The sequence below is a fragment of the Natator depressus genome, chromosome 8 (assembly GCF_965152275.1).
Source record: "Natator depressus isolate rNatDep1 chromosome 8, rNatDep2.hap1, whole genome shotgun sequence".
In the NCBI taxonomy this organism is placed as follows: domain Eukaryota; kingdom Metazoa; phylum Chordata; order Testudines; family Cheloniidae; genus Natator; species Natator depressus.
In genome coordinates, this window is record NC_134241.1 from 86,775,620 (window position 1) to 86,919,798 (window position 144,179).

General features: G+C 43.3%; 1 protein-coding gene and 1 pseudogene across 2 annotated transcripts; both read left to right on the forward strand.

Moving 5' to 3' along the window:
* The first annotated feature begins 41,886 nt into the window (after positions 1-41,886).
* On the forward strand, positions 41,887-105,980 carry WLS (Wnt ligand secretion mediator). Of its 2 annotated transcripts, XM_074961552.1 has the most exons (13): positions 41,887-42,163; positions 78,136-78,408; positions 86,560-86,684; positions 92,119-92,280; positions 93,600-93,736; positions 94,504-94,672; positions 96,168-96,239; positions 96,367-96,464; positions 97,834-97,897; positions 98,920-99,063; positions 100,752-100,835; positions 104,789-104,942; positions 105,345-105,980. In XM_074961552.1, exons 1-13 carry the CDS (start codon positions 42,058-42,060, stop codon positions 105,452-105,454), a joined length of 1,698 nt encoding a protein of 565 aa, XP_074817653.1. In that variant the 5' UTR covers positions 41,887-42,057; the 3' UTR covers positions 105,455-105,980. The 2 variants fall into 2 exon arrangements, with proteins under 2 accessions (XP_074817653.1, XP_074817654.1); XM_074961553.1 differs by lacking the exon at positions 96,168-96,239 and having other exon boundaries at positions 41,888-42,163.
* Positions 105,981-113,023: 7,043 nt separating this feature from the next.
* LOC141992926 (protein wntless homolog) lies at positions 113,024-130,262 on the forward strand (annotated as a pseudogene).
* Positions 130,263-144,179: the final 13,917 nt, after the last annotated feature.

Consider the following 144,179-nt stretch of genomic DNA (forward strand, 5'->3'; position numbering starts at 1 on the left):
ATAACTTTCCCAGAATAGGTGGAAGAAACAGTTTGAGAGTAAAATAATTTTTATATAATATTAAAAAATTATTAGCAATAACAATCATTTTGAAGACTCATTATTTTAAATTATTATAGCTCTATAGACTCTGTTTTACATTGGAAATGCATGCAATAGTCTGTGCTATTGTTTTTTAATTTATTAAGAGGAGAAATGCTTGTGGAAGCTTTTGAAATCATCCTAGTGGCAATGTGAAGGATCCTGCTACAATCCTCATCTAAATATATGAGATTATATCTCCCTCTACTGGCTGGCCCACATAGAGTATAAAATCCTGTTTCTACCACCAGCAAATAGCTCAAGATGTAGAAACCTATGCTGAAGGTGTGAGGTTTTATTCCCACCAACAGCTGAAGGAGTAGTTGTTACATTTGTGCTTCCCGTGGGTACATCTACACTGCAAATTGGAGGTGTGATTGCAGCGCAGGTTAACATAGTCATACTAGTTTAACCTAGTAAGCATAGCTAACAGTAGCAGTGACAACATAGGATCACGGATCCTGTTGAGGGCCAGCAACCTGAGTACATACCAGAGTCCACAGTGGGCTTGTATTGGACTGGATGACCTGTGCTGCCATGTCCTCACTACCCCTGTTATCCACTCCAGCTAGATTAAAGCTTGCCCAGGTATGCCTACCTGTCCTGCAATCACACTTTCATTTGCGGTGTAGATGTATCCTGAGTGAAAGGACCAGGAGAGTTTAGCACTGTAGGGGTAGTGACTCCTCAGAGCTGGAGGGCCAGGAGAAGGGTGGGGGACTTTCTGCACCAGCCAGAAGACCTGGGCAGTGCAAACTGCATTCTGTAAAAGGGTAGCAGAATTCCCACGCTGGCATGGACTGTCCCAGAGTCCCAAGAATTAGGCCATCCACACCAATGCAAGTGATGTTTATATATTACCACTGTTCGAACTGTGGGATGAAATTCTCTTACCCAATTTGATGGCAAGGTATTGGACATCCATATAGCCACTGCAGGATCGCTAGTCCAGCCCACGGGGTTGCATCCTCCATCCAGGGTTTGTGGTTAGTGTCTGTGGGCATTTTGCAGACCTGCTATTCACTTCTCCCCGGTCCAGCCACAACCCTTTCTCCTTCACACGTGTTAGGATAGAGTAGACTGCTATGGCACTCAGCTCCATAGTGTATACAACATGCTCTGTAGCCCTGGTATGGCCTCTCCATGTCCTGGGTCACTTCACAGGGGAACTGCACAGATGATGGAGGATGGGAAGGAGCAGTGACAGAAATTCACTCTAAGTGAGCAGAATGTATTTGAGGAGACTAAAAGCACAAAAATGCCTTGAAGTCAGTGGGAGTTCCTGGGTGCTCAGCACTTTTGAAAATCAGGCCACTGATTTAGGTGCCTAAGGCCTGGTCTACACTGGGGGGCGGCGGCGTTGATCTAAGTTACGCAACTTCAGCTACGTGAATAATGAAGTCGATGTACTTAGATCTACTTACTGCGCGTGGTGTCTTCACTGTGGTAAGTTGACAGCTGATGCTCTCCCATCGACTCCACCTGCGCCTCTCTCCCTGGTGGAGTACTGGAGTCAACAGGAGAGTGCTTGGCGGTCGATTTATCGCGTCTAGACTAGACGTGATAAATAGACCCCCGCTGGATCAATCACTGCCCATGGATCCAGCAGGTAATGTAGACAAGCCCTAAATATGTATTTAGGAGCCAAACATTAGGTTTGAAATCTTTTTTTGAAATCTTGGCCAACATCCCTTTCCTATAAACATAAGATCTATAGTACTTTAATTTGTCCTGATGTATTTTTGCATTTGCCTGTACTGAGCACTGTATCATAATTCACATACAGAAATCACTTTTCATCCTCCATAATTAAGCCTTAGGCTTCCTTTTTGAAAGACACGCTATCTGTAAAATTCTAACATTGCATTTGAATTCACTGCTGGATTGTTCTGTTTAAGTTTAGAGGCTGCTGAGATTTAGTTTTTGAGTATTCTTTTTAGTATTGTTGTGTGCACTGGCCTGCCTTATTTTATATAAATATATTTTGACCACTAGATGGGGTTCATATTCACAATGAGAATATAGTCCATTAATATAGATTACTTTTCCACATGCTTACATTGATGTTAGGCTGGTATTACCCTGCTGAAAACTGAATACAGGGGTTCAAACCAAAGGATAAATAACTATCTTGTGAAAGATAAAGTACAACAAAGGCAAAGAGGACGTGTTTAAAGGAATGTTTGTATTCTCTTGATAAACATCAGTTATTAATTTACTGTTCCAAAAGGCAACGAGGTGTGGATGGCAAATATGTTAATTAAGAGCAAGTAGATTCAAGTGGATTTATTTTACTCCTTCAGCTGAAGTCTAGACTTTCTGTATTTATTGTTGAATTAGCGTAGAGCATCCTTACCTTAATGAATACAGAAAGGAAGCAAGAATAAACAGATTTTCTGGAAGGATACAGAGTTTGCATTTGTTACTCTAAGCCATTTATTTTGAAAACTTTCTATCTTTACTTTCTGAATTTAGAACAGATGGCCTAGTGATATGAAACTACGTGCAATGAACTGCACCAGCACTGAGGAAGAGTTTTATGCAATTGCACTTTAACATGGATTTCAAATTTGCTCATCGACTTTAAACCCCCTCCCCCCCATTGCCATTTAAAGAACAGTCAGACTGGTGAGTGGAATTTTTTCTCCACTTTATTTAGAAACCTGCTCACGTGCGCTGGACGCTGGGAAAAACCAGAATACTCTATTGGAATGTCATATCAAAGGCAGGCAGAGCCCCACTCTTAATTCCGCTGAATTCTGCTGCTGCTTATTTAGATATTGTTTTTTAATACCCCAAAGCCTTTTATCTGCATTCTGACAATAATGGCCTGGAAATTGTGTATCTAAATTAAAGTGGGGTTTTGTTTGTTTACTTAAAAGAGCTAAAAGGCTGATCCAAAACCACAGCATTTTTGGGGGCTTCTGTAATTCTAGTTCAGGCTCAACCAATTCCGGACAAATTTGGCAAAAATATTTGCTTTTGACCACATAAATGCTGAGAGAAGAGCAAAGGAAGCTAAAGGTTTGAGACGTGCAGGGGAGTTCATTGAAGTGAATGGAATTGATAAGAGATGCTAGAAAGCTTATTGTAGATGCCAAAAGATATGAGAGAACGTAGGGAGTTCACTGAATTCGCCTGAAGATATGAGAGTAATTAAAAACCAGATCCTTAGCTGGTGTAATTTGATGTAGCGTGATATTGGAGTCAATTGAGCTATAGTGGTTTATACCATGTGAGGATCTGGTACCATATCACATGTTCCTTAGCCCAGACTGGCTCTAGATTTTGTGGAGCCCTTTGTGAAATAAGATGTGAGTTGGCAGGCCACGTCCACAAACCATCTAAGAATTGGAGGATGTGATATTTGCATGGGCTGTGGATGATTTATTTTTTATTCATATTTTTTTACTGCATCTATCCTGGGCTCTAGGCACATTACAACATTTGTATAAAACAGTTCCAATAAAATATTAACACGGGGCACTCAACCCAGCCTGTAAATCATACAAGAGAAAAACCACAGAACTACTACAATATCTTCCAACCCCTAGTCGACTTCTCCCAACCCGGTCTCCACTGCCCCTCAGTCAGCACCTAATCATCCCATCCCGCTCCAGAAAAAGCATGGGCAAACAGGTGGATCTGGGCTCTAGGCAGGAGAGGGAGCAAATTGGATAGCCAAGGGCCTCTCACTGAGAGTGCCTGTCACTAACCCTTGTCTCCTGCTTATATCAGGAGGGGACTGTTAGCTCAGGTGCCTCACATGATCTCAGTTGTCACAGAAACATACGAGGAAGAGTTGGTCTCATCATGAGAAAGACACTGTCTTTCATTGTTGGAATGTGGTTGTCACGCTGTCTGGAGTGGCTCATGACCTTGAGTGCCTACCTCAGGGCAGACTTTCAAAACCAGGGCAGATACCCCAACCTAGTGGTAAATTCTATAATTAGATTTCACCAAGCCAGTGACCAATGTGAACTCATGGATCACTATAACTGTCTTACCATGGAGTCACAGACAGTCCCCTTAGACTCTTCAAGCTGGACTTAGTGATAAAAGATCATTTACACCAAAAATCACAAAATATTCAGGTTGCTTCCGGTGTCAGTCACTTACCCCAGATCAATTGGTACTGTAAATCTTACACCAAAGTCAACGCCTGTAGCCAGTATTGCAACAAACTAGCTAAAGATTTATTAACTAGGAAACATAAATAAGAAAGTTATTTACAGGTTAAAGCAAGCTAATATATGTACACAATGAGTTGCAATCTAAATCCTAAGAGTGACAAAGTTGTAGAGACCTGTTAATTCTAAGTGAATTTCAGGACAAACCCAGGGAAGGGGATCTCTGGCTTCGGTTTAGTGTCTCTGGCCCTCTGTGTGAGTTCAAACAGCAAAGAAATGAAAAATCTTCATGTCCACTATATATTTCAGGGGTGGCCAAACTTACAGCCCTCCGAGCCACATATGACAGTCTTGAGAAATTTGAGAGCCAGGGCACACCTGCTGAGGCTTAGGGCTTCAGCCCTGTGGAGGGGGTGTCTCGAGGCTTCAGCCCTGTGGGAGCCCTCTGCCTGTGGGGAAGAGGGGTCTCTGGGCTTCAGCTCCGCTTCTGCTGTAGCCCCGAGCCCCAACAGGTGTGCTCCATGGGGCTGAAACTCCACAGTGGGCAAAAGCCAGAGGCGATGCATGGGGAAGTCATGTGCCCCCCCCCCATATTTTTGCCAAGGTTTGCTGGCCCCGCTCAGTCACATGGTGCCATAGGGCCCCTCCCTGCACAACAGCTGCCGGGGCCAGCCACCTGGGAGTGGCTGTGGGGAGAGACTGCAGCAAACAGCTTGTGGGGAGAGACTGCAGCAAACAGCTGGGAGCTGCAGGGAGAGCCACTGCTTTTGCCTCTCCATGCAGAACTAACACCTGGGAGCTGCAGGGAGGGGCTGCTGAGAGTAAGGAGGGGCATGGCTCAAGCTGTTGGTGAGGAACCTTTAAATTGTGCCCCCCCCCCCCCAGCAGGCACCAGTCATCTCTGCCAGAAGCCCCAAACCCCACTAGCAGGGCAGAAGCACCAAGCTCCCTCCCCCAGTCTGTTAGGTGTGGGGGATGGCCATAGAGAGCTCCTTGAGTCGCACTTTAACTGTAAAAGAGCCTTATGCAGCTCCGGAGCCAGTTTGGCCACCCCGATATATTTATTTCCTTCTTCCAGCATTCAGACCAATGGGAGGAGACCTTCTGCAGGTACTTCTCCCTGGGTGGATGGGGCAATTAAAAAGGCTTTTGTCTTATAATGGCCCACTTAACTATTGATAGTCCTCTTGGATGGGGAGGATGAGGATGATTCCCATGCCTGGGTTCACAAGTTCATAGCAAACATTTTCCAGGTTATAAAGAAAAACTTACATATTTCCTTATAGCATGGAATTCAGACATTACAAGTGAGATCAGTGCATGCAGCAAGCATTTCATAGAGTCTAAACATTAAATACATTCTTATAAGACTAATACCTTTTTTTGAACAAAACTAACATACAGGTGAGCTGGTTTGGTTTCCAACTATGAATTTGTCAGTTCTTAGCTAATGCCTACAGCCTTGGCCAGAGCTTACACTTGGTTTACCAGCATCACAGTGGTGTGGAAAAGTGAGTTGCTAGATGCGGGGAAGAATAAAATAATATTCCTTACATATAAAGAGTTTGCCAAAACTGAGGGAGGTGGGTGGATGAGAGGCCAGAATGTTTATATCAGCTAGATCTAGATCAGGAACTGGTGTTAAGCAACTGAGAGAGGGTTTTGAATCTTGTAGTTCATCTTTCCTGATGTGGAGATGAAACAATGTCTCAAAAGGCCATTTTATGTGTGTGTGTGTGTGTTTTGAAAGAGAGTACTGAACAGAAGGGGCTCCTGAAAAAGTCCTGTGTGGCTCAGCACGTGGCTAGAGTCTGTTCTGTCAGGAGCCCTGCATTCCCCTGGTATAGCTGTGGGCCACCAGAGCCTTGAGCAGGGATCAACTTCTTGTCTGCTGGATCTGGTATCTGCTCCCATCACAAAGGGCTTACAAAAGCATAGATACTTAATGTGGCTGTGGGAAAAAAGTAATCATGTAAAAATGGCTCCTTCTGACTCAGAATATTAGGTGCCTCTGTGTACCCAGTGTCACATCTGCTCACTGACAAAAGCACGTTTTTATAACTTTTTACCCCTGTTAGCCCTGCAGAGCTATGAGAAAGAGAGCTGGATTCTATTCTGGTTCATGCATTGTTAATGGAATTGTTAATTAGTTTCCTAATTTTAAATGCTGATTGGGGGAAGTCGCGGCAGCTGGGGGCCATGCCCCAATCAGGGCCCAGCTGGCTCTATAAAGGCTTTGAGCCAGAAGCTCTAGGAGAGTCTTCCTCTGCTTGTAGAGGGAGAAAGGCCTGGCTGCAAGGTGCCGAGCAGGACACCCAGATTGGAGCAGGGCTGGGGAAAGGCCAAGGGAGCTGGGGAGCTTTGGCCTAGGAAAGCCTATTAAGTACGAGGGTTGCAGGGGTAGCCACGGGTAGGCAGAGGCAGCAGGTCCAAACCCAACCTTGCCTGTGATGAGTGGCTCATACTGCAGTCTGCCCCAGGGTGCGGGGACTAGCTGGTGACTGGCAGGAGCCTATGACTAAGGTGAGGTAGGAATAGTGGGTGGGGGGCCCCTCTGGGAGGGGGAGACCCAGAACTGTGGGGTACTGCCAGGGGGCAGCACCCAGTGAAAGGGGCACCGGGGTCCGGGAGGGACATGGGGGGCCAGGGACAGCGAGACACCGGCCTTGATAGGGTGCTCCAGAGGCTGGAACGCTAATTTCCCCAAGATGACCAGCAGGAAGCACTGCTGGGTGAGTCTGCACCCCGTGACAGTGATGATGCACAACCCAGAAAGAACAGAGCATCAACTTCAGATCCGAGGTTGAATTTACATGGCTGGCAGTTAAACTCCTCCCATCTTTTTACTTGTAAACTGAACACATTTAATCTGGAATCACTGAGTGTATACCTACACTTAAAATGCTGCAGCAGATCCATGTAGTGCTTCAATGCAGTCACTACCTACGCCAACAGGAGGGCTTCTCCCAAATTAATACTGGTCACTCCAGGCTTGTATTAAACTCCCAAGGTTGCAGCTTTTCTCTGACCTGGGATGGATAGATGCTGCCACCACTCAAGTGCATAAACCCCTTTGAGAACCCAGGAAGGCGCACTTGGGAATTCCTTCCTGTGGGGTACCGTCAACCCCTTTCACCCCCCCCCTCCGGGGGAAGAGCTGAGAAAGAAAACAAAGGAAATCAGGTGTTGCCACTAGCTAATTAAACAAGGTCAGTGTAAGTAATCCACCTCCCCAAGAGGCAGTAGCTATTATTCCATCAACCTAGTGCTGGTTTACACTGGGTTAGGTCGGTAGGTCTCTCAGGGTGTGGAATTTTTATACTCTTGAGAGATGTAGCTATCCCAAAGTAATTCCTACTATTAGACCTGGCCTGAGGGGAATTAGCGTCGAGCCCCATGAAGCCCTTTTTACACAGTCAGCTTTCAGAGGAGAAATGCATCTGAAAGGATGTTTCACAATGTCATCACACAGAAGGTGCTCGAAGAACTGTGGCATTTTTTGTTCTAAGGGCCTGAGCCCAATGCCTGGTGAAGTCACCAGGAGTCTTTTAACTGATGTCATTGGGTGCTGGATTGAGCTCTAAATACATGTTTACCCAATAGTATTTTATCCCAAGTGAAATGATGATTTATTCTTTTCTTCTGCAAATGTTCACTGTTGAGTGGTTTCAGAGTAACAGCCGTGTGAGTCTGTATTCGCAAAAAGAAAAGGAGTACTTGTGGCACCTTAGAGACTAACCAAGCCGCAAGTACTCCTTTTCTTTTCACTGATGAGTGGTGACTGTAGTCAAAGACCACGTGGGAATGATTAGAGTCAATTGAACATGACATTGTAAAGTCATTTCCAGCTTGTAATGAGCAACAATGGATGTGGTTAGGCTATTAAAATAAACATATGGAGGAGAGAATGAATCATTAAGTAAATAAATAGTTGATGCTTAGGAACTGCCATTATATGTAATACTGTTGGGCTGATCTGACAAATCCATTTCTTTTACTAAGGGCGTCTCTACACTTAAAACGCTATAGCGACACAGCTGAGCCGCTGCAGCTATGCCATTGTAGCACTTCAGTATACGTATGCCAACGAGAGGGCCTCTCCTGTTGGTGTAGGTAAACCACTTCCCCTAAGATGGTAGCTAGGTTGACAAAAAAGAATTCTTCTGTTGTCCTAGTGTTGTCAACACCGGGGGGTTAGGTTGATATAGCTACGTGTCTCAGGGGGATAGATTTTTCACATCCCTGAGAGACGTAGATACACCGATTATAAATTCCTGGTGTAGACCAGGCCTAGGAGAATATTTGCTGAAGGATAAGGGCCAAATTCAGAAGTGATTCTAAGAGAGATGTAGCCATACCAACCTAACCTCCAATGAAGACCAGTGGTAGGTCGACAGAAGAATTCTTCTGTAGACCTAACTACTGCCTCTCAGGTAGGTGGCATAGGTAGTGTCTACAGTGAAGCGCTACAGCAGTGCAGCTGCAGCATTTTAAATGTAGAATAACTCTGTAAGTAGATTTAATTTAATCCTTCTTTCAACTCATGGACCCTTCATTCCATACATATGTATGCTACGTCAATTTAGACTTCTTTCGGATCACTACCCCAACCAGTTTGTAATATACACCCACTCCCTTTAATACAGCACTTTGGAATTTGGTCCAGTGAGTCTGAGGTCTTGCCTATATTAGAGAATTTTCCCTCGTGTAACTGTATCAGTCTAGTTCTATTAATCATAGAATCTCAGGGTTGGAAGGGACATGAGGAGGTCATCTAGTCCAACCCTCTGCTCAAAGCAGGACCAATCCCCAACTAAATCATCCCAGCCAGGGCTTTGTCAAGCCTGACCTTAAAAACTCCTGTAAACTCCTAATGTAGATGAGCTGCATTGGTGGTCCCTAGATTAGTATGACTTAATCCAATGAATTACCAGAGTAGCCTGGTTTATATTATACAGCATGTCTACATTCAGAGTTTACAAACTTGCATGTACTAGTGCAATGCAAAGAAGACTAAGGGCTGGTCTACACTGGGAACTTATGTCTCTCAGGGGTCTGAAAAATCCTCACCCCTGAAAGATGTAGCTATGCTGATATAAATTTCTAGTATAGCCTAGGCGTTGGAGTGTAAATTAAACCAATATAAACTCCCTTTCGTATGCTTAAGTGGGTGTAAATTAAGGCTGTAACAGAGTTGGACCAGGCCAGCATGTAGGGGCTGAGGGGGGGCCAGAATCTTGCCCATTATGGCTAGTGTGTAATTGGAACTAAATGAGATGTGATTTCGTGTTGCTACAGTTAATATTTACCTTACTGACATTGATACAGGGCAATATTTCTCCAGAATAATGCAGTGTGTAATATGACCTTAAAGATGGTTTAACGGTCAAGGGAAGATCACAACTTAAGAAGAAACGTCCAAATGCATGTAGCCCGTGTAGGAGTTTTTATTCTCATCTTCACCCAGCTGTCAGTATATCTGAGGGGGGGAAATGTGTAACTGGAAAAAAGGGTGCCTGGCCAGGACACCAATCCTCAACTGCTTTTCAGCAAAATGTAAAAAATGACGGCCCTCACGCAGCTCTAGACTAAAATGATGCAGGAGGATCAATCCTGCACAGAGCTGCAGGAAAATTAAGACACCTGTACACATGCACCCCTTAATGATGCTCATGCAGCTCATCAGAACCCCAGGATCTGGCACTAATCATCCAGTTTGCAATTGAAAATAAATGTAGAGAGTAGCGAAGCTTGTCTGATGGAAGCCATTTGCTGCAACCTTGGATCTCTGTATATAGCCTGGTAATGCAGAAGTTTTTTATTTGAGCCCTGGCATGCTTAGTTTTGTCTTAGAGTGCAACATGGTTATTATGTGTCTATATTTAACCACAGTGTTTTTTGCAGTAGTGTTGCTGTGGTTTTTCTTTCATATTGCACACATGCAACAATGGAATACATAAAACATTCTCATTACCAAAAGAAATTTAATTTTGCAGCAATAATTAAATAGGAAGCTGCCACTAGAACTTCCTGGCAGTTTTACAAAGTGGGATGCAGCTCTGCTTTTGAATGCAAGGGAAAGGCAGAGGACTATCAAAGTAGCTATACTTCACGTTGTCCAGAAAAGGTGTATACTGTGTTCCTCAGAGTTTTTCCCTCTTCCACTCTCTCAGCTTCTGATCACTCCTTTTGCCTTCCCCCAACACAATGGAACTCCTTAGTCCTCTGACAAAAGCCATCCAGCTGGCTACCAGCCTCATGCTGCCAACCACTCCTCGGTGCTATTGATCCTCAGTCTTCATTGGAGATCCCTGAGAGATCAGTCAGCTTCTGGGAATGATAGAGGGGACCTTAACTTGGAGCCCAACTTGTGTTAATAGACGGTGTTTATGAACAGATATAACAGTGCCCTACCCCTTCACTGGTTGAGAATAATCAGTCACAGACTCTCCCCTACTAGAAGTAGGGAGTCTTATTCCACGATACTCCTTTGGTTAGGGGAGGGAGCAAGAGGATCCCAGCCTGAAAGTCCTTTATGTGGCATTGAAATAGCATGGAAGGCAATTTGGACCCCATTCAGGGGTGTTCCGTGGTAGACCCCTGAAGTTCCTGTACTTATGTTTTTTCACTCACTCCTTGATCAATTTGACACTAATGTTTCCGTACTCTATGAATAGGAAAGTGTTGGCCTCTGACTCCCAAGGCTCCAAACCAGAATAAATTGTGAAGAAATAAAAATATGACACTAATGGAGTTGCAATAACCCCACTTGACTGACACTGTCCACCCAACCTTAATGTTGCCCTCTGTAGTTTGAAAATATCAAGGTTGGTCTTTATACATGTAAGCAGAGTCAGGATGAGCTCCACCCTGACATCTGTTGGTGAGGTGTGGTAAGTTGTGGAAAAGAACTTCAGGGGCTGATCTCATTTGCATAGGCACACCCACCCTGCCTAGAATGAGGCCATAGCTGCCCAAATGGTCACTTTGGCTGTTGTGGGATCCCCAGTGTCTCTGTTATTGGGGCGGGAAGAATAAATTGTTATTACCCTGATTATGGGAACTGTGCTTGGAACTGTACTTGGCCTTTTGTTATGATGGAGGGACTCACCATCAACTAAGTAGCACTCGCTTAGCAAGGGACGTGGGTTCCAAAACTCTGTGAATGGAGAGAGGCTTGAGACAGGTATTTGTACCTGGTGGTGTGGGCCCCTTTGTGAGGGCCTGAAACACCAATCTCATCTCTGTCTCTCTCCTCTGTGGAATGTCAGAGCTAATTTTGGGTCTATTAAGAGTCTTGCTACAGGTACTGTGCTGAATTCACTTTGGCCTTATGGTGCACCAGCACTAAGGCTCCCACTACTATGAGCTGAAATCACTGAGCACTGTGTCAAGTAGTGGGGAGCCGGAAGATCCAGAGTGCAGTGGTGCTGTTCGTGGATAGGCTGGCGGAGTGTTCGTGAGACGGCGAGGTGAGCTGTGCAGAGCGGAGCCGTTCGCGAGACACCGGAATGTTTGTGATACGGCGAGCTGAGCAGAGCTGTTCGTGAGACGGCGAGCGGTGCAGAGCGGAGCCGGTCGTGGTGGAGCGAAGCCGTTCGTGAGACAGCGGAGCAGAGCAGAGCCCTGTGGGGCAGTCAGCTTCAGGACACGTAAGGTGCCCCTTACCTCTTTCCCCCACACACAGGCACATTTTAGCCAGACTGTGGAGTAACACTCTGCAGATGAACTTTTGAACTCTGGGGCTGGACTTTTTGAACTTTGGGTGATTTGTGGATGTCTGGACTCAAGAGACGTTTGGGTTCTGGGACTCAAGAACCCGAGGGAAAGGATGTGGCCCAATTTGCTGGGGTGGGTCTTTGCTCATGGTTTGGTTAATGAACACTAGTTGTGGTGTTTCCCCAATTTAATGCTGATGTCGTTTACCTCTTGTTATTAAAGATTCTCTGCTACACCGAGACTCTGTGCTTGCGAGAGGGGAAGTATTGCCTCTTTGAGGCGCCCAGGGGGTGTGTAAGATTTTCCCAGGTCACTGGGTGGGGGCTTGAGCCAGTTTTGCATTTGCTTTGATGAGAGGGAACCCCTGTGTACTGAACCCGGCCCTTGCTGCTATCAACTTGGCCTGGCAGAAGGGTTACATACACTTAAAAAGTAACTCTTTACCTCCTCATCCAAAACTCAAAAAGGCACTCTTCCTCAGCAAGGCCAACAAAACAAAGATGGATTTTTTTCCAATAAGCGAAGGACAGGTACATTTTCAAAATATTTTAACTTTAAAACTTTTTTTTTCTTTTTCTGATTTTTGCCAAACTTCTCAGGAAATATCTACCCTGTGATGAAATGTGGCATGTAAGGGTTCAGGCTGAAATTTGGGGGACATTGCAGGGGAGGGACAGGGCATTGAAAATTGGGCACATAAGTCTAGGGAAGCTATCTTCAATCTTCATGATGGAGTGACCTACCATATCTTCTTCCCTTTAGTATGTTCACAATCCATTCAGTACTAACTGCCACCATGACCTCTAGCATTAGATCTGGATTAGCGACAGGGGTTTCTTGTGGTTGTTACCTGCTCTGCCAAAGATCCCAGTAATTAATTGGCAACATTTTGCAAAAGTAAACTTTTTACTGAGCAGGGCACAGGAAGGATAGGCGGAGTCTATGGTGCCTGCCTACAGTGTTCTGAAAAGTCACTGCAATGATTCTAAACATTTTTGTCCGCACAATCCATTAGGACTAGAAAACCACAATCTTTAAACAGGGAAGTGCCTGCATATTAAAATAGTTTGTATTTCCACTGACAACCTCCTGAGGTAAATGTTTACAACTAAATGGAAGCATGATGAAAAATTAATAGACAGGTCACCAAGATCCTTTTAGCTGATGCTAATTTTTTAAAGTTCTTGTTACAAATTTTACTGTCTGTTTAGACTGGAAGAAACAGCTTCACACTTGAATTGAATGTGTACCTGTGTGGTGGTGTGGTCCCAGGATGTTAGGGACAAAATGGGTGAGGTTATCTTTTATTGGAACAACATCTGTTGGTGAAAGAGACAAAACTTTTTCAAAGAGCCCTTCTTCAGGTATGGGCATTGGCATACAGCTGGTTAACTTTTAAAGCTTTATCTGTTTATAACATGTTTAACACAGTGTTGGTGCAATATAAATTACAAATAATAAGCTCCATGCAACTGGAGATACTGAGAAACGAATTTCTTATTATAAGGGATAAAAATAAAATGCACAAGGGCTATAAAAATCACAGGATGCATTTTAAAAGATTTGAGAGAGAGGTTCTGAACAGATCCACCCCTTGTGGGTTACCTTTGATGTAAAGGTTTGTTGAATTACTTGGATCATCTTTCCCTGGTATCCCTGATATAATGGTGTTGTAGTGTGAGAAACTTTTATTCAAGGGTTGCAAGCACCAACTCTGCAGGGGACCTCTTCGGTTGAATTGGAATGTGAGAGAATGTAGGAATCACATGGATTGTTCAATACAGTCCTTGAAACACAGTGAAGGAAAAAGCTCTCTCCTGAAGACACCAGATAAGACATATGATAGATGTGTCAATTTGAAATCTCTTTTAACAAGGGTCACCTTTGGTTCCTTTGCAGCTTTCAGACATTTCTGTTGTATAAAGGAGTCCTCAAAGTTTCACCCAATTTATCTGCTAAGGACAAGCTGCTTTCTTCAGTGTCTGTCCTTCTGGACTGTGATTTAATCATTCAAGATGTTAAGAGCACCTAGCACAAGGGAGTCTGAATCTTTTCTGGTTTTCAGGTGGTGCCACCACCAGACAAATAATTAATAATAAGAGTACAGACATTTACACTGTAAGTTACTTGGAATTCAACAAGAGGGTATCCTGGATAATTTCCTTCATTCTCTTTAATGCCATTTGTGCAGTTATCTTCATCATGTAAGCTTTGTGCTTTGTCCTTATGATACCCAGAGTTTAATTCACCCTTTTTAGGAATACTGATAATTAAGGGGAGATAATTAATACTGATGATTAAGTGGGGCCATGGTATAATGGTCCGAGAATGGGAATGTAAGGCAGGAGCTCCTGTATTCCAGTCCTGGCTCTGATACTGACCTCCACTGTGACTTGGGTTAATCATTTAACCTAGCTGCCTCCGTTTCCCCATTTGTAAAAGTGGGGTGATATATATCTAGCTCATGTGTATCTCAAGAATTAATTTGATATTAATTAACTTTGAGATCTTTGAATGACAGGCACAACAGAAGTGCAAGGAATTATAATTAAGGTACATACAAGCAAATTTAATTTCTTTACATACCCAAACAGAGCTTTTCCAATTTTAGTATTTATTGTTTTGAAAATATTCTCCAGCTGCCCCCTATTTATTTTTTATTGTTCTTTTTAAATACAGGTCTGTGTCTGTCACTCTCTTGGTGTCAATAGATTCATAGATATTTATTTAGGTCAGAAGGGACCATTATGATCACCTAGTCTGACCTCCTGCACAATGCAGGCCACAGAATTTCACCCACCACTCCTGCGAAAGACCTCTCACCTATGTCTGAGCTATTGAAGTCCTCAAATCGTGGTTTAAAGACTTCAAGGAGCAGAGAATCCTCCAGCAAGTGACCCGTGCCCCATGCTACAGAGGAAGGCGAAAAACCTCCAGGGTCTCTTCCAGTCTGCCCTGGAAGAAAATTCCTTCCCGACCCCAAATATGGCTACAAGAGTAACATCATTTACATCTTCATTATTAATACTGTTGTAATTGTCTCCTACATAGATAGTAGCTTTTACACTGGGAATTTTTCTACTAGAACCACGATTGCACTGTGATGCATCAAATTTCCAGGAAGACTTAAAATATTTTTCTGGGCTGTAACATACATTAAAGTACAGAATTAGTGACACAGTTGTTATGACCTGAATCTAAAGTAATAGTATATTAAAAAACACACAAAACACTGAGCTCAATTATGAACTCCTTACTCAGATTGCTGAACAGGTACTTACACAACTAATGCCACTGACATCAATGGGATTACTCATGTGAGTAACTGCTCACCAGTGTGATTAAAGGGTTCACAATTTGGCCCATTTTCAGAAAAGGATCAAGGCAAAGAGGCAAGCTGCCAGTAGGCCTGAGCAAATAAACCACAGTGAATGATACATCATCCAGCTAATTTAGTCTCTTTCTGTTTGCAGTATATCTAGGAACAGATTGTGATTTCTCCAACTGAATTTATTGTTTGAAATTTATTCAGCACGTTTTTTCTCCTTTTTCCCCACCAAGATTTGATCACAGTTAGTTTTGTTATGTTTTTGTATTCCATATTCAGAATGCCAGCTGTGTGGCACAGTTGTGATTTGGCCACATAAATCATAGTCTGGTTTGTGTTCCGCTGTTGGGTGAGCGCACAAGCGCTTCTGTCCATGAATATAAAATTCAGTTTCTGTGAATGTCATGTGCAACTTTGACATTGGCTTTCTACCAAAACCTATTCCAGTAAAACTCAGTTGCTTGAATATTCTCAGAAAATGATCACAAATGGGGCATGAACATGGCCTAAGCAAATTCATTTCAAAATCAGAGTGAAAATTCCCAGAAAACAAAATGCAATATTCACCCCTCTCTAGCTAACAAGGATTTCTGGCTTTAATGTTTTCTCCTATGAACCACAGAGAGAGGACCAGATACTGAAGCCTTCTGCTGCTTTCCCCCCGCTCTTGTTTCTGGGGGCGCAAGTTAGAGCAGCCTCAGGGATCCAGAACAAGATCTTTTGTGTAGGAACTGGCCTGCAGGAACTCGGTGGGGGTTGCCAAGGTTTGTCAGCATCTACAGCCAGCTCCAGTCCTCTTTATTAAGAGAATGTGTAATCTTATCATTTTTGGAGGGTTGTATGAATATGGGTAATCTTATTTTATGTTCAATTTTGCTGTAAAAGCATGGCTTATATACTTAAGCAAAGTATTATAACTGTAAAGGATGAAAATGTAATGTAATGAGAGAGATGGGGCATGAAATATGTCTGCCTGCATTTTGCAGTTGGTTTGTGCCTTACTGGTGTGTTTAGGCTTATTCACTTTCATGCTGTCCCTAAATATTTTCTTTGTTCAGCCACTAAGTTCTCTTTTGGGTTCTGTTCTAAGAATACTAGAACTTGTGTTTGGTTTCCAGACTGGAACAGGGTTCCTTGAGGATTTCTCCCATCTTGCTTATATTATTATGTTGTGTATTTAAAATGTCATTTAACATGCATTTGACAACTAATTAAGTAATATGTAGCCACTGAAAGAGAGACATTTAATTATTCTTTGGCTCAATCCTTCTAACTTCCCCACTATTATTTTCTTAACATTTTTGGTTCAGAGGTGAAGGGGAAACAGTGATGGCACAAAATCTTAGTATCTTCTAAAGGTCTGTGGCCACCCAGAATGTCACAGTCACAACCAAGGGGACAATTTTGGTCCTTCTGCTAGAAAAACATAGACTCCTCCCACTTGGATTAAACAGAGAATCTCAAGTCTATGGCTAGAGCAGGTTCTGACATTACAGTAGAGGGCAGCGGTGATACTCCATCCAGTATTTTACATGTTTCTGTTTAACTTAATTTTTTTTTTTTTAAATTCAGTATGTTTTAACATTTTCAGGTGGCAACCATATTGTCTTTGTAGTGCTCTTTGGCCCTTAAAGCATGCTTTTTATTTTAAAACAAAGACTGTGTTGGCTAAACTATGTTAAACTATATTAGGCTCTTCCAAGTTGAAACATAGTTTTAAACTTGGTTATAAATGGTAAATGGGGCAGTGGGTTTCTGTCTCCACACCCAATTCTTGTGGCATTCAGAGGCAAGAACAGTGAATGTTGGGATAGCAGAGGTAAGGGTTCTGCAATCTGAATACCCCTGTTCATTACATCACAGTCAGTACTGCAGGCTGGTTATTTACTCTCTATATCACTTCCCAGCAGGGGTTCAAAGAAATCAGCAAATCTCCCCTATCAGAGCTAGGAATACCTAGCACAATTCATTCACGCACAGCAGGAAAGCTAAGGATTAATCAGAGGGGGAATGTTGTGAATTCCAGAGAGTTCTTTCTTTCTGTTGCGCAGCTGGTGGCAGAGCATATTGCTACATGAAAGCAGCCCTGTCAGTATCAATCTTCATTACTAGTGCTGCTACATTCCAGAGAATGAATTGGCCTCATTTGGTAACTTCAGTGCTGCTGTTCCCCTCTGCTGGATTATACTCACCAAGAATCCAAATTCAAACACAGTGAATTTGCAAATTGTCATTCAGGTTCTGGGAATTACCACATTCCACAGCTCAGAAATACATCAGTCTCCAGTTCTAATTCTGTATGTGAATCACAGCTTTATGGAAACTAGAAATGGTAAAGACTATTAGAGCATACAGACAGTCCATCTTCTTGCCACTGCTGAATTGTTTACATTTTAATTTTACATCTTCCAAACTTGGGGGCTGCCACCACTTCCCTTGGGAGGCTTTTCCCGAAGTGCTTCTTTATATATTTTCAAATAGAACTTTAATTTAGGTTGATAAGATACAAGACAAAGCCAATAAGTGCAGTTCTTTTAATATAATATAGTGGAATCTTGGGAAATTGTGTTTTCCACAGGATCATTTTCTTATAAATAGAGGTTAATTTTTGCAGTTCTTGACTTGTTGCAAAACTCTGAAATCTGGGTCTTCCATTTTTTCCTCACAGATTTTTGTTATGTATAGTGAGTCGATTCTGCTGTCTGTATATATTATAATTTATTGGTTATTTGTATTGTAATAGAGTGTTTAGGAGCCCCTGTCATAGACCAGGACCCCATTTTACCAGGTACTGTATATAACATATTTTTCACACAATGCTCTACAACTACACCAACAAAAATTAATGTTTATCTCTGTTACTTCAGAGATGTTGTTAGCAATGGAAATTAGATAGTACTGCAAGAAGCAATCCCACCGCAGACCTGTCTTAATACCAATCATAGGGCACATGCTGGCACTATAACAAACTTCACTGAAGCTAAATTCTTCCAATTTTTCTGCCATATAAGAAAGACAACGAGTTCAAGGACTAGCCATTGCCCATCAGTGAAGGTCTAAAGTATACCCACAAATATAATAGCTGTTGATTTACTTTTATTGACTAAAATCTGGTTAGCTTTCATAGTAAAGAAGTATCAAGAAGTTTGTAAGGTTATCACTTGATCTGTACTAAAACCTTTTTTTATAATTTTTTAAGCCCATACATAAATTTGCTTTTAAATATCAGAGAGTTACAACTGTGTTAAATGTTTATATCTAAATAATTTGGACTCAGATATTTATCTAAATAGTCTAGGTATGTAAATATTTAACATACCTGCAATTTTACAGCAAGTAAAGACCAAATTTTGCAGCTGGGATATGTTAATTGCATTTCAGATTTTTTAATTTGCTACAAACTTTGCTGATAATTATATAGCTAAGTCTCCTGGCTTTAAATTATTGTCCCTCTTGCTAGGTGGCAATTCTAATAAATGATCAGTATGCAAGATACCATTTTTGTTTAAGGAATGCACATATCCCTGACAAATGTGTGGAGTAAAAGTCCATTTCTAAAAGGACCTTAAAAGCAAGGGAGGCATATTTTACAGTGTTTTTGTTGGACAGCTCCATGTGGCCAGCCTCTGTTCCAGAGAGAGCAGAACCCCTTGGACAAATTCCACCTCAGTCCAATAGGACCCCTGTAAGTTCTGGAATCACTAGCTTCCAGGCTCCATCTTCAAAGACTGTGCCTGCTTTGTATTTGGGTAGGACCATTAAATCTAAATTACTCCTCTGGGAAGAGCAGAGGGCCGATCCTCAATGGGAATTTTTGCTTAAAGAGGTCTAAATCACCTCATCACTCCTATTTGAAGGAGACTCCATGGCCCAATCTGGGTACCACTGGATCTCTTAGAGTGCGGTACTAGGGCTCCGGTGTTGCCTCAAAAATCAAAATTAGCTGCCTCTGATAGTGAGGCCAAGGCATCATGGATTACCTTAGCACCAAGAGCTTCAGCACAAGTCATTATGGTATCAGCCTCATGAATACCACTCTCTTCAATGCTAATCACTTTCTACTTTCACTAAACACGGCTCCTTGGAAGAAGCATAGGTCTGATGGGTTTTTTGACTGAGCTGTACAGCAGTCTTTTTCTAAGGATATGTCTACACTATGAAATTAGGTTGATTTTATAGAAGTCGATTTTATACAGTTGATTGCATATGTCCACACTAAGCGCATTAAGTCGGTGGAGTGCGTTGTCACTACCATGGCTAGCATTGACTTATGGAGCGGTGCACTAGTTCCCACAGTCTCCGCCGCCCATTGGAATTCTGAGTTAAGCTCCCAATGCCTGATGGGGCAAAAACATGGTCGCGGGTGGTTTTCAGTACATGTCGTCATTCGCCCCTCCCTCCATGAAAGCAACGGCAGACAATTGTTTCACGCCTTTTTTCCGTGCAGATGCCATACCACTGCAAGCATGGAGCCCGCTCAGCTCAGCTCACTGTCACCGCTGCTGTTGTGTCCTGGGTGCTGCTGTCAGCAGACGGTGCAGTACGACTGCTAACTGTCATCATCCACCGCTTCCGCTGCAACTCTGCTCTCCTGGGTGCCATGAATCCACCTCGCAGGTCCTCTCGTCGTTCTGTATAAATATCTGTTCTCTTGGCATCCGTTGTCATCCACTGCTTCCGCTGTAACACTGCTCTCTTGCAGACGCCATACCACGGCAAGCATGGAGCCCGCTCAGATCACCGCTGTTGTTGTGAGCATTGTATTATCCTGGAGTGTATGCAGAACCAGGCTAAGAGACACCAGCATGAGGAGAATTTTTATGAGGACATGGACACACACATTCCTGAAAGCACGTGCTGTGGCAATTGGGACATCAAGGCGGCAATGGGGTTGGTTGATACAATGGAATGCAGATTCTGGGCCCAGCAAACAAGCACAGACTGGAGGGACTGCACAGTATTGCAGATATGGGATGATTCACAGTGGCAGCGAAACTTTCAAATGCAAAAGACCACTTTCCTGGAACTCTGTGAGTTGCTTTCCCCCATCCTGAGGCGCAGGAATACCAAGATGAGAGCTGCCGCAACAGTTGAGAAGTGAGTGGTGATAGCGCTGTGGAAGCTTGTTATGCCTGACTGCTACTGGTCAGTCGGGAATCAATTTGGAGTGGGCAAATCTACTGTGGGAGCTGCTGTGATCCAAGTAGCCAATGCAATCATTGGCGTTCTGTTATCAAGGGTAGTGACTCTGGGAAATGTGCAGGTCATTATTGGATGGCTTTGCTGCAATGGGTTTCCCTAACTGTGGTGGGGCAATAGATGGAACGCATATCCCTATCTTGGCACCGGACCACCTTGCCACCCAGTAAGTAAATCACAAGGGGTACTTCTCAATGGTGCTGCAAGCACTGGTGGATCACAAGGGATGTTTCACTGACATCAATGTGGGATGGCCGGGAAAGGTACATGACGCTCACATCTTTAGGAACTCAGGTTTCTGAGCAGCTGCAAGAAGGGACTTACTTCCCAGACCAGAAAATTACCGTTGGGGATGTTGAAATGCCAATAGTTATCGTTGGGGACCCAGATTACCCCTTGCTCCCATGGCTCATGAAGCCTTACACTGGCACCCTGGACAGTAGTAAGGAGCCATTCAACTACAGGCTGAGCAAGTGCAGAATGGTGGTAGAATGTGCCTTTGGACGTTTAAAAGCTCGCTGGCGCTGTCTGCTGCCTAGGTCAGACCTCGGCTCAACCAACATTCCCATTGTTGTTGCTGCTTGCTGTGTGCTCCATTATATCTGTGAGAGTAAGGGGGAGACGTTTATGGCAGGGTGGGAGGTTGAGGATTTTGAGCAGCCAGACACCAGGGTGATTAGAAGAGCACAGCAAGGCGCGCTGCACATCAGAGAGGCTTTGAAAACCAGTTTCATGACTGGCCAGGCTTCGGTGTGACATTTGTGTGTATTTCTCCTTGACACAAACCTGCCCCCTTTGTTGGTTTTAATTCCCTGAAAGCCAACCACCTTCCCCCCTTCGAAATAAAGTAACTGTTGTTTTGAAACCATGCGGTTTTTTTTAAAGGGGGAGATAACTGACAAGGTAGCCCGGGTGGGAAGGACAAGGCCACATTGCTTATTGTAGCCACACTACAAATCAAACCGTTTTAATGACAGCCTTCTGTTGCTTGCACCATCCTCTGGAGTGGAGTGGCTGGGTGCCCAGAGCCTCACATTTAAAAGGAGGGGCTGCGGTTTTTGGGTAGATATGCAGCACACACACCTCCCCCTACCCCACCACGTGGCTATTCTCCGGGATGATCCCTTTTAGCCAAGTGCAAACAGCCCAGCATGAACAGGGTCCGTTTACTGTTCCCTTACAAAAATTCCCCTATTTCAACCAGGTGACCATAAATGATATCACTCTACTGAGGCTAACACAGAACGATATAGACCAAATGTTGCTTAAATGCGACCAAAACCCAGGACTATTTGCTGCCATGCTTTGTGCCGCAATGATTCCAGAGTACTTTCAGAGTACCTCCAGGAGAGCTTCATGGAAATGTCTTGGGAGGATTCCCGCTCCATCCCCAGACATATGAACAGACTTTTCCAGTAGCTGTACTGGCCGCGAATGCATCCCAATTCTTCAGGGCAAATCAAACATTAAACAGTAGTGCATTTAAACCCTGTACTGTAGTTACAAATGTGCACTCACCAGAGGTGCCTTCTCCAGCTTCAGGGTTGGGGATCCCACCTTCGGAGGGGATTGGCTCCAGGGGAGAATGGATTAATCGCTTGCCTGCTGCGCATTCTCTTCCTCGTCCACAAAATCCTCTTCCCTGTTGCATGAGACTCCCCTTTTGCAGGTGTCCACGGACAGTGGTGGGGTAGTGGTAGGGTCCCCTCCTAGAATGGCATGCAGCTGATCATAGAAGTGGCATGTATGGGGCTCTGACCCGGAGCGACCGTTTGCCTCCTTTGTCTTTTGGTAGGCTTGCCTCAGCTCCTTAACTTTCACATGGCACTGCTGTGTCCCTGTTGTAGCCTCTCTCCAACATGCCCTGTGAGATTTTGGCGAATATATTTGCATTTCTTCTTTTTGATCGGAGTTCTGCCTGCACAGATGCTTCTCCCCATACAGCAATCAGATCCAGTGTCTCCCTTTAGGTCCATGCTGGAGCTCGTTTGCAATTCTGGGGGGACTGCATGGTCACCTGTGCTCCTGAATTCGCCACGCTGACCAAACAGGAAATGAAATTCAGAAGTTCTCGCGGCTTTTCCTGTGTATCTGGCTAGTGCATTGGAGTTCAAAGGGCCGTCCAGAGCGGTCACAATGGAGCATTCTGGGATAGCTCCTGGAGGCCAATACTGTCGATTTGCGTCTGTACCACCCCAGAATCGATCCAGCAAGGTCGATTTTAGTGCTACTTCCCTCACCGGGGAGGAGTACAGAAGTTGATTTTTAAGATCACTTTTAAGTCGACGGAACGGGGTTGGTTGTGTGGACACATTCATTTTAAATGCTGTCACATGGGCATAATTCATAAAATATAAAGTAGAAAATGGCTGAGAACTTAAAAATTGGATGGTAACTGATCATGAATCCTAGTGATGACTGAACATGGTGATATTCTAAACAAAAAGAGTTCTCGGCCATGCTTGTCGCTGTTTCCATGACACGCACGGACACGCACACGTGCGCGCCATCCGACAGTCTAGACTTCAGAGTGACCGTCCTGGAATCTGATTATATAGATTGCTGGTTTCAGAGTGGTAGCCGTGTTAGTCTGTATCAGCCAAAAGAACGAGGAGTACTTTAGCACCTTAGAGACTAACAAATGTGTTTGTGCATAAGCTTTCATGGGCTAAAACCCACTTCATCGGATGCATGCAGTGAAAAATACAGTAGGAAGATATAGATATATACAGAGAACATGAAAAAATGGGTGTTGCCATACACTATAAGGAGAGTGATCAATTAAGGTGGGCTATTATCAGCAGGAGAAAAAAATCTTTTGTAGTGATAATCAAGATGGCCCATTTCCAACAGTTGACAAGAAGGTGAGAGTAACAGTAGGGAGGAGGGAAATAAGCACAGGGAAATAGTTTTACTTTGTGTAATGACCCATGCACTCCCAGTCTTTATACAATTCAGCAGTCTTTTGTTGGAGATTGCTTCAGTTTTACATTGAAAATCAAATCATTTGCAGCTAGATTGTAACTTGGACAGTGTACCCATGCAAAGGAGTAAGTGCCACACACCTCTTTCCCGATCTGTGTATGCCTATGCAGGCCACTGAGACATTGGGTCTGGGTGCACAGGAGTAAGTGAAACTACTCACCTTACTTCTTCCCTGGGGCCTCTACTCTCCTTACTCAGAGTAATTGAGCTGGGGTAATAATTTGCTGCTGATACAGGCCAGCAGTAAATGACTACACCCCCAATGACTCCTCCTGCAAAACACAAGGGGCCTGATTCTCCATTGCCTGGCACCTTGTCAATGTAAAATGATACCAGTTCATGATAATAGTGTTTTACACCCATTTTGTAATGCAGGACAATGGAGGCTCAGACCCTCATAACTGACAATAGTTCAAACATCTCATCATCTTTCAAAATCAGACCAGAAACGTAAAACCTGCTTGAATCTAGTTTGGGTGACTCATGCTTTTTACTGTTCCCAAGGGTGATAAAATTCACTATTGGCAACATGCTCCTTGAACAATCATATAAAACACCTTCTTCTAGCTTGTGCTAAGCAATGTTTCTGCTATTGCCCAAAACACATGAACATTTCAGCAATAGTCTCTTTAAATACCCATTTCCAGTACTGAATGCATAGTCCAGGGATTGGTAACCTTTGGCCCGTGACCCGCCAGGGTAAGCCCCCTGGTGGGCCGGGCCAGTTTGTTTACTTGCCGCGTCTGCAGGTTCGGCAGATTGCAGCTCCCACTGGCCGCGGTTCACCGCTCCAGGTCAATAGGGGCTGCAGGAAGCGATGGCCAACACATCCCTTGGCCCATGCCGCTTCCCGCAGCCCCCATTGGCCTGGAGCAGTGAACCGCATCCAGTGGGAGCTGCAATCAGCCAAACCTGCAGAGGCGGCAGGTAAACAAACTGGCCCGGCCCGCCAGGGCGCTTACCCTGTTGGGCCACTTGCCAAAGGTTGCCAGTCCCTGGCATAGTCATTACTCCTTTGTTCAATGGAATGACCCTCCTTAAACATGTCTAATTCACATTTGGATAGACTCCTTACTTATGAGATCTGAAGCTTACAGACAAGTACTATGAGAAATAAAGGACAGGCTGTTCAGAATACAAAGTTACACATACAAGTGACAGGTAACTGTCACATATCTGCCGAATGTTTGTATATCAGCAGTTAGAGTTCACTTTTTTTTATGCTGGTTTAGCATGAGGATTTTGAGGTTTTAAGAGCCTGCCTACCTCTCAACTCTTTGACAGTAACTAAAACTCAGGAGCAGTCTCTGAAAAGTAGTAAAGAAGATCCAAAAAATGTTAACATAACTAGGATATTTTAAAAACTAAATTCAACTGGCATTTTAAAATCTGAGTTCATTGTTCTCTACTCTATGTAATAGTAATTTAATTTTTTATACCTTTCAGCTGAGAGTTACAAACCACTTTTTAATGAAGCTTAACAACTCTTTCTTGTGAGGTAAGCAAGTATTATCCCCATTTTAAGGATGGGTAAATTATGGAACATAAAGATCAAGTGACTTGGCCAACATTACACATTGAGAAACCTAAAGAAAATTCCTGTTTCAAGGACTACTGCTAAGAGTTTGTAACATGTCCCAGGACAATGATTTCAGGGAAATCTTTGTCTATTGACATACAAAAAATAAATTCTAAATGTTCTATAAATGATTATTCCTGACGACCACGTTCATTCGTATTACAGAATCAGATGGCCTGAAAGTATATCATTTATATAAGGTAGTGGGGTGGAGAGATGACCTTCTTCTCCCTCTCTTCCCCTGTCCGTGACATCCATCTTTCTAGCTAAGGAGGGCTGGAGGCTGTAGCCATAAACTTTTGAGCCTGTCAAAATGTATTCTTCCCCAACTCTACAAGTATCAAATGTATACCTATTTCTGGGGACCCAGAAGATCCTGGTCTTGCACTTGGATCCGCATAGGCAGACCATATTCCCATGTGGACTCTGCATGGGCACTGGGGGCTGCCTGCATGGATCTGATTCCAGATAGAGACCTCAGTCATTAGTTCCAATCCAGCACTGGTTGGTAGTCACTGAAAATTGTTACCATTGGTCACCTACATGATGGTGTCCATTCCTATCAGACAAGCATCCGCATCAAAACTGATTCCTTGTTTGCAGTCTAGAGAGGCCAAAAACTGAATGAGATGCATCAGTAACCGTATGCTGTTGGAACACAGCAGATACATGCCTCCACCCAATATCAGGCATCAGTGGGATATGGTCTGTAGAGCTTTGATGTACATCAAAGCTAATTGTACTGCATTAGAAAAATGGCTGCATCAGGGAAATGCAAGAAATCTTCCTCACAGCTTAGACAAGAAAGCATGGACAATAGGATATGTATGAAATGTGTGAAAATCCATGTTAGAGCTGAATGGACTACTCTTATCGAACAAAATAACAGCTCCTTAGAAGGCTAAGGAAATAACAATTGAGTTTAAAGAAAACAACCATGAATTTTTGAGGTCATCAGCATCGTCCAACACACATAGTCTACTGAGGACCGTTGCACCAGTCAGAGTGACCAAGGTCACACCAGGTATCATGTAGTGAAGTTCCCAGATCTGGCTCAATTCTGTGAATCCACAAATCTCTGGGATGGCCCCATGGGAAGTGCCAGGAAAGATAAGTGTATGGATCCCTTCATGTATCAGTGGAGAGTTTTGAGAGCATGGTGTGCTGGGGTGTATTTGTCCCATTTTGGCAACATGGCTGAAGAGGGGGCAACACTGCTTTTGAATATAATGAGCAATTGAAGGAAGGCCAGATCCCTGCGAGATGATGACATTTCTCATAACATTGAACCAATTTTAGAGAGAAAAATATATTTTAAAAGTCTGTCTTGGAGTTAGAGCAGAGGCTGTATGTCTGGCAACTTGAGTTCTGTTCTCAAGTCTGCCATTTAGCTGCTGTGTGTTTCACTTGACCACTTTATCTTTTGTAAAATGAGGATAGTAACAATCAATTTTATGAAGTATGATGAGATTTTTTGGCAAGATGCTATACATGTGTGAAGTATTTTTATTATTATTTAGCTCAATGAAATGAAACCAGAACACAGTCAGCAGGACAAGACAGAAGGTCAATCGGAGTTAGTACACTAGGTAGGAGGATTGACTGCATAGACGTATAGTTGGGGTTCAAATGGGAAACATTTGGTGGGGGATTACATTTCCCTTTCTATGTTCTTCCTATATATTACACATTGTTTTATTTTAAGAGGATAACAGAGCTTTTGTGTTCCCTGTCAATTCAATCCCTGGGACTGATATACTAGCTACTTGATGCAGCCCTTTTTTCTTTGCTGTCTGCTAAAAATGAAAATATAGTAATAACTGGCAAGAGGAATGTATGTCTAAAGAGAAATGTCAAATTACAGCTCATAGCTATTAGATCATAGGCTTGGCAATTGCCCATTCTGGTTACTCCAACAGAGATGTCTCTTTATAGGAAACCTTTTATACCAATAATAAGCATGGCTTTTTTTTTCTTTTTTTCAAGTGAGATTTTCAGAGCAATCTTACCGGGGTTATACATATCTTCCATTAAAATTAATGGAAGCTGTCTAAATCCCCTAAGATTTCTTTAAGAACAAGGAGTAATTGCTTTGAAAATCTCAACCTTCTAAGCAGTATCAAGGTTTATTGCCTCCAGTAATCTGTTAATCTTCCAGGTCCTCAAAATCTTAAAATTCTATTGACTGATATATTTGTCCATATGTACAATCCTAGTATTGAGACTGGGGCCAGAATGGGGCCAGAATAACCAGAATGGCCACACTGCATAACCTTGTTAACTTATACGGCACCAGAAGAGTATAAAATGCCAAAATTGGTACATATTTGTTGTCCTTTTTGTCATCTAATGCTACAATACTATTAATGCTGGGACTCCTTGATGAAATCTCTCTCTTTTGGCAAGCTGCCTCAGTCCTCTCACTTAACTAATGTACGTCATCGGCCTTTTCTGAAATTGGATTAAAGCTGCATCTTCGATGCAATAACTCTGAAGCAGGCATTAGAATCCCAAGTGCTCAACCTGAGTTCATTTTCACTCACCTCTGGTAGGCTCTGAAAAACTATAGTTTGGTTTAATTGTAGCAGCATCTACTAATTGAACCTTCAGTGCTAATCTGAAAATGGGTTACAACCATCAGTACAAAGGTAACCTTGATGTCCCAAGACAGCAGACTGTATATTATTTTAATATTAAAACTGCCCACAGCTACTAATAAGGACAACTCCCTAGCTGTTTCCGAGGGGGGGAGATGGGTTTACAAACTGAATAGTGCTAAGAGATATGTTGTTTGTGGTGTATATGTGTGTACAGTATAATCATTCTATACACACACATTATTATACATATACACATATGCACTACATATGTAGTGGTGATATCCATGTAATAAAGGAATGTATCACTTTTTAACCACATCACCTGCCCTCTGCCCACTAGTGCATGCATTATTACATTCCAGACACCTGAGGAGCTCCAAACAACTTCCAGAGAAATGTTTCCTCCATCTCTCCCCAAATGTGGGAATTTCCCCCAAAATTACACAGTCTGCGGCCCGTTTTCAGCACGCTTCAGTCCTGGGCCCGCAACAGTTCTGTGTCTGAATATTGGAGGCCAGGTCTAGACTAGAAGCCTCTGTCGTTCAGGTGTGTCATGAGGTGTGATTTGTGACAGTTTCTGTGTTGGCAAAAGCCCCTAGTGTAGTTGCCATTATACTGACAAAAATGTGCTTTTGCCACTATAGCTTATTTCACTTGCAGAGGCTGGAATAACCTATACTGGCAAAAGCACATTTTTCTGATATAAGATGCATTCACACTAGGAGTGCTTTCCCAATATAGTACACTGGTATAGCTATACCAGCAAAGCTTTCTAAGTGAAGACCTGGCCTAAGTCACCTCGCTTTTTGACATGGGTTTGGGGTTCTGTGTTCAGTAATGGGAAGAAGTAATATATGGGTTAGGAAAGGGAAAAGAGTGCTGTGGGAGACCCATAAGGTTATTTAGCTGTGGGTTGAGATGGATGTGTTAATTAGTTACATAGAGAGAGTGAAGTGGCACTAAACTGAACTTTATATTGTGGGAGAAGGTTGGACAGAAGTGCTTGGTTATTGGTGGTGGATTTTGGTTAGAATGGACTTCGTGATCTGCCCTGGTGGTTCTTATTTGCTGCAGCCCAATCTATAGATTATGTATTAATTATATAGATTACTAAGGTTTCAGAGTAACAGCCGTGTTAGTCTGTATTCGTAAAAAGAAAAAAGAAAAGGAGTACTTGTGGCACCTTAGAGACTAACCAGTTTATTTGAGCATGAGCTTTCGTGAGCTACAGCTCACTTCATCGGATGCTATGCATAGCATCCGATGAAGTGAGCTGTAGCTCACGAAAGCTCATGCTCAAATAAACTGGTTAGTCTCTAAGGTGCCACAAGTACTCCTTTTCTTTTTTCTTTTTATAGATTACTAAAGAATTCCCAGTTATCACTTTGAGGATTGACAGGTTCTTGTCCCAAGAACAGGCCCAGTATTGTTAAAATTACTATATTGTTGGGAACCCCGATGTGCACAGCTGCAACACTCACACTATAGAAATGCTTCTACATTTACATTAATTTATAAATACATTTAGCAAAGTCACAAACACTCCAACTTAGTAAGGTAGATAGAGGTAATACAGAAAGTATTTCTGAACATCCATACTCACACTATCCCTTGCAGAACAACCAGACATGTTAACCATTATCTTCCTCATCACCATCATTTTCCTCCTCCCCCACAGTGGCCATCATTCTGGCACCTCCCAAGGGCTACATCTCTCCCTCTTACTGCCCACAGGCTGGGATGCAACTTTTATAGTATGTTATGCTGACGCCACTATGGCTAATGCATATTCAGTAGGGGTTTCTCCCCTCTTCTTTATTTGTATTTTCTCACCCTCCTAGTGTTGAGGTGTCCTTTTCCTACAGGTTAGTATATTAATGCTTTCAACTTATTATCACATATGTCCATTCATTGCCATGGCACTCTTGTGGTTGGATGGTCTTTCCGAAAGCTGGTGTTAGCTCACGTTTCAGTGATTGGCTGATGTCTGGATATGGGCCTGTAGGTTCCTTGCATTACTGCTGAATATAATAGAGGCAGAATATAATGAAGGCAAGACAATGAATATAATAAAGGCAAGCTAGCCCTATGGGCTACATGCATTCCCTGCTGCAGCAACTCTGGCCCTTGATGACCCCTTTATGGTGTCAAAGAAAGTTGAACAACACTGAAACATGTTGGGGATGTGGAGTATCCAGACAGCAGTGGTTGTAAGAGTTTGGGGCCCTTGATCCTGTGGTGAGGGCAGAGGCAGATAGATAAAGTAAATAATATTAAATAAAGTATAAGTAAAGTATTGTCTCCTGCAGGGAATCATAGGAGCCTATATTCTCACTGTGAAAGAACAGCATATGTCTTTATCAGATTATGAACTCCATTTTGGTTAACAGGCATCGAGACTTGCCTGAGGGCACCCTAATGTAATGCATTCCAGACAGCTGCTCTACCTAGGAAAGGTGTTTTGACACCTCTTTGAAGGACTGTTCCTCTGGATAATGCAAGGAGTTTTACAGTTGGGCATCTTTACAAACAAATATAAAAGGATTGGTTTATAAAGTGAGAATTTTCCCAACTTCTGTGCACTGGGGATAGCAAGCACCACCCATTTCCTGTACTATGAGATAATTTCCCATGATATCAGTATTCTGCAAAGCAACAAAAACATGTTGAAGCTAATTACAAAAGTATTCGGGACCATCCCTGACCAGTAGATTTAAAACACTTGAACCTGTATAGCCTTTCACCCTTAGCACATGTTTGATGCTGCAGCATCAAAACCCACACTATTGATTGGAGAGAGTAATTGGTTTTTCCTTAGCACCCACAATGTGTGAGGTGTATTCCAAACATAAAAGAATTCGAATATAAATGTTAAAAAAAAATAGTTGATACACTGTATGGCTGAAAATCCCCCTCTACAGTTCAAGCCTAATTCCAGACACAGTGATAGTCTCAAAAAAGTCTTTAGAAGCAATCATTTGGTTATAGTTAGGGAAGAGAATTCTGAACCTTAATTGTCATTTTCTGTTGTGACTATACTGGATGGCATGTTCAATGAGATCCTGCAAGCCAGTGTTGCATCAGACCATGGAGGGTGAATATTGCGGACAGCCTAGAGAAGGAAAGAGCAGACAGGAGAAAGGCCCAGGTGTCCCAGCAGGAAAAGAAGAGGGAGATGTACCAGGACATAATGGGGCTTCTCTGGCAGCAAACACAGATGCTGCCATGGGCAGAGGGTATAATAGGCCAGGAGAGGCTCTGCCTCCCACAGCGCTGCTGCAGCCGCTGGAACCCCAGTTGTGGGATTTGGTGGTGAAGTATTTGCTTTATTATGCCCCATGCAGGTTCCAGGGCAGCTGAGGAGGCACATACCGTCTCCTCAGCTGTCCCAGAACCTGCATGCATGGGGCATATCAAAAGCGTCTTCTGACAGACGCTTTTCCCCTGCTTGGGTTATGTCCTGGGAGGGAAGGCATGGCAGGGCGTGGCTTCAGCCAGCCCAGGGCTCCTCCGGGCAGGGGGCTTCGGCCAGCTCCTTCGAGTGGGCAGGTGGTGGGGGGAGGAGACTTGAGGCTTCGGCCAGCCTGGGCCTCCTCCAGCTGAGGGGGTGGGCATTCTGTGCTGTGGCCGGTCCAGGGCTGCTCTGGGGGGGGTGGGGCTCGGGACTTGGGCTAGCTCCTGCGGCTGGGAGGGGCTCTCTGGGTGGAGGGGGCTTGTGGCTCCAGCCACAAGGGGGAGACGGGGGCTCAGGGCTCCAGCTATGGGGGGGGTGTGGGCAGAAGGGGTGAAGCTGGGAGCTAGCCTCCCCAAAGGGAGGGTTCAAGCTGCCGCCCAGGGATGCTGCAGACCATACACACCAAGTTACTAATGTGCTGGGGGGGGGTGCTCCCCCATGGCTCTGCCCCAGGCCCACTCCCATTCCACCTCTTCTCCCAAGGCCCTGCCTCCACCCTGCCTCTTCCTGCCCCCACCCCACCTCTTCCCACCCCGTTCTGCCCTCTCCCCTGAGCGCAGCCAGCCCTTGCTCCTCCCCCAAGCACCTCCTGCATGACATGGAACAGCTGATCACAGCAGGCAGAAGGTGCTGGGGGGGGGGAGGGGAAGGTGCTGATCGGTGGGGCTAATGGTGGGCTGGAGGCACAGGGGGGGAGGAGGAGGCACTGATGGGGGGACTGCCGTGGAGCATTTTTTTCCCTTGGAGCACCCACAGAGTTGGTGCCTACGCTGCGGACTTTTGTGGACCTACAGGTTCAATAGTCATTGGCTCACCTCTCTTTGCAGTCTGTGGAGAACTCCATTACAGCACCTCCCTACAACCTGCCCCCCCCAACATTCCACATGGTACTAGGGTCCACATCCCTATCCTTGCCGCTCCACACCGGGGGGACATTAAGGACAATCACAGCCTCACATTACACTGACCTGTGAAAGCCACGGTTGCTGTATGTGTAGGTAAAATGCATATGAATGTTCTTTTCCCTTGTTAAGCTCTGTTCCATTAATGTGTTTGTATTTGCTTTTAAATTGCACAGATTTTTTTTTGCACTGGTTTTGTTACTGAATAAAATTATTTTTGAAAAATAATTCCTCTTTATTAGTTCATAACATATGCTGCAGAGTGCCTGGCAGTTCGGAAAGCAACTACTTTACTTGTTGTTGTGCAGCATGACACAACTTATAGGATCAGCAACAAGCACAGTGTAATAATCGTAAAGGTACAGCAAGCACCACAAAATTAATAGGTGCATCAACAGTGTTATATTCATAAATGTACACCCAGCACCACACAATTCCTAACAGGCCAGGAAGAGCATAGTGCACCACAGTGTATTAAAGTGGCTTACTGTTAACGTGCTCTTTCAAAGCCTCCCTGAGCCTTATAGCTCCACTTATAGCTTACATGCTCTTTTAATAGCCCTTGTGTTTGGCAGTTCAAACTCAACTGACTCCACCCTCACCTTCTACCCCAGCAGCAACTTTTCCCCCTTTGCTTCACAGATCTTATGCAGGACACAGATGGCAGCTATAACCATTGGAATGTTTTTTTTTCCACTGAGATTCAATCTCGTGGGTAAACAAGGCCAGGGCCCCTTCAATCTACCAAAAGCACATTCAACTTACTTTCTGCACCTGCTGAGCCAGTAGTTGATGCTTTCCTTGGGCCTGGCAAGGTGGTTAGTGTATAGCTTAGTGAGCCAGGGGACCAAGGGGTAGGTTGGGTCCCCCAGGGTTGTTATTGGCATCTTAACGTTGTCATTGGTAATCTGACAGGAAAGAAAGTCCCTGCTCATAGCTTTCTGAACAGTCCTGTGTTCTTAAAGAAGCAAATGTCATGCACCTTCCCTGACCAGCCACCAACATTGATGTCAGTGAAGTGCCCCCACTGACCCACCAGCACTTGCATAATCATAGAAAAGTAGTCCTTTCTGTACTCTATGGCAAGATGGGCTGATGGTTAGTTTATCAATGGCAGTTTTATATTATTCAAAATAATAACGTAAACCACTTTTCCAGGTACAGATGGGAGTGTCACCCCTCTCCTGTTATCACAAATAAGCTGGTCCGCCTTTTCGGGGATTTTACAGATGACACCTTGTAACAAAGTGGCCTCTGGTGGGACGCTACTGAGAGTATCAATTCAGGACAAATTGCTTAGAGCAGGGCAGTCACAGCCCAAGGCTGGGGATCTTTCACTACTAAGGCACACCAAACGAGCCAAACAGAGGACTTCGGTTTTACTCCACTGGCTAACCAGTAATTCCCTCAGATACTCCAGTTCCCTTGTATCACCACCAGCACCATTCCTTATGGGGATGAATGGTTATGAAAACCAATACCCCAGTAAAAGGAAAAAAAAGGTTCTCCCAATCCCAAAGGACCACGCCCCAGACCCAGGTCAATATACCAGTCAGATCTTACCCACAAATCACACTCCTTTAGAATCTAAAATCCAAAAGGTTTATTCATAAAAAGAAAAAAATATAGATGAGAATTAAACTTGGTTACATGGAATCAAATACATACAACAATTGCAAAGTTCTTAGTTCAGGCTTGTTTCAGGCTCAGTGGGATTACTGCTGATTTATACCAACCAAGTCTCTGGAGTACAAACATCCCAGCTTGGGTCGTTCAGTCCTTTGTTCAGAGCATCAGTTTCAAGCACAGTTCCTCCAGAGGTCAGAAGCAGGATTGAAGACAAAACGGAGAGGTTTCCAGGGCCTTTTATATCCTCTGCCACGTGGAAGGACCCCTTTGTTCTTATTGTGGAAAATCACAGCAAGCAGCAAGATGGAGTTTGGAGTCACATAGGCAAGTCACATGTCCATGTATGACTCAGTTTGCAGGCGGCAGCCATTGCTCACATGCTACCTTCAACGTTCCCAGGAAGACTCCTCAGATGTGGATTGGAGTCTCCCAAGGTCCATTGTCAGTTAAGTGTTTCTTAATTGGGCACATTGAGATACAAGTACATAGCCAATATTCATAACTTCAAATACAAAAATGATACAGACAGCATAATCATAACCAGCAAATTACATCCTTTTCATAGACACCTCACTTGACCTTCTTTGTACAAGATGCAACAACGATCTGTACAGTCACAGTTCATGTCAATAACATCACACACCTTTTCTCCAATCTTTAGGACAAATCTCCTTTTCCCAAACCATTCTTTACAACTTGCTCATGTAAATCACAGGTTTCAGAGTAGCAGCCGTGTTAGTCTGTATTCGCAAAAAGAAAAGGAGTACTTCTGGCACCTCAGAGACTAACAAATTTATTTGAGCATAAGCTTTCGTGAGCTACAGCTCACTTCATCGGATGCATAAAGTGGAAAGTACAGTGAGGAGATTTTATATATACACACGGACCATGAAAAAATATACATTGTAAGGAGAGTGATCACTTAAGATGAGCTATTACCAGCAGGAGAGTGGGGTGGGGGGAGAGAAAACCTTTTGAAGTGATAATCAAGGTGGGCCATTTCCAGCACATTTCCAGGAGTTAACAAGAACGTCTGAGGAACGGGGGGGCGGGGAGAATAGTTTCACTTAGTATAATGACTCAACTACTCCCAGTCTCTATTCAAGCCTAAGTTAATTGTATCCAATCTGCAAATTAATTCCAATTCAGCAGTCTCTCGTTGGAGTCTGTTTTTGAAGTTTTTTTGTTGAAGGATACTCACTTTCAGATCAGAAATCGAGTGACCAGAGAGATTGAAGTGTTCTCCGACTGGTTTATGAATGTTATAATTCTTGACATCTGATTTGTGTCCATTTATTCTTTTACGTAGAGACTGTCCAATTTGCCCAATGTACATGGCAGAGGGGCATTGCTGGCACATGATGACATATATCACATTGGTAGATGTGCAGGTGAACGAGCCTCTGATAGTGTGGCTGATGTGATTAGGCCCTATGATGGTGTCCCCTGAATAGATATGTGGACACAGTTGGCAACGGGCTTTGTTACAAGGATAAGTTCCTGGGTTAGTGGTTCTGTTGTGTGGTGTGTGGTTGCTGGTGAGTATTTGCTTCAGATTGGGGGGGCTGTCTGTAGGCAAGGACTGGCTTGTCTCCCAAGATTTGTGAGAGTGATGGGTCGTCCTTCAGGATAGGTTGTAGATCCTTGATAATGCATTGGAGAGGTTTTAGTTGGGGGCTGAAGGTGACAGCTAGTGGCTTCTGTTTTCTTTGTTGGGCCTGTCCTGTAGTAGGTGACTTCTGGGTACTCTTCCGGCTCTGTCAATCTGTTTTTTCACTTCAGCAGGTGGGTATTGTAGTTGTAAGCATGCTTGATAGAGATCTTGTAGGTGTTTGTCTCTGTCTGAGGGGTTGGAGCAAATGCGGTTGTATCGTAGCGCTTAGCTGTAGACAATGGATCATGTGGTGTGGTCTGGGTGAAAGCTGGAGGCATGTAGGTAGGCATAGCGGTCAGTAGGTTTCCGGTATAGGGTGGTGTTTATGTGGCCATCGCTTATTAGCACCGTAGTGTCCAGGAAGTGGATTTCTTGTGTGGACTGGTCCAGGCTGAGGTTGATGGTGGGATGGAAATTGTTGAAATCACGGTGGAATTCCTCAAGGGCTTCTTTTCCATGCGTCCAGATGATGAAGATGTCATCCATATAGTGCAAGTAGAGTAGGGGCATTAGGGGGCGAGAGCTGAGGAAGCGTTGTTCTAAGTCAGCCATAAAAATGTTGGCATACTGTGGGGCCATGCAGAACCCATAGCAGTGCTGCTGATTTCAAGGTATACATTGTCCCCAAATGTGAAATAGTTATGGGTGAGGACAAAGTCAAAGTTCAGCCACCACGTTAGCCATGACATTATCGGGGATACTGTTCCTGACGGCTTGTAGTCCATCTTTGTGTGGAATGTTGGTGTAGAGGGCTTCTACGTCCATAGTGGCCAGGATGGTGTTTTCAGGAAGATCACCGATGGATTGTAGTTTCCTCAGGAAGTCAGTGGTGTCTCGAAGATAGCTGGGAGTGCTGGTAGCGTAGGGCCTGAGGAGGGAGTCTACATAGCCAGACAATCCTGCTCTCAGGGTGCCAATGCCTGAGATGATGGGGTGCCCAGGATTTCCAGGTTTATGGATTTTGGGTAGCAGATAGAATACCCCAGGTCAGGGTTCCAGGGGTGTGTCTGTGCGGATTTGTTCTTGTGCTTTTTCAGGGAGTTTCTTGAGCAAATGGTGTGGTTTCTTTTGGTAACCCTCAGTGGGATCAGAGGGTAATGGCTTGTAAGAAAGTGGTGTTGGAGAGCTGCCGAGCAGCCTCTTGTTCATATTCCGACCTATTCATGATGACGACAGCACCTCCTTTGTCAGCCTTTTTGATTATGATGTCAGAATTGTTTCTGAGGCTGTGGATGGCATTGTGTTCTGCATGGCTGAGGTTATGGGGTAAGTGATGCTGCTTTTCCACAATTTCAGCCCGTGCACGTTGGCGGAAGCACTCTATGTAGAAGTCCAGTCTGCTGTTTCGACCTTCAGGAGGAGTAATCACTTCCTCTCCATCTTTTAACTTTTCAGCATCTATCTTATCACAGTTTGGTGCTTTACCACTCTTTAGGTGGTTTATGGTCTCAGTTACTGCCTCAAAGGCGATTACTTCTAGTGATACAGGTAAGTCTGCTATTTTGCAGATATCGGAGTGTATGGTTCTGGCTGGTTAAGCATAGCCTGGAAATGTTCCAGTCAACAGGGCTCTCTGTCCTTCCTCTGAAGTTAAAATTGTACCATCTTGAGCCTTCACAGTGCCACTAAAAGGTTCAAGAGTTGTGATGTGATTTTTTTAGATACTAGCAAAATCTTTTTAGAATCCCCTCTCTTGTACACCTCTTCAACTTCTCTGGCTTAATTTTCCATCCATTCTCTTCTGGATGATCTTTTAACTTCCTTGTCTTTGTCCACATATTCTTGTGGCAGTATAGCTCTTACGGCTGTCTTGTTCTTGTTGAATTATTTTCTTTAATTCGTTCCTCTTTTCATGTATTTAGTTGGAGCCATTCTTTCTTAGGGTTTGTCTACACTGGCAATTTACGGTGCTTCAACTTTCTCGCTCGGGGATGTGAAAAAACACCCCCCTGAGCGCAGCAAGTTTCAGCGCTGTAAAGCGCCAGTGTAGACAGTTCCCCAGCACTGGGAGCTATGCCCCTCATGGAGGTGGTTTTTTAGAGTGCTGGGAGAGCTCTCTCCTAGTGCTGCGCCGTGACCACACAAAGCACATTAAAGCACTGCCAGTGTAGACTAGCCCTTAGACCTTCCATCCCCATTGTAGTCCTGGCTCCATCCACACTTACTTCTTTGAAAAACTGCTGTTGTTCTTTTGTGTCTTCCATCAGCTTCTTTTAACTCTTCAGATCTATGTATTGCTAAGCTGCAGCTTGAAATACACCTCCCCTGGTGGATCTGCTAAATTTCTAGTATCATACACATACCTTCTGCCTTGCATGATGTTGCCTTCTTTAGTTTTATTTTGATTGACTCAATAACAAGATGGTGATCATTTCTGACATCAGCATTAATATACACCCTAGAGTTCAACAGCAATCTTCTCCAGCACCTACTAACAGCAGTATGGTCAAGCTGTTTGTGGGTGAAGCCATCATTTGATCTGCACGTCAGTTTATGTCTGTCTTTGGGTGAAAATAGTGTACCCCCCAGTGCAAAGATTGCACAGGTTACAGAGTTCAACAAAGTGTTCTCCATTGTCAGTTTGTCCTGGGATCCCATGTCTGCCCATAATGCTTTCATATCCAGTATTATCATCACCGACCTGTACATTTAGATCTCCCACAAGGAAACAATGTCATATTTACTGATCTTCCAAGGATGCTCTGCAATCTTGCATAGAAATAGTCTGTTCATTACTATTGCCTGTTGGTACATAACACTGAGTTGCATGGTTCATCATAAAGCAAGCAGTCAATATTCCTGACTCTACAGATTCCCATTCCTTCAATGCTTTCGCAGCTTCCTTGCGAAATAATAAGGCTGTACTTTCCCAGTAGTTGTCATCCTCTCTTCCAGAATATAAAGCCATCACACCTTCAGACAATAATTTGCCTTGTTCAGTCCACCTGATTTCAATCAACCCAAGTATACTTAGGCCAAAAATTTTCATTTATCTGATAACTTGTGTCATTCTATCTGTGCTTCAAAGTGATCTAACATTCCAACTCCCAATTCTTGTCTTAACCTCAGCTGTGAAGTTACCTTGTTTCAGATGAAGAACTTGTGGCTTTGATTTTCCATCATCCAAGCATCAGCCGGATTTGCTGGTTGGCCAGTACTATCTTGTCTTACATCCAGCAGATCGTGGTTCTCCACAGTTGATGATTGTATTTGCAATCTGGGACAGACGCGTCTTGTCTCTCTGGCTTGTTTCCATAACAGAAAGCATTTTTGCATGGACAGGTTGTTAGCCTGACACACAATCCGTACCACAGAAGGCAATCTAATGCTTAATGAATCCAGAGTTCCTTACTACACTATTGGCTGGTCTCCAGTGTCACCCTTCTATTTTTTTCACTTGCCCTTGCTAACATAAGACGTCTGAATAATCTGTATCAGTACCATCTTGCATATAATGAACCTGGAATTAAGGAAGTTGAGTTCTAAGTTCATTAGGTGCAATTTGCCAGTGCTCCCTTAATGATGGAATATGTTGGTTGGAAAGCAGATTCCCTTATTAGTTAAAGAAAATAGTACAAAGGATGGGATTTAGCTGAAGTTATTTAAGCCTTGATCCTGCAACTACATCTGAAAGGGAGGACACATTCTTACATGTGAATGGACGATTTCTAAACCTCTGTTAAGGAAGATAAAAGTACATGAAAAATTACCCCTGGTTAGACCACCCAAAACAATTCTTCTCCCCACCTTGATTTCTATTTATATAAAGTTAACATGTGCCCCCTCATCACCTCATACTAATTGGCCAAGAATTAATTAGCCTAAACTGGCCAGGCTCTTTGTAGTTTACTGTAATCACAAGTCAGTCCCTCCAGACCCTTACTCTGGTTTATTGCCCTTCTCTGAATTCTTTCTAACTTCTTGTCTTTCTGGTTCTGAGGTGTTAATTATCTGTATTATTGAATGACCAATGGCTTCATTGTTCAGATTCACATAGATAAGATCTTTGTCCCAAAGAAAAGTGAATACAAGTGTTTGGGGGTTTTTTTTGCAGCCATATTGCAGTGCAAACGCTTATCTAATTTTACTATCACTTCTGTTGGTCTCTTGTGCTATTACTGCTTCCCAGCTACGTACATTTCATTGACTATATATAATGTTTCAGGATATTATTCTTACAGCTTGCTGTTTGCATATTTGCCCAACTGGCTCCCATTTTGATATGCCTTGCCTATATTCCTATCTCTTCTGTTGCTTTTGTATTGTTTATGTTCTCAGAGATGTTTTCAACAGCTCCCAATCTAGTTTAATCTGTAAATGGTAATGTTCTGTTTATTAAAGATCTCAGAAGTATCAAGATGTTAAATAATCAGGGTTAACAGTGGTCCCTGTGGAATCCCATAAATAACTGAAAACCAGTAATGCCAGAAACCACTAATGAGGGCAGCAGTAAACAGAGTGAATTAATTCTAGATTGTGATATGGCAACATGTGAGCAAACGTACTGTCACAGACCAGCTAGTGATAAGCCCTCTCTGTGGCACTGGTGAGATTGCAGCTAGAATGCTACATTCAGTTTTGGGCACGTCCAAACTTTGTATGTAATTTGGAGGAAATTCAAAGGACAGCAACAAAAATAATTAAATGGTTGGAGGAATTGAAGTAAGGAAAGTACTTTGGCTAAAGTATCATTAATTGGAGGAGGAGACATAGCCTTGTAGCATCCGAAGGACCTGAACACCAAAGAGAGAGAGCCTTTATTTGATGGTGGCATAACTGGGAAGAAACTGAATATCATAGAAAACTTACTGCTGTCTTTATTTGGAGCGGCAACTGTCCTTACTGCTTGTGGACACTAAAGAACTTGTTTTGTTTAGGTGTATGATTTTTGGCGTCCTGACTAAATTTCAACTTAATTCACATTATGACTCATCTAAACTCTTCCTGCTGTATCAGATGAGTAGCCTGACCCAAAATTGGGTGTATACAATTGTAATTTGAGGATTAACAGGTTCTTGTCCCAAGATCAGGCCCAGTTAGATTATTGTAAAATTAACATATAATTTGGGAACCCCAATGTGCATAGGTGGAACACTCACACTATAGGAACTTTACATATATATATATATATATATATAAAATAAATGATTTATTAATAATTTAGCAAAGTTATACACACACTTAAACTCAACAAAGCAGATAGAGATAATAAAGAAAGTACATACTTACACCTTGGAATGTTAACCATTATCTTTCTCATCACTGTCACCATCCTCATCTTCCTCGTGGCCATCATTCTGGCCCCTCCCAAGGTCTACATCTCTCCCTTTGCTACCCCTGGGATGTTACTTTTATAGTAGGTTATGCTGACATTACCATGTCCAATGCATGTTCAGTAGAGGTCCTTATTTGTATTTCCTCCCCTTAAGGTGTCTGTTTTCTATAGGTTAGTATATGTATGATGTTAGTCTATTAGCATACATGTCAATTTGTTGTCATGGCGCCTTTGCAGTCAGACGTTCTGTCCGGAACCTTCTGGATGCTGGTGTCAGCTATGTTCTGTGGGTGGCTGATGTCGGTATTCTGGACAAAATTCCCCCTCTTGCATGCTACTTCCCTATAACTTACGAGTTACTTAAATTTATCTATTCCAAAGGTTATAGGCCTCAAGCCTCATGCCATCTGCTAAAGCCAAATTTTACAGGATAAAAGCCTGTAGCTTCCTTGTATTACTACTAAATATAATAAAACAGAATAACAAAGCAATGAATATAATACAGGTAAGATAGCCCACTGGGCTACAGATGGATGTATAGCCATTATATGAACAAAATACCCCCCTATCTCAATGTCTGTACTTTGACCCGCTAACCTTTTACCCCCAATTGGGGATATTGCAGATTATGTATTCCTTATACCATCCGATCCTAAACCAAATTTTGCGCCCCTTGGTAATCTGTATGTTATTCCCTGATAAACAGAAACTTCTATGCTTAAACTCTGTACCATTTTCTTTTTATTTTAACATCATTTTAATAAAATTAAAATTCTTAAGTCTGTTCATTTATGGTGTTAATGTTTACCCTTAAAGGAAGTCTGCATCTTGCCCCAGGGTGACTGTTTCAGCAGCATATTAAGTCCTTTCAGTGATGTGTTAAAAGTCCTTATCCACTGGGGCATCCTTTATTTACCCTACATTGTGCTTTGAAATCCTCCTTTTGAAAGGTGCTAAAATAGAACATAATGTTATTAAAACAATGGATAATGCTTAGCACTGAAAGCACTTAGTGTTTGTTATGCATTATGAAAAAAACCCTACTAGGCTAGTACAAACCTCACCCTTAAAACTGCACCGGGGAAGGCCCTAGAGAACACTCTCAAGGGGACACTCCTGGACTGGACTAGCCCTTCTACCTCCAACTTCTGTGTTTGTGCTATTCAAAAACCAAAACAAGCAACCCTTGACTGGGCAGCTCTGGCTGTTCCCGCAGCTGAAGAAGCTGCCACTGCTGCATGAGACTGACACCAATGTCTGCTGCTGCTGAATGGATCAGGGAGGGAAAAGGGGGGGAGTGGAGAGGAGGAGGTAGGTATCATGTGATTCGCTTTCCTGCTCCTTTAAAGCAGCCACATGCAGCCGAGAGCCGGCCACAATCACAGCTCTCAGCAGAGGGGGAGCCAGATCCGGGCGTGCCTGGGCAATCTGTGCTGAGTCTGTCTTCTTTCCATCCCTGCAGCACTTTCAGAGCCTTAAGTTTTGCAGCGAGAGAGAAGGGGGGGCGGAAATCTTTTAAAAAATGGCTGGGGCAATTATAGAAAACATGAGCACTAAAAAGCTGTGCATTGTTGGAGGGATCTTACTGATTTTCCAAGTCATCGCCTTTCTAGTGGGAGGTCTGATTGGTAAGTGTTCAAGGTGCAAACTTTCTCCTTCGCTCTGTCTTGTTGTTTAGCTACTTGTTACTGTATCACTGCCTTGCTTCTATGATCTAATTAGTCCTGCTATTGTAGTTAAGAAAACATAGCTCCACGGGTCTCTTTGTGCACATTTCACTCTAGTGGCTACAAGAAAAGAAGGGGCAGGGAAAAGTTTTTTTGGCCTAGTTTCAGTGTCTGCTCAAAGAACGAGGAAGGGGGAGAAAATCTTAAGCATGGCGACTGATCGTGCATGGAAGTGTTGGGTTACAAAGTTTTGTTTTGTTTTTTTTCCCCCTTACCTTCAACCCTTTTCTCTCTTTGACCCGCCTGCAGGAGGAAATCTAATCTCCTTCAATAAGCCAAAAAAAAAAAAAAATCAATGAGAGCTGCTCTAGCAGAGGAAAGGAACGTTTTTGTCTCTAATATGCGGTGTTTTGTATTTGGATCACTGTTTACTTTATTCTCCAGCAATCGCCTGTTTTTGGTTGTATTTCAGCCTGTGTGGGGCTTGGGGGGAGGCGTTCCTAACATAATGGGGGGGGGTGGTGGTGATGTGAGCTTTCAGCAAAGCTGGAGTGAGTGGGAGACTTTTGGGTGGGCATGGCAGTAAGTTCTGCTCCGGGCTTTGTGCTTTAAAGGGTTTTCCTCACCCATCCCCTTCCCCTAGCTCAGAAAGGGGGAGGGGGGAGCCTCCTCTGATCCTGCTTCAAGATGCTTGAGAGTGGGGGGGGGGGGTTGTTTTTTTGCCTTTTTTGTTGTTTGTTGTTGCTTTTGGGCTTGGAAACACTCCCTTCCCCGAATGTGTATTAGCCTGCGGGTAAGAGATGCTGTCTTGGCCAGTGCTTCCTCACGTTCAAATCCCTAGAACCAGGGAGGCTGCTGTGATGGGGCTCCACAGAAGTCCCATAAACTGGATCTTTTTCTTGCTCCCTTTGTTAATGAAGTGCCCGTGACTTCAGCTTCCCAGAGCCTAGCCACTTCCCAAAATTCCCTTTCTGGTGGTAGCCAGCTGGTCCATACTTTTCAGCAGCACCAAGCTTTCCCGCACCTGTGCAAACTCTCCTGGGTAAAACTTTAGAGCCACAGAATTTTTTTTTCTTGTTGGTGGTTTTTTTTTTTTTTTTTTTTGTGCCTTGAAGGGGACAAGTTTATTGTTCACTGCAAAATCTTCATGGAAGTGCTGACATAACTTGTAATCCTCTTTCCCTCTCCTCACCTGCCCCCCATAGTCTCATTCAGTGCCGATTGTCTAGCTTATTCTGTCTGTGATGGCTGTGATTTTGTTGGGGGGTGGGGTGCGGAGGGAGGGGGAGAATTGCTGAGGGAGATCCCAGAGTTTGGACAGTCCTGGAGACATGAATTGTGCATTGGAGTAGTGCCAGAAAGCAGTTTTGTGGGTGGTTTTACTATCTCAGGTGTCAGTTCCTTGCACAGCCACTACAGCATCCAGACAAATATTCTCTCTGTGTCTTGATAAATGGAGGAGCTGGTAGCAGGAGCAGCATCTCCTAGGAAAGACTTTGCCCCAAACCAGGTGAACTATAGAATCCCCTAAAATCTTTCCTCTTTTGTCCGTTTCTATTAGGTGGAAACTATCCCACAAACTAGACAAGTATTTGTCCACCACATCTCTGTGTACGGTTACTCAGCTATCTGATGTGAGTGATGGCACTGGCTAAGATTATCTAACAGACACAATTTGCTCATGAGTGGTTTGCTGTTGGATTTGTGACCAGCCATAATTAAAATCTGTACATCTTTTACGTTAGGAATAAAGCAGGGCTATTACCATACCTGACCTTTACCACTCTGTCTGATTTGCTTTTATAGCCTATGAACCAATGATCTAGCTACACCCCTAAGAGCAGATCCATTGTGTCATGGTATGCAAGAACACCTTGAGGATTCTCAAATGCAAGTGTCCTACAGATGTAACCTGCAGCACCCCGTGAGGATTTTTACAGCTTGTGTAGAAGTGAGGCATAGACCCTTACTGATCTAGGCAAGGTCAATCACACAGGATGTCTGTGGCAGACCTAGGAAGATCTGGGTATTTCAGTCCTGTGTACTCGAATCATAAAAGGGTAACGTTACAGAGAAAGGGCTAAAGATCCAGACTTGCATACCTCTTAAAAGCTCTGCTCTAGTTTAAGCATGTTATTGGGCTAGATGCCTCAATCATTCTGTGAAATTCTATGGCCTGTGTCATGCAAGAAGGTCTGACTTTTGATGCTCCTAATGGTCCTTTTTTTTGTGTGCGTCTCTTAAAAATACATGAATCCATTAACATCCTTATTTCCAATTTTCATCTGAAAATAGGGTGACTGGACAGCAGTATTCCTCATTTTAGTTGTAGAACAGGTGTGAAAAACACAAGAATGCTCATTTAGAGCCAAAATGACTTGGATCCTACAAGTTCAGTTTTCACTTTTGTATCTACCATGCCACTTGCAAGTTGTGGACACAGCTACTTTGTTGAAAAAGAAATCCTGCTGAAATGAGATGGCAAAGTGGTGGTGTTCAAAGGTGGCACACACAAATCCTAAAGGGCATTGCACAATGACCTTCTCATAACTGAGGATGTAATTTGTCAGGGACTGCTCTAAAAACAAAGCTACACCAGTTAAAACTACCTCAGTGCCACATAATATCTTTAGTTAAACCAGTGAATCTTCTGTGTGGGGAGAAAGGGAAAAGTCCAAGGTATTTTTGTTAGTGAGCTTTTAATCCTTTTATCAAGGAAGCTGCAAATATAAGTGAAGTTGGACCACCCCGAACAATTTCTTCCCTTTGTGGGGTTTACAACCTTTGGATACATGTAAAGAGTTAAAGGGCTCTCTTTTTCCTCCCCATCCAGTTTAGTCATTGTCTGGGTAGCTTGCTGGTGAACTCAGTTTCTAATACTCTATCAACAATTGCAAGTATGTGCAAATTTTTTTAAAAGTAAATGTGTATATGTAAACTGGGTGTGGTCCTCCAGATCTGGCATGTTGATGATGTGCTCATGGTGCAAAGTTTACACTGGACCACCTGCACTAAAATGTTACTTCAGTATTCAGCAAGAAATCATCTGAGCTCTTCCTCCCCCAACAGTGGCCCAGTGATCCACACAAACCACCTACTTAGTTCATACAATGGAAATTCTCTGAGTGGCGTTTGGGGAAAAGTGGATCTATGGCAGGATTTTTGTTTTACAAAGTGGCCTGAGTCTTAAAAAGATGATCAACGGCCATAGATTAGTGAATAAACTCTTCATGGTTTTGACAGGAATGGTAACGTCACACATCAGAACCTTGGTCTTTTACATGAAATTTTACTACAATACAGGCAGGGACGGGAGCTGAAGATGCAAATGGACTTTGGTCCATGGACTTTGGTCTGCTTTGATTAAGTCTAGCATTAAAAAAAAAAAAAAAAATCCTTGATTTATTTTTAGTCTATCCAGATCTAGATACATATACAACTGGAGCACAGCTACAAAGCTAAAACACCTCTCACTTATCAGGAAATTAGGTCATGTTTCAGAACAATGGCTAAGTGATGTTCTATGTTAGCAGATTACTCTGATTTAGCAACTGCAACAAAACTGCATGTTGTGAACCTCTGGATCCTGCCAGTGCTGGCTGTCTATATAGTTCTGGACACTAAATGGTATCGATACCTAAAATGTAATAAGGCTGAAGACATGCTGTTTAGGAAGCAGGGCTTTTATCAGTATTCACATGGAATTCTATGTCTGACTGAAGTAAGGAGTAAGCTTTGTAGTAATAGTTCATTGATCTATGTGTAGTTCACTCTCCTAAATATTGACAGGTTTCAGAGTAACAGCTGTGTTAGTCTGTGTTCACAAAAAGAAAAGGAGTACTTGTGGCACCTTAGAGACTAACCAATTTATTTGAGCATAAGCTTTCGTGAGCTACAGCTCACTTCATCGGATGCATCTGTAGCTGTATGCCAGACCTCATGGCCTAGCCAGTGTTAACAAACAGGGACATTTTGTGAAGCCAGTCAGCCACTAAGGTCAGCAGCAGTGATTTGAGTATGAGAAACTAGGGTTGTCGGAACTTGATTTCATTGGTGCCAGGAAGTCCTCATAATTTTTAAGGCCGGAAGGGGCCATCATGATCAGCTAGTCCAACCTCCTGCACATCACAGGCCATAGAACCTCACTCATCCACTCCTGTAATAGACCCCTAACCTCTGGCTGAGTTACTGAAATTGTGGTTTAAAGACTTCAAGTTACAGCGAATCCACCATTTACACTAGTTTTAAACCTGCAAGTGATCCATGCCCCATACTGCAGAGGAAGGTGAACACCTCCCCCTCCCGGGTCTAAGCCCTGCCTGCTGACACTGTGCTTACTCTGTTGGCACAGGGGGTGTTCAGGATTTGGGAGCAGTGTGGCCAGGGTGATCTGTCCCCATAACTGCCACCAAGCCATGGAAGTCTTGAGTTGCACTAATTAGCAGCTGGGGCCAAACTGGCTCTAGGCAGCTCCAGGGTCAGTATAAGCCACAACTTCCTCTTCCATCTTTTTGCTCCGGTTTCTGCACAAGCATAAATCTGACCATACGCATCTTCCAAGGCGGTGAGCATTGAACTCCAGCATTGGTCTAATTGGGAATGTTCGTTCCTCATAGAAGCTTTGCTTCTCTTTCTTTTCTCGTCTCTTCTCTCTCCCCCCCCCCCCCCCCTTTTCAGGTATGGTGTTATCCAGCAAAGTGTGGATATGCCCCCTCCACCAGCAGCTCAAACAACCATTGGGTTTGAGTAGTTATTAAAATTGGTCTTCTGAGACTTCTGGGTCTTCTACTGAAGTGCCAGTTCAGGATTGAGGAGTCTCAAAAAATAAATAAATAAATAAATAAAATCCAGAAAAATAACCTGTTGCTAATCTCAAGCAATCTTCACCATAGTCAATATGGAGAATTGTTGACAGTTACACACACACACACACCTGGGGTGGATGGGAAATTATATATGCAGTAAACTTCTTAGAAAAAATTATGAGTTTTCCATTTTTTTTTAAATTTCTTGGAGTTTGAGTGAATATTTTACAATAAATTGTTTTTATTTATGGTCTTAGATAGAACATTAGTTGTGTCCTTAAAGAATTCCATTTACACTGCTGGTGCTGTGGCAGCATATTATGCAGGGGGGCTTAGACCATACCTGTGCATTACAACATGATTGTGATAATCTTGTGTAGATATGTAATCTTAGACTCGGTACTCCTGCTTAACGGAGACTGGATTGCTCTATTTTAAATATTTGGAGTAGGGATAGTCTCCCATTGTCCTGGCTCCCCCGTGGCTTAGCATCTGCTGTAATTCCACATCTATATGTCAGTATGATTTGACCTGTGCTTCAGTGGTTTTTTTGTTTTTGTTCCCCTCTTCCCCCGTCCTCCCCCAGTCCTGTAGAAGACCATGTGAAGACCAATGTATGGCTGCAATGAAGAGCATAGGACGTGCAAGAGTTATTGGGAAGTTGTCCTAAGATCTAGGCTTCCCCATAGTTATTAATTTGTTAATTCATGTGAAGACTACAAACTGTCTTGTCACTAGGATTTTTGTTAACTTGAGTTAAGAATTCGTCTTTCTTGTAGTTAAAAAGGAGGCCAAAGAGTGGGAGTATTGCTGAGGCTTGAAAGCATGCCTTACAGCCTTTGGTTTTGCAGGTAACTATTTTTATACAAGAGAAATTGAGGTTTTCATTCTAGTTTATAAAGTTGCTGGGAGGAGAGAGACTCATTTTTAAAACACCGAGCATCACTACTTGGTCAAGGCTGAGCAAGCTCTGAAAAGTCCATGTGCTCCAATCAAAACAATTACTTGCAGGTCTTAACCAGTTAGATAATGAGCCATTTAGATAAATGGTTGAGCAGTTATCAACAATTCCAGTTCATTATCTAAGTATCTGCTTCTGTTACTTACCCCTGAGTTTTCTAGGGTTTCGTTTTCTTTTGCTCTGATTTGATTAAATTTTTAGGACTGAACATTGCTCCTGAGAGAACACCGTGCTTGTTTGCGTGGGTACATGGGAAGACCCCCAAAGTAAAATGGTTGTGAATTCCAGCACAAAACACTTTTATATTCCTGATTTTCTTTTATTGTGTGACACTCCAAAACTATGGACAAGTTGTGCTGAATAGGTCCCTGCCGTACTGTGGACACGAATACTGATACTGTCTTGTGTATTGAAAGATTCCTTCAGCCTGAAATCTTGGCAGGGATTCTGGGAGCTGATGGAAAAAACAGAAATGAAAGGTCATGTCTATTTAGTGTAGGTCTACTCAATTCTTCTTTTAAGAGCTGTTACTGTAGCTGAATGGGCAAACATGCCAGAAGTTGACAATTCCCAGACACAAACTTCTGTCCTTAGAGGTTCGAGGAGCAGGCAGTAAACTCCAGAAGATAATATTTTAGATCCTCTTGTAACTACATATCTTTCAAGATACAATTAACCTGAAAGGTCTGGGTGACAGAAATTCTGTGCTTCATAGTTTATGTAAAGTAAAACAACTGCACGGTTTTCCCTCTTAATTGCGTCTGGTTTTAAGTATAACAAACTTTATTTCTAAATTTTATTTGAAGATTTAGCAAGTGGCGTTCTCGTGTTTGTTCTCTCTCTCCCCTTTCTCAGACTAAACAGGAAGTCTTTCCCTGGCAAATAGCATTTGTCCTCTTGCAGTTAAATTACAAGTCTCTCCTGTTAACTCAGGAATGCCTCTGAAGAGGGAAAGGCGTGCACGCATGCATTCCAATGTTTCCTTAGCACTAGTTCAGGCATGTGTAAAATACTCATACAGCCAACCACATGTCTGGGAGAATCTAAGCTGTTGATTTCAAAAGTGCATAATTAATGTCAGTATCCGTGTATTGGAGGAGAGAAGCGGCAAGGAAATGTTAGGTGGGTCACCACTGCAGTTACGGATCTCCATTTTCAGGGATTTACTAGCTTGACTGAGTCTAGCAGGAAACACTTGTTTGATTTGACCTGAAAACTGACAAATGAGAGCTTGGATGAAGATTCAACTTGCTTTGTAATTGGAAAACTTAATTCTAGTATTTTTAAGTTAATAAAATATCTTGGCATGTTTGTGCACCTATAGAACTCAAATTGCTTGTAGTTGTCATTTTACAGACAACAATCTATGTACTTAAATGCAGTGTCTGAACACACACTGCTTAAATTTCATTGTGAATTCACATTCCAATTAATGAAATGCTTCCTGCACAGGTGATTCTTTTCCAGGTGCTTTAAAAGCTAAACCCTGTTTCCACAGATGTGAAACGTTTCATATTTTGGTTTTGTTAATTTAGTTTATGAGAGGAGCACAGTAAGAATTCAGTACCTTGTGAAACCATGGAAATGGAGCAGTGAGGTACATGCCTGCTCCCTCTTCAGTGCACCACCAGGTGTAAGTACACCCAGGCTCTTCTTGTGCTGCCACTCTACCGTATTGCTTACTCTGGGATTTGGGACTGGCAGCAATATCCTTTCCCAAAGATCTTGGCCCTTCTGTATTTCCTGTGAAAGGCCCTCTGAAACGCCTTCTGTCAGAAACCGTACAAAAGGCTCCTATGCCACTGGTCTATATCCTTTGTTTGGTTTGCAAACACGTTGGGAGTAGTTGCTATTACTGATCTGTGAGCAGTAACTTAGGATACCCCAAAAAACCTCTAAACACTTACTTCTCTGAAGGAGAACTTGCTGGGCAGAATGGCTGATTGCCTAGACAACTTCTCCCTCTTACCATCTATGGCCGCAGTTGTACATCTGAGTTCTTGCATAGCTGCATCTAGTACCCACGTGGCAATGTTCCAGGGCAATGATAGTGTGGAGCTGTTTTCCCTCTGCTCATGCCACTCTTTTTTTTTTTTTTTTTTTTTTTTTTTTTTTTTTGGCTTTTCTTTCTTTCCTGTTTGCATGGACTCCCTTCCACACCAGTTACAGGAGTGTACGCCCCTAATTTATTCCCCCCCACCCCCAATCACTTTTTACAAATTTTTGAATGATATATTCTTGTTACTTTTCTTGGGACAGTGCATATCTGGTCCTGTTTGGAACTGAACCATACCAATCGGTCATGTAATGTATAAAGCCAACAATAAGTGCGTTCTCTACATCTAGTGGACAGTGTCTTAATGATGAACCTATCATAGGTGGTGATGGTTCTGAGAGAGAATCTTGTAAGCAGATCTCGTGTTGCAGTTAGATGGTCCATGCTGGGAGACTGATCAATCTTACTATATTGATGCTTAACTAGTAGAGTCATTAGGGCACGGATCTATCTTGTCAAGTGTCTCTTGGGTACGGGCAAGAGATGAAATATCTAGCAGAAAGCCCCAACTCAGGTTTACAATGGAAAACAAAAAGAAAAGGAAGACTTGTAGCACCTTAGACTAACAAATTTATTTGAGCATAAGCTTTCGTGAGCTACAGCTCACTTCATCGGATGCATTTAGTAGAAAATACAGTGGGGAGATTTATATACATAGAGAACATGAAACAATGGCTGTTACCATACACACTGTAACGAGAGTGATCACTTAAGGTGAGCTATTACCAGTAGGAGAGCCAAGGGTGGGGGAACCTTTTGTAGTGATAATCAAGGTGGGCCATTTCCAGCAGTTGACAAGAACGTCTGAGGAACAGTGGGGGGGAATAAACATGGGGAAATAGTTTTACTTTCTGTAATGACCCATCCACTGCCAGTCTTTATTCAAGCCTAAGTTAATTGTATCCAGTTTGCAAATTAATTCCAATTCAGCACTCTCTCATTGAAGTCTGTGTTTGAAGTTTTTGTTGTTGAAGAATTGCCACTTTTAGGTTTGTAGTTGAGTACCAAAGAGATTGAAGTGTTCTCCAACTGGTTTTTGAATGTTATAATTCTTGACGTCTGATTTGCCATTTAGTCTTTTAAGTAGAGACTGTCCAGTTTGACCAATGTACATGGCAGAGGGGCGTTGCTGGCACATGATGGCATATATCACATTGGTAGATGTGCAGGTGAACGAGCCTCTGATAGTGTGGCTTATGTGATTAGGCCCTATGATGGTGTCCCCTGAATAGATATGTGGACACAGTTGGCAACGGGCTTTGTTGCAAGGATAGGTTCCTGGATCAGCGGTTCTGTTGTGTGGTTGCTGGTGAGTATTTGCTTCAGATTGGGGGGCTGTCTGTAGGCAAGGACTGGCCTGTCTCCCAAGATTTGTGAGAGTGATGGGTCATCCTTCAGGATAGGTTGTAGATCCTTGATAATGTGTTGGAGAGGTTTTAGTTGGGGGCTGAAAGTGACGGCTTTCTTTGTTGGGCCTGTCCTGTAGTAGGTGACTTCTGGGTACTCTTCTGGCTCTGTCCATCTGTTTCTTCACTTCAGCAGGTGGGTATCGTAGTTGTAAGAATGCTTGATAGAGATCTTGTAGGTGTTTGTCTCTGTCTGAGGGGTTGGAGCAAATGCAGTTGTATCGTAGAGCTTGGCTGTAGACAATGTGGTGTGGTCTGGATGAAAGCTGGAGGCATGTAGGTAGGCATAGCGGTCAGTAGTTTTCCTGTATAGGATGGTGGTTATGTGGCCATTGCTTATTAGCACCATAGTGTCCAGGAAGTGGATCTTTTTTTGTGTGGACTGGTCCAGGCTGAGGTTGATGGTGGGATGGAAATTTGTTGAAATCATGGTGGAATTCCTCAAGGGCTTCTTTTCCATGGGTCCAGATGATGATGTCATCAATGTAGGGCAAGTAGAGTAGGGGCATTAGGGGACTAGAGCTGAGAAAGCATTGTTCTAAGTCAGCCATAAAAATGTTGGCATACTGTGGGGCCATGCAAGTACCCATGGCAGTGCCGCTGATTTGAAGGTATACATTGTCCCCAAATGTGAAATAGTTATGGGTGAGGACAAAGTTCAGCCACCAGGTTTGCCGTGACATTATCAGGGATACTGTTCCTGATGGCTTGTAGTCCATCTTTGTGTGGAATGTTGGTGTAGAGGGCTTCTACATCCATAGTGGCTAGGATGGTGTTTTCAGGAAGATCACCGATGGATTGTAGCTTCCTCAGGAAGTCAGTGGTGTCTCGAAGATAGCTGGTAGTGTAGGGCCTGAGGAGGGAGTCTACATAGCCAGACAATCCTGCTGTCAGGGTGCCTGAGATGATGGGGCGTCCAGGATTTCCAGGCTTATGGATCTTGGGTAGCAGAATACCCCTGGCTGGGGTTCCAGGTTACAGACTAACACGGCTGCTACTCTGAAACCTGTCATGGAAAACAAGTTACAGTTGTAATTACGGAGTTACTGTTGCTGCACAGAGTTGCTATCAAAACCTGGCTATGACACTCACGTCTCCAGCACAGGAGTGTGCCTTTTTCTGCATAGCCTTAACTTCTGGGGCCACATAGTTGCACCGGTCTTGGATGGTTAAAGCATGAAAACGGATCGAACTTAATTAACAATTCTTATGTTTGAGCTACAGTGGAATGAATCTATTCACTTAACTTTGTGGCTCTAATAGGAGTGAAAAGTGGCAAAAATGTACTCTTCTAATTACAGTTAGAGGCACTGTTGTCCAATGGATTTGGCACTGCTCTAGGAGTCAGGGCATCTGGGCTCTGTTACTTGATGTACCACTGATTTGCTATGCAGTCTTGGGCAAGACAGCTCATCAGGGCCTCTTTCCTTTCCCTTGCCACCCCACCCTTTATTTTCTTTTAGACTGTAATCCCTTCAGAATAGGGATGATATTTCCTTTTTTTTTTTTTTTTTTTTAAATAAACTGTCCCCAGCACAAAGGAGCCCCAAGATCTGTTGTGGGAGGAGGAGAGGAGCCTCTAGGCCCTACCATAATGCAAAAATAAATACCTTATATATACAGGGAATGGGGATCTCTTATACAATAACTTCTGTCCAAAGAAGTGCTGCTATTGGTGATTGGAAGGGGATTTTCACTTAGTCTTGAGAAATTGTACCTGTTCTGAAAAATCACCCCAGGAGTCTGATCAATATAATATACATGTTTATGCCAGTAGCAACGCCTTGGCTATCTGAGGTTATGATTTTTTACCTCACTTTGATATTGCTGTGAATAACTTAAAAATCCACCACCAACAAACTTTTTTCAGAATAGTGAAAGCTAGCTTGGACCTGATAAATTAGCTTGTTTATTCCAATCCTGCTGCTGGTTAGTGTAATGAAGCAGAAGTCCATTGTGCATGCTCACTGGGTAGTGGTGGCTCTGCACAGAAGGGGGTAATTGAGTAGAAAAGCAGAATGCTCTTGGTGCATGGGAGAAGTTAATGCCACATGAGGTCACGAGGCTTCAAGCTTTAATCAATGTAGACACAATGCAATTGAGACTTTTCTAAAGGGCTTGTTTATATGGTGAGATCAAGGGTTAGTAGTTAGTTTGAAATGCTGTAGGTGCTTCAGAAAAGAAAGTACAGAATATACATCTCACAAATATTGTTCCGAGTAGAATGGGATAGATGTGACCATTTTAAATTTTGGGCTGAACCCCCCGTATAAGAAATGTTTCAAAACAAGGGCCCCTTAGATTACCTCTCCTCTGAACTACAGTTAATCTATGTACTGCTATAGATGTACCTAGTACTGCAAAATACAGTTCATCTTTTTGTCCAAAAGAACTTGACATCCTTAAACTAAACAGAGGCCTGAATATAGCAGAGCACTGGACAAACAGTGGGAGTGGGTGGGAGTGCGGTCTCTTGGAACACTTCATGGGACAGGTGGGTATTCAGGGAGTGTGTGGCTGTCTGCTTCTTGTTGGAGAAGAAACAGGGTGCTTGGTGAATGTCAGTGGGGAAGATTGTTTGATTTACTTATCGGTAGTTAATTCTCTGCACTTGCTACAGCAGAGAAGTTATTGTGACAGCCACCATCTTAGGGCTTGTCTACACTGGCAATTTACAGTGCTGCAACTTTCTTGCTCAGGGGTGTGAAAAAACACCCCCCTGAGCACAGCAAGCACTGTAAAGCACCAGTGTAAACCATGCACCAGCGCTGGTAGCTATGCCGGTAGCTACGCGGTGTGAGTGTTTTTGTTTTGTTTTTGTTTTGTTTTTTTAGAGTGCTAGGAGAGCTCTCCCCCTGCTCTGCAAACACACAAGCCATGTTAACGTGCTGCTGCCACAGCGTTTTAGCATTGCCAGTGTAGACTAGCCCCCTTAGCTAACACCAGGATTTGAACCCAGGACCTTCAGAGCTGAATTGAGGACTCTGAGGCCTTGTCTACACTAAAGGGAAAAATCGATCTAAGCTACACAATTTGGGTTACGTGAATGGCATAACTCAAATCAACATAACTTAGATCTATTTACTACAGGGTCCATACTATGCAATGTCGACGGGAGACTCTCTTCTGTCGACTCCCCTTACTCTTCTCGATCAGGTGGAGTTCAGGAGTCAACGGGAGAGTGATTGGCAGTTGATTTTAGCAGGTCTTCATTAGACCCGCTAAATTGACTGTCAATGCATCTATTGCCACAGCGTTGATTCTCCGGTAGATGTAGGCAAGCCCTAATACTGATCTGCTTTGTGGAGACTTTGTAGTAGTAAGGATTTCAAGGAGGAGACTTTTCAAGTTCAAAGGGAGGCATAACAAATTGTTTTTAAAGTGGAACAAAGATAATGAAAGGGCCATTTAAATTTTACTCTCAAATAATTTTCAGAAAATGTGGTTTGTGCCTTATTTTACTTTATGATGTATAAAGCCCTGAAAGGCATGTTTTTTGGGGTGTCCTAATTTTCTGCTTTTTTTTTTTTCACTTTTTAGAAATAAAGTGAGTGTTAAATATAGTCTTTCCTGGTCTTGGAGAACTGGCTGAGGTACTTGGAGGAGGTACATTGTTCCCTCAATTCTTAATTGGAGATTTGGAGGTGAGGAAGCTTTTTGCTGAAGCTTCATCTTCTCCATGATTCATCAGTCATTTTTTAACACCTTATTTCACTTCAATCAAAGTTTGAAAGTGGTGATGGCTTTGTGCCCAGGCTACAGCTGATCAGATGTTTTCCAGTGGGACTCTTTTTCATTGGAAAATGCAGATTCATCTAAATTGAAGTGTTCCATGCAAATATGTCAATTTTGATGAATTTCCAGTGGAAAACTGCAGGCTCACCAGGCTGTCATGGAGCTGGGACTCTCAGGGCTGCCAGGCTCTTCAGCTCCTGAGTCAGCTGGCTCCCTGGACTACTAGAATCCCAGCAGTCTGGAAACCATGCCCCAGAGCTCCTATCTCCACGTCGGCCTGCAAAGTAGAAGTTTAGTTTTGAAATTTTCTAAATAGAACATTAAGTGTTTTTGTTTTTGTTCTCCTGGAATTTCCCTTCTGTGGGCAACTTAGAAATTTCTACTTTCTGTTTTGAAATTGAATTGTTTGGGAATTTCCCATGGAGGAGAACCCTTCTGTGACACACTTAAATTGGTTTGCAACTGGCTTATGTTAACTTGGGCCCAAATTTGGTTTACAAGCCACACAGGGATTTGCATCCTTTTAGCCAAATATTTTAAAATCAATTTAGTTAAACTGGTGCAAGTTGAGTGTTTTCAAAACCACTCGAAAAATCCTTTCTCTTCTCAACTCCTTAATTTTCGCATCCTTGAGATGTCCTCTAATTCAAGTCTGTCTAGCTTGGACAAGACCTGAATATTGAGTGTGTATCTTAAAACAAATCCAAAACCAACAATTAACTTCAGGCTCATGCTATATATTTTTTTTCCTCCTTTATGTTGTAAAATGAACTCATGAGGAGTTTAAAAAAATTCCTTCACTGCCTTCAGGCCTTCTATATAATGTATAAAGAAACAAAAAAGAGCCCAAGCCTGGTTTCTGGCCCATTCCCTTTTCACTTGCAGGTCCTCCTTAGGAGAAGAGTGCACCTAACAGAAGGAGAGGATGAGAGCACAGATGTAGACTGGGCAGGCTTATACATGGCCTTAAAGGTGAAGGCAAGAACTATGGTGCAGAAGGTAGACTAATCCGGTGGCCCCTCATGACTGGAACAGCTTTAATTTCGTCTTTGAGTAGTGTCCTGTGCATGCTTGACCGCAGGATTTGTATTCTTTGTGTTCTTGATTGGAGATTTATTTATTTTGTCAGCAGTGTCCATGGTCTGCAACTGCACCCTAGATATTCTCATTCTCTGGTATTGAGGGGTAGGGATGCTGCCACTCCAGTTCCTTCTCAACCATCTGTGGCTTGAGCAGGGGGGTGTCACTGTGTCTGTTAGCTAGCCGTGTGGCTTGTTACCTCTCTCACATTTTCTTTTTTTAAATTTTTTTTAATCTTTATTTTTACTAATTTTGTTTTCTGTTTAGCACAGTTTGTAGTTTTTAGGGGAGGAGGTTTAGTTGAGGGGAGGGATATCCTCCTCCTCTTCATTCATATGCCTGATAAGGGCCTTTGTTTGTTTTTTTTCTTGGGCCTCAACCCACAGCCTTGAGTAACAGGTTATGCCCAAGACCCATGGGTTTAAACCCTGTTATAGGTCTTATCCCCACAGTGCTGGATGATCAAGCTGCCTCCACTGCTTGGGAGAGACTTTTATCCCCTCCAAGTGTAAGATCTGTTTAGGATTTAAAAGCAGATCTAAAAAACGGAGGGAGAACAGGTTAAACTCCTGTTAATGGAACATTCCCTAAAACCCATGGTGTCAGTCACCCTCTGTACATCTGATTCAGTTGCCCAGAGACCTCTTGTGACTGTCGCTGCTGCGACAGTAAGCAAAGACCCTGTGGTTCCCCCAGACCAGGGGACGGCAACCTTTCATAGAAGAGCAGTCATTTTGGTTTGTTTGGGTTTTTTTGTCTTTGACCAAAATATTTCGAGAGCCACATCAGCGAAGCTACTTGTAGAGTTAGAATTGATCAACTAATTGAACATATTAAAGTTATTACTACTCACCAATACTTTTAATGTGACTTCTGCTGTTGGACATCTTTAGAGAGTTGCTCAATGTTCGGTGAATATGCCATGATTTTCATTTTCGAGCAGGACTAAAGACTAACATCTTGCAGTTGGCGCCTCAGTTGCCTTGGTAATGAGCTGTTTGAATTTGAATATAAACAGGAGGGGGCTCCGGGCAGGGAATTGGGGTGCATGGTCTGGGAGGGAGTTTGGGTGCAGGAGGGGGTACAGCGGAGCTCAAGCAGGCTGCCTACTGAAAGCAGCTGGCTGCTGGCAGGTCTGTATGCCCCTGGTGCGGGGGCAGTAGCTCCATGTGCTGCCCCCACCCCCAGCACAGTCCTCACAGCGCCCATTGGCGGGGGCGGTGCTTGCAGGCATGGGCAGCGTATGGAGACCCACTGCTCCCATCTCCACCAAGGGGCGCGCAGAGACACGCCAGTTGCTGGCCGGGAGCTGCCTGAGGTAAGCTCCAGAGCTGCAGGTTGCCAACCCTGCCGCAGACCATCAAAAAAGAAAGATCCTGTTCTGAGGAATGGGCTAAGAAGCGGAAAGTCACCCTGTTGGTCTGGATTTCAGGAGCATTGTGTTCCCCCTAAGGGTACTACTGGGAGGGCCTCCGTCTCCTCTGGTACAGAGACCCTCGGCACTGGCTAGAAAAACAACCTGTGTACTGAGAAGCCATCTGTTAAACAGCTTACAGCAGCACCGCAGCTGGCACCAGACGCGGTAACTCCAAAGCACAAGGGCTCTAAGGTTAAGCTAAAATCCTGGTCAGTACCACCTTCTGCCGCCAGCAGAAAAGGGCATCGAGATCATACTTCAGCACCGTCTCCAGTACCACCTGACATACTAACTCTTGAGAGTACTTACCCTGTACCATCCAGGCTCTTGCTGGGAGGATCTTTGGATCCTGGAAGAATCTGAGTCACTTTTGCCTCAGGGTAATGAAAGATGCTCCCTGCTGCTGCTAACTTACCTTCCAGAATCTACCTACCCTCCAGTACCAAACCAGTCACCAGTTTCTCATTCCAACTGGTACCATCTCATCAGCCAAACAAGACTTGACCGCTGTACTGATGCGATTATTGGATCTTTTCCCCAGCTCCTGGTACCCACTCAACTAGCAGTACTAGCACCACTTGCCCCTCTGATGGACCTGGGGTTTGACACCTAATCTGATTCTGAGGTGTCCATGCAAGGCTCCATTCCACTAGGGCTCAGTCTATCTGTCTCTCTTGTCCTACTGAAAAGCATATCTATCTTGTGTGTCTACAGAGCAGCCTGGTCTTTAGATGTACGTTTTTCCCAGCCCAAAGCTATTGTGCCTGCTTCCAGAGCTGATGTGGCTTTTGGTGATGCTGTTCTAGTCTGTACTGAATCCATCACTTCTGCACCCTCTTCTGTAATTGAGGTGCTGCTTGGGAATCTCCTGTGATGGAACACCCATAGGGACACTACTTGAAGAGCTTACTTACCTTGTACGGTAACTCAAGTTCTCTTGGGGGTGTGTGTGTGTGTGTGTGTGTGAATGGGTTCTCCACTACCTGCCCTCCTTCTCCTCTGCCTCAGAATCTTTGTGCTGGACCTTGGAAACTGGAGAGGTGGTGGATCCACCTCTCTTCCCTCCCCTTCCCCGATATGCCCTTGGACCAAAGCACAAAGATATCTAGGGCACAGGCCTGCGGACACGGATTAAAATTTCTGGTCAGGAGTGCACAGATGTAAACCCACTCTGTGGTGGAGCACCCCTAGGGAGACACATCTCAAAGACCTCCAGTTACTGTGCAAGGTAAGTAATACATCTCCTGTCCTCTCAGTCCTACTTACTCAAAGTTTTATGCCAGAGGAAGGCAAGAGTACTCCTGTGTGACTATGTTTAAGGCATCAGTTAATTCTGAATATTTGATATCAAAAATGTAACAAACTTCCATGTCTTACCTTATAGGAGAGTGGTCTGTATGTAGTCTAAAAAAACTGAGCTGACAGTTTAGTATACTAACTATTGGAGGTCATTGGGACATTCCTTTATTAAGGACCTGGCATCAAACACTCTGCAACAACCTACATAGGCTTTTGCAGCCTGGTGGGGTTGTTTCAGATCAAATACTGGCACAAGTGAACTTGAGATCTTGCAGTGGGGGCTTGTCTACATGGGGAAGTTAGTGTGAAATGACTAGGGTGGGAAGTTAGTGCGATATAGTTATGATTGTCCACATGGGGAGTTAAATGCAGAATAAGAGTGTATTTTAAGAGTGCCTCTTTGTGTTATAGGTTAATCTTTCCTAAACCACAAAAAGGCACTGGTAGGGCATGTCTGCAGTGTAATCAGCTGTTGTGACTGCATGTGCAGCATGTACAGTATAAACATACTTGAGCTAGCTGTGGTCACACTAGATCAAAGCTACCTCCATTAACAATAGCAGTGGAGCTGCAGCTGTATGGGTTAGTTGCACCCCCTTGGGACGTTGGGTACATACTCAAGCGGGTGCTTCACTGCTGCAGTTGTTAGTTGAACTAGCTTTGATCTGGTTAGATCAAAGCTAGCTCATATATCATGTGCTGCAATCACACTTCCCGATTGCAATGCAGACATACCTTCTCTGCAGAGTAAGATTGTTCACAGGTGGAGCTAGTGCACAATAGCTATTCTGAGCTGGCTATTATGGGCTTTTTTCCCATGTAGACAAGCCATAACAATATAAGAAAGTATTTTTGGCAGATAGACACGTGGCACTAGGTTTTTGGGTAAGGGTTGAATTTGGGTGCTCTGGAGGAGAGACTATTAGAGTCCCAAAAAATAGGAATGCAGCATTAGGATAAAAAAAAATGGCTGAGGTATGTACAAACTGGCAATACTAGCTAGCAATTTAAGAAAATAATGGCGATCTCACTATCAAGAATTCAAGGTTGTAGGTTTTTTAAAAAGGTCCTGAGAACAGTGCAGCACTACCAGCTTCAGTCTTCTGGCTTCCTAGAACTGATTTGATTTATGATAAATAATACTTAAGTTCTAGCTTAAGTCTTTGGTTGCATCCGATGAAGTGAGCTGTAGCTCATGAAAGCTTATGCTCAAATAAATTGGTTAGTCTCTAAGGTGCCACAGGTCCTCCTTTTTTTTTTTTTTTTTTGCAAGTACAGACAAACATGGCTGCTACTCTGAAACCTGAAGTTACATGAATCACTCAAATTGAAATACCCCTAATCCTAATAAACGATGGCTTGTTTCATGGATATGACTTGAGTGGAAGACCCAGGTATCATTTAGCTACAGAATTACTTTTAATATTGAAAGTTGGAAAAATCGTGTAGGAAATTATGAGGGTGGTACCACAGTGTGTAGTGAGGAGTAATGCAATAACAGCAAAGGAAACTTAGCTGAAAATTCAAGAAAACCTCTTCGTAAGGAGAGTTACTAGATTTAGCAAGAGGGAGAAATGTTGCCTGAAAGATCTGTTTTACCCTAACTAGATTATCGACTAAAAATATCAAAGGGTATAGTGCTTCCCTGGCAGGCTGTGCAGGCTGCTGCATAGTCTGGCTAACTCCATGTTAACTGGAATATTCTTTCCCAAGGCTTATGGCTTTTTTTGAGAGTAAGGAATCTTTGTAGTTGCTCGTTGCAGAGGTAGAACAATCTGACCCCCTACTTAGTCAGACAGAGATGAACAGAGTTTGTCAGCAAATACCTTCCAGACAAACTTGTTACAATATGGATATGAACAAGCTTTGAACAGTGTTGTAGCCATGTTGGCTCCAGGATATCTGAGACCAGGTGGGTGAAGTAATGTCTCTTATTAGACCAAATTCTGTGGGTGAGAGGAACAAGCTTTTGAGCTACACAGAGGTCTTCTTCAGGTCACCTGTAGCTTGAAAGCTTGTCTCTCTCATGAACATAAGTCGGTCTGATTTAAAATACTGTATTTAATACTATATTACCTCCTCCCCCTTGTCTCTTTGAACATAGTGTGAGAAATGGCAAATATTCATTGCTTGAATCAGGGCTACTTTGAAGAGCAGTGAGCTGCAATAGACAGGCTACTGAGGTGCCTCTTGTGTTCATCTTCTATGCCTGCCCACCTGTGAGTGTTCTCTGGGTATCCAGGACTGTGAGTTAGTTACCTTGTTACCTCCTGCCTCTAGTGAGAGGGAGTCATCTGGTGGGTGTCAGCTCCCGAATGCTGCAGTGCTCACCCTTCAGTCACTCAAGCTGTCTCCATTGGGCTATGCCAGCCCTTCCTTCACCTTGCAGGTTAACAATGGGTGAAGCCTAATCCCTGAATCCCTTTGATTGTTCCCCTGTGATATCCAGCTCCTGATACTAGCTAATCCCAGATCCTTTGCACCCAAAGATGCAACATACCCCAGTTTACAAGTTTTTCCTGGAAATAACACTCCTGTAAACCACACGCCACTTGTGAGTAAAAACAAAGTAGGTTTATTTGAGAGAATAAAGATTTAACTAGAAATGAGAGAGTGATGGAAAAGCAAGTGGTTACCGTACAATACAAAACAAAATCATAAACACACTTATCGATAGTTTCCTTTCCTATCTATTCAAATGAACTGGCGGAGGGGGCAGGATTAATTTTAAAAAAAAAATCCCCTTACTCTATTGCCAAGAAGGCTGGCTTCTCGGTAACCTTGATCCAAAATGTTCGTAAGAGCTCACTTGCTCTTCCCAAGAGGTTTTCTCAGTGAATGGAGCCAGAGTGCCCTTTCCTGTACTCTGATACTGGAAAGTCTTTCTTTTTGTTTCTGTTCACAGCCAGGGTGAAGCTCTGTCTGCAGTAATGACCCCTTCTCAGCCCCTCTCCCCACCACAAATAGGTTTTGATTGATTGGTGATGTCTTTGGTGGTTTTCCATTAATAGTTCTGGGAGGGAGCAAGCTTGGTCAGTTGAGCCTTGCTTTACCTCACTGGCTGATTAGGGAGGAGTGACAACTCCCTCCTGCCTGGATGGGCCATCCTTGAGGCCCATTACTTCTTGGTGATTTAAGCTCTACTCCAGTCCATAAAGCAAACTTCCAATATAAATACATTGTTCCTTTTAAATGTGACCTGTACATACCTCTTGTAATGATTTGAGTCTTGGTAAGTTACAAGCTTTCTGTAGACACCTCATGATATCCCTTAAGGATAAATGCCCTGCAAGATGTGTGTTTAGTAGTGTAATGAGTCTGTCAGGTCTGAGGTGAAAGCTATTGACAAAGAGCAGGGGGATCCTTTGCCAAGCAGTCTCTGTTACACCATCACAAAACCGGGGGGGGGGGGGGGGGGGGAGGGGGAATCTGGATAAACCTTGGTGGTAAGAAGACTTGGAGGTGACCATTAGTTACTCTTTATGCATCACCAATATTGCATGCACACTCACGCCTTGGAGATTCAGCCTCACCACCCAAGAAGTGAGTGCTATGAGTTGCTGTCTTGACTTGGCTAGAGGAAGGATTTTTCATCCAAAAATTCTACTGATACCGTTCAGGTCAACCAGCGTTAGCAACGGTGGGAACTCCAGCATAGCTGGCTTTCTGGCTCCAGCATAGCTGGCTTTCTGGCTCCAGAAGCTGTTTTCAGCACTATGTTAATTAGATGGCTCGGAGCAAGTGTGTTCAGCACAATGTCTGCTTACACTTGCAGGTGCCAGTTTCCCAGTTGGGCTTCCAATGTGGCAAACTCTGGAGGTGTTTAGTGGTGGTAGTAGAGCAGTGGACCTCAGACTGTGGGGCCCTGCCGTCTGGAGTGGGGGAGTGTTACAAACTTTTTGGTGGGGGCGGGGGGGAGGCCCAGGGGGGCCCAGGACAGCCCACACAGGGGTTAGGGAGGAAGTGCTGCCCAGCCCTGCTCTGCCTTCAGGCTACACTCTGGCCCTGCCCCATGTGCTCCTGGCTATGGCCCCAGCCACAACTCCAGCCCCGACTGTGGCCCCTGGCTCCTGGGGGGAGACCAAAAAAGTTTGGGGACCCCTGTGTTAGAGGTATTTTCTGTTAAACCTTGCCTACACCAGTGGCTCTCAACCTTTCCAGACTACTGTACCATTTTCAGGAGTCTGGTGTGTTTTTTTGGGGGGGGTCTTGTCTACCCTCAAAGTTACTCCTCACTAAAACTACTTGCTTAGGCCTGGTCTACACTACGAGTTTGTTGAATTTAGCAGTGTTAAATCAAATTAACCCTGTACCCGTCCACACAATGAAGCCTTATTTTTTTTTTTTTTTTTTTTTTTTTTTTTTACATAAAGGGCTCTTAAAACCGATTTTCTGTACTCTTCCCCCAACAAGGGGATTAGTGCTGAAATCAACATTGCCATTTCGATTTAGGGTTAGTGTGGACACAATTCAAAGGTATTGGTCTCCGGGAGCTGTCCCGTAGTGCACCATTGTGACTGCTCTGGACAGCACTCTTAACATGGATGCACTTGCCAGGTGTACAGGAAGAGCCCCGGGAACTTTTGAATCTCATTTCCTGTTTGGCCATGCAGAGCTCATCAGCACAGGGGTGACCATGTAGTCCCAGAATCGAAAAAGAGCTCCAGCATGGACCGAACGGGAGGTACGGGATCTGATCACTGTATAGGGAGAGGCATCTGTGCTATCAGAACTACATTCCAAAAGACGAAATGCCAAAACATTTCAAAAAATCTCTGAGGCCATGAGGGACAGAGGCTACAGCAGGGACACAACACAGTGCCGCGTGAAACTTAAGGAGCTCGGAAACCAAAGAATCAAACGGATGCTCTGGGACAGAGCCACAGACATACCACTTCTACGCTGAGCTGCATGCAGTTCGGGGGGGGCTGCCACCACTAACCTACCCCTGTCCGTGGACTCCGATGATGGGGTACTCTCCGCCATGCCTGAGGATTTTGTGGATGGGGAAGATGAGGAGGAGGACGAGCTTGAGGAGAGCACACAGCACACCGTTCTCTCCGGCAGCCAGGATCTTTTTATCACCCTGGCTGAAATACCCTCCCAACCCAATGAAGCTGGAGAAGGGACCTCTGGTGAGTGTACCTTTTTTAAAAAATATAATACATGATATAAAAGCAAGTGTTTTTTAATGATTAAGTAGCCCTGAGGTCTTGGGATGCATTCGTGGCCAGTACAGCTACTGGAAAAGTCTGTTAATGTGTCTGGGGATGGAGCGGAAATCCTCCAGGGACATCTCCAGGAGAGCTTCATGGAGGTACTCTAAAAGCCTTTCCAGAAGGTTTCTGGGGAGAGCAGCCTTATTCCGTCCTCCATGGTAGAACGCTTTACCATGCCATGCTAGTAAGCAAGTAATCTGGTATCATTGCATGACAAAGCCTGGCAGCGTATTGTCCTAGTGTTTGCTGGCATTCAAACAACATCTGTTCTTTCTCTCTCCGTTATCCTCAGGAGAGTGATATCGTTCATGGTAACCTGGTTGGTTGAAATAGGGGAATTTAATTAAGGGGACATACAGAGGTGGCTGTTCCTACTGGGCTGTTTGCCTGTGGCTGAAAAGAAATTCTTCCTGCAGTTAGCCATGCAGTGGGTGGGGGGCATTGGCATTGGCACTGGCACTGAGCTGTTCGTGTTTGGCTAGCAGCCACGTGGGGGGAGGGGTAAAACAATCATCCCCAGAGAATTGGATTGCGGGGGGGGGATGACGGGGGTTAGTTTGGCTGCTGCATGTTAACAGGAAAACCACAGCACTAAATGGCCAACTCAACATGCTTTGCTTGGTATGGGAGAGGAGGACGCTGCTGTTATGAAGGTTGCAGAAGCCAAAAGACTATGGCTTTCCATGGCCACCTGCAAGCTGAATTCTGTTGCCTGGCACTGAATGTGTGATCTCTAACATCAAAACCGCAGGCACTCAATATAAGATGCAAAATGCAACCTTGTACCAATATCACATGTGCTATGTATTGTGAATAGTGTTGTTCACCGTGAAAGAGTATAGCTATTGTTCTGTAAAATGTATCTTCACTCCCTTTTTTTCCTCCAGCAGCTGCAAATGTTTCAAGCCTCCCTCCTCTGTCCCAAAGGCTATCTCAGATAAGGCGGCGAAAAAAACGCACGTGCGATGAAATGTTTTGAGCTCATGCAGTCGTCCAGCACTGACCGAGCTCAGCAGAATGTGTGGAGGGACACAATAGCAGAGTACAGGAAAGTGGCTGATGAATGTGAGGAGAAATGGCCGCAGGAAGATCAGAGGAGGCATGAGGCAACGCTGGGGGCTACTGCGGGATCAAACGGACATGCTCCGCCATCTGGTGGAGGTTCATGAATGGCAGCAGGATGACAGACTGCTGCTGCAGCCCCTGTTTAACTGCCCTCCCTCCTTCCCAAGTTCCATAGCCTCCTCACCCAGATGCCCAAGAACGCGGGGGGGAGGCTCTGGGCACCCAACCACTCCACCCCAGTGGACAGTCCAAGCAACAGAAGGCTGTCATTCAAGAAGTTTTAAAGTGGCCTTTTCCTTCCCTCCTCCGACACCCCACCCAGGCTACCTTGTGAGTTATCTCCCTATTTTTATAATCCATTAATAAAGAATACATGTTTTTTAAATGATAGTGACTTTATTTCCTTTGCAAGCAAGATGTGATCAAAGGGGAGAGGGCGGGTGGCTTACAGGGAATTTAGAGGCAACCAAGGGGGCGGGTTTTCATCAAGGAGAAACAAACAAGTGTTACACAGTACCCTGTCCAGTCATGAAACTGGTTTTCAAAGCTGCTCTGATGCGCACCGCGCCCTCCTGTGCTCTTCTAACTGCCCTGGTGTCTGGCTGTGTGTAACCACCAGCCAGGCAATTTGCCTCAACCTCCCACCCTGCCATAAACGTCTTCCCCCTTACTTGCATAGAGATTGTGGAGCACACAGCAAGCAGCAATAACAATGGGAATATTGGTTTTGCTGAGGTCTGAGTGAGTCAGCAAACTGCACCAGCGACCCTTTAAACATCCAAATGCACACTCTACCACCATTCTGCACTTGCTCAGCCTATAGTTAAATAGCTCCTTACTACTGTCCAGGGTGTCTGTGTACAGCTTCATGAGCCAGGGCTTTAAGGGGTAGGCTGGGTCCCCAAGGATAACTCTAGGCATTTTAACATTCCCAACAGTTAGTTATTTTCTGGTCTGGGAAGTAAATCCCTTCCTGCAGCCATCTAAACAGACCAGAGTTCCGATGACATGAGCGTCATGAACCTTTCCTGGCCATCCCACGTTGATGTTGGTGAAGTGTCCCTTGGGATCCACCAGTGCTTGCAGCACCATTGAAAAGTACCCCTTGCAGTTTATGTACTGGCTGCCCTGGTGGTCCTGTCCCAAGAAGGGATATGCATTCCATCTATAGCCCCACCACAGTTAGGGAATCCCATTGCAGCAAAGCCATCTAGTATGACCTGCACATTTCCCAGAGTCACTAGCTTTGATAGCAGCAGCTCAATGATTGCGTTTGGCTATGTGCATTACAGCAACCCCCACAGTAGATTTGCCCACTCTGAATTGATTACCAGCTGACTGGTAGCTGTCTGGTGTTGCAAGCTTCCACAGGGCTATTGCCACTCGCTTGTGAACTGTGAGGGCTGCTCTCATCTTGGCATTCTTGCGCTTCAGGGCAGGGGAAAGCAAGTCACAAAGTTCCATGAAAGTGTCATTACACATGCGAAAGTTTCGCAGCCACTGGGAATCATCCCAGACCCGCAACACTGTGCGGTCCCACCAGTCTGTGCTTGTTTCCCGGGCCCAGAATCAGCATTCCACAGCATGAGCCTGCCCCATTAATAGCATGATCTCCAAATTGCTGGGGACTGCGGTTTTAGAGAAAACTGAGTTCATGTCCTCATCATCACGCTTCCATCACCTCCTTGCCTGCTTTTCAGGTGCTGGTTCTGCATAAACTGCACAATAATGCACGAGGTGTTTACAGTGGTCATAACTGCTGCAGTGAGCTGAACAGGCTCCATGCTTGCTGTGCTGTGGTGTCTGCTTGGGCAATCCAGGGAAAAGAGCGTGAAATGATTGTCTGCTGTTGCTTTCCTGGAGGGAGGGAGGGTTGACTGACGACATTTACCCAAATCACCCGCAACAAATTTTTGGGCCTATCAGGCATTGGGAGCTCAGCCCAGAATTCCAATGGGCAGCGGGAACTGTGGGATAGCTACCCACAGTGCACCGCTCGGAATGTCGATGCATGCTTGGACACACACCACCGAATTAATGTGCTTAGTGTGGATGCATGCACTTGACTGTCCCCAAAAATTGATGTCTGTAAAATCGGAGTACTTTCATAGTGTAGACATGGCCTAAGAGACAGTCTGTTTCTGTTGGTCATTACTCAGTTTATTGCATGCACTGGAACTGGTGGCGGCATTATCTTCATGTAAGTTCTTAACCGAGGAGTCTGAGGTATTTGCACAACTGTCAGCACATTCATTATAATTCAGTTTGTCTGCTCCTTTTCTTATATTAACAATCAGACCTAAAAAGACAAAAGTGTCAAAGCACACTATTACTGAAAAATTGCTTACTGTCTCATTTTTACCATATAATTATAAAATAAATCAATTGGAATATAAATATTGTACTTGTATTTCAGTGTGTAGAGTATAGAGCAGTATAAATAATCATATGAAATTTCAGTTTGTACTGATTTAGCTAGTGCTTTTTATGTAGCCTGTTCTAAAACTAGTCAAGTATCTAGATGAGTTCATGACCCCCTAGAAGACCTCTGTATACCCTCGGGGGTATGTGGGTACCCCTGGTTGAGAACTACTGACCTACACTAAAGAATTTCTGAAAAGCTCCCCATTCTATGACACACTTCCTGATTAATAGTCCTTGTACTTGGTTACCTCTAGTAAATTATCTAAACAGTAATTACTGCATTTGTTTTTCATTACAACAGCACTTGTAGATCTCAGGCTAGCAATACCACACTGTATTATGCTCAGAAATGTCATTTTTAATGACCTTTCTACTGAAATATACCAAGGCACATGTACAACTGAACCAAATGCAAGCATGTAAACAGCATGGTTAAAAACAGCATGCTTGGCACCAATATTTAACTGAAATCTCTTGATGGTAGAGTTGTTTTGCATAGCACTTTGTAATACTGTTAGTTGACTTGGCTGCAGTTTCACAAACCGTTTTCTCCACTTGGTTTAACGCTTTCTCCAGTTTAATGGGATCTGAGCCAAACAAGTAATGTAAGCCAAGTGGCAATGCTTGTTTGGTGTACAGTTCCTGACAAGAAATATATAGAGATTGTCTTTTCTTTCTCAGAGCTATAACTTTGGCTGGGGAGATATCTGAGGTTGCAGGCCAAGTATCTAAAATCATAATCAGCCAGCAATGAAAACATATATTTAAAGCCATAATGAGTTGCATCAAAGCAGGAAACATTAAAGAAGAAATCATGATCCCTCTTAATTCAGAAATGCCTGCTTTAAATCAAAGACCTTACAATGTGTATAAAAGCTCCAGGAGAGCTTTTTTTCTTTTTATTTAAAAAAACAAAACTAGAATTCAAACTCTTCATGCAAAGCTGCTGGTTTTTTGTTAGTCATTAGAGCTAGATTACTGTCTTGTGGGGCTAAAGGAATTTAACACTCTACTGCGAAGGTGCATGTTTAATGGGGTGGTGGGGGATGGAAAAAAACAAAGACACAAATCTGTTACATAATCATGGACACAGCTGCCTTTTAAAAACCTATTTCTTGGCTTTAACCATAGAATTATCGGATTGTTTTTGCTGGGGCTGTGGTAGCCTATACTTTGCTTCTCATGGCTCCCTAGTGGGGCCTGTGGAAGCAGTGACTAGATGGAATGCAGTTCAGGGACTATTGGAGAGGGGCAGTATATGTCTGAGGAGATCCACTGCCTTGATGGTGCTACAATGGCATAAAGGGCCATCTGGGCACGACTTAGTCAGCTCTGTATGGTTTTTATAGTGGAGGGCAGAGACAACAAAAGGGATCTTTGTGACAAAAAGATCAAAAGTTGTGTGATCTGTTCTGTAGCTAACTGCCTTTAATAACCTTCCCAGATAAAACCCATTCAGAGCTGTAACTAGACATTTTAGTGCCCAGGGACAGCAAGCATATTTACACCCCCTGCTAGGTTTTTTCCCGATGTGACGTTATTGACACGAACGGGAACCATATAGATCATCATTGCAACCAAGGTCCTGTAGTGGCACCAAATCTTGTATAAAGGGGGTCAAATAAGGTGTCTAAGACAAGGTTCTAGTTTGCTGGTTATGATTGTTATCTGTGTGCATGTATCATTTTTGTATTTAAGGTTATAAGTATTAGCTCTATACTGTCTGTAGTTCAAACTTATGCTATGCTTCTGGGAGACACACCAGACAAGTTGGTGTCAGCTCTGCCTAGCCTGCTTGATGGCCCATTAAGAACCATCAGCTACACAATTGACCCATTGAAAGAAGGCAGACACACCTTTCAGAGTAGAAGACCTGTTAGTCTGTATCTGCAAAAAGAAAAGGAGGACTTGTGGCACCTTAGAGACTAACAAATTTATTTAAGCATAAGCTTTCGTGAGCTACAGCTCACTTCATCAGGTGCACCCGATGAAGTGAGCTGTAGCTCACGAAAGCTCATGCTCAAATAAATTTGTTAGTCTCTAAGGTGCCACAAGTCTTCCTTTTCTTTTTGCACACACACCTTGTGACTCAGCAAGGCATTCAGAGACATGCCTATGGACAGAACTGTGAGGTTTTTCCATGCCATGTGATGGACAGCTTGTCTTTGGGACAAAGAAAGAAAGAGACCACATGGCAAGAGACTATAAAAGGCTGATGCCTCATCTCCATATTGTCTTCAATCCAGCTTCTTACCTCTGGAGGGATTTTGCTACAAAAGGAAGTTCTACACCCCAGCATTTTTCTGCCCCCATGACTTTGCGCCCTGGGTGGCTGCCCCGTTTGCCCCACCCTGGTTACAGTACTGCATGTATTGGCTATGTTGCTCTGTTTCTCGGTTCATCCAAGTACCTGCAGATAATGTTTTGAAATAAAATTGTGACGGTAGTAGCCCCCCCGCCCCAGAAAACTTCCCTTTGAGCTTCAACTGTCCAGCCTGCTCTTGGAATAACCCACATTTCTTGCCCTAATGAGCACTTTGGGGCTTGTCTACACTTCAGGCACTACAGCTGCACCACTGTAGGGCTTAAGTGTAAGTACTACCTACAAGGGTCTCCTGTTGGCATAGGTAATCAGTCTCTCCAAGAGGCACTAGCTAGGTTGATGGAAGAAGTCTTCCTTGACCTAGCACTGTCTGCGGGGGGACTTATGTTGGTTTAACTAGCCAGATCAATGTGGTCTTTTCACACCCCTGAGCGATTTATAGTTGTGATCTGATTTTTCTAGTGTAGACCAGGCCTTGTTCTTGTCAGTTATAATAACTTTGTCATAAATCTGAACTCTCATTTTACAAATCAGCTCAGCCAAATAGACCAAAGGGGCAGTACTGACTTTTTAAAAATTGTTCAAGTAGACCTGTGTGTAAGCCTGACCCCAGATGTACAGTACCTTCCCTCTTAACCTGTGTAAATTTGATTTTTAAACATTAGCTTTAATAAAATCTGTACATGTGTGATGTCTGTCTGATTCTTGAGCCATTTTATCTGTGTTTGAGCTTGCTGGCATGTGTGCTCCAACTAATTATAAAAATCAGACTGACTAGGATTTTGTCCTGTGAATTCCTACACCTTGCTGTATAATTGGAATTGCGGCAATCTGCATGTGGGTTTTATTACTTTGTGAGTAAATCAACATACCAAAAAGCATTACCAGCAAGTTCTTTACTGGTTGTTGAGAGCTAGTGGTGACAGCATGAAAACAGAATTCTGTAGGAGCTTAGTCTGCATTGACTCTAGCCCCCTTCTTTCATATTTAAAATGACCACACTTACTATGTCGTTTTCTTCCTGTAGATGTTTGGCTTGGATCACTGGCGTTCTGCATGCTATTTTTTTTTTCTCCCCTCTCTAGGTGTTAGAGTGAAAATATGTAAATGGTTGGAAGGGGTGTTTTGAATCTTTCCCTTTCAAATAATTTTAGATGAAGTTTCCATTTATATTTTCATATCACCAGGGCACTTGTTGACATCATCTGTAATGATTCTGAGGAAAGCTGTTTGTTTTGGTACACAAAAAGTTTAGTTTGGGGAAATTTTTTTAAATTTTTTGTATGTGGAAAATTTTTCACTTTTCAAAACGTTCTGGTGTTTCAATGAAACAAAAATCAAAAGAACATTTTTTTTCAGAAATACTTCTCTGACCAGCTCTAGCTCTGATTTCAAAAAAACTGGATAATTGAAATAAATGCAATACGGAGTATCTTATATTAATGCTACATCACTCGTAATGCTTCAGAAAGCTGGATATCAGTTGTTAAACTAGGACTGTGGTAGGAATGATCTAGTGGACGTTATTGAGAGCTCAAACTATATTGAATTGGTTGCTATGAAGAATTGTGGAGTGTGTTCTGGTTTGTAGTGACTCTCTTTTTAGTTCATTTGGTATAATGCACATCTAGACATAGCCTTATACTGTAAATACTTGTCATAATATTTTAGACCTATTATGACTTCCAGCACTTACCAAGTGTTGTGATATTTGAGAAAATGCCAGAGAGCTCTACTGGGTGAACCAGAATGCAAGCTGATGTCACTTCCTTTTTTTAAATATTGGTTGTGGGTTTTTAATGGGTGGTGGTGGTGGGGAAAGGAATATAACATTTAAGGAATGTCTTGATTGCCTCACTCTTCTGAGAGGCTAGTCATTGTAGCTCAGTTGCTAATTGTAATGACCATTAAAAGTGAACTGGTGGGAGACCAGATAAATGCGTACCACACTTCTTATTACTCCTTGTGTACTAGGGCAAACATTTATTAAACTGAGATGTTTTGCATCTCCGAACCCCTGACCCTAATTTAGGTAATCACTATTTAAGACAGTCCTTACATCCCACTGAAATCAAATGTAAAGTTCAATGTGTTTCAGATGCTTTCCTGGATTGGGACTAATGCAAACGCTTTCCCTTCTGGTCATAATAACCTAATTGTACTCTAAATGTCCTGTATCTAGAGACAGTATGGCATATATTCTAAGATTCTTTTGGGGGGTATTTTTGATTTTTTTTTTTTTATACTAATGGCAGTTGGTTGTAAAGAGGAAAAAGATTGTTTTCATTTAACAAAATAATACAACATTTTTGTGATGCCACAGTTTCCATAACCAATTGATACCAGAGCCCTGGCTTTTTAGACTTTGGTTTAAGCAGAAGCAGCAAGAATGTTTTCATTTAATGTTAGCTGGTCCTCTCTTCTCCTTTTTAAATGCCACAGATGGGATAGTTTCCCTGACATGTTTTCTGCTTTGTATGTAGAGAATGTTTCTTTGTCTTTAGAAGCACCAATCTGGAAGTGATTGCATGCTTCATGAAATGCCCAAATGCTGTGAAAAGCACAAAACTTCTTCTTTTTTCCTGGTTCAATTTTTCTACTGCCACTTCCCACTCTGGAAAATAATTCCTACTGTGTATCACACAAGACTGCAGAAATATGAACACTCAGCTAGGAATGGGAGAACTCTGTCATATTTAGAACCCTCTCAAAATCATGATTGCTAGATTCAGAATCAGAATGATTCCAGTTCCACTTAGCTCCAGGGTTTGTGAGTTCTCTGATGCATATGTGTAGTTTTAAAATATTTATTTCCCAGGTGACATTAGAAACATGGCAGAACTACTTTCACACAAGAATGATCATTGTTTGCATAGTAGAAGCGATGTTAAAACAAAACCTTTATTTCTAAGAGAGAAGAAGAACTTTAAAAACCCCTGAACACCATCAAATTCTTTGATTCCTACATCCAGTACTGAAGGATTTGTTGGGGTTTCATCTGTTTTATTTACCTTTTAAGTCTAACTCTTTTCTCACATTGGTGTAAATCAGGAGTAACTATTAAAGACCGTGGAGGTTCACTTGTGCAAAACGAGTTTAAGTGAGAGGAGACTAGGACCCCAAGTGCTTGCTTTCAGTCACATCTCTGGCCCACCATTGCTTTGAAGTGGGTAGCAGTCTAGATTAGACACTAGTCATTCCACTGAGATAAAACATAGTTTGTGCCATGGAGTAAAACTTGCTGATCTCTGAAGTGCTGCCAGACAGCTTCAGAATCCAGATGTCTTATAAATTTCTCTTTACTTCTCCACGTGTCCTCAAAAGATGAGCAGCAGGGGCACAGAACAGCATATTTTTGAAGCATTCAAAGAGAGCTGCTAAAACTGCCATGAATCCCAAGTGTCCTGGTGGTGTTCTGACTTAACACAATAAAATAAATCTCCATACAAAACATTTCTCCTCAGCTGTTACCAGTTCAACTGGAAGAGCAAGGAACTTTAGAGAACCTTATTGCACCAACTTCTGCTTTGTGTGAGGAGCCAGTGGGTGGTTTTAGGTTTCACCTGGGCTGCAGAACCTAGGCAATGGTGAAACCACTAGTGATCAGATGTCTTAGGCGATGTCTACACTTGCAGAATTTTTGCGCTTTGATAGGGAACTGGTGAAAGTAAAGCGCTGGTTTGTGTACTCACTTAATTCTGGAGGTGTCAGAGTGTTTACATTAGCAGCACTTCCATCCCCCCGATGAGAGCAGCGCTCTAGGGCAGCTATCCCCCAGTGCAGCTCTCTCCAGTTTGATGATGGGTCTTGTGGGAGGAGGGGGGTGTGATCGCCAGGCATCCTGGGTCACTGCACAGCCTCCTCTTCCCCTGAACACTGATAAGCTCCAGTAGCTCAGTATTGCTCCAAGCAGGGGATCGTTTGCTCCATGGAGCAGGCATTGTCGCCTGGCCAGATAAGTGAGCACTTGTCAAGAAAATAAGAAAGGGAGTTTCAAAGTTCCCGGGGCTTTACAGGGGGAGGGGTGGATGTCTGTTTACCTGGCGTCCGAGCTGCTGGTCCCCTAGGCATTGTGGGAGATCCCCCAGAGGCTAAAAGCTGTGTAAACAGGAAGAACGTGTCTTCACTTGTATCTCACTACAAAAGCATCACCGGTAAGAGCTGTACGCCTCTCGTGGCGGTGGTTTTCTTTTTGCAGTTAAACTTCTGAGTTTCTCTGCAAAAAGTCATTAGCAAGTGTAGATGCTCCCATGGTGTTTGCGCAAAAAGGACTTTTTCCGCTTTAAATGGCAAGTGTAGACACCCCCTTAGTCACTGTTGTCTAAACAGTCTCTGAACAAGTTTTAGACCACAAAGTGGCTGGTAACTGCTGGTCTGTCTACAATAGTGTTCTCTACGATTGCGACCACTAAGCTGATAGCAATGGTGGGAAATTTTCATGGAAAAACAGCATAATGTAGACAAGGCCATTGGGTATGAATACAATGGCAATCCAACGTAATTGGGTTTCTTTGTTTTGTCCAAATAAACCTTCTCTACGCTAATTACATAAAATAATCTGATTGCAACACAGATGAATCTTGTAGGGTAGACTGAATATAGCCCTGCCTGCATTACAGGGTTAGGTCCCATCTACACTTGAGCTCTTTATCCAAGTTGTAATTGTGTGTCCTCTGAACTGGTTATAGCTGTGTAGTGTAACGGGTCTGTGACTTACTCACTCACACATAGGGAAATCAGATCTGTTCTGGGGGCTAGGGCAAGGGGAGAGAGGGTGATGAATGCAGCAGCACTGAATTTCAGTGCTAGAAACTGTTAAATTCATGGCTGTCTTCCAGATGGGACAGTAGCTTCAGACACTCATTGTACTATCCAACTTGCTTTTTTTTTTTTTTTTTTGCTTTTTAAGGCATGATCCAGCAGCAAGAGAAATACACTTTTACCCGAGCAACATGCTTTGATTCAGTTAATCAGAGCAGGTCATTGTCTCATCTGCATGATAAGGTTCATGATACGGTTATTTATCAGTTACTGATATGAGCTTTACACAGGGACTTGCTCATTGGGACATATTGAAAGGGAATGTGTGCAAAGTAAATTGCTGCGACCAATAATATTCAGTTCATCTCTGTTATTGTTGAAGGTACCTGGAGCTGAATCCATTTATTCCTTTTCCACCAGCTAATCTTATTTTGATCCCACTGTGAAGTCACACTCCTATGTCTGCTTACCTACTTGAGCACTTTTTAACTTCGCTGCAAGATTAAGCAGAAACTGGGCCATGAAGGATAAATATTTTTTGGAATAAGAAAAGGAGGACTTGTGGCACCTTAGAGACTAACCAATTTATTTGAGCATGAGCTTTCGTGAGCTACAGCTCACTTCATCGGATGCATACTGTGGAAATTGCAGAAGACATTATATACACAGACACCATGAAACAATACCTCCTCCCACCCCACTCTCCTGCTGGTAATAGCTTATCTAAAGTGATCATCAAGTTGGGCCATTTCCAGCACAAATCCAGATTTTTTTCACCCTCCGCCCCCCCACAGACAAACTCACTCTCTTGCTGGTAATAGCCCATCCAAAGTGACCACTCTCTTCACAATGTGTATGATAATCAAGGTGGGCCATTTCCTGCAGAAATCCAGGTTCTCTCACCCCCTCACCCCCCTCCAAAAACCACACACACAAACTCATTCTCCTGCTGGTAATAGCCGGTGAGAGAACCTGGATTTGTGCTGGAAATGGCCCAACTTGATGATCACTTTAGATAAGCTGTTACCAGCAGGAGAGTGGGGTGGTATTGTTTCATGGTGTCTGTGTATATAATGTCTTCTGCAATTTCCACAGTATGCATCCGATGAAGTGAGCTGTAGCTCACGAAAGCTCATGCTCAAATAAATTGGTTAGTCTCTAAGGTGCTACAAGTCCTCCTTTTCTTTTTGCCAATACAGACTAACACGGCTGTTACTCTGAAATTTGTTGGAATATCAGCCTCTTGGGTAATTTATTAATATGCTAACTGAACATGGGGACTGTACATTTTGAGAAACTTCTCCTCATAGAAGTCTTTAAAGAAACAGTATTTTTATTGGCAATACGCTGATCTTCATTTGGTAGGGCTCTGTCTCTCATACCAACCGAACTCGAAGAGGCAATTTCTGTGCATTCTTGTCTCCATTCAACTAATCTGCTGCCACACCTCTTCACAAACGTGAGAGAGAGAGGCTATATTCTTCTGACCCCTACATTCTGACGCCTACATTCTTGGGCGTAAACAAACTAGGGAAATACAGCCCTATATGGAGCTGTTATAAGGTAGGTGTGTAAGTGTGCAGGGAGTTTTTCCACACTGTAGGAACATATCTGGATGCCTAATTTGAAGATGTGTAGATCTCTCCCCCCCAGCCCACCTCATCCCGCAGCATATAGGAGAATATCCAGCAGATAAGAGGTTGATGGGTGGCTACTACAGTCTGAAGGTTGCATAATGGTATAGTGTAGCTCTGCAGACTGAGAGCATTCATGCTAGCTCTACTGCCACATTTTGCAGAACTCTAAAGCACAGGCCACTTACTCTGGTAACTCTCTGGGAAGAGCATTCTCCCCCCCCAAATGCACATCATGAGCATGAGGTCATGCGTTTATCTGAACCCAATGTGTCAACCTTGGCAGTCCTGCAGACTCTTTCCTCTACCACTTTGCTGCTGTTCCCCAAGGTTTCACTTGATGGGCAGAGTCAGAGTTGAGGGGAAGCCTCATCTGTTGTTGCTACAACTCTGTAGCACCCAATGAAAAGGCATCCGAGTTGCTAACTCCTGTGAAAAGGCATTGTGAAATCTTGTTCAGGGGCCACAGTGATATCTCTGGCCCCAGCTGCACAGGATGCAAGTATGGCACAACTGCAGAAACTTGAATTAGTGACTGCAAAGACTGAGAGCCTCACAGCCCAGAGATTTTTAAGGTGACATTTCTAGCAAGCTACAAAAAGCGCAATAAAGCCTCTTACTCCTGGTTTGTAAAGCCCATCTATCAAAATTTCCTGTGAGTGATGGTGTCTCCTAGAGACCTGCTGCCATGAATGGAAGTCATTAGTTAATCCAGAAGTAGTAATGTTACCATGAGCGCTGTTTTGAAGACTAATTCAGTTTAAAATGTGTTAACGTGGCTTAACCAACTGGGGTGGATGGAGCCAAATGGTGTCTCGTCTCAAGCTCTGTGCATTCAGCTGGCTAAATCATGCTGATGCAATTTAAAAACAACTTGCATTCAAATTTCTCTCTGCAGAAATAAGGCTAAAGGCAAGGAATGGCTTTGTATTTAAGAACTAAGAGCGATATGTTTTCTAGCTAGATAAAGTAAGCTGGGATGCATGTGGCTTTTTGTTTTTTATAATGCCTCATCCTGGCCTCCCTTCTTATGTTAGAAATCTCCTTGGACAAGTATCTAGATGTGCAAGTGACATAACATGACTGAACCCACAAATTAGATATATTGTTGTCTAATGTCTAATATGACCCTTCGGCTAGTTTTTTTGTCTCTCAAATAAATAATTACAAGCACAAGAAAAGAGGCTAGGTTTTGAAAATCTGTAATTGCCTCTTTCTCTTAAAGAAGTTGAAATGCATAGGTGGCACATTCACATCTGTAAGTTCTTCCACTATGCCATGTAGCAACTGATCTAGTAAAATCACAGTGCACAGTTTACAGAAATGTCTTTTCAGACCACATTTCCTTTAGTCACTTCGAAGGGCCATAAGTTGGACAACACTGCCTGATCCAGTGGATAGACATACTACATTCTGCACCTCACTTCCGGTTGGCCGCCTTTAAAAGTGGCCCTCATGGTCACAGTGGCTACTCCATCATGTGATGCAAAATGCCACTGGCATGCCTAGTCAGTGGAACAAGGCTAAAACTTTCTCACCTAGAAACTTCTTTACTTAACTACTGTGTTGCTTCTTGCATACGTTGAAAGGATTCCTAAAGTATTTTTAAAAGGCTAATAGCAATGACTGCTCTCTTGTAACTGGTTTCCTGTACTTTTCTGTGGGGTTGAGGGGATAATCTGGTTTTATAAACTGTTAGTCATGTAACATGTTAAAGATTCTAAAAATGTGGCTTGTTTCAATTTCAGCTCCAAGTCCCACTTCGGCTGTGCCCTACCTGTCAATAAAATGTGTAGATGTCCGGAAAAACCACCACAAAACCAAATGGCTAATGCCCTGGGGACCCAACCAGTGTGAGAGGATCCGAGATCTTGACGAGGCAATGAGCAGACAAATAGAAGCCAATGACATTGTGTTTGCTGTTCACATCCCCCTCCCCACCAAGGAGATGAGTCCCTGGTTCCAGTTCATACTTGTTATCCTGCAGCTGGACATTGCGTTCAAGAAAAATAATGAGATAAGTATGTCACTCACCGTATCCCCCCAAATGTTTGATCAGTACAAGAAAACGTTGACCATAGTGTGTGGGGTTTTTTGTTTTTAATTTCTCTTAAAATGTATTTTAATTTTCTATGTAGACAAAGTTGAGCTACATGGGGTACATATGAACTGAGAACATATAAATGCTGTTCCCTTTTGAAACCATCATCTTAAGGAGAATTTTAACGTCCCGAGGCTCTGTCAATTTATGGATTATTTTCTGTGTATAAAATCATGGAAAAATCAAAATATCCCCCAACCATACAAAAGGGAGTGACCATGGTAAGAGCAGTGTCTTCTCCCCCTTTGCCAGATGGTACTATATAACAAACCATTTTGTGCTTTAATACCGCTCCCACTGAACTTGGTGGAACTAGGACTTGAACCATAAAACAAAGGTCACTAGCTGGGATCCAAGATCTCCCTCTGCATGGGAGAAAATTAAAAAAGTTCCAGAAACTATGCTAGGTTAGTGATGCTAACCAGATAGTGCTGTTTTAATCTGACGTGCAGCATTTTACTGGATGGGCTATAAAGCAGCGTGCTAGTGCTGGAATGGCCGGTGGAAAGAATAGTCAGTTGTTAAAATTTTGTGTGAGCTAGGGAGGCTCCTTCTCATTGAAAAAGAAATTGTGGGGAGGCGACAGCTCCATAAAGGAAGGAAAGTTAGCATAAGGAACTCTCCTCCTCCTCCTCCTTCTTCCTCTCCCTCCCAACAAAGAATGCTGAAGCGTAATTCTGATCTGATCTGCCATCAGAAATGGCCTTTTTCTTTACCCCCTCAGTTTGAGAGCACAAATACGGAGTGGACTCTTTCGTATGATTGAACATTACCTTGAGATCATTCCTATTTTAGTCTTGCTCTTGTTGAGTGAACATGAATCTGTCCTCTCCTTGTTGTTACTGGGAGTAGTAGCCTTACGTTTTTGGATGAGAACATGGGCTGGCCCCACCTGCAAGAGCTCATTCTGAAAGACTTTGCAATGGTAAAATGCATGGTTGATCTCCATTATGATACTGTTTGGAAGTCAGTCCCCTAAGATCCATGTCCCAAATTATTATGTAGTGTTGTTACAAATTAATCGGTAGTACTCCTAACAAAGCTAAAATCAACCATATTAAATCTACACTTTTTTTTTTCTTCTAGTGAGCACATATCCCTTGCATTTATAAATTAGCTTTTCAAGGCTACTGCAATCTGCATAGGCACAGTCAGAAAACCAGAGAAAGGATAAGAGGGATGTTCATCTGTACTCAACAACGACCCTGTAACTTTCTGATGCTTGCTTGAACTGCTTTTCACTTTTCACTGCAAAAGCCAGGAGCTCTGTTCATTAGGGGTCTGCAAGGTGTTTGAGCTGAACAAAAGTGTATTTGCAATACTTCTCGGTACTTGAATTTTCTAGCTGAGTTGGATTATTTTGAGGAATCTGATATTAGGGTTCTGGGAGGGAGGATGTATACAATATTTGCCTGGGGGCAGGGCTCCAGAGACATGGTTGCAGTGACTCATGTTATTTTTGATGTAGGTTTTTCCTCTGACCAGTTAGAGTTCTAAATTTTGCCATTTGAGCCATAGGGCAAGGATAATGGGAGACTGTCATAGTTCTACCACAGTTTAATTAGTATTACTCTGCTTGCTCATTATGCATCATTGACTGTTTAGAATGCCACAAGTTGGGGATGTATGTCAGTCCAATAACTTTAGAACTTGGTCACTGACTAAACGGGGGCTTTCCTTTGGTAGAATGAAATGCTAGTCATGGCACTGTGGCCCCAAGTGGACTCTGTAAGATGGTTTTTCTCAAAGCAACACAAATTGGGTAGCCCTAAAATGTACCTTCAGGAATGCTGAATGGTATTACGCCCTTCAGAAGAAAGGAAGACCACCTTCATGCACATCTTTAGAACGTGATTAGGTCTTTGATAAGGATCCAGATACTTAAGAGCAAACTGCCTTTTTCTATGTCTTTCAACTCACATTGAAAGCTGCCTGAGCTTGGCTTTTCTCTAAAAATGGCTAATTTCTGCATCTAAACCGGCTATTCCTATTTAATGCAATGTTTACTCAAATATTGAAAACAACAAATCCTCTTGGTCAGTTTGACTGTTCTGCAAAAGATGGGGAGCATGGAGAAATCTGCCAAAGAAGTCTGAACTGCTGAAGTGGTTAAAATGATCTGTATTTGGCTATTGAAATGTGCCATGCATATTTCATTTAATTGGTCAAGCAGGTAACAACTGCAAATAGAATTCCAGTCTTATCTCAGTGCAGTAAGTTTCATTCACATAAGCTGTATGAAACAAATGCTCTGTGTGGATAACATTGGCCAGTCTCCATCAATAACACAGCTGTTGAAAGAGCTTAGTTACCAGGACGATGGATGGCACTCGCTGAGGGAATGTTTGTATGCAATAATCTGACATTTAGCTGGCTGGCAGCAACCTTGAAAGTGAAGTAGAACTGGGGGGGGAGCATTGTGGTGATCTGGTTTCTGACCACAAGAAATCGCTTGTTTAGAGTCGGCACAAAAGGCTTCTTTTGAAACCTGAAGTGTTACTCTATTACTGTGCAATTAGATCTTATTTCTGTCATTGAGTTAGAGAACACTGGAAACTTTTTGGGACAGGCTAAAATGCCACTCAGCTCATCAGTGCTCATTCCACCATAAAGCACCTGGTTTCAAACCAACTGTTTCTTGAATGACCTACAGTACACATGCCTCAACTTAGCCCAGCACCTAGCAGGCCATTGCCTGCACTTATGCTCGTCTAAACTTTCATGCATTCTGGCCTTTGATCCTTCGGCAGTAACTTTGCATTCAGGAGGTAATATTCCAATTTGGGTACACATCCAACAACAACTTAAATCCTCTTTCACTTGCTTAATAGGTTTGCATTAGATTCTATCAGTTGTTGTTCTCATAACTTAAGTCCTTCAACTTAAATTTCCAATCCTCAGTCCTCTCTAGTCTTAAGTAATAGAAATAACTGTCTGAACATCTTGCCGCCATCACCACATTGGTTATAGCTGAATGCTTAGTGGAAGAGAGATAATGTGCTGTATCACTGGACACAGTATTTGTCTGCTGTACCTTCTTGGACGTAGGACTTTCTTGTTTATCAAGCTTCATCTGTTGTACATCATCAATGCACAATGGTCCAGTCTTCCAGATCAGTAATAATGAACATTAGCACTCCTCCTCAGACTACGTTATATTTAACCTCTTATGCAAAGAACGGATTTACTTTTATTTACAGTTAGTGAACTTGGACTTGGTTTTATTCCCGACTCTTGCTACAAACTTGGCCAAGTCACTTGACATATCTGCCGCAGTTTCAACATGTATAAAATGAGGAAAACACTTGAAATCGATTCTACGAAATGTGCTTTATAAGCAGGAGGTGCTGGCAGCATTTTATTACGTAGTAAATCAATGGCGTGACTTTCCCTACAACATTCCCTAACTGTTTTGTGAAGGACGTAAAACACTTTCAGCCAAATAAATATAAAAAAAGTGGGGGTGGGGAGACACATTTTAAGTGAATCTTAAAAAATCCTAATAGATGTGAATGACTTAAGTTTCCAGTACTGTCAGCATGAAGGAAAAAAATCTCCTTCAGGAAAAAAAAAGTGGTGATGGTAATCACACCATAGTTCGTCTAGCCCTGCATGCTCCTACTGAGATTTGTGTGAGCTGGCCCGTTGCTTTTCGTAGGCTGGCTGGCTTGTACTTCTATCATTTGCTAGCCGTCTGCTAATGCCAAAACTGACAATTTTTTCTAGTTGCAAGTGTCTTTCCAGATTGCTCTATTAGTATGCGGCTGGCACAGACCTGTCATTCTGTGAAATGACTTCCCTATTTTTAGACTCTCTCTCAACACACACAGACACACACACAGACACACACACCCTAATAACAGTTTAAAGGGAGTCGGGTGAAAGCTCCTAGCAGTTGAATCTCTAGCCTCAAAATCCAGACACATTGAGATGTGACATGGGGAATGCAAAGAGAGCAAAATCGTCTTTCTTTAGGGCTCTTGTAATTGTGACCTCAGTTATCTTATGGATGTCCATGAAACTGTCATGGAGAAGTCTGTGACTGGCTGGAAACCTTAGGAGAACGTGGGTACCAGGAGACAGTCATCCTTGGCACACTGCCTACTGTATAAACAAGTTTATTTTCTCATTTAGAGAGTTTCAAAATAATCCAGTGGGGCAGGTCAGATTATTATTCACCACATCTTGGTATTGACAGCTGAGGTGCTATGAGGATGTGAAATCTGGAATTTTCTCCAGCCATGGCTCTGTTATCCATGCAGCATCTTGTTACATTTACAATGGAATTGCATAACCACCTTTTCTGTGCACAAGTGTCCTGTGTATCTATGGAAGGTTCATCTGGTCTGAGCATGCAGTGGGGGGAAGTGGAAGGGAAACCCTCACAACTACACATGCTTAATCTGAATCTTAACTATATACGGTAGCCTGTTATAGGTGCCTGGCCAGTCTCATGTTTTGACACCAAAGGAGGTGGTGGATACCATGTTTGTGTGTAACCCCATCCACCGCAGTGTTTTTGCAGCCATACATGGTTCTGCAAACTGGAGAATTCTATGCAACATGGAGGAACTGAGTAACTAATTCCCTGAACATTGATATTTTGACAAGCTAAATATATTTATGGGCACTCAGAGACAGGCGAGGCGCTACTCTTCCTCATCTACTCTCTCTCTCCCTGAATCGCAAATCTCTCCTGCTTTCTCTATACCTTAAGTATGGAGAAGATACAACCCCCTCTTCACACTCCTCTCTACCTTTCCCTGCCCATACATGACTCTTTAATTCCCTTCATAGGAAGGATGTGTGGCTGCCTCTCCAAAGCCTTGAAGGTGTTGCCTATTATCCTGGTTCTGATTATGTTTTGGGGGATGGAATCCTTACTCTCATCCCCAAAAGTACCTGGCGCTATCTTGAATGGGCTCTGTTCCCATCCTGCAGCTGTCTGAGCTCAAAGAGCACTCCATATGATCTGGAGTGGAGGCACCCAAAAGCCAGGAGTAGAGAAGATAAAAGACCACTGGAAGATGAGCCCTTAATGGAATATGAGGGGGCCATTTGGGTGAGACTTTCGTTTAGAGGTCCTAATATTTCTTGTGACTTCATCTGCAAGGTCCCTACCCTCTATATTTAAATTCCTCCTTGAAGACCCAATTTTTTGCCATGCTAAATTCCTCATAGGCAGCCAATTTATACCAACTAGCTCAAGAAGCACAATTTGACTACTTTATTTGTATGTTGTACCCTTTTCCCATGCCCCATTCTCAGTTCACCTCTCTAACTTAACTTAAAGTATAAGCTCCTCAGGACAAATGTTGTGCCTTACTTCTGTAAAGAAAGCACATACTGTGTATTGGGCATTACAAGAAGCGAGTAATATGTTGATGGGGAGTCTCTTTGTTCGTTCCTCCGATGATCTGTGTCTGACATCCAGTTTTAAAACCACTCCCTTGTCTTGCAGCCAAACATAGTGGGGTGTCTGCTTTTTGCTCCAATTTCCACATCTTACTATAGTATGTTAACTATATACATGGTCCCTGTTGTGTTTTTTTTTTTTTTTTAAATCTGCAACATCAGCAATGTTACCCAGCTGAACAAAAAGTATGAAAGAACAGTTAACTGTCTAAGGGGTTTAGTATAGCCAATACAAGTAGGAGTTACAAACCTTTCATGGTTCAAAGTATTTAGCAGAAATTGTGCGTGTGTGTATATATATCAAATAATTTTAAACCCCCACCCACCCAATGCACCCAGGTGGGGAATCCAAGTCTCTTTATACTGTATTGGTACATAAGAACCTTTCTGTTCTTGTCAATTTGAAGGGACACTTCAGTCAGGTTGCATCTCTGATGGGTGGAGTAATCCCATACTACTGCTTAATAAAACTCTGAAAATTTGAAAAATTAAATATATTTTTCTTTGCATTTCTCTTGGCTTGGACAAAAATATACGAGTTTAATTTTTTGCTTTCTGGTTTTCATGACCGGTGATAATGCAGCAGTGTTTTAGTTTGCAAAAATGAAGTGGTTTTTAAAAACTGTTCCCACTGGAATTGAAGTCCTGAATATTCCCATTTTATGGTTTGTAAAACTGGGGTATGTGGGTGGGTTTTTGGGACCAAGTTTGACTGGACTATTTAGCCATTATTTGCTGAAATGCTAAAACAGTGGACCTGAGCTCATGTATTCATATTTCAAGGAAGCCTAACTAACTATTGCAAAGATAGTTCTGGGATATCAGAACTCATGAGCGATCTGGAAGACACAGATCACACATGCGACAAAAACAGCTCAGAAAAACCATGTTGGCGTCCACATTAAAGTTTGAGAGAGCCACCTCCAAACACACTATAAATAGCAAGTCTAAACCACAAACCCATCCACACCCCTTCCCAGCATTCTGTATGAGTGTACCATTACATAATCCCAACAAAAACATAACTCTGAAAACGATGACACATGCGTAGGCCAAGCAGAGCTTCAAGAATCTGTTCTTATTCTATTGTAGAGTTGAAATATCATCCCTTGTAAACTGTAAAGGCCAGTTGCTCAAAAGAGCACAGCATCCATGGTTTGGGCCAGAGATTCAAAAGAATATGTTGGGTACAGAGTTCCTTGTCAATCTGCACCCACGTGAACTGTAATAAGTGCGGTGGGATGAGGTGGATTTTGTTTCGAGATCCCTTTTGTAAAACATATCTGTTCATAGTTTGTATATAAATGGCCTTTCTAAACCTCTTCAGTTGAGTAGATTAGATGGAATGTATGTGGCGACTTATCACATGGTGAGATTCTGGTCTGTTCGCAGCCATGCCACCTTCCACTTTTAGGGAATTTCAAAGCAGATGCTGTTTGTGGCAACCTGTACTTTGAACAACTACTGCTCCAGGCCTGTCCACCATTTTCTGCATCTTCTTCAAAGTGTGAAGTGAAGAAAGACACTCTTCTGAGAAAGACATTAGAAATGGTGAAAATGGACAGGAAAAGAATGAGTGGGAGAAAAGCAGAAGAGAATGTCCATTAAGGTTTTTTTAACATGTTCTATCTTACTATACTTAATATAAGTACGTGAAGTGGGGTAGGGCCCGTTACTGAGTGAGAGTTCGGCTTTCATTGGTAGCTATAATATAAATTCAATTGCAGCCATGGTGAAGTGAGTCATGAGGCAGCAGAGCCTTGACATAGGGTGCCAGATCATGTGCATGTGCCCCAGGAGCCGTGTTACATAAGACTACAAGTTAGCAAGCATAGAAAAGAATACCCAACACTCATGACCAATAAAGATCGGTCACCCTGGACTTCTAGGATTCTTACTGGAGAATAGATAAACATCCTATAGAGCAGGATGTTTTGAGTCTCCAACTCAAATCACCACGAGGGCCACATGAGGACTAGTGTGTTGGTCCGAGGGCCGCATCACTGAAACCTTTTCATACAACGATACAAAAGTATGGTCAAAAATGAAGAGTAATATAGTATGCTATTAAAAGTCAATGTATTAACTTTTTAAAAACTGTAATACAAAGAGGGGGTTTTAATAAAATATAAACACTCAGTAATGCACCTCACTCAAATGACAAAACACGCATTTACTTTTAGATTTACTTTGGTTAAAGCTGCCCCACCCCCACTTCACCCCTCCCCCAAATCCCCACCCTGGCCTCGCCTCTTCTCCGCCTTCTCCCCCAAGCATGCCACATTCCTGCTCCTTTCCCCCCACCCCCCACTCCTGGAAAGTCCTAAGCGCTGCCAAACAGCTGTTTGGCGGCGGGAAGTGCAGAGAGGTAGGCAGAGGAGCGGGGATGCAGCATGTTCGGGGGGGGCAGGGGGTGAGGGGAGCTTGGCTGCCGGTGGAGTCTGCACCTATGGCGGGCCGCAGGAAATAACTCCGCGGGCCGCATGTGTGTTTGAGACCCCTGCTATAGAGGGTAAATATCCATATGAGTTGAATGGGGGGATTTCCATCACCATATGTAAATCAGTTTATCCTTATGTTCTAAAATATTTATTCTCGCACCTTGTTTTGTTACATACTGTTCCTTTCATAATAAGCTTGGTTGTTACCCTTGCAGAAGACAATGCAGAAGTTACACTTGATGTGTCCTTGGCCTATCGTGATGACATGTTCAGTGAATGGAAAGAAATGGCACATGCGATAGAGACCCGAAAGCTAAAATGTTCTTTTGCCTCTCCAAAAGTAGGTATTGCTGGTTTCTATGAGCTCTTTGGTAGAATTGTGTTCAGTTGCAACTTTCAGCATTACCAGGTTTCTGTTGGGTGTACAGTAAGTGGATGTGAGTTGCAGAGGGGAATGCTGCCAATAAAACCGACTTCAGAGACTCCAAGGCAAGAGTGACACTGTGCGTGTTCTCCCTAAGGAATGAAATTGGGATCCCAAGTAGTCATTAATCCTGGGGTCTAAATTGATTTTTTTTTTTTTTTTTTATCACTGCATGTTCTGGAAGGAAAAAGTGTCATGAACAAAATTTTCGGGGGGGGGGGGGGGAAATCCCTACTAAAATAAGGTGTTAAGGAGTTGTGAACACTGGGCTAACAATTGTGACTTGGTGGGTTGCTTGAGTGGGTACCTGAGATTGAGTAATGGGGGAGGTGGGAAGGAGAAGGAAAGGTAACTCTCCATTTTGTAATTCTAGTATTTGGGGGAAGATAACTGTGATTCCAGTTCTTTGTGCTCCTGGTGAGGAGTCGGAAATGGCATTTCCTGTAGCAAATCACATCCATGGTGGTGGTTATATTCGTGCACGAGAGTCCTGTTAGGGACCAGGGGCCCGCTGTGCTGGGTGCTGTACAGACACAGAACAAAAAGATAATCTCTGCCTCAGAGTTCACAGCCATGTAAGACAAGAAACAATTGGTAGATATAACAGATGAATGGGGGAGCTCCAGGAAATAATGATAGTATTAGCATAATGAGCAGTGGTGTCAGTGTACCAGCTGACTGTCTATTGTCAAGTTGGGTGGTGGTGCTGGGGGTTATGGGTGTGAGTAGGTCTGATGGCAAAGGAGAGCGTTAACTAAGTATTTGAAAGAGATCAATGAGCTAGCTTTGTAGGTGTTTGCAGGGAACTATTTCCGGGAGTAAGAAGCAGTGTGGGGAGGAATCATGAAGGTGCTGATTTGAAAACTGAACACATGGGTATCAAAAGCTGGCCATTGGCAGAATTGACTAGGGAAGTCAATATCTCAGCATGAAGTGAATGTGGGGGTAGGCTTTGAAAGTGAAGACAAGTACTCTTGCATTTGATGCATGGAAGAGGAGGAGCCAGTGAGGGATACAAATACTGGGTGATTTGGACAAAATAATGAGTCAGGAAAATGACCTTTGCAGCAATGTTTTGAATGGGTATAAGTGGGGCAAGATTGGCCTTGACAAATGTAGGGGAGAGGGTGTTGAAGATCTGGACAAGAATCTTAGATGTGCAGATGGAGAGACTGTATCTTCAAGATATTATGCAGGAAGAACTGATCAAACTTAGCCTGGATGTGAGGATCTGTGTCTATCTAGAGTGCTTACCTCTGTGTTGGTCATGTTGAGCTTAAGCTGACAGCTGGAAGTCCATGAGGAAATGTCTGAAAGACCAGCTAAGATTTTACTCTCTAAAATAGAGAGAGCATCAGCAGGGAAATGATGGTGGAACTTGTATTTGTGAATGAGTGAGATTGCCAAGAGGCAAGGTGTAGAGGGAGAAGACCTGGACAAAGCCCTGTGCGACCTGTTCTACCTCCTCCTGAAGTTGGAAAAGGATCTTTCAAATGACATGCGGAAGGCTGATCAGAGGGAGGGAGAACCTGGAAAGGACAGAGTCACAAAAGCCAGGACAAGAACTTCAGCATAGTCAACCATGCTCCTCCTCTTGAAAGTGGCCAACGGGTCAAGGAGACTGAGGATAGAGAATCCGTCCTAATTCGGGTAGGAAGAGGTCATTAGAGAAATGAGAACTGTTCCAGTGGAGTGCAAGTGGTGGAAGCTGTATTGGAGAGGGTCTAGAATGGAATTGGAAGAGACTCCCTGTAGGGCTTGTAGACAGCACATCTGATCGATGAGCTTGCGGAAGAAGGGGGTGGATGAGGCAGTAGCTGGAGAGGCAAGTGGGGTCAAGGATATCTTTTGAGGATGGGAGAGCCTAAAGTATGTTTGTATTGAGAGGAAAGAGCCAGAGGAGAGCGAGAGGTTAAGGAGAAGGGTAAAGAATGACTGCGGGGCAGAGATTATGAGGTTGTTGAGGGATTGTACTGAGTTTATATTTAATGGCCATCTTGCATATACAAGCTGGCATAATGCATAAAATAACTGTATTTAAGTAAAAGTGATTAAATATCAGGGTCTTTATTTATTTATCTATTTATTTATTTAAAAATCAAACTGATCTTGTTTTGCTAATTTTTTTTAAATCTGTTTTAAAATGAAATGTGACTTTAATACAAAATATGTTTTAAGGCTAAACTATGATAAGCTCTTAAAACATTTAAATAATAAATATGCTGAATCCCTGATGGAGCCTCTACCTAAAACTCTGAGTTAAAGTCTGCATATGAAGAAGGATCTTTTCTCCAATTCTAACTTTTGAGGTAGTTTTTTACAAATGTGGCACAAATAGGTCATGTACTGTAATAAGGACATGATCCCGTGGTGGATTCAGGCTGCGTTACTGGGTGCAAGGCAAAGTCATCACAGGCATTGGGACCGGGCCTCTGATTCCAGGAGACACCATCATTTCATCAGGATCATTCAATGAGCCCATCTAGTTTCTCATTAAGCTGTAACAAACTGAACAAAAATTCAAGTGTGTAGCTTTGTCACAGTCAATGCTGCAAACATAGAAAAGATAAGCATTCTAGAAGATAATGAAGGGAACCTGAAACTTGACATATGGGTGCAATGCTCATTTAAGGCATCTTTTAGCAAAGTACAAATCTAGGAATAAAGGAAAATCATGTTGAAATTACAAGATACTTCCATAACAACCACTTTGCCTCAGCTTCACTGAAGAGAGCAGGAGGATCCAAACTAGTTCTCCCCCAAGATGCATGATGGAATTCCTTGGTTGACTGTCTGAAGCTGTTTGTTAAGAACTGGCCCATTCTGATGACAATTTGTGAAGAAAAACGTGACAAAATAGATGGAACTATCACAGCCAAAGTAGGCAACATCAAACTTAAGGGAAAATGTAAGTGGTAGAATTCAGTATATTCCATTTATTTCCATAGCCTTGGGCAAACTGAAGAAAGAGTGCTGCTGTATTGCTGATGCTGTTGAAATTTGGAAAGTACTTAGACATTGAAAAAAGAGATTGCAGGCAGTAAAGAAGCAGATGGATCAAGCACTTACTCCACCTAATTTTCCTGCCAATATTCTCAACCAGGGTAGATGCCTAACTGCTGATGATCATATTACTATGACCTAGATATCTAAATATTCACCCATCAGTCATGCCAACCATAATAAATTGAAGGGCTGGAGATGAACCATTCGAGCAGTGAATGTTTGCAGCTGATCTTTTAAAAGAAAGTCACACCACTTAACTGATTTAAATCACTAGCCAAGCACTTGGAACCATAGTTTGTTGAAGTTCTAAACCAGCTTTTGACAGCAATAGCTTCTTCTGCAGGCATGGAGTATTTTCTTCATTTGAACTAATTCATGCAAGGTTGAAAAATCAAGTGGGAGTTAAAATAGGAAAACTTGTCTCTCTTTCTTCCAGGCTGTGAATAAGAAGGAAGGGGATCAGATCTCCTAGTATAAGTTGGAAAAACTTTGGAAACAGTCTCTTGAAAATGAGACCGAGGGTAGGTATGTCTACACTAGAAACACTGTACTGTGGCAGTGGAAACACTACAGTGACAGAAGGGAGGGTTCTGTTGCTAAAGTAAATCCACCTCTCTGAGAGGTAGTAGCTAGGTCATCTGAAGAATTCTTCCATCTAGCGCTGTCTACACTGTGTGGCTTAGGTCATCTTAACTATGTCTCTCTCAGGTGTGACTTTTACACACCCATAAACAATGTATCTAGGTTGGCCTAACTTTCTAGTATAGAGCAGCCCTCAGGTGAGTAGGAAATTAAGCTCAAGTCACTTTCACTTAAGCATATTTGAAATTTTTCCAGGCTCACCTGAAAGTTTTAATTAATTTGCTGCAGTTAATCCCTCTGTTCCTTTAATAAATCATTTAGTTGAAAATGTGAAACATCTTATGATAAGAGATTATGTATCCGAAACTTTAAGGTTGTTTTGTTTAATAAAAGTACATTGAGTAAAACTTTAATTGGCCAGTAAATAAGGAATATATCATTCACCATTTTCTAACATACTAAAAATCTGAAAATATCAACCTATATAATTGTTTAAACAAATATATATATTTATAATGTATCCTCCTAGGTAGCAAAAAAGTACCAGTCTAATGTAAAGGCTCTATCTAATTGTAAATAAACACATTTTAATGGTTATCAACCAATGAAAATGTACCTTTCTTTAGAAAATTAACTGAAGTACAAATGGAGAGGTTAATGAAAATCAATTATTTTAAGCATGATTTAGGTGACCAAGTGGAAAGCATAGGGTTTTTTTTTTGTTTTTGTTTTTTTTAAATCAATCTACCCTGATAAATATTATGCAACAATGGATCTATTAATAGGGTTTTGCTGGCAGTTTGACAAACCATGCTGGTTAATTGATTACAGACCTCTTATCCCTTCTTAGCATCTGATATTTGAATATTAGATGCTGCATAACTACTTCCTGCTTACATTTTTTGTCTAAATGCTTAATACAATCAATATCAATTACAGACTTTAGGTCTAGGGGTCTAAATACAATTTCTATTACTTATTATATTCACTACCTGTATTTATTTGTAAGTCTTTGTGTATGAAAATTGAACATCAAAAATGCATGACTTACATTCTAAAACTTCTACACAATAAAATAACTTTTAAAATGAACATGCCTAAGTACACTTGATTGGATTGTAGTGATCTGCGCTGTGAAACAAGCGGAATAATTTAACAGTACCGATATTACTGACTTATGCTGCAATTAACTGGCTAGTTTAATGTGCACCTGTAAGCTCTACTGGATGGAACTGGAACTGTTCAACCATGTATCAAGCCCTGTTCTGCTAACACAGAGTCTCCTTTAACTCTGTTAAGAAAAGCCAGACCAAGAGGATTTGTAACCTACCCTTGCTACCACAGGAAGTTCTGAGTAGCCATAGCATATAGCATCGTGACACCTATGAACTTCTTTTTGGCCATGGATTAAAACGGGCAATAGTTATAGTATTGAAGCAAATTGTTACTGTTCAGGAAGAAAAGGGCTAAAATATGTTCATCAATTTATATTTTCAGAGAAAACTGGTTGATACATAATGAACTGCTTCTCCATGTGGATTTGCTTTCTTTTTATATTTATTAGTACTTACTTCCTGGTTCCCTAAAAGGGGAAAGGTTGGGATGTGATGAAACAAGAAGTCTATGCTGTACATCTCCAAATTAGAGCCCCTGGAAGGACTAGTTACTGCTTTACAACTATCGATTTATCATCTTAGAAGTCCAAATAAAAGTGAACAAAGCTGACCCTTTTGCATTTTCCCTCTCTCTGCTATTCCACTAGACCATAGAGCATGAAGGCCGATACTATGACTGCGATGTGCTCCCTTTCATGGAAATTGGAACTGTGGCTCACAAATTCTACCTCCTCAACATTCGACTCCCTGTGAATGAAAGGAAACTAATTAATGTGGGAATTGGGGAAATAAAGGATGTTCGCCTGGTGGTAAGTGTGCATGTTTCATTTCTATCTTTGCTCTGGGCTCCCGTCTCCTCTAGAGTAGGTGTTTAATGTAGATTCACTGCTGTGTCAAAGGTGGGAGGATACCTGTAGAATCCAACCTTTATTGGGCTTATGATTTTACTGTGGTAAAGTAACCCATGACTGATGGCAAGACTCCTTCCCATTTCTCTGTTCTGTACAAAACCACAATTGCTCTATTCCCTAGTAAGAGTATAGTGACGTATTTTCTAAGGTCAGTCAACTTGTATAACTCCCACTGTCAGTGCAGCCCCTTTTCCCAATGGATCTCTTCTTTGACTATTCTCTTCTAGCTATTATCCCTCCCCTTTCCCACTTTGCTGACTTCGCTTGTAGGATAATTCACTGCTATTCTAATCGCTTTCTTGATTGACTCCAGAAGCCCGCAATTTTACTATGCCCGACTAACATTTCTCTATTGCATACAGTCTGGCTTTGGATCAGAGTTTAATTAAACTGGAAAAATATGCCTCCTATTACATGGCCACTCTAGGCATAGAACTTGAAATAAGGGATGAGAGGAAATAGGAGACCTAGAATAATAGCACTTGAAGAGGAAACTCTCTTTTAATCCTGTCACCTTGGATTTCAACAAATGTGTTAAGTGTCTTTGTCTATCCCCCATTTCAGTCTTGGATAGTTTTGTCCATCAAGGTGCCGAGAGCCTAAAAATGGTTCTCCTGTTTACCACCATTTAATGCAGTAGAGCTGGTCTCTCTGCTCTCACTGTTTTGGCTTTTGATCGGAGCTATTTCTGGAGCAATGATCAATTTGCCTATTAGCTCCCAGTATTTATTGGGGTTACCATCATGTATGTCCTCATCCCTCCCCATTCCGCATTTAATATTAAGTTGACTAATTTTCATGTTTGAATAAATTAATTTTGTTTAAATGCGTGGCAACTTTTATTGATTAAATAAATTGTATGAAAAAATATACCTATTAAACACCAGTACTAAAATAGTAGATTTCCAAATAACCAGAAATTGATAAAAACAGAAGTGGTGCAATATTTGCTTTAGTTATCAGGAGTCCTAAAAATTCTACTTGGACTGAATGGTCAGGACATATTAAACAGCGGTGTACAGCTCTTTCCATTTTGTCAAACACTTCAGCTGTGCATTTCACAAGCAATACTCTTTAATGTTAAGTGGCTGTAGTTCAGACTATTGGAATTTCTGTCAGGCCCTGTGACTATAACAGGATAATGCAAATCTGATCTTGTCTGTAAATAAGGAAAGTGAAATACTGTACAGCTCCCACGTTTAAACTTGTATCCTCAGGGCATCCATCAAAATGGAGGTTTTACAAAGGTATGGTTTGCAATGAAAACCTTCCTCACGCCCAGCATCTTCATCATCATGGTTTGGTATTGGAGACGGATCACGATGATGACACGCGCTCCTGTCCTGCTGGAAAAGTGAGTAGACAAGTAACTCACTGTGATCCAGACAACACATAAGATTTAGGCCAAAATGTATGCCTCATGCAAAGCCTGGGTAAACTGGCCATGTGCTAGATTGCCATCCCTGTGGATCCAATTTCCTTCCTTCCCCACTCTTTGCCAAGCCAATGTGGCAGCAGAGCTGCTCTTCAACCTCTATTGCAGTCTTTGTTCTGCAATAGTCTGTATAGCTGATACATTCCTCCTGTGTGTGAGTGACTAGACCCTTCTGCCATTCTCTCACAGCAATCATGGAGCCACAGAATTTGCCTCCCAAAACTTTTTGGTGATGCACAGGAAGCCCCTGCAGGGCTGTGTAGCAGACAGTGTCTGTACCCTCTGCGTCAGCTCCCCAAATTCTGATCTCCTAATGTGGCAGAAATGCCCTAGGCTGCTGCATCAGGGTCCCCTCTGCGGGTGGGTGCATGTGTAGGATTAGCACCATAAGAATTTGACTGCCCAACCAGTCCTTTGAAAACAGGAACTGGTTTTCCATTTTAACTCCTAAGCATGAGTTTTGTTTGAAATAGATACATTTCTTGCCAGTTACTGAGTTACCCTTCGTTAATGGTGTCTCTGTGGAGACAGGATAACAGTACTGCTATGTGGGTGGGCCAACAGGAAGGTATCGTGGCAAAAAGGAGGAAACCTCGACTTCTTCATGAAGTTTGAGCTCCTTTGGCCTAGTCCTCTTGGTCCTTTATTTGAAATAGAAAGGGATTCTGTTCTGTCTGCTTCTCCAGGGTAATCTTTGCTCTTGGGATTTCCATGACGTTCATAAACATCCCAGTAGAGTGGTTTTCCATTGGATTTGACTGGACTTGGATGTTGCTCTTTGGAGATATTCGACAAGGAATCTTCTATGCCATGCTTCTGTCATTTTGGATAATCTTTTGTGGAGAGCATATGATGGTGGGTGTGACTATAGAGTAAAGAGTATCTTGTTCCCTTTAGAAATCTGATAAGTTGTTTGTAGCATATGTGAATAAATGCTAGGGAGAAACTGTTACGAACCAGACTTTCACGCTGGTTTAGATGTGTACATCTTAGCTAGGAAACGAGCATCTCCTGCTTTAAAAACCCTCTCCCCAAGAGCAAGTGCAGCATCAGTGGTTGCTTTAGACAAGCTCCCCTGGTGGAAACTAAATATTTGCCAAGCAACAACTTGGAGTGTTGTGCACATTTTTCATCAGATCTCTTCCTTGGAAATAGCATAGTGCTCCAGTGCCCAGACTGGCAGAACAGTGTTAGTCTATGGGCTTGGCTACATGGTGCTTTAGCCCACACCAGTGGGGTGTAAATTCTAAATCACACCAGCATGTCACACACTAACTGGCCCATGTGGACGCTTCTAATGGGCACTTAAAGATCCCTACAGTCTGTTAATGTACCACATAGACAAGTCCTAAGTTTAAGCAGAACTCCTCACCTGCTTTCCTCCGGATGGACACGCTGCTTGTTAATTTCCCACAAATAGAAATGTACAGATGCCCTCAAAGCTGAGAGGTTACTTATCAGTAATTCTTCTTTGGGAGTCACCTCTGTGCGTTCTCACTACTTGCCCACCTTCCCCTCTACTCAGAAGTCTGTATGACATCAGGACTGTGTGGTTTGGGAGAAGGAACAGAGGCAGTTGTTTGTGGGGGGGGAGGGATGGGGCGGGACTGCATTCCCATATTAGGATAGGGCAGGGCAGGGGTGGGCAAAGATTTTGGCCCGAGGGCCACATCAGGGTGGGGAAATTGCATGCAGGGCCATGAATATAGGGCTAGGACTGGGGCAGGGGGTTGGGGTGCGGTGTGCAGGAAGGGGCTCGGGGCAGGGGGCTTAGGGCAGGGATGCAGGAGGGGTGCGGCAGGGGTTGGGGTGTACAAGGGGGCTCAGGGCAGGGGTTGGGGTGCGGGGTGCCGCTTACTCGGAGTGATTCTGGGGTGGCAGTGGCACGCAGCAGGGCTAAGACAGTCTCCATGCCTGCCCTGGCCCCGCGCCACTCCCAGAAGCGGCCAGCACCACATCCCTGCGGCTGCTGTGGCGGGGGTGAGGGGCAGAGGGCTCCGCGCACTTCCCTCCCCTGTGGATACCTCCCCCGAAACTCCCATTGGCTACAGTTTCCTGTTCCCAACCAATGGGAGCTGTCGGGGACGGTGCCTGGAGGTGAGGGCAATGCAAAGAGCCCTCTACCCCACCCCCCCAAGGGGCCTCAGGGACGTGGTGCCGGCCTCTTCCAGCAGTGACGTGAGGCCCACGGCACCATGGGGGTGATAATCTTGCGGGCTGGATCCAAAGCCCTGACGGGCTGGATCCGGCCCCTGGGCCATTGTTTGCCCACCTCTGGGATAGGGCAATGATGTCTCGCTCTCACAAGCTCTTTCATGTATCCCCCAATGAACATGGCTTCCCCGTGAAGTTATGCAGCTCGAAATCTGGGATGCCATATCCCACCATGGATATGCACAGAGCTGACACAAAACAGCACCTAGTAAGTAACCTCTTTCTTGACTTAGGAATGTCCTTTGCTATCAGCCTCACTGTGTGTGCATAATTCAGTCACTTTTTTTCCCCCCTTCCATAAATTAACTTTCTTTTATCATGGCTTGATTCATTAGGATCAAAATGAACGAAATCGTTTTTCTGGGTACTGGAAACAGGTTGGGCCCATAGCTGTTGGTGCCTTCTGCCTTTTCATCTTTGACATGTGCGAGAGGTAACGGAGACATTTTTTTCTCTTACACTCTGTAGTGATAATACAATTGTGCTCTGATCTCAGGTGCTGCCCTCTTTTTACAGGGGCATACAATTTTACAGGGGGATACAATTGATCTTTACACTGGGTCCATGTTGGTTTGCCTTTTTCTAATAGCTTTATTGAGACAAGGATTGAAAAGTTGGTACAAAGGCTTCGCACTCTTCAGGCCATTTGGGTCTCCTCATGCCAACACTGGTATTCACCAGCCACCTTTCTGTGCTCCCTGGGGAAAGGAATGGCAAGTCCCTTTTCCTCAGACTAGGTATTCAAGTCATTAGCCCCCTTATAACTCAATTTCCTCCAGGCCCAGAGTTCAATTTCTTAGACATCCCAGTAGCAATTTCCCCAATTTAAGTTTTCCCTTCCAGATTAGATTGCATTACTTAAAAGTAGACTTCTTACTGGAAAATGACTGAAAGTGAGAGAAAGAGATAAGATAGCTCTTTGCCTGCCTACACATAAATTCACAAAGCATGGAAATATTACCTGTCACAGGACAAAAAAAAATTTTTTTGACTTGTAGGTCAAAGGGTATATTGAGTAATCTCAGAAAGCTGCATTGGAACAGTGAGTGAGCTTCCGGATGAAAATGCAGTAGACCTAGTCCTGTCTTTTTTTTTTTTTTTTTTAAATGAGGCTCTTATCCAGCTCTGTACCCATTGTGGGCTAAAATACAATTCCTTACAGTATCGCTTCATTGGTACATGTCATCAAGACATAAAAGTTAGCCCAGTCTCTTATATTGTTGTGTATGAAAGTTTCATCCCTTTTTCCTGTCTTAACACTTACATGGGGAAGATTTTTATTAGCTGTACCCTATCCATTTCTAACGAACGCTTTTTTGAAGCCATGTGGAATCGTTATAATTCTGCATAATTGAAAAGGAGGTTTAATACTGTGCAAGTGACAAGAATTCCTTCTCAGCCAGTGTGCTTGACACCATAAACAATGCATATTTTAAAAATACTATGACTTGCATAGCTGATACAAGTCACTTTGGGACACCTCCCCGCCCCCTCCCCCCCATGCTGACCACAACTGTCCAACCATTTGCTTCACCATTTTTCTTGCAAAGAGACAAGAAGGCTTTTCCTTTGGCTTTTATAGTGCCGTGAAGTTGTGTTGGAACAGTTTTTGTAAGATTATGTATCCACTGGAATGTAAACTGAAGGTTCCCCACCCACCTCCAAACACACTCCCAAACTGCAAGATAACATTACTCATTTTTCCAAACTGTTAAGTTAGCTGTATAGGAATGTGTATTTTACTGTATCTTTGACTCTTTGCACGTGAATTCTGATTGCCCTGAATTCTCTCCTATTTTTAGAGGGGTACAACTGAAAAATCCATTCTACAGTATCTGGACCACAGATGTTGGCACGGAGCTGGCTGTATCCTTCTGTCGGTTTTTATGCAGTAGCATTTATTTTGTGTTAGGTTTTTGGAGTGAGAAATACATTTTAGTAACTAAAAATTTCACTTTCTCAAAGTACTTATGGAATCTGATGAAAAGCCTGTTCACTTTGGTAAGATGGGACTAGGAAATTGGTTTCTGACTCGAATATAGTAGAAGATCCAGAGTCGCCTTTGAATGAACAACTTTATGGCTCTATAGGGGGACACTGCTTTAAAATATTAGTGCAGCCTGTAGATTTTGCTGCAAGAATGAATTCTGAGATTAGTATTGAGATAATGGAAATGATTAGAAAAATTAGCATCTGCCTCAAACTGCAGAAAGTCTAGGAAATGGCACATCTTGAGTTAGTGATTCTAGAAAAAATCCTGTTCTCTCTGAACCCTGTCTAAACTGCACCCTTTGTGCTGTTCCTTCTCTTGGTCTGAACTAGAGCTGTTTTTCTCTGGGGCAGTTCATTTAATTGCTGACACTTGGAAGCGTGGTCCTACAGCATTTATACAAATTGCTTTTTAAATTTGCCTGGTCAGGCTGGAAGTGCTTTCAGCTGCATTTAATTTTTATTACCAGGCTAAGATAAGGTAATGTGATTAGTTTCACTTCCTCAGCATCTCAGTCCTCTTACAGGAGTCTCCTAGATCACATGTTGGTTGGTTATTACTTCTCGTCTTCTCTGCTAAGCCTCGTCTCTTTGTACCAGCGGAGCAGAAGTGACAATTCCAGCTTAGCCTTTTCAGCCTGCAGGAGTTTTAATATTTTATCCCTCGTTAACACCATGTTAAGTGCTTGGGGAACAACCGGAGCTTTGGCTCTGGGACTGAGCTGGGGAAGGGACCGTGAAGCACTCAGACAGAAGCTTCTATTTAATACACACTAGAAGCCTGAATTAGGATTATTGCAATAATTAGTTTACTTTTGTAAAGTTCTAATTACCTGGATAATATTTTCTTCAATCTCCTGCTTTGTCAAGTAGCTGTTTCCTTTAACTTTACTGCTCAGATGGCATTTATTATAGTTGCAGGAATCTGCCTTTGCCTCTACTTCCTGTTTTTGTGTTTCATGGTGTTTCAAGTGTTCAGAAACATTAGTGGGAAACAATCCAGCCTCCCAGCAATGAGCAAGGCTCGCAGGCTTCATTATGAGGTTAGAAAACCCTTGTTGGATTAAAGGTGTGCATGTACATGCACTCATTGCTTTAGTATTCCAAAAAGGCTCCTGATAATCTACCAGAAAAACTGTATCCACCCGCATTAGCTTTTTTCCATCATTTAGAAAACTTCGTATTTTACCAGCTTTCTCATGCTGCCAAAACCATCCTAATGTCAGTTCACAAAAAGGCAATCAACTTTTCTTCGTTCTGATGTTTAGCCCCCACCTAATGCTTTCAGTCTTCAAAGTACTTGACAAACACTAATCTGCCCAATGTACTCGTAGGCATTTACTCCCAATCCACTCTGTTTTTCTCTTCAGAGTGGTGTGGCCAGGTGGTAAAACCTTTTGAGATCTACTGAGGTAAAGCACTATTATTACAGATGAGGAAAATGATGCAGGGTGCTCATGTGACTTGCCCAAACCACTCAAGAGAGTCTGCATCGGAACAGGATTAAAAATCCAGAGTTCCTGGTTTGCCATCCTCTCCTTAGGCCACGCTGGCCTCTGGTCAGAGCTGTACTCATTCCTCTTTAATTGCTGTTGCGGAGCAGAAGGAGGAGCCAAGATAGAGTTGCAGTCAAGCCACGAATGCCTGTTGTTTTCTTGGTGATAAAGATTTGTGTCCATAAAACTTGGGTAGACAATGGTCTGATGAGTCAAATTCTGTGTCTAATCAGGTTGTTTGTGACTCATTAGAAGGTACATTACTTGTTCCAATAAGAAAATCTGGATTTTTGCAGACATTTCCCCGAAGTCTTAGCTCTTCTTTCATCTTTTTCCTTGAGTTAAAAGCAGGGCACAGGTATTATGAATTTGTGTTGCAATAGAGCTTAGGGCTCCACTGCTCTAGGCACTGTGCAAACGCTTAACAAAAAGACAGTCCTTGCCCTGAGGCCTTCAGTCTTGCCACCTCAACCCACCTGCTGCACAATGGCAGCTGTGCACAAACTAACTTGTAAAATGTCCTCACTCCCCCAAGGTGCCCGAGTCAGTGTGATTCAAAACTAACATAACTAAAATCTGTCTTTGTTAAATTCAAAATAGATTTAAAAAAGCAAACAAAGTCTGTGATAACCCCCCCCCCCCAACCATGTAAATTTATGTCATTTGTTTGATGTCTTTAATCTACAATCCAACATTCATTTAGTCGTCTTAAATTCTCGGCCAAAGAAAATTAGATAAGGAAAGTTTGCACTCTCCTCACATGAACTCATTACACTTACAGAAACAGAAAACATTTGTAAAGTAGATCACTCCTGGTATAACCTAACAAACCCTCATCACAGATATATGTTCTAGAAAGAAAGCATATCTGATTTATCAAGGAAGCCACAGACTATCAAACGTGCTGTTAATTTAATGAAACCTTGTTACTTAAATTCAAGTGCCTCCTTCACATTAGCTCTAAGTAAATCCGTTTAATTTCACAGGAGCAAATGTAATGGAAAGCAGTAGCAGTCAAGACCTCTACACCCCACACAATGTAACTGGCAGGAATGCAGACGTCTGCGGAACAGAGAATACTGGCTGTCACCAGTGTAGGACAAAGGAGAGAGTGGGTGGTTGTGGGTTTTGTGGTTTTGGACTAATCTTTTTTCCAACTTCCATCTTGTAGAAGCCAAAAATTGAAATGGGATTGTCTGTTCCGTTACGATGACCAGTGTCCTCTCTCTAAATAGGGGCTGATTTTTAGGTTCAAGTTCTTGATGCTCATCACTCTGGCCTGTGCAGCAATGACTATCATCTTCTTCATTGTCAGTCAGGTGAGTGTGCTGAAACCAAACTGGGTATGAGAGAGTGCAGTATCCAAATTCCTAAATAGCCAACATATTGGTTATATCTTAGTTCAGAGGACACAGGAATGCATAGATTGTAGGCTGGGCTGGTAGTGTCTGCTTATTATTAAGGCTGCCTGATCTTTCCCATTATAAGACCCTGTTGTCAGTTGTTTAAGTTTGCCAAAAAGTTAACTGTTTGGGTTGAAATTTTTCATACTGAGTGTCTGCCTCAGGACAAAAAGAAAAAGTACTTGTGGCACCTTAGAGACTAACACATTTATTTGAGCATAAGCTTTCGTGAGCTACAGCTCACTTCATCGGATGCATTCAGTGGAAAATACAGTGGGGAGATTTATATACACAGAGAACATGAAACAATGGGTGTTACCACACACACTGTAACGAGAGTGCTCAGGTAAGGTGAGCTATTACCAGCAGGAGAGCGGGGCGGGGGGGAACCTTTTGTAGTGATAATCAAGGTGGGCCATTTCCAGCAGTTGACAAGAACGTCCGAGGAACAGAGCCAGAAGAGTACCCAGAAGTTACCTACTACAGGACAGGCCCAACAAAGAAAATAACAGAACGCCACTAGCCATCACCTTCAGCCCCCAACTAAAACCTCTCCAATGCATCATCAAGGATCTACGACCTATCCTGAAGGACGACCCATCACTCTCACAGATCTTGGGAGACAGGCCAGTTCTTGCTTACAGACAGCCCCCCAACCTGAAGCAAATACTCACCAGCAGCCACACACCACACAACAGAACCACTAACCCAGGAACCTATCCTTGCAACAAAGCCCGTTGCCAACTGTGTCCACATATCTATTCAGGGGACACCATCATAGGGCCTAATCACATCAGCCACACTATCAGAGTCTCGTTCACCTGCACATCTACCAATGTGATATATGCCATCATGTGCCAGCAATGCCCCTCTGCCATGTTCGTTGGCCAAACTGGACAGTCTCCAAGTAAAAGAATAAATGGACATAAATCAGACATCCAGAATTATAACATTCAAAAACCAGTTGGAGAACACTTCAATCTCTTTGGTCACTCGATTACAGACCTAAAAGTGGCAATTCTTCAACAAAAAAACTTCAAAAAAAGACTCCAACGAGAGACTGCTGAATTGGAATTAATTTGGAAACTGGATACAATTAACTTAGGCTTGAATAAAGACTGGGAGTGGATGGGTCATTACACAAAGTAAAGCTATTTCCCCATGTTTATTCCCCCCACTTTGCGCACCCCGCCCCACTGTTCCTCAGACCTTGTTGTCAACTGCTGGAAATGGCCCACCTTGATTATCACTACAAAAGTCCCACCCTCACCCCCGCTCTCCTGCTGGTAATAGCTCACCTTACCTGATCACTCTTGTTACAGTGTGTATGGTAACACCCATTGTTTCATGTTCTGTGTATATAAATCTCCCCACTGTATTTTCCACTGAATGCATCCGATGAAGTGAGCTGTAGCTCACGAAAGCTTATGCTCAAATAAATGTGTTAGTCTCTAAGGTGTCACAAGTACTCCTTTTCTTTTTGCGGATACAGACTAACACGGCTGCTACTCTGAAACCTGCCTCAGGACAGCTTCCCTTCTTTCTCCCTCCCTCCCCCCCAAATTTCAGGCAAAATGGTTTAACCATTTGCAATATGAAGGTAGTGGTGGTGTGGTGGGGGCGGGTTTCCATGTTTAAAAAAAAAAAAAATTCTGGTGACCTTTTTCTTTGAAAATCTCTCTAATATGTGAGGATGCAATTATAGACTGTGTCATAATACATGTTCACAAGGGGGCCGAATTGAGGTTGCATAGGAAACCTTAATTGGAAGAACAGCCATACTGGGTCAGACCAGTGGTCCATCTGGTCCAGTATCCTGTCTTCTGACAGTGGCCAGTGCCAGATGCCCCAGAGGGAATGAACAGAACAGGTAATCAAGGGATCCACCCCCATATTGCCCATTCCTAGCTTCTAGCCAACCGTCTAGGAACACCATCTCTGCCCATCCTGTCTAATAGCCGTTGATGGACCTGTCCTCCATGAACTTGTCTGGGGTGTGTGTGTCTGTGATTTTTTTTTAATTCTGGTGTTTAACTTTTGAGTGCTTGATTTTGCAGTCTTAAATGCTCTAACTGTTTGTTTTTCTGGGGAGGGGGAGGAGAGGAGAGAAAGCGAGAGCATGCTCTCTTCCCTCTGAACATGGATTTATCCTATAGATCTAGATATATAAGTATAATAAAACTATAGGGTATTGGGCTATGTTTTAAGTTGCACAGGTAAAACATCATGCACCCTCTTGAAGGTCTACCCCACAATATTCTTCTGAGAATAAACCCCTTCACTCTCCTGACCAGTTCCCAGGACTACAGCCTCCCAAGATGACTTTCCATTGTTAAGATGTTTTATTGGCCTCAGGTGTAAGGCGGCAATCGCAATTGTACATAGACATGCAGGCTTTAGTTGCAGAAATACAATGGATACACCCTTAAAAGTTATAAAATAGTCAAACTCCTTTCTACTTTGAAAGTAGAGCTGTTCTGAAACCTTTTCGTCTGAATTTTCTAAAGAGTAATGCTCTTTTCCCAAGGAAAATGTCAGTTGTAGGACAATTTCAGTTTTGCTTGGGGGGGGCTTCTTTTCTGTAGGGGAAACTGAAAAGACATCTCCCCAGCTAGGCACTGGGGTGCGGGGGGACTGAGAGCCCCAGTTCTTTGGCTGCAGGAATTGGGAGGAGCAGGTCAGCTTCACTGCAGGCAGAAAGCAAAACTGATGATGGGCAGCTGAAAGATTTGGTTTTGGGAGAAGCAAAATGGAGTTTTTCTTGAAATCCTTTCCTGTGAAAAAATTTTTGGATGTTTCATCTCTGCTTGTGATGAAAACCTTTTTCAAAAAGGTGAAATTTTTCACACAAAGGGATTTTATTTTCTTGCCAGTTTTACTACTACTGTTGAGTCATGCACAGAAGTACCCTCAGACATACTATGTTAGAGAATCTAGTCGCTGTGTTCCCTTTGCATATGAAAACAATGCCATAGTCTGATTGGCATGGTAAGATAACTCTGATCTAAAAATCTGTTCAATTGAAGCAGTTGGCTTGAAGGTCTACCTCAAAACTGCCAAATCATTTTGTCTGGTTACTTGCATCAAGTTTGGTATTTTTGTTTATTTAAAGACTCTGTTCTGCCACTGTCTCTTTTTCTTTAAAGCAGAGCACCTTGTTTTCTATGGGGAATTCTGCTTTAAAGTCGATGGTAGGGTATGGCCCCAAATGACTTGTTACTTTGGCGTTTAAAATGGAAGGCAGTCTTAAGGTGCACAGCTCATGCATTTCATTGTTTTCAAAAGATTAATATTAAATTACTGTTTTCTTAACTCTCCATAGAGTCTCCTATCTTTCTCTTTATATCTGGAACTAGTGCTATCAGCCATAGGTCTCTGCCGTAAGACAGAAGCAGTGAGACATGTTGGATGCCATTAGATCTTTGCATTATTCATGCTGTTTTCTTCTATAAAAGGTTTATTTATAGACCCTCTAAAGTTTTCAGACATAGCTAGTCTCCCAGGTACTGCTTGAATATGATTATCCTCTCACTAAAGTCTTGAATGACTGGAATGATCTAACGTGAATGTTCTGAGATTACATTTTGTTAGTTTTTAAAAAAACCAAAGATGAATAAAGTTTCTAATATGAATCTTGTTGCATGTGCCATTCCTTGTAGACTGGTGGCAGGGGAAGAGACTTTTTAGTATAGGCTTTACTTTGATGTGTTTGTCTGGACATGAATTGTCCATGTACTTCATTCTGTCTTAATTTCCGCTTTCTATGTAGCTGCTCTTAGAAACATATTTGCTTTGTAGGTGCTTGCTCATTATAGGAGAATTCTCTTTACCTATCTGTCCCTATTGAATCTCTGCTTTCTCGTGGACAGGTGACTGAAGGCCATTGGAAATGGGGGGACTTCACAATACAAGTGAACAGTGCCTTCTTCACTGGCATCTACGGGATGTGGAACCTTTACGTCTTTGCTCTTATGTTCCTATATGCTCCATCACACAAGAATTATGGTGAAGATCAATCAAATGGTAAACTGGGCTTTGGTGTGGCTCTTAATTGCATATGAATACTAACTTGAAATAGCCTGGGGACAGCATTGTGTAGCTGTGGTGGAGGAAGTGAAAGACACGACTGAGGAATGGAACTAAATAGTTTGTTTACAGTTGGTTTCCTTGGAATATCTTTCAGTAGCATAGTGGCTCTTCAGCATTAGCTCATGTAACAGTGTTTGGTTTGGACTGAAACCACTGCAAGGGAACATTCTTCTCTTCAAATGAATCTGACTACATGGAAACCCTTCGTAGTCCTCGGTTTTAGAAAAGCTTATTCTTTCCAAAACCCAAACTCTAGAGAAATTTAACCTGGCAGTCACTCTCTAGTTCCCAGGTCCTTCTTTGTGCATCAAGCTGAAATGTAGCTTTGTATTTCAGGTGACCTGGGAGTAAGTAGTGGGGAGGAGCTTCAGCTCACCACCACCATCACCCATGTGGACGGGCCAACCGAGATTTATAAGCTGGCTCGCAAGGAGGCTCAGGAGTAACTCCTGGAACACCTCACTTGGGACAAACGCAATGAAGTACAATACACAGATTGAGACAACAGCCTCCTTGAGGACACATCAGAAGTAACTCTACAAATGCCCAGTATTTATAGTGTGTTCACTGAGCAGTGGCACTAAAATAGAACCTCTGTAAACTCTCTTTAATATGGTATATTATCTCTGGGGGAGGGCAGGGTATGTAGTCTATATTTTACGCAGACACGCTAAGTGAACACTAAGGGTGCAAAGTGAAACCTTCAAGAGTTAAAAGCCAGGATTAATGTTGCCTGCGGAACCTTAATTTGAATACTTGTGTGTATGCAGGATGATAGTCTTTAATTACGGGGGTTTTTACACAGGACTCCTGCCTCATTCAATGCACAAAATGGACAGTGCTCACTTAAGAGGAGGTATTTAGTATTTTGTTTTCTTAGTGTGCAATTTCCTCATAAACACACAGAAAACGCAAAATTATATTCTGTATCTAACCATATTGACACCCTCTCCCCCTTCCCCCCCAGTTGGGTCACTAGCAGGGTTCAAACCTTTAGATCTGTAGCACAGACCTCTGCCACTTAAGCTAACAGTGACTGGTAGCAGTAGTAGGCTGTTACCTGATGTGTGAACTAGGCACTAAAGATGGGAGAGATGCACGTTTTACTAGTAGGTTTCACAGCTATTTGCTGACAGAGGAATGTAGAAACTCTGGACTCCTGGATTCTTTTCCAAGTCCTGGAGGGGAATATACTCCAGTGGTTATAGACCTTTCTGCCCTTGTGTCCCGCAACTTTTTTGTATCCTCCTATCTGCCCCACACCCATTGGGCTCCTGAACCCCCTTCTCTCCTCACCTCTCCTTCCTCCATTTCTCATTCCTCTGCATTCCAGTGATGGCTCCTACTCATCCATGATGCCTGGGTGCCAGGAGAGGGAGCACTGAGGGCACAGGAGAGACTGTCTCCCTCCTCTGTTGCTGTGGCACTGGGCACAGGATCCTGCAGCAGCTGGGAGGAGCAGTTGCAGGGCAACTCCTACTCGATGCCTGCAGCACTAGCATGGAACATACTCAGCAGAGATGGAATGTCTGGAGAACTTAGCTGCCAAAGCGGCACTGAACATGTGAGAACCAGTATTTTTCAGTGCCTCGTAACTTGGCCAAACTTCCTAACCAGCTCTTAGACTCTTTGGGGAGTTTAGCTCTGGCAATGTCCTGCAGAAGACTGCACAGCTGAGCAGGACTTTCCCTGCAATTGCTGCTCTTGGCTGCTGCAGGATGCTGTAGGGTTGCACACGGTATTAAGTCCTGTGTTCTCCCTGCTAATGGCCAGGCAGTGTGGAGGAGGAAACAGCCTGATTTCAAATGCAGAGGGGATGATCCAGACCTGGAGGGAGAGGGAGTGGACTAGGATACATGTGGATTGGGGGTGTGTGGGAGAGTAGGAGGAAGAGCTAGGGTTGTGGTGAGCAAGAGAGGAAAACTAAGACAGGCATGGGTTGGAGGGGACTGGGGCAGAAGGGGAGAGGCTGAGAGAGATGGGCAGAAGGGTCTGTGCCCACTCGAGTGCATGCTATTCCAGAGCGTAAGTTGGATTCCTGAGTCTCTTGTTTCTGCTGTCCGCAAATATCTTTTGAAACTGCTGGCAAAGTTTGTGTCTTATCCCTCTGTAGAGCTTGGTCCATGCAGAGGATGACAGTCTACTGCTATCCATTGCTCAAGTAATAGAGGTTTGTGCTGTGAATCTAAAGGTTCCAAATCTGCTGATGACTCATGCGTAATAAGTCTGTTCGTCACTGAGGTCATGGAAGTCACAGACTCCGTGACTTCCAGAGACCTCTGAGACATTCTCTGCTTCAGCCCGAGGGGCTGCAGGACTCTGGAGCTGACAGCCAGTGGGGCCCTGGCAGGGTTCCAGTGACAAGGGACAGCCTTGCATGGGGAGAGGGGGTCACTTCGGGCAAATGGCTGGGGTGTCCCATTTTCTCTTTGGGAAATATGGTCACCCTGCAGCTCCCCGTTGCCATGGACAGAGGAGGGCACAATCATTTTTCATTTGGCTTTTTTCTTTTTTTTAAAAGCCTGGTAAATCACACACAAACTACAGTATTGCTAAGGTTGCAAAGTCAAGCACTCAGTTAGGAAATGCCAGTATTAAGCTTGCCTGTGTAACCTTAATATGACTCTCTTGGACATACACATTATGATGTATTTTTTAATTAATGATCTCGCACTATTTCCTGCTCCCCATAGGCCCCCTCTGCCTTATCCAGTGCAGAGGATGGACCTGCTGTGGGGATAAGTCAGGGATGTGTAGTGAAGGACACTGCTGTCTATAGCATCCCCATCACTAAATGTGCGTGTTTCAGTTTCTGGCTGCTCACCTTGAGATACCTAGGACCGAATTTTCAGAAGTGCTAAGTGCTCCAACTGAAATCGAGTGGTGCTCTGCTTTGAGCATAGATTGTAAAGTGCTATGAAAATGCTAAATCTCCTAAAAACAAGGTTCTGGGCTTCTCAAATTCGGTACCAAAAATTAATGGAACTTTGACAATTTTCTCCATAATTTCTGTGCCTCAGTTCCCCATCTGTAAATGGGTAAATGCCACCTCTGTGAGAGGGGTGTGTGTGTGTGTGTGTGTGTGTGAATGTATTAATGTTTGAAGCACTCTGAGAGCCCTAGGAGGAAATTATTAATTTTGTATCCAGTGCAGAGTTTGGATGGGTTTTGTCAAATAGAGCCTGGACCCACATTGAGGAGAATAAAAGAAGATATTGAATAAATATATGCTCACATAATGAGACAGGGGTCCTCTGGAGAAAATATAGATAAGCATATAATTAAAGACTGTAACATAACACACATATTCCCAAGGGGGCAGAGCATTTCCATTCTCAATTCTGGCATTTCACAACTTTTGAGAGCTTGACTCTGCAACCTTAACCTACTTTAACTTTAGTTTTTTATCTAATATCTATGTATCTAGAATAAATTCATCCTTTTTCTTTTATAGTATAGTGTAACATTGCATGTTGTAAAGATTGATTTACAAAAGACTCATTGCAGCTTCAAAACCAAATCTCGTGTGTCCAACACTAACAAGTCTGTTATGGTGTAGATATCTCTTTATATTTGCTAAACTACTAAGTGCCACTTGCACACCAGAAATAGCCCCTGGGTCTTAGTAAATTGTTCGTTGTATGTTCCCTTTTTACAAAATGCTTTAAGCAACCTGGAAAAAATGTAGTTTTGTTAATTTAAATAAAATATACAATATTGTGGGTTTGTTGTTGGTTCATTGAGTGAGAAGAAATTGTAGCCTTTTTTGGGTGTCTTTTTATGGTTTGTCTGCTGCACTACAGTGGATAGACCAGTGGGGCAGAACTGTGCTTTACTGGAGACCTGAATTTCCCACCAAGCCACTTAGTTCTTGGTGATATCTTTTTGGCTTTCTAATCATTGTATTTCTTATGAAAATGCAAAACTGATTTTTTGGAAGCTGGAATTCTTTTTCATAGCTCGTTATGCGGCAAGATGGCTAATGTAAGCAACTTGTCACTTCAAATGTGATGAGATGCTGAAAAGCAGTACTTCAGTAGCTGAGCTCCTTCTCTCTTTAATCCCTCACTTTAGAAGCAGTTACGTTATCAAAGTAACTTAGGTCTGTCTTACACCAGGCCAGATCCAGTGCTTTTTGAAGTCAATGGGAACTGAAGCGGGGCTGGTCTCAATATCATAGGTATTTGGCATTGGACCCTACAGCTAACTGGAATCCCCCTTCTGTTTCCTTGTGCTTCAAACCGACTTTCCTAACTAGCTGGGCATGTACATCTACCAAGGGGTGTTCTGTGAAGGGAAAGCTAATGTATTCAGTGAAACAATTTGAACGGACTGTTGAACTTACGGGAAACTGTCAGAAAGAGTGAGTTCCCTTGGTCGGAAAGTGTTCAGAGCTAAAACCAAAACCTACCTCCCTGATTAGGCTTTCTTGCAATAGTACCCTCCCCTTCATACTAGTGTCCCCAAACACTCCCAAGCCTGCTCCTTGCCAGCAGGAAATGAAGCATGAGGTGCCCTTGGCAGTTTTACTTGCAGGAGGTACTTGGCTGTTACAGTGATTGTGCCGCAGGGAGAGCATTTCTAAACACAGAGAGGCACCATGCTCATGTTACATGATTTCAGTCTCACATACGCTGTTCTGAACCCTTCCTATGCCATCCAACAGCACGGAGCATGAGCAAGAGTGCTGCTCTATGATCACTTTAAAAAAGCAAGCAAATCTGCAGAGCTTTCTAAAGTAGTTTTAACGCTGTCCTAATAGGCTATATAGGAATGACTAGCACTAGGGTACAAACTTCTGTATTGAAGTTTCTTAGGGTACTTCATGGCATAGTGTCAGCTAGGACTGGTTTATGCTGGAAACTTCCATCGGCATAGCTACATCTCTCAAGGGTGTGAAAAAATCCACACCTCTGAGATGTAGTTAAGCCAACCTAACCCCCAGTGCAGCTGGGTCACTGGAAGTTGTCTTCTGTCAATCTTGCTACCACCACTCGGGGAGGTGGATTAACTACAGCAGCTGGAGAACCCTTCCTGTCGGTGTAGTGAGGGTCTACCCTGTAGCGCTAGAGCAGTTCAGCGGTGGCACTGCAGTTGTGCCACTGTAGCATTTTAAATGTTAACGTAGCTTCAGACGTAAGACCATAGTTTGTTCAATACCGGCAAGATAGCAGGAGGCATGAACTGTGCTGTGAGACTTGTGCTTCTGGAAGCACCTGGAAAGGAGGTGGACTCTTGTTTGCACTCACGCCATGAGCAGTAGCCATTATGCTTCCAAGCAGGCTTTGTACATTTTACTTCTCTGTCTTGATCCCACAGACCTTGAGTTTTGTCACAATTCTAGGTGCAGTTCACCACATTCGTAGTGTGACTTAATTTACAAAACTAGCTGTACACTAATGCACCACTACAATGAGTTGCAGGCATCTGGGGTACCCTACATCTGGCCCACATTCGTTATAGGAACCCAACCCTGCATTTCTTATGCACCCAGACTTCCCTTGTCTTCAGTGGGAATCCTGGGTGCTCAAAAAAGGCAGGGTGAGGCCCAGCTCCCCCTCTGCACCCCTGCCTGTGATAGAATGTGAAATTACAGTGATGCTTTTTGGCAACCTTTAATCAAACCTCCTTTGTAACTTCTGCACTTTGTCGATGAAACAGTATTAAGCTAGTGCCCATAACACTCTTAACAATCACTCTTCACTCTATCCACTGCCAACAGTGGGGAACACTTTCTTGACGAGAAAATGTTTCTGTTGTATTTATAGTGCAATAAAAGGGGCCGCATGACTTTATGCATTAGGATTAAATGGAAAACCGGGATAATGGATTAGGTAGAATACCGAAACGAGGCATCAAACCATTAAAAATAAAGACTATTTGATTATGAAAAATAAACTGGGAGCATATATTTAACAAGAGTGACAGATGCGAAAAGAGCTGAGAATATCCATTTATCCAGCTAAAAAGAGCATGTTGCATGACAATGAGTGGCTGAATGGGAGACCGTGCTAACGGTAGAACAAAGTTTTAGACACTTGGCTTATTACAGGCCATGTCATTTATCTAACGGATGTTTGCAATTAACATTTAAAAACAAAGACCAACTAAAAAGTCTCTTATGGCTGTTTGTGAAGCTGATTTAAACTGCTGGCTAGGTTGCATTAGATAGAAACTGATGCAGTTTGCATTTGCTTCCCTTCTCTGAAGATTAGGGTGCGCACATTCAGACAGGTTATTGACACTGCAGAGGTGGTCCAGAAAAGCAGGGATGGTTAAAGAGAGAGTATCAATTTAATTACAGTCATGTCTGGACAATTGTTTTACTTAGTCTGATATGGAACATCTAAGAATACTGTGTGTGGTTTTTTTTGTTTGTTTCAGCTTGTTTATTTCCACCCTCCACCGCCCCATATAGTCTATTTCCCCTGTTGTTTGTGTGGTTCTTACACACAGCAGCAGGACAGAGAAACCCTTTTTTGAGTAGGAAAAGGTGACTGTAAAACCACAAAAATTGGTAGAGGATAGGTGTGGGGCATGAAACTGACTGCATTTTACATCAGTTTAAAATCTAGAGGAAGCTATTTGCAGTGCACAAGAAGTTTTATCGGGCCTACAAAACCCAGAAACTATTCAGCATATTCTTGAGTGCATCTACTGGTACCATATGTATTCAGGAACTTTTCAATAAAAGGGTTCTTCGCTGGAAATGTTTTGTCGAAACAAACACTTTTGGTGGGAGCGTATCCGTTTGGATTAAACTGTCATCAGGAAGGTTTCTCAGGCCCAGAAATTTCTGGTCAAAACCAGAGAGTGAGACCCCCGGAATAGCCAGTAACCTGGGGGTGAGAGCATTCATCTCTGACATGGGAGAGCCAAATGTGTGTCCCTACTCTGCCATTCTCCCACAGTGAAGGTGAATGCCCTCCTCCCCAGGCTGCTGCCGTTCTGTGCTGGGTCTCTCTGCCTTTCCTGCTGGAGCTGTTCCACTTGGTATAAATAACTTAAGCATTCACTGAGAGAGACGGACTCTGTATCCCACTTGGGATATGGGAGAACCAAGTTCAAGTCCCTGCTCTGAATTAGGAAGAGCCTGGATTTCCACCATCCCAGGAGAGTGTCCTGACCACCAGGCTACTCCGGGCCCTGGCTCGTGCTCTCATAATTTTCACAAAACCTTTGGAAAGCTCATGGATTCTTCCAGTATGCAACAGGCCATGTTTCTGAAATCTCCTAGCTCTAATATGCATACAGAGTACTCCTATAACAGACGGGAGCCTTGATAGGCTAAATACAGTACAGAAATCTAAATGCCCCCTATGGGTCCCCTGGCCTTGTGTTCTTACAGTTCCCTGTAGGTTTGCTTGCATGTTCTTCCAGATTCAATGTCACTTTAAAATTGCCTGAAGCATATATTGTAGGGGACAATCCTACACTAGCCGCAGCCTGTGGATCTGACTAGCCCTTCCATCTCCAACTTCTATCGCCAGGTATGCACTAAGAGCACATTGCCTGTACAGCTATCCCAGTATGCTGAGCTTGCAAAGCACTCCTAGTGTGGATATAGTGTTTACCAGCCCAACTGCAGCTACACTGGGGCTTTTGCCCGCACAGCTATGTTGGCCAGGGATCACACCGCATCACACCCCTGACCAACCTCTGTGCCAGCAAGAGTTTGTAGTGTAGAGCTAGCCTATGATTCTGGGACTCAAGAACTAAAAGAAGCACCTGCTGAATGGGCAGTTCTGGCTCTCCCCACAGCTGAAGAGGCTCTATGAGACTGCCATAAATAGCTGCTGCATGAATTGAAAGGCGAGGAGGGGGAAGATAGGGTCATGTGATTTACTTTTGCGTTCCTGCTCCTTTTAAAGCAGCCAAGCACCAATCTAAATCACAGCTTTCAGAAGAGGGGAGGCAAATCCAGTTTTGCCTCAGCAGCCAGTGCTGAGCCTGTCTCCTTCCCATCCCCACAGCACTTTTCAAGCCTTCAGTTTTGCTGGCGAAGGGGGTCAAGTATGGCTGGGGCAGTTATAGAAAACATGAGCACTACACAGCTGTGCATTGTTGGAGAGATCTTGCTGATTTCCCAAGTCATCGCTTTTCTAGTGGGAGGTCTGATGGATAAGTGTTTAAAGGTGCGAACTTTCTCCTTCCCTCTGTCCTGTTCAGTTATGTGTTGCTGAATTGTTTCCATGAACATGCATCTTCCCCAGACCTCTTTGTGGATTCTAGTGGCTACCAGGAAAGAAGGGTCAGAGGGGAAAAAGATGGTACTGCCTAGTTTCAGTATCTGCTTGGAGAGGAAGGGAAAACTGAATAAGAACTCTGGAACTAAAATATTTAATTTCTCTCTGAGCAGTTGCAGGAAGTAACCTAATCTTCAGTTAAACAAATAATAATAACAAAAACTTCTGGGAACTGCTCCAGCAGAAGAATCTTGTTTATCTGTAATTGTGCTGTGATGGTGGGTTTTTTTCTCTTTGAAGTCTCTCTGATTTCATTTCAGAAACTCTGCCAAGAGGAAGCTCAGTACAAGTTACAGTAAAAGGAAGTCTGCTTCCTGAGGTGGGCTCTTGACAGTGTGGGAGGAGAATGGAAGAGACTGAGGAGGCATTTTGGTAGAGTGACACTTGGGGTTCTCTGTGTTTTGTGACGATGTTTTTCACCTCTGGGCTTTTTGAACAGCTCCTTTCCCAGGTCAGGGAAGCTGCTAAGCAGATTCTCACAGCAGCAGAGAAAAATTGCTTCCTTAACCAATCTGATTGACTTGCCCAAGATCACACAGGGATTCTGTTGCAAAGGAGATAATGGCACCTGGCTCTCCTAGTCCCATTCTTTCACCACATGATCATCCTTCCTGGCCAGATGTGCTATTTGGCATTGAAGGGGAACACATGTAGTAAGTGGTGTCACCCTGCATTATTTTAATGACCTGGTAAATTGGCCCCATCATATCTACTGCAGGGAGTGGCAGTGATTGACAGCTGGGCAGACTTTAATTGCATTGGAGGGGCTGTCAGTGTACTGTCAAAGAGTGGAGGTAACATCATTTACTTAAGGCACTGTCCACTTACTGTGTAGTCCTTTAAATGACTGCCATTTGTTCTGTCTTCATAGATGATCATTAAAATGGGGACATTTGATTTTTGATTCATAAACTGCTTGTTGAGTGATGCAAAACCCGAACAAGCTATTGAGCAGTGAGTGTTTACAAAACAGAACGTGTCAGCTCCATGCTGGGCCAGTTGATAGAATGCGGCCAAACACAGAGCCTGGTCCTAGCTGAGCTGCTTCTCTGGCAGCAGGGGGAAATGCTGTTGTGGGGCTCTCTGGCTCGTGTCATTGCCTCATGGCATGGAGTATCTGCATGCTCAGAGCTTGGGGTGAGACCATGGTGAATCAGGGCATATGTCCCTTTAAAAAAACATAACTTCCTTCCTAATAAGAGCCCCCAATCTGGTATTCCCCTCCCTCCCTCACTGCAATGAGCACCCCAGCTCAGAGCACGAGACCAGTTGGATGTTGCAAGTTATTCTGTTGGCTTTCATAGATTCATAGATATTTAGGTCAGAAGGGACCATTATGATCATCTAGTCTGACCTCCTGCACAACACTTTGTCCCTCTGTCTGCCCTAATAAAGGTTTCCAGAATATTGAGTTAATGCCTCTTGATGTAGCCATTAATATTAAATACAGCAGACACCAATATTCTGTCTCAGGCCTTTATAAGGAACCGGGGGCAAGGCAGGGAATAGCAGTGTGATGTTTGGTTTCCACAGATGCTGGATTTGAGGTGAAATCTTTTTACTCAATGCCAGGTTTGCAACAGTTACTGGAAAGTTTTGCAACTAGAATGTTGCTCAACAGGATTTCAGAGCTTCCTTCGTTTCATGTCCATTACGTGCGGCTTGTGCAACCTCCTTTATTGGGAACAATATGGTGCTAGGAATGCAGTAGTCCCTTTTTAGCTCTAAGAAAGGAGAGGTAATGGTATAAAAGGAGAGGATCTAGCTGAAGTGACATGGACATTATACATTCAGCCCTCACTCCTATCTACCCTGCCAATTGCAGGTTGCTGATGCCCTTATATATAGTATTTTGGGGGGGATGGGGGGAATCGCTGCATGGGTGGATGCTTAGAGGACCAAAGCAACAGCAAATCCATGATCTCCACTGGTAACTGGAGGACTAAGTTGATCAATGGCAGGTTCTGTTGATGAGGAACCTTGCCAATCCTCTGGCAAGAAAGTTTGAAACCAGCTCATGCTTCGCTGATTTTACGAGGCAGGATTTAAAGTTTTATCATTTATTCTGGCCAGTATTTCTACTCTGGCTTTAATCTGTCAGTAGCTCATAGCTGTCACAAAGGGTGACCCCACTTCCCCTCCTACTCGTGCAGAGTCCTGGTGATGGCCTTCCAGCTAGTAAAACCATATTGCCTGAAGCAGCTAAACCCTGTTTTCATCCTGGTTTAACTACTAGTGGGGATGGACTCAGTGTTAAACCTATTTATTAAAGCAGCAATCTGAACTAGACTGGTGGTTTTAGCACAGCTTGGCCAGGTCCTACTAGCCAGCTAAACCCTGTCAAAACAGCTTGTGGTAAGTGTAAAACCAAGAAGTGTAAAATCATTTCTACTCTGGCTTCATTACTGCTGCATTATCCTTAATGAAATGGAGGGGTTGGGCCCTGATACCACAATGTCCGTGGAATTACCCATGTGCTTAACTACCTTGCTGAATGGGGACCCTGTAATCAGAGCTGGCGTTAGGCATAAGCAGACTAAGCAATTTGCTTAGGGCCCTGAGCAGCTCAAAGTGGGCCCATATTTGCTTTTTGTTTGTTTATTGTAGGGGGGGAGATGTTCCTGTGAAGGACCCCCAGAGGGGTAGTGCTGCCTCTGCCTGTCGTGTCTTCTAGAGGGAGCCTTGCTATTGCTCTAGGTGTCTGGGAGCCACAAAGAATGCATATTCTAGATGTCTCATCATAAATGTACCTGGGCCAGATTCTGATCTAGTTTATACCTGTTTTAATTTCCTTGACTTCTTGGGAGTGGCTCCTGATCTACACCAATGTGAGGTCAAAATCAGGCCCAATAAGGCCTTTTTCATCTTAGAATTTTTGCCAAGAATTTCCACTCTTGTGAACATGAATGGTAGATGGGATGGGAGTGTTCATGCAGACCAGGCTCTCCCAAGTTGTCTAGCTCTGCGCCAAGCAACTCTAGACAAACAGGAAGATGTAGCCACGCAGAGTCCTGTCTACACTTTTTCTCCCATAGTTGCTATCTTCCATTGCCAAAGCTGAACCAGTGGTAGCAATGGTGGGAAACTTTTGGCAAAGAACTCAAGTGTACACGAGGCCTCTTTACCAGAGCAAGAAACAGAAGGATGTAGAATTGGGTGCCACTGGTAGTACCAGTATGTATAATTATATGATGACTGGAACACATCTGTCCAGTTATCAGAGTCTCCATCCAGAGGGCGAACAGGCTTGTTCTACAGGTTACTGCAGCCAGGACCCCAGCTGAGGACCTCATGCCTGGAGCAATATCTTCAGAGGGGAGCTTAGAGAGAGTGTCCCTCTGGCATAAGTAGATGTTGCTTTCACTTATACTTGCTCCTGCATAAGCAGAAGGGTTACTAGGGAACATCCTCTTTTTAAAGACCTGCTGGAAGAGATTCACTGGCACAGAGCTGGTCCCACGTGCACACCTGAGGAGGGGTCGGTGGTGAATATGTGCCCAAAAAGCAGTTAGTCATTGTGCCATGGATTTGCAAATTTTATGAATGTGGTTTGTGTTACATTTTCAGCTCTGAGTGCCTCTACACTTGTGCCTTATGTGTCAATAAAATGCATAGATGTACAAAAACCCCACCACCAAACCAAATAGCTAATGCCCTGGGGACCCAGCCAGGGTGAGAAGATCTGAGATCTTGATGAGGAAATGAGCAGACCAATAGATATTGGTGATATTGTGTTTGCCTTTCGCTTTCCCCTCCCCAACAGGGAGATGAACCCCTGGCTCCAGTTCATGATTGTCACCATGCAGCTGGACATCATGTTCGAGATGGATAATGCCATCAGTAAGTCATTTACTAACTGTCCCCATGCTGCTTGATCAAAATATCTACCTGTGGCAGGCTTAGCATTTTTAAATGGATTTTAGAAATATTTTAAGCAATTTTTTTTTCCTGCTTCAAGTGACAATAAAGCTTGAACAGTCCTGAACAGAGGCACTCCTGGCACAGTTCAGAATTTCGGAATGATTGTAGATGAGAAAAGTAGACAGCCTGGGAGAGCTATTACTGCTTGATGTGCTTGATTAGTATTAATTGTATTATAGTAGCACCTAGAAGCCTCATTTTGCTAGTCCCTATACAAACATATGGCATGAAACGGTCTCTGCCCTGAGGAGTTTACAGTCTAAACTCCTCTGTGTTCTGTAGTGTTGTGTGTGTCAGCTCAGCTGTCCCACACTCTCCCCTCCATCAGTAGCATTGGTTCAGGGATGCTCTATGTCGTGTTTTGGGTTCCTTCAGGCTGACGGTGTTGTATGCATATAAAACGTTACAATGGACATCTTAGCCTCCAGTGCAAGTATATCAGAAAGTGGGATTGTTCAAAGCTGGGTGATCAGGGTAACACTGACATGCCCTCTTTTCTCGATCGTGCCATGCTAGCAAGGGGCAGCTCCAGACAATTAGCCTCAAAATTGCACAGTCCATGTGGCAGCTACTGCTCTTCCATTTTACATGTCAGGGACCAAAAAGGGATGATCTTGTCTAAGCGATTATTCTAATCTGTAAAAATGGGTACAAATGGATACATTGGTAAAATGAATGTAATATCCAGCTCACCAGGAGACTGAGACAACATGAATCTGTGCTGCTAATATGACTTGCACTTTTCCTTTGAAGAGCTCTCTGAGCGTGAAGCGCTCTTGTTCAGAGGCAAGCAGCATGTAGTGTACAGTTTGGTTCTGCAGAGATGGAAATAATGACTCTAATTCTAGTGTGAACGGACTTTATTAATAGAGGAAGGTTGGGCTTATGATTAAGGCCCTGCACTAGGACTTAGGGTGAGCGAGTTCAATTCCTGGCTTTGCTACAGACCTCCTGTTTGACTATGGGTAACTCACCTCACTTCTCTGACCAGCTTCGAGCTGTCACTGCAGCTCTTCTGTGCAGCTTGGAGCTGGTCAACAGATTTCCCACAGGACTTGCTTTGCATAGATTTTCAGGCCACAAGGGACCATGATCATCTGGTCTGACCTCCTTGGTGGAGACACACAACCTCACCCACTGAGGATAAGTCATGAACCAACGCACATGCTCTTAGAAAGCCAACAAGCTCCTGAGACACAGCCTGGTCCCATTCTCTCCGAGTCTCTCTCACCAGGCCCAGGGAAAACTGGGTTTTCTGAAAGCCCCCACCATCCCTGTGTGTGTATCGGCTCAATGACCATATTGCTCAATGGTGTCTTTGGACTTGCGTAAGTGTGGAAATTACACTGGAATAAAGTTATTTTTATTCTAGAATAGTGTCCTTGTTGGAAGCTATACGGGCACAGCTATAGTTATATAATTATACTGCTATATGTCTGCCAGTCAGTTTCCCCCATGAAGACCAGGCCTTCGTTACAGGGCGAAGATAATTAAGTCTGTCTTCTGCCCAGTTGTCCCGCCAGTCCATCTAGGGTCCAGCCACAGTGTCCCCATGATGGCTGCTCCATTGTTTGGGTAGTTAAACTCATTCAGTCCCAGAGGCTTGCAATCACTGGTCTCATGACTGTGTCTATCTGTGGGTGAGGGTGCAGAAACTGTCTGTTGCCTTCTCTTCAACTCACACAGCACATAAATCACATTTTGGAAACAGAGCAATAATTGTTACAGAGCACCCCTCCTTTTATTATAGGGGCATAAACCAACTCAAAGTGGATTGCACATGGGGCCCTTTGAAAAATCTCAGCTTTGGAGAACAGAATTCGATGTAATGCTACAAGTGAGTGAGCTCTATTACGTCTAGAGAAGGGTACCATAATGATTGAGCAGCGGGCTCTTTGACCTGTTCTCAAGTAAGGCCGTAAATATCCAGGCTGGGCTAAGGGTGGATATTCAAAAGCAATCCGTGTTGGCCCATCTTTATTCCCCTTGACTTCAGTGGGGCAGAATTAGACCACTGCTGAGTGCCTTTGAAAATCCCTCCCTAAATCACCACCTGAGAGAATTCAAGGATGTCTGTCTATCCTCCTTCCCTGAGCCGACATTGCCTACTGTTCGCGTTATAATTATTTTGGTTGGTTACCCTTGCAGAAGACAATGCAGAGATTACATTTGACGTGTCATTGGCTTATCGTGATGACATAGTCGCTGAATGGACAGAAATGGTACATGCAGTACAGACACGAAAGCTAAAATGCTCCTTTGTATCTTCAAAAGTAGGTTATGGGACAAAATTTAGTCGGGGCCCACTACTACTTCAGTATTCTCATGCTTCACAGGATTTAGCTGCTGCATCCATGTGTCCTGAATGAGTGTTTGATTGCCCTATCTGGACATTGCCCTGTGATCAAAGCATTAACTAGAGGAAAGCAGACTAGACCTAGTAGTGAGTGCAATTTTGGAGCAGAAAGATTGCCTTGTGAGTAAGACAGCGAGTCAGGAGATCTAGGTTCTGTCCCCACTCTAACAGCCTTCCGGTATGACCTTGGGCAAACCACTTGTTGCTCAGTTTCTCCTGTTTTTGTTAAAAGGAGCAGGGCGGGAAAAGGAAATAATGCCTGTCATCCCTGTGGAGTTGGGAGAGTTAATCCACTAATGTTTGTAATATGCTTGGAGATCCTTTGGAGATATTATAGCTGTGCAAGGTCTATGCGTTATGCAAAATATTCTGATGTGATTGGAGCACAAACGAGGTGAGACTAAAGAAAGTTCATTTGTCTTAGTTATCCCTGTTTTGTTTTTTGCAACAGTGCCATTTACAGTAACTACTATAGTCATTTTTAAAAATAAATGATAACTCAATAATATGTTTCAGCTACAGGTATCTGCTTAACCAACTGTCCCACCTCACAAGTGAAAGGCAATATGGTAATGTAATTGCCTGTCTTATTCCACAGTCCTGCTTTCCCTGAAAAGGGAATACTCAGGATATGATAAGGACTTTGTACTGTGCATCTCCACATTTTAAAGCAGTAACTGATTGTTTCGGTGAACAGAACGAAACCATGGTAAGGTCCAATTAAGTGTGAGCAATGCTGACTCTTGTATTTTCCCTCTCTATGCTGTTCCACCAGACTAGAGCACATGAAGGCCAACTCTGACTGTGATATGCCGTCTTTCATGGAAATTGGAACTGTGGCTCACTTATTCTACCTCATCAGCATTCGACTCTCTGTAAACGAAAGTCAGGGAATTAATGCGGGCGTTGGAGAAATAAAGGATGTTTGCCTGATGGTAAGGGTGTGTGATATTTTTATCGCCTGCCTTCAGTAAATGACATCAAATATCTTAACCGCTACCACAAGTGGACTGGGACAATCCATTTTATTTCATCTGTGCTTCACAGGGCAACTTCTAGTCATCGCCAATCTGCACAAAATGGAATTGATGATTTAGAAATAAAATACCCTAGTTCCTATTCCTAATTCATTGAGCTGTCTAGCCACCACCTTTGTGGCACACAGAACCAGAAGAGTTTTTGTTTAAAACATGTTAGAGTTCACTCTGAACTCCAGAAAGCTGCAGGGGTTGATGGCATTCCTCCAGAGTTTCTCAAGAATCTGGGGAGATGGGGACGGGAATGACTGGCAGTGCTTTTTACTGCTGTACATAGAACTGGAGAAGAGCCAACAAGCTGGCAATTGTGGCTGCCCTACTGAAGCCTGGGAAACCCCAGAGGAGGCAGCCAGCTACCACCCCATCTCTCTCCTCTCAGCCGTCAGCAAGCTCATGGAACAGGTGCTGCTTCACCATCTGTGTGACATTATCGAAGACATCCTCCCTGCGGAGCAGGCAGGATTTTGCCTGAAGAGGAACTGCTGTGACCACGTAGCTTCACTTACTGGCCACGCTGAGGAAGTATTCCAACTTAAGTTGAAGACAGGGATCGCCTTTGTTGATCTATCCTTGGCATACGACACTGTCTGGAGACAGGGCCTCCTCCTCAAGATCTCTCACGTCATTCAACTGCCGGCAATGATCCACCTCTTGGCAGCAATGACGGGGGACCACCGCTTTAAGGTACTCCTTAATGGCTAGATCAGTAGACCAAGAACTCTTAACTGTTCTGGCCTGGATACTTTTTAATCTATACACCGCGGATATACCAGCGACGGAGTCAAGGAAGTTCATGTAGATGATATTGCCCTACCTGTTCAGCATACAAGCCTCTGTAGGATTCATACAAGGTTCATGCGCTTGGCAACATTCAGGGCACACCCGGAGTGTTGTGTAGGAGCTGTGCACACACAGCTCCTCTCAAGGGCATGAACCTTGGAATCTCGCCCAGATGACATGAACCGTGGGAAGCCTCCCAGGACTGGGCTCAAGGCCCGAGAGCAAGGAATGCGGTAGATAGAAATTGGTAAATAAGAATGTTAAACAAAGCCAGTGTATTCCTTTTATCTGTTGGAGAATGTAATGCGCGGGGGGAGAGAGAGGAATAAAGGAGAGGGTGGAAAGCTGACAGGCAGAAGCCCATTAGCAGACCAGCTTGCTTGCTTGCTTAAAGCTCTGTGCTGTCTTGTCATTGAACCGCAACAAGCCTCCATACCATCAGCTGCACCCTAACCTGAGATCTTAGCACAATGGCTGGTTATTTCCAATGCTGGAAACTTAGGCCTAACCCCTCCACCCTCGCCCCCCAGGTGACTGCTTTCCGTCTGAACAATAAAATGGCAAATACCAACTTGTTGTGCCATTCTGAGGTGAGAGCGTCAGCCATGAGGCTAATCCAAAGTGTCTTGGCATTACACTGGACTGGAGTTTTGACCTTTCAACAACACCTCGAATAAGGTCAGGTCTCATGTCGTGCTTCTCAGAAAATTGGCTGGAACATCACGGGGCTCCAGTCCACGGACCTTACAAACTGCAACAATTGCCTTGGTATATTCTGCAGCTGAACATTGTGTGCCAGTGTGGTCCCCTAGCAGTCACACTAAACTCCTTGACACTCAACTTAATAATGCTATGCGCATAGTGTCATGGATGCTCAAATAGACTCCAGTTGACTGGCTCCCAGTCCTATCACACATCCAGCCTCCACAGATTAGAAGAGCTACTCAGACATCTCGCTTTTTTAACCATGTCAATGCAACTGCGGGGATCCTGCTGCATGATGACCTGCAGAACTCCCAAAGATGAGATTAAAATCCTGCAACCCTCTATGGAACAGTATCAAGACCCTTACAGCCAAACTTCTATGCTGAAGCTCAATGGAGAGTCACATGGAGCATTTCGACCGCTCAAAACAAACCGCTCATCACTGACCCTGCTGAGAAACTATCAGGTTTTGGTTTGTCGGAAAGACTGGTGCAGATTGAATCGCATCAGGATATCTCCTGGGAGATGTGGACAAACCCTCTTTAAATGAAAAATGAGGCAAACACCTGTATGTGCCTGTGGTCACCAGGCACAAACGATGGAGCACATCACATGTGAGTGTCGCCTTCGTTCTTTTGCCGGGGGCCTGAAGGACATTCACCAGCTCACTGCTGTGGCAATGTTCTGGCTATCAAACTTAGATATAAATTTGTAGTTGATGCTACCTAGCCAAGCCATACAAAAGAAAAAGACAGAGAGGGCAGGAATTAAAAGCTTTCCTCAAGATTAGAGCTGAGGTCACTGCCAGGGCTGTGTGGTGAAGTTTGCTCTGATACTCCCTGGCTTGTAGCTGGGGGTATTAAATAGGGCATTTTACAAGCACTGTTTGCTTTAAAACATATAAATATAAATAGCTCTTTCCCAGGGCCTGCAAAGGAAACTGCACAGAGACAGTCTGCTATATAGACTGCAGGTAGGGAAAAGTGTGAAATATTGTACAGTTTCCACACTTAAACTTGTCTTCCCTCAGGGTATCCATCAGAATAAATATTTTACCAAGATGTGGTTTGCAATGAAAACCTTCTTCACACCCATCATCTTTATCACCCTGGTTTGGTATTGGAGACGGATCACAATGCTGACGCGTGCTCCTGTCCTGCTTGAAAAGTGAGTAGCAGAGTAATTCTCTCTGATGACCCAGTGAACACAATGGACTTCAGTCTAAATGCTGCTCCCCAGTCAAAGCCTGTATAACTAGAGGGGAAGCGAGATTTACCCCATCGGGATTTGACTACTTCTCAGTCCTCTGCATAAAGTAGCATTTTATTTTAGTTTAGACTCCTACTCCTAGGCACAGATATTTTTAATAGCGATGCCTTACTTGCCAGTCACCATGTGAGCCTTTAGTCGTGGTATTTGTCGGAAGACAAATACCAGTGCCGCCATGAAGGCAGGGGGAAGTGTTAACAAGGATAGGCTTTGGCAGCAAAGTGCAAATATCTTCCCTTCTCCCAAAATTCCAGACTCTGCCTTTTCATGATTCTTTCGAACCCTGTTGGCCTTCAGACCTAACTCACTCCTAGCCCTGTTTCATAGTCACTAAACTAATTGGCCTTGTTGACAAGCCTCTTGGTAACCAGTTGATTCATCTCACTTGATACAGATATGGCGGTGAGCTTTAGTAAAAGGATCTACGCATATATGAGGTTATATTAAAAATAGCTTAAGACTTGATTTGGAAAGCCTGGTTTATGATAGAAAAACTATGGAGTCAAGTGACTTCTTAACAAAAAATCTAAGAACTGGGTGACAATGGAGTTTGTGACTGGTGCAGAAATGTGAAGATGCTGCTCAAACATGCTACTGTATGTCCACACCTGCCTCCTCAAGCGTAGCTGGGATTTTTTTCTTTGAAATCCAAAAGGATTCTGTTAACTCTGTTTCTGCTTCTCCAAAGTCATCTTTGCTCTTGGAATCTCCATGACATTCATAAACATCCCAGTAGAGTGGTTTTCCATTAGATTTGACTGGACTTTGATGTTGCTCTTTGAAGATATTCGACAAGGAATCTTCTATGCCATGTTTCTGTCATTTTGGATAATCTTTTGTGGCGAGTGTGTGAAGGTAGGTGTGATTATAGAGTAATGAGTCTTTTATATAGATAAATTGTGAAGACTTGCACTAAAACCAGCTTTGTTGTCAGTCAAATTCATGCACATGTGCTTCTTGCAACATCCAGGGTGAAATTATTCCAAAACTTGCCTTCCATTTGGGCAGGATTTGAAGCTGATATATATAGAAGTACATGAAGGTGGTTCCAGCACAATCTGGTAACTAGCCATACTTGGACAGGGTTAATAAAGCAAGAGATGGAGATGCCAATGTGTACAACAGATCTGGAAAATCTAAAGGCTTGCCTTTTTTTTATTATTTTCCATTTTGTAAAAAAGTATCTTTTTAAATATAGTGGTGCTGGGGTCTTCCCCCCCCTCCCCAAGCCATTTGGATTAAGTTGCAATTTGGTGCCTGGTAAAGGCTCACTTTTTGGCAATATAAAGGACCACCTGGATGTTGAGTGATGATTATTGTTTATTGTATTACACTGGTGTTCAGGAGCCCCAGTTGGGATTGTGGCTCCATAGTGCTAGGCACTCTATAAATACATGGTAAGAGACTATTTTACAAGGGGACAACAAATAAATAGAGGAAATGGAAGGAAAATGCAACAGAAGAGCCATATGTGACAACTCAGTTTATGCCTGTATGTATCTATATCAAACTACAAACTCCATTTTGTTTTGGGAACCCCGTTTTGGTTGTAAGACTGTACTGTACCTTCCCTGAGGTCTTTTTGCCTCCATTTTGGACTGACATTCCAAGAGGTGTTGACAGAGGGCAAATAATACCAATTGTCCAAGGGTCATTAACCTGGAGGGTCTCCTACTCGAACACAAGCACCCTTGGATGATGAGTTGGGTACTGCCCAGACAACCCCATCCTTCCATGAGAGCTAGGAGCCAAGAAAAGGATCACCAAACAAAGGACTTGAAGTGAAAGATGGTGGTCACCTGACAAAGGGGTCTGCAACTTCTAAAAGAGTGGCTCTTGGACTGGCAATTTCAATGGAGGGGAGAGACCAGAATCTGAAGGCTAAGCAGCAAGAGGGATCCCTAGAAAGGACTGGCCAAAACCCAAAGGCCTCTGTCTGGTGAGGGTACTGAAGAGAGGGATTTTTGCAAAGGCTTATTATTTTTTCATGGATCTGTAAATCTCTTATGCTTTCTCTGTGAGTAAGGTAGGAGTGCGTGTGTGTGTGTGTGTGTGTGTGTGGAGTTACTGTGCAAAGCCTCCGTTCCTTGCTGTAACTCTCACATTTTCCTGAAGGGTTAAACTAAATCAGAGTACCCATGAGGGTGGACCTCTGGGGCCTATGGCAGCTGGACTGAGGGTCCCGCTTCCAAGAAGGGGCACCTGTCAGGGAATCCGAATCTTCTGATTTGATTGACCTGAGAGGTTAGAGACAGCATGTGATCACTGCTCAGTCTCAATGGGTTTAGAAGCATGTGGGATCGGATCCAGCACTTGGATCCAAACACAGCAACGCATAGCAGGGTGAGTTTAACCAGGCCTGTGTCCTGCGTGTTGTGCAGTATCCTAGAACCTGCCATTGTGCTACATGTCATTTCAGAGTCATTATTCTGTTTGTTTCAAATAATAATAATAAAAAAAAACCCAGAATAGTCTGCCCTGTGCAATTTCTCCATGTTTTTGTAATGAAGTTTATGCCTCTAACTTTGCTTCTTGGCTCTACCTCGCATGGAAAGAATACCTTTGATTATTTTTTCCCCATCCTTGTTTGCTTAGGGTCAAAATGACCAAACGTGGCTCTCTGGGTACTGGAAGTGGGTTGGGCCAATAGCTGTTGGCTCCTTCTGCCTCTTCATCTTTGTCATTTATAAGAGGTAAATGAGACACTATCTTCCAACTGGCCTCTGTAGTGCTAACGTGATCATGCTCTGATTTAAAATACTGTGCTCTTCCAAAAATGGATAATATTTGGAAACATGGACAAGTATGTCCCTCCTTCCCACTTCCTATCCCTCTCCCCACTTAGTTGAAAATAACATTACTCAGGTTTTTCCACGCTGCACAGAATAATGCTTAAGAACTTGCATCTTGCTCTATTTTCAACTTTATACTGATGTGATCTATGACTATCGTGGATTCTCTCCTGTTTTCAGAGGGGTACAACTGAAAAAATCCATTTTACGGTATCTGGACTACAGATGTTGGCATGAAGCTGGCTGTATCCTTCCATCTATTAGTACCAAGTGTTTCTTGTGGCAGAAACTAGAAATATTTAAGTAACAATTTATTTTTCTCCAAGTTCTTATTTAACTGGTGAAAAGCATCCTATCTTGGATAAAATGGGACCAATAGTTGGTTTCTAATTATTTTAATATTGTGGATGACCTAGAGTGTCCTCCTGAGTGAACAGTGTTATGGTTCTGCAGGGTGACACTCTGTCAAATATTAGTGCAGCATGTAGATTTTGCTGTAAGGATGGATTCTGAGACTGATGTAATATAAGGGAAGTAACAAGAAAAATTAGCACCTGCTTCAAGCTGTAGGAAGTCTGGAAAATGGCATATCTGGAATTAGGGTTTGGGTATTACAGTGATTCTAGAGCAAATCCTGTCTAAATTGCACCAGTTATGCTGTTCCCTGTCCTGATCTGACTGTAAGGTTTTTTTGTTTGTTTTGTTTTTTTTCTCCAGGGCAGTTCATTTCATTGCTGATCCGGAGCATGATCCTACAGCATTTATATGATTTTTCTGTTTAAAGTTGCCTGGTCACGCTGGAAGTTCTTTCAGCTGCCTTAATTTTTATTCCAGTCTGAGATAAGGTAACATGATTAGTTCCACTTCTCCAGCATCCCAGTCCTCTTGCAGGAGTTGCCTAAGATTGGTTGGTGATTACTTCTCAGCTAAGCCCTGCCTTTTCATGCCAGTGAAGCAGAAGTGACAATTCCAGCTTAGCCTTTTTAGCCTGCAGAAGTTTTAATATTTTATCCCTCGTTAACACCATGTCAAGTGCTTAGGGGGAACAACAAAGCATCAGCTCTGGGACTGATCTGGGGAAGGAACCGTGAAGCGTACACCCTCACTCAGACGGAAGCTGCAGTCTGAAGCTTCCATTGAATACACACTAGAAGCCTGAATTAGGATAGCTGAAAGCAGACTAATTACCTGGATGATTGTTTCTGTAAATACCACTCTGTCAAGTAGTCATTTCCTTTAACTGGTATGCTCAGCTAAGGGCATTCATTGCAGTAGCAGGCATCTGTCTCTGCCTCTACTTCTTGTTTCTGTGCTTCCTGGTGTTTAAAGTGTTTCAGAACTTCCATGGAAAGCCATTAAGTCTCCCACCTATGAAGATGACTTGCAGGATTCAGTATCAGGTTGGAAAACCCTTGTCAAATCGATACTGTCAACTACCTGTAGATGGTGGGTGGGTGGGTGGGTGGGTGGTTGGGTTCGGTTCTGATAATAACTTTTACTAGGGAGACTGAAGTCTGGACCAGATCCTAAGCTGGTATACATCAACATAGCTCCACTGACTTGATTGCAGGTCTGCTCCCAATTGGTTCCTGCTGCAGGGGAGAAAAGGAATCTCCCCTCTAGATTTCTGAACATGCTCAAAATGTCCATTGTGGTATTATTAATGATGGATTATTTTCCAAAAATATTTAAGCCCTTATTGAACATTTCCTAGTAGATATTATCACAGGTGGAATCTTGATCTTAGGTGATTCTCTCACCGGGAATATTTACTCCAATAAAAATCATATGCAGCACATGTGGTAATTGGGCTCCAAATTTACCCGGATTGGGAGCCCAACTGAATGAATGTTTATAAAATGTCACAATAACCTATAACAACAAATGTTGATGCAAAAGTGAGCCAAAAAATCTGAATTAGTCCAAACGAAAAGGCCTACTGATTTAACTGAAAGATTGTGTTAAGAGCACGCCTAGCACAGGTACAGAAGGTCTGACCAAGCTCTTTGTTAACTAAAGAGGAAGAATTAACGGAGCCAGGGTACAGTGTATGGACAACAAGCCAAATACTGCCTTCTGTCCAATTGTAATCTAGTGCTAGGTTTTCTCTGTTGCCCCTCTCTGGGGTATCTCAGTGCTGTGCAGGGAAAGTCAATGACTATAGCAAGGTCCATAGTGGATGTCATAGAGGATTCTGCATCTTGCCATTCTTTGGCTATAGGAAGATACGGTGGAAAGTCTTTATTAAAAAAGGGGGCAAATGCTGGGTAAGTCTAATTCCCCATTTAGAAATACATCATAATTTGAGCAACAATTTTCAAAAGCAACTCAGTGATTGCTATGCATCCGATGAAGTGAGCTGTAGCTCACGAAAGCTCATGCTCAAATAAACTGGTTAGTCTCTAAGGTGCCACAAGTACTCCTTTTCTTTTTTCTTTTTCTTTTTTCAGTGATTTAGGTGTCTTAAGTCTGGTTCCGAAGTCACTTAGGCACACTTGAAAATTTCACTCTTATTCCTAAAGTGCCTCCTTTGTCTCTGACTATGTAAGTCGAAATTTTGTCCAGTCTCACACTGTAAGCATGGTGAGAGTGTAACCAGCTAAGCATGGAAGCTTGGGGCTGTCAAATTTGCTGCCGTTTTAATGAAACCTTTTGATTAAGTTGTAGTGCTGCCTCCTGCACATTCACTTAGTAAATCAGCCTCACTCTGTCCTGTATCATTTCACAAAAGGAATGTAATGGAGAGCAGTAACAATCACAAACACTGAAACCACTTCTCCATGCATCTGGGCGGAATTCAGATGTGTAAGGGAATGAAGAACATTGGCTGTCACTCCTGGAGGACGTGTACAAGTCTTATTTGTGTGGGTGTGTGTTAATGCTGCCTGTGTACCCAGGAGTTGAATATCAGGTTCAGGTACTTGATGGTCATCACCTTGATCTGTGCTGCCATGACTACCTTTCAGCACACTCACCTGCCGGACAATGAAGAAGATGATAATCTTGCATGAAAGCATTCCTGCGTTGTGTTGTGACACCTCAGGTTCATCCAAGCTCAGTCTGGAGTGAGAAGGGCCATAGTCAGCAAGGCCATTCAGTGCCATGGATTTTCATCAGTGTCTCAAACACTACGCAGCTTCTTGGGGCTTATCCCAGATTCTTCCTCTGGGACTAATCCCCTTTTCTCTGCTGAACAATGCCCTTGAAAAACTAAATCTTCCAGTGTTGGAGGGATTTCTGCTCTAGAAATTACAAGGCAGCACATTGGGTCAGTGAGTAGAAAAGGGGACACACCTTCAGGAAGAAATGGTTATGATTCTTGGTTAACTATAAGCCCTATGTTCTGGTTTTGTGTGTAGAAGTGCCTTCTCATGGGCTGCAGTGGTGATGTAGAGATATGTGATGTCTTAATATAGAGCCCTTTGAAATGTTTAAAGAAAACAATGCACCAGTGTGAGCTGCCTGGTTATATTTTAATTCTAAAAATGTGGCAGTGAGTTTCTGTTTACCTAATAGATTTTACAGGAATTTACTTGAGCAATTCCGCCACCTGCTCTGTCCATTGTCCTGTATTTTATTACCATCTCATTCTGTGTGTGTGTGTGTGTGTGTGTTCGGTTCTGGGTGGTAAGCCGAACATTCGGTCCATTATCCATCCACAGAGCAACTTGTGGGCTTTTTATTTCAGACAGACGCACACACACACACACACACTCCCATTGAGACACTTTGATTATATCTAGGTGCTCATTCAACATATTTGAGACTCTTCCTTACCTTCCTGGCCTATTGCATCTCTGCTTTCTCACTGACAGGTGGCTGAAGGGCACTGGAAATGGGGGGACTTCACAGGGTACATGAATGGTGCCTTCTTCATAGGCATCTATGGGATGTGGAACCTTTACATCTTCGCTCTTCTGTTCCTGTATGCGCCTTCACATGAGAAATTTGGCAAAGATCAGCAACTAACAGTAAACTGGGCTGTGGAGCTGTTCTTAATCTGTTGCATATTGAAGTAAAGTGGTGGTTACTGCTGTTTGCATATCCAGCAGAACTGTACCAGTAGCGGGCCCTTTGAGAGAATCCTAGAGCTGGTGAAATGTCTAGCAACCATCTGTTTCTCCAAGGGAAATTTGTATTGTTATTGGCTGGATTTAGAGCTCTCAGCACACGGCAGCAAATGAAAAAACAGATCTGAAAAGTAAAAATTGCAAATGCTCCTTGGCTTTCAATGGGATTTAGGTGCTACTGACATTTTTAGACACGGGTAATAAACCACTAAAAAATGTGCTTTAGGGAATGACTCACTGGATCATCCAATAGGTATTTTACTTCTCTAACTTCTCGGATTCTATACAAAGATATTTTTCTTTTAAAGGAACGCTGTAAAGTTACTCTTTTTTTTTTTTTTTTTTTTAAAGTAAATGTCCCAACCTACATTACAAATAACACTTTGGATTATTAAAATGGGAAGGCCTTTAAAAATCTAATTCTGTTTGTTTAGTTTCTGCATTTCTCCCAGCATGGACAATGAAAATAAACTAGTTGGATTCATTAACTGGGAAAGCAAGGTCTCTAATGGACAGAACAACTAAGAAGCCTGGGTTTTTTTCCTGACTGTACTACTGACTTGTTCTGTGACCCTGGGCATGTCACTTAGCTCTGTTTTATTGGGTTAGAAACTGAGGCACAGGGAAGTAAATTTACCCAGCTTTGTGGATTGCTTTGAAATGGTCAGCAGAAAAACAACAACTATGGTACTGCAAAGTTTTATCACACGTTTTTTTATGTATCAGTTTCACTTTCAGTTTTTCATGCACTAGACCAATGGCTTTCAACCTTTTGTTCATTTGCAGACCTCTAAAAAATTCCTAATGGAAGTGTGGACCCCATTGGAGATCTTAGACACAGTCTGCGGATCCCCAGGGGTCAGCGGACCACAGGTTGAAAACTACTGCACAAGACCCATGTCTCTTCCACACTAGCGTAACAGTGCTCAGGTTTACAACATTAATGGGGAATTATGATTATTATTATTTTTTTAAAGCATCCATTGTAAAGAAAATGTGACCTTCAGATTGGTTTTGGGGTTTGAAAAAAGATCTTTACACCACTTTTAAAATTTTGAGCCAAATTTGACCTGGTAGTGTCTCATCAATCACCAAGTCTTCCTCTTTCCTTTTTAAATCAAAGTAAAAGTCTCCAAACTTTTTTGTGTGTGTGTGTGTGTGATTTAGGATGAGAAGTGGGGAGAAACTTCAGTTCAGCTCAAACCACTAGGCTGGCCGGCCAACAGAAGTTTGTAACCTGCTCGCAAGGAGGCCTAGGAGTAACTGCTATGCCATCATCTTTAAGACAAACCTGAACTGAAATACAAGATACAGGGTTCCTCAACAATTTCCATGAGGAGCTACATCTTAAACAGCTCACTTTATAAATGATCAGTGTTTATAATTGGTCTTCTCTGAGCAGGGGCATTGGATAATCCCTTGTCCATTATTCCACCCCTCAGCCCATAGAAACACCTGCCAAAGATACTACAGCTTAGGGTCCCCCCACATACTCAGGGATTTGGACACCCGCTGTTGGTGCCTCGAGATACTGGGTGGAAACAGCCAGCTTTCGGGGTGGGGGCCCTGCAGATTTTTCCATGATGGTGGACAAACCCCTAACCATGGAAGGATCTCTGAGGGGACTTCTGCAGAGATTTCCAGCCCAAAGCCTCTTCCTGCTGGTTTTAAAGCAGGAGAAGACAAGTTGGCCTAACATTTGTTAACTTTCTTTAATGTGGTAGCTTTATTTTTTGTGGGTGGGCAGAGCAGGAGTATTAGGTACGTGGATCCTTTTTTACTACTTATTTTCTGGGATAGGTGTCGAATATTCTATAATATCTCTATTGGCTATTCAGTATCCTAAGTGAAGGGAGCTAGTTGCCTCAGCAAATCTCATTATGACTGTCAGGAATTTGCTCAGCTAGTGAACCCCACATGTTTAGGAATCTATAGATTCGCAAATATCTTAACCATATGAAAATCTTATTAAATGAACTGTGAGCCTAGAACTCTTTTTCCTCTGCTGTAGGTGTTCTTGGCATTAAATCCAAAATTCAGATTTATTCCTTAGTCTTAATGCCTAGTTCAGGACCATTTCTGTTTTTTGGTTTACATTACAAATAGCTTATTCTATAAATATTTAGGTACGTCAGAATATAAATGCTTCTCTGATTTTTTAAAAAAATAATCTACACCTTTATTACATATTGCCATTTTAAAGCATAACTTTTGTGTCAAACTAAGTAAGAATTACAGAATCAACAGTAGTCTTTTGGGTCTTGTGAAAGTTTTTATCCTTTTTTGTTCAGAATATGTTCATACTATAATCCACCTAGAAAAAATAAGACTTGCTTATGTCAGTAAAGTGTCCAGGACACTGTGCCTGTGTGAGTCTGCCTCAGAGATACACTGCCGGGCTACAGTAGGCTAGGCAGGAAACCAAAGGGACCATCATGCCTTTGGTAATTTGTATTGTCGGCCTTGATCTTGCAAACACTTATGCATCTGCTTAACTTTAGGTATGTGAGTAGCTCCATTGACGTCTGTGGGCCTCTGTGCATGTGAAAGTGTTTGTAGGATTGGGTTTGTTAGCTTCCAACTTGATTTGAGGTACGGGTCCCCCTTTAACATGGACTGTGTTCCCTAAAGCTGAGCTTCCAGGGGTGTTTATACTTCAAAAACATTGGGTTCTTAAAATTCACAGCCTGGAGCTAGTTGCACACATCTCTCTTCCTCCCTCTCCCCCCTGCCCACCCTCCCAACTGTAGCTTGAGTGATTCACCAATTTGTGGCAGTTATTTGCTGCCATCTGCTGGAATATGGAGGTAAGTTTCTCCCATAAATCTTTGTTTACCTCTATAATTTACAAATGTCTGGAGATCCATGTGCAGATCAGTTTATTTTGTAACTGTGTGTGCGTGAGAGAGCGCGTCTCTTCCCTTTTAGTGTTCAGATCAAGAATAGAGCTAGGGCCTTTCCCTGCCTGTTCCTCATGATGTCAGTATGGCCAGTAGGCCTTGTGTAGTATAGATTATAAGGCTAAAAGGGACTACTGTGATCATCCAGTCTCCTCTCTTTGTATAACGCAGGTCATAAGACTTCCCTGAATTCCTGTTTGAATTAGACCGTGCATTTTTTTTAAAAAATCCCCAATCTTTCTTTATTTAAAAATCGCTAGGGAAGGAGAATCCACTGGACCCTTGGTAAGTTGTTTCAGTGGTTAATTACCATCACTGTTTTAAAAATAAATAAATAAATTAAATTGTGCCTTATTTCTGAACTTGCAAAAAGTAAAGGCGTATTTGTGGCACCTTAGAGACTAACAAATTTTATAACACGGCTGCTACTCTGAAACCAGTCTGAACTTGGGCACTTTAGCCAGATTTCCCCTCCTCTTCAGGCTCTAAGATCACACACTATTAGCTATTTGGTGGTTTGGTTTCTAAGCTTCCTGGAATGAGAGGTAATGTCTACTCCCACGGAATGAATGTCAGGTGAATGTATAAAAAACTAGGAGTCCTTGTGGCACCTTAGAGACTAACACATTTATGTGGGCATAAGCTTTTGTGGGCTAAAACCCACTTCATCGGATGCATGTGAATAGCATAGCTCCTATGAGAGAACAAAGTGCTCTTTTCCGTGGTTGGATGCAAATGTGCCTGCTGAACCTCCCATAGAGCCCCAAGCATGATGTACAAGTTGACATGCAGTCTACTCCATATGGACTCATCTTTTGTATGTGAACAAGGTCAGGCTGGCAATTTGTTTTCTCTTACCTAGAAGGGAAAATTGCTGCTGCTTAATGTGAGTTAACACAGGGTCTGAGCATGGGGAAGAAACAGTTAATCACTACCATGAAATGACATGCTCATTCCCTTCCACTTTTCCATAGTGAAAGATGCTGTTTATTTGCAGAATAATTATTGTGTGTGCAGTATCCACGCAAGCTTCCCTACTCTCTCCTGCCAGCATGCCTCTCTCCCTCTGAGCTGAAAGGATCTTCTGGCAGGATGAGAGGAGAGTTCATTCTCCAGCTCTACTTAATCCTTGGTTTCTCTGTGCAGATGCTAGCCAAAGTGCTAGTTAGTGACAGTCATAATGAGATTTGCTGAGGCAACTAGCTCCCTTCACTTAGAGATGGTTACTGCTTCCAGTCACTCTGAACTATGGGCTGGAACTGAACTGGGGATGGGTTTCCTATTTTATGGTCATCTTGTCTGACCTCCTGCCTAACCCAAGCCATAGAATTTCATCCAGTCACCCCTGTATTGATCCCAGTAACTTGTGTTTGACTAAAGCACCAGACTATTCCAGCCTCAGTGAGCTTCTAGTTTGAAATACACCTTTGTTAATGCTGTGAGCTGCACCCTGGGAAACAAAAAAGGATCTCAGCTGATGTTCCAGCACAGATCTGAATGGAATAAATAGGGAATCAGCCTCTCTCTAATGCTATTAACTCCACTTACATTTCATTGTGCAACTCTGCAGGGAACCTTGTTACAAAAGCAGTGCCCCCACCCCTGACATTTCCAATGCGTGAGGTATTTTATTTGTTCGCAGTCTAATCCTCCTACAGATTGTGTGGTTATGCTGCGTGTAATACTGTCACGTTAACTCCCAGTGAGCTGAGAACAATTTCTTTTTGAGAGATGACTAATAACAGAAGGAAAATGTCCTGAACAATACACAATCTCCAGATAGCTGTGATTCATTCAGCATTATTGTAGTATGTAAGTTTTACTATTGTAAAAGAGGTCCAGTTTGCCAGAACTAATTCCTGTCCTTTTTTTTCCACACAGAACAATAACCTGGGTTTTATTATTGATTGTTGACTTGATATAACATACTCTCTTCCTCTCTGATTTTTATTTATTAATTACTTTGGGGGGCTGGGATTTTCAAGGTAGCCCAAGGGAATTAGGCATCTAACTATCTAAGGCCCCTCTGAAAATTCCTGTTGTGGTTCCTCAGACTTTTGGCTGGATTCTGATCTTAGTCCCACCTGTGTGTGTTGCCAAGGATCTAATCAGGTGGTCTGGGGACAAGCTGCACAGCTGAACTCAGAATCAGCCCTAGTCTTTATCAGTGACTGAGACTGTACCATATTACAGTACTTCTGCTTCCAGAATGTGACAGAGCTGGCTTTAAAGTTTTAGTACCCTTTTATTAGCAGCAGCATAAATAATGTAGTGGGTGTCTATGTGCTTAACAGAGACCAGGAGTTTACTAAGCAGGAGCCTAAAGTTAGGACTGGAAATCCATTGTGCCATGGTTACCAGACAAGCTGTGCCCTAGACAACCCCCCAAACCCCCGTTTGTCCCTCTTGAGTGCACCCCTCAGGTTACAGGCCTGGCTGCTAGCACCTTACTCTGGGTGGGGCTACAAGGTTCTGAAACTGAGTCTCAATCTCTGGCCCATACGTCCCCCTTTAAAAAAAATTGTGGCAACCTGAGAGGCCCAACTGGGTCTGGCAATCCTAAGGGGTTCCCTTCAGGAGCCTGTGACCATAAGTTTGCAACAAAACAAAGTGTCTTAAAAACAAAACGTTCTTTCACCCCCAGGTACATAGCATAGCCAAGCAAGGGTAAAAACAAGAGCAATCTATATACATATTTTTCTCCTTAATCAAGCTTTGGTACATTTCATCTCTCGCAGGCTGGCATGCTCTCAGCATACCTCTGTCTCTGTGTCACCTTGCACTGCCTGACACTGACACTCCCAGGCTGTCCCTGCTCATTCCTGGGGCCAGCATCTCCACGGTTTCAGATTCCCTTTGGCATTAGGGTTACGCTTGGGAAGAGTAAACTGTTCTCAACCTGGATAGAGTCAGGTAGGGGGTATTCCCCAATAAACCGCTTCCCTATTGTTTCCTTAAGGACTCTTATCTGCATCATTGTTTTGCCTTTCCTGCTTGATTCCTTTTAACAGCCCCTTTGATTTAACTAAAAAGAACAGGAGTACTTGTGGCACCTTAAAAACTAACAAATTTATTAGAGCATAAGCTTTCGTGAGCTATAGCTCGCTTCATCGATGAAGTGAGCTGTAGCTCACGAAAGCTTATGCTCTAATAAATTTGTTTGTCTCTAAGGTGCCCCAAGTACTCCTGTTCTTTTTGCAAATACAGACTAACATAGCTGCTACTCTGAAACCTTTGATTTAACTCTAGCTGTTCAGCCAGCAGAAAATATCGCACAGGTAACCTGAGGGGCATGTGCTATTTATTTTTGAAAAAAAAAAAACTCCACAGCTCTCTTGTTCTCCACACATAGGTAAGATTATCACCCCTGGTCTGGCCTTTTTACGCGGGAGAAGAGGGCCAGAGCTGCATAAAGGGGCCACAAAAGCTCTGGTTCAAGCTGGGGAAGGATTCCTCCAGCACAGGCACTGCACATGACAGCCCTCCCCCCCCCCAATCTATGTAAGAGGCTAGTATTTCAGAAATATGCAGTTCCCATTGCCCTTAATGGAGTTACTCAAATTCTCCCCTGGTGAGAGCACAGAATCAGGTCTCCCCGCAGGGAGCTTACAACTTAGGTTAGCCATGACACTGCTAGACACAGGACAAAAGAAGCATCCTCTTGATTCCCTTTGATCTTGGGCTTGCTTTTATTTGTATTAACGTAGATTTGATGAGGTTGTAGGTCATTGCTGGAGAAACTGGGAAGTGGGTTTGGGGTGGGGGGGGGCCATTGAAGCTTGCATGAGTAAAGTATTGGAGAAGACATTACAAGGAACAGAGGGAGCTTAGCTGGAAATGCCGAGGTGCCTGTAGGAAAAGGCTATGTACAAGATGTCTGCCAAATTTCACCCATCAACCCAGTGCAAAAAGGGAGAGCCTTGGTTTATATTTTCCAGCAGTAGTGACCCCTGGCTGTTTGGAGTAAGAGCCGGCCTTGGCCAAATCCCTCTAGAAGTTTGATGTTCAGCATGAATGCCTTCTATTTGTGTATATTTTTACAAGAACTGAGTTGGTGGCTATAGCAATATTTTACCTCCTTTTGGCTGTTTCTAAGAGGAGGAGCCCTTCCCTCAACAGGTCATTTTCCCCCTCAGAGACAGGCAGCGACCATTATCCAAGTTCTGGAAGACCCTGGTTCCTCCCTCTTTCCTGCACAAGTCTCTTTTCCAATTCTGTGCTGCATGCTTAACCCTTGCCCAAACCAGCTGTAAAGGGGTTGCCAGGTGTTTAAAGAATAATCTTCCATAGGTGCTCGAACTAGCAGTGCTGGGGGGCCTGCCGCACCCCGTGGCTTGAAGTGGTTTCCATAATATATAGGGGGTACAGTTTGTTCAGTGGCTCTCAGCACCCCTACTATACACATTGTTCCAGCACCCCGTCCTCTTCTCTGGTGGTCAGGCTCCTAGTGGGTGGGTCCTGCAGCCCAGACTCCAGCCAGGCCCCTTGTGCCTCCGGGAAGTGGGGCTGGAACTAGGGTTCCTGGGGTGCTGCTGCACCCCTCCCCCCCATCTTGAAGTAGTTATAACAAACACCAAATATGTGATTTCCCTCATCAGCCCACCCACTATAAAAATTGTGCCAGCACCCTGCCTCTGGACAGCAGCACCCCCCCCCCCCCCCGTAACACAAGTGCCAGGCCTGTCTCAGCTGTAAATTGCACTTTTTTTCATCTGACAGGAAAGCCAGCCCACTGCTGGATTGCCTGTAATCTCTGAGGAATGTGGGTGGGAAAAGGAGGCTTTCAGCTGGTTATCGGTAAATAATTCCCCTCTTCAGTAACCTTTTCTTATGCACCACCTGTAGGCCATTTTGCCTCGTTTAAGTGCTAGATATATAACTTTTGATCTGCAACCCCAACTTCCATAAACCCGATATCTTTTGTTAACTGCCCCCTGATACTGCTTGGTCACAGCTTGGTCTGCTCTCTCTTGGCTGGCTTTCTCCTGTGAGGCAGAGCATTCCTCCCAAATCTGTTCCCTCCATATGCTCATTTTAAATTTCCTGCCCTGGAATTTTAGAAATTAGAGCAGAAACCATGAGAGCCAGTTGGGAATTTTCCATATGAATGAGTTCCAAACGAAAATGCACAACATATTCCACAACATCAAAGTTTTGCACAGGAAATTTTTGACTTTTTTGCTGATGTTTTTCCATTTTTCTGTCTCGAAAATTGTCAGAAAATATTTAATTTCAGGTCTGTTCAACCCAAATTGGAATTTTTTTGAACTAGCCAAAAGATTTTATTTTTAATCAGTTCAACAAAACATCAAACTGTATTCCACTATCAACGCATTGCCTTAAGAGAGCTGTAATTTGGGCCCCCATTCTCTCCTATGGACTGGACTCCCTGGAGCACTACATCTCCCCTAATGCACTGTAGATTTTTCTCAGGCTAAAATGAATAGTGCATCATGGGAGTTACATGACTCAGGGTGCATTACATTGTAGACTAGCCAAATAATCTGGCCTATTGTGGGTAATGGGGGCATCAGGCTCCCAAACTACAACTCCCACAAGGCAATGCACACTATGTGGAATGCAGATTAGTGTTGAACTGACTCAAAACAAAGCATTTCAAGTCAGGTTAATAAACCAGAACTAAACATTTTGATGTTGGGAATGTCAAAATGTTCAGTTTCAATTGAAAATGTCTAAACAAATTTCTGAATCTATTTTTTTTTCAGAATCTCCATATAATTCAAAATTTCAACTTTCTATTCCAATTTGGTGTGAAAATAAATACTGAAATGTTGGAATTTCCTTGGGGATAGAAATCTCATTTTTCACTCAGTTTTAGAAAAGACTCATTAGGTCACCTAATTCATGCTCGATGCAGAGCAGAGTGTTCCATGCTTAGTATCATCCCATTTCTCCTAGTTATATACGCTTGTGTGACCCTAAATAGCTGCTTTCAATCCTCAGAGCTACTCTTATATTACATCTTGACATACTGTCTCAGGTGGAAATCAGCTGCTGATCTCTGTTTAGATAAACAACCTTCTATGGCTAACTTCTGTATCAGATGCAGTTCCTGATATAAGTAAGGCTCAATTAGGCCCCTATTGTCAGTGTTGGTACTCTGTTTATAGGAAATCATTGTGCACCATGAATCACACATCTGTAGAAGAGTCATAAATAGACACCTGTACATACAGTATTATCTGATACAATAAAATGAAAGCTTGGCTATGAAGCGAAACATCTGTGTCTGGTGGGTGCTGCCACTCCTGTGGAAGGCTAACTACAGAATTTTGATCGTTCAAAAAGCCCAGAACCTGTCCTGATGATACAAGTGCTGAAGCTAATTCTGTCACAATTGTCTGATGGGACAAGATGGCTGTGCTACCAGCTGTTTGACTAATCACCTACCTACCATGGCTGTGGTGATGTGGCCCTAAAATGTTGCCCTTTTGACCCAAGTGGTTAGCCAAAAATGTAGGGTCTTGTGGAGATATTGGTGACTGAGTCAGGTATTTCTTTGATGCTATCCTGTTTATTACAACAAATATATGTAAAGGCCTGTTACTCTGAACACAGCAGGCATCAAACAAGAAGACCGTTTTGTTGGTCGTAGTTCCAAGACCCTTTCCAGCCACTACTTTGCCCAGAAGCTCACTCTCCAGGCATTTTCAGGGCCACATTCCCAGCACTTGTGCTGACTGGGTTCTTGGTTTTCTGCTGCTTCTCTGGTTTTTCTGCCTCTCTCTCACTGACACACCTTCACAAGAGCTAGTGAAGCCCCTCTGCCTGGCACATGCCTTTGTTTTGGGTGATTACATGTGCCCATCTTTGGGGTGGAGGTGCTATTGTTTTAACTACCTGGTTATATAGAGGAGCTTAACTGTTTCTTACAACTATTTTAAATGAAGGGAGGTGGTTACACCCCCCAGTTTCAATGACATTTAGCCCAATCCATAACCCCCCTTCCCTACCATCTCAGCTTCACTCATGACCTTGCTGGAGCCTAAAATGGTGACACCATAAACAACCCATCCCACACAAAGCTGATGTCCAAACCAGAGGACTGCTGGAGTACACTTTGTACTCTGACTACTGTTCTATAAATCATCAAAAGGACTGGGATATGTCAGTCCCATTCCCTTTGGTGCTGTTCTAAAAAGGTAGCTGGCTGAATCCCTGGAGTCTGATTAAATCTTTCCATCACCACATCAGACTGTGGGTGTGTAGGGTGGTGTGGATCCCTAGAATCTCACAAACCTGCTGAAACACTTTGAATTCAAAGTTTCTCATCTGAGCTGTGTGTAACTCACCTCCCCCAAATCTAGTGAAGAACTGCTGCTATGGCCTCTTAGTTCCTTACTGAGTAAGCCTCAGCCATTTTGTAATTTAGGCCCTAGCTATTAGCCAATATTGATTGGCAACCTTTGTCTTGGGCAAAGGCCCACGCACCTCAACAGCAATGCACTCCATTGTTGCTTCCACAAGATACAGCTTCATGGAACTCTCCCTGTCTTAAGTGGAACCCTTCTTTGCAATGCCCAAGATACTATGGTGCAGGTATTTTACTGATAGGTTGTGTACTTTCAAGTCCTTGTTACAGCGTTTCCCCAAATTAATGCTGTTTTCTTCTTTTAATAGAAGTGTATTTGTTAGACACAGACTCTTCCTGTGAGTGGTGAAGCAGTGCCTCTTAAAGATGCCCAAGGGTTCAGGTTTCCCCAGTTACTTGTGGGGGCTCGAGCCAGTCCTGTTTTTCTACCTACCCCACCTGGCAGAAGGGTTATGCTAGTTAGTCAGCAGCACCTGCATGGTGAGGGGAACCCCAACAGAAGCTGCAGGAAGGAATGAGAGGTTCTGTAGCACTAATAACAGCCCTCCTCCTACATAACTAGCTCAGATAATGAGACCTGAGGCACATCTGCTAGCAGTCTGCTGTATCCACTCCTCCCATCTCTGAGTCATTGGCTGAGTCAGCACTGTTTGCCACAACTGCAAAGAGGATTGGTTTTTGTTTGAATTAGTCAGGCACAGCTGGTGGCAAAACCTCCTCCTCCTCCTCCACAGTGGCTAGAAATTAACTCTTTTTCAAGAGCTCCTAGACAAAATGGGAACAGGTGCTGTTTGGGAGTCTCTGTGTAATAGGCAACCGTGCTGGGCCCATCAAGGAACCCTGGTGTGGAAAGCATAAATGTGTGTCCCATTCCGCTCTCATTTAAATCAGTGAGAGTCAGTGGGTGCGACTTTGTACCAAAATGAAACCTATTTACAATATCTGGGGCCACTAGTGTGGCACCTACCTCTCTCCCTCCAGCCGTGTGACCTACGGGAAAGAATCTGCAGGGTGGAACCAGCCAGAGACTAAAGCTAGCAGAGCAGCTGTAGAAGCAGTTTAAGCAGAGACTGATGGACACTAGTGGTGTTGTCAGACCCTCTTCTGTAGGGTTACCAGATAGCAACTGTGAAAAAATGGGACCCGGGGGCGGGGGGTAGGTAATAGGCGCCTATATAAGAAAAAGTCCCAAAAAACTGGACTGTCCCTTTAAAAATGGGACATCTGATCACCCTACTTTTCTGCAGCTTTCACTCTGAATATTCTCTCCCCTGTGCTGTTGGCTCCAAACTTCTCCCTCCTTTTGCCTTTCCAATTAGCTAATCCCCTCCTAACAAAGCTCCCCTGAAAGATTTAAATGTCTAAAATGACAGGAACAACCAAAGTTGTGGCACTAACATATCACTTGCAGACCATCCCACTGTTATAACCCTAGCCTTTAGCCAATATCTGGTTAGACTGTAAGCTCCTGGGGCAGGAAACCACATCTTACTCTGTGGTTGTACAGCATCTAACACAACCGCCATTCTGCATTGGCCCCCCAGGCACTGTTGTAATAAAAATTCTAGCCATTTTATTTACTGAGCCTGAATAGAAATGCAACCTCCAAAAGCCTGTGACATGGGATAAAGGAAGACTTCAGGGTGAGATGTTCCAAAGCTGCTGAGGGAATTTAGCCATACACCATCCCTTGAATGAATGGGAGCTGCATGGCTAAATCCTCTAATGAGTTTTGAAACGCTCACATTTTTAGTCAAGTTCGCTGGTAGACAAACTATCAAGCAGCTGGAACAAATCCATGCAGAACTGTGCGGGGTGGGGGGGGGGGTAGGGGGAGAATCAGTTTTTTTACTGAAGGGGAGCACACAATAAAACTGTTTCTTAATGTGCACTAATTCTGCAGTGGGCTGATGCAGCTGTAGCATTTGTACTGTCGATATACCCTTAGGTGCATAAGTTCCTTAGGCACTTTAGAAAATTTTTAACCTACATCTAAAATTGATCCTGGTAAGGCTCCGCCAGACACCTCTTGCCACATTGACACTTTGTCATTTTCCATTATGCTTTTTGGAGGTCCAGAATATAGTTTCCAATCCACTTCCAGTCAAGGGAAATGAAATGGTAGATTCTCCATCTCCTGAAGTCATTAGATCAAGACTGGATCCTTCCTAGAAGATATGCTTCAGCCAAGTCCAATACTGGTGTAAATGGATGTAATTCTATGGCCTGTGATACACAGGAGCTCAGACTGGATGATCTAATGGTCCCTTTTGGCCTTAAAATCTACGGATTTATGCCCTTGTTCTGATCAAAGCCAAGGTGAATTAATTTTTCATTTAACATTTTGTGAAATGCAATATTTAAGGCTTTATTCTCCAAATGCATGTGGAAGGCATAGGTACGGATGCTGGGCTGGAGCTACAGGGGCCAACTTTCCAATGTGCCGGGAGGTGCTCACTGCTCAAACCCTGGCTCTGCCACAGGCCCTGCCCCCACTTCACCCCCTCCTCTGAGCCTGCCATGCCCGCACTCCTCCCCCTCCCCACACAGAGCCTCCTGCATGCCATGAAACAGCTGTGTGGGAGGGAGGGGGAGATGCCGATTGGCATGGCTGCCAGCTGGTAGGAGGCGCTGGGAGCGGAGGGGTGCAGCTGATGAGGGGCTGCTGACGTCTTACTGTGGCTCTTTGGCAACATACATTGGTAAATTCTGGCTCCTTGTCAGGCTCAGGTTGGCCACCCCTGATATATTTCAAGAGACCACTCAAGGTGAACTGGCCATTAGATCAATAGTATTTTTGTTTGCACTAACCTACTTTTTTGTTTTCTTTTTGCAGTTTTTCCCACCAGAAGATATCTTTTTAGGGTATTTTGGCATTTTATGAGCTTCACTTGCTTTTCGTAATGGAGCTCACAATTAGGGTAAATTTATAGGCCCAATTATTACAGCACCCCTCATGTCAGAGCTTGAAAGGTAGTCCTCAGAGAATAGCCTTACACTTATCATTAGCAGGTCTTGCACTGGGGGAATCCCGCCTCCCTAGAACTGCTGCTGTGGATGGTACCCATAGGCTAGCAGGTCTGTGGGGGGAACACAACAGTTAGCCACACCTACCTCCATTTAGCCTTCAATACAAGCTCTTTATTCTTCTGCTACATAAAAGCCTCCCTCCCCAAAAAGTGAGTGTCCTGACCTGGAATGATACTGCTGGGTCCTCTACACCTCAGTAGCTCATAACCCTCCTTAATCTCAAGGGTGTCATTGGACCTGCCTGCCCTCTTACAACCTTCTAACACTTACAGAGGTATTTCTTTCTTATGGGGCTGGGTGCTCACTGATGTCTTCCAGCTGGGAATCCAAGCCAATCATTTGCTGCTGCTTAGCTGGACCCACTGATTCCCAACACATGCCTTCTAGGCCTCTCCTTAGGCCAGGGTTTACTGCCCCCAGGCTCTCCTCATGCCTTTAAAAGGGCAGTCCACCCTACTCTACAACATTTCACCACCAGTTTAAAGGAGCTAGAGCAGCAATAATGACCTCATTCTGTAGACTTAACTAATTAGCAGAGTCCTGCAGCTGGTGGAGGGACTTGTGAGTATATCCAACATTTTCTGCAACTGGGAACCTTGTGGCCTGCAAGGAGCAGCTGTATCAGGTAAACCAAAGTATGTTTCCTTCTCCCAAGTCATCAAGAGGTGTACTTGTACCAGCTGTGTTAGTCACACTTCATCAGTGCTCAGTAATGTCTCACTGATAAGACTA

Bases quoted from the DNA above. Each gene is read 5' to 3' on its own strand.
- WLS (XM_074961552.1), top strand. From the start codon at position 42,058: ATGGCTGGGGCAATTATAGAAAACATGAGCACTAAAAAGCTGTGCATT. The intron at 92,281-93,599 runs GTAAGTGTGCAT...TTGTATCCTCAG, and splicing joins TAAAGGATGTTCGCCTGGTG to GGCATCCATCAAAATGGAGG. The intron at 100,836-104,788 runs GTGAGTGTGCTG...TCTCGTGGACAG, and splicing joins TCTTCTTCATTGTCAGTCAG to GTGACTGAAGGCCATTGGAA.